Raw genomic sequence first — 112,275 nt, forward strand, 5'->3', positions numbered from 1 at the left:
TATCTCCCGGGAAATTTCCTTCACATTCCTATTACCACAAAAATAAGAACAACACCACATAAGCCCACCTGACTCCTTCCTTAAGAGGCAGGGCTTCAGCCACAAGAGTTAAGCTACAAAAGAATAATTATCTTACACCAAATAGCAACCTCCCATTATGATCACGATAAACCACTCCAGTCGAGCCTCTTCTAGAGATAGGATCAAATGCAACATCATATTAACTTTCATCCGAACTGTCGCTGGAACACATCACTTACTGCTAGTAGTTGTACATGAGTTACTAGATTACAATGCTTCCCCTCTCACCAAAAGTAGGTTATTAACTTTTATCATAGCATGCCTCATTGTTGCAATAGGATTAATGACCTCATTTTGGAACAACACCACATTTCTGATTTTCCAAATGGACCAGCAGAGGTAAGAGAAATCGACTAGCCTGTCACCTATATTTTGACCCCACAAACCTTATAAGATCATCTGCCACCAAGAAGAGAAAGATAAGTTAGTTGTGATAAAAGGGACATGCCCAAAGCAGCTAGCGGCCCACGTAGCTCTAGCGTGGTCACATTGGGTCAGCATATGCATTATATCCTCTGCCTCCTTTCCACACAACCTGTAGACAATCAAATCCGTACAGTATCTTTTAGCCAGATTTTCTTGAACAAACGAGGCACCTTTAGTGCTGATATTTAGAGATTTGTATCTCTCCACACTGCTAAGTTATTAATTTTGAGGAATATTTCTCCCACATTACTAAGTTAACAATCTTGAGGTACCTTCCAAGCCTATATAATAGAGGCCTCATTTTGTTATTCATTCATTCCAAAAATAAGAGAAAAATATTAGAGAGTTAAGCAATTATTTTTCTCCTATTATAAAGAGAGAATTTTAACGTTTTCTCCTTTATAAATAGAGAGATTGTAACTCCTATTAATTTCTTATAGTGAAATTCTTCTATCCTTGCCCGTGGTTTTTATCCTAATTTGTTTAGGGATTTTCCACGTAAATCTGTGTGTTCTATTGTGTATTTTATTTTTCTTTTATCTTTATTTTCTCAAATTATTAGTTGTGATTTTGCTCTATCAGGTTCATATTTTTCTACAATTGGTATCAGAGCTTGGTTGGCAAGAAATTTCTTAAAATTCTGTGGTTGCAGCTCAGTCTGATCTTTCACATCAGAAAAGGGTTTTGAGGTTTTCTTTGGTGCAAAAAAGCTTGTGTGGAGTAGTAAGAACACTTACAATTTAAGGAAGGTTTTGTCTAAGGAGATTGGTATTTAAGAGATCCGCTTGTGACCCTCCAGTCTTTCCTAGGAAAGTGAGTTGTGTTCATTACTGCGATTCATTTTACAAGCTAAAAGGCACCGTTTGTGATAGAAGCAATGGTTGCAAAATTTGAGATTGAAAAGTTCAACAGGAGTAATTTCTCACTGTGGAAATTAAAGATAAAGGCTGTATTGAGAAAAGACAATTGTCTTGCGGCTATCAGTGAATGACCGACAACACTCACAGATGATAATAAGTGGAACGAGATGGATGGGAATGCTATTGCAAACCTTCATCTGGCACTTGCAGATGGGATCTTGTCCAGTATAGAACAAAAGAAAACGGCAAAGGAGATTTGGGACCACCTCACTAGACTGTACGAACCCAAGTCATTACACAACAAAATTTTCCTTAAGAGGAAACTTTACACCTTAAGAATGTCAAAATCTACTTCAGTGACAGAGCACCTTAATGTCTTGAATACTCTATTTTCTCAACTCACATCTTTGGGCTATAAAATAGAGTCACAAGAACGTGCAGAACTTCTACTCCAAAGTCTACTTGATTCGTATGATCAACTCATCACCGGTTTGATAAATAATGTTGTTACCAAAATTCTAGTCTTTGATGATATAGCAGCCGCTATTCTTGAAGAAGAAAATTGGCGAAGGAACAAGAAAAACAAGCAGGTAGGTTCACAACAGGTGGAAGCCTTGATGGTGATGAGAGGGAGATCAATAGAACATAATCCAAATAGGAGTCATAATCATGGTAGATCAAAATTAAAAAGTAAGAAGAATTATAAATGCTACCATTGTGGTAAGAAAGGTCACCTGAAGAAGGATTGTTGGAGTCTGAAAAATTCCAATCCTCAAGGGAATATGGCATGCACTTTGGATGATGGAAATGTATTGTGTTATGAAGCAGCAATATCAACTGAGAGCAGGAAGAGATTTACTGATGTATGGCTTCTTGACTCAGGAGCAACTTATCACATGACCTCTCGAAGAGAATGGTTCCATCATTATGAACCTATCTTAGGAGGATCTGTGTATAGTTGTGAAGATAATGCCTTAAAGATCATAGGCATTGAAACCATCAGGTTGAAGATGCACGACGGTACAGTCCGCACTATTCAAGGAGTGCGACATGTGGAAGGTCTGAAGAAGAATTTGTTATCTCTAGGACAACTAGATGATCTTAATTGCATCATCAAAGTTCAGAAAGGAATCATGAAGATTAGCCGAGGAGCGCTTGTAATTATGAAAGGAGAAAAAATTGTTGCTAATTTGTATATGTTCTTGGGAGAGACTATGCATGAAGCAGAATCATCTGTTGCTTTAAGTAGTTCAAGCGAGAGATCTGCAATGGTATGGCATCAGAAGCTTGGACATATGTCTGAACAAGGCATGAAGGTTCTTACTGAAAAAAATCTACTTCCTGGTCTCACAAAGGTGTCATTACCCTTTTGTGAGCATTGTATAACAAGCAAGCAGCATCGACTACAGTTCAATACATCCAATAGAAGCAAGGATGTTCTAGAATTAGTTCACTCTGATGTATGACAAGCACCAGTTTCATCACTAGGAGGAGCTAAGTACTTTGTGTCCTTCATCGATGATTACTCCAGGAGATGTTGGGTGTATCCTATCAAGAGCAAGGGAGATGTATTTGCAGTTTTCAAAACTTACAAAGCGCGGGTTGAACTTGATTCAGGCAATAAGATCAAGTGTTTGAGGACAGATAATGGAGGAGAATACACAGGTAATGAATTTGATAGCTTTTGTAAGCAAGAAGGCATCAAGAGGCAGTTCACTATGGCATACACTCCTCAACAAAATGAAGTGGCAGAGCGGATGAACAGAACTCTATTAGAAAGAACTAGAGCAATGTTGGGAGCTGCAGGCCTGAATAAGGCATTCTGGGTTGATGCAATTAACATCGCCTGTTATGTGATTAACCGGTCTCCATCTACAGCAATTGATCAAAAGACACCGATGGAGATGTGGACTGGGAAGTCAGTTGATTATTCTAACCTCCATATATTTGGAAGTCCTGTGTATGTGATGTATAATACCTAAGAAACTACAAAGCTGGATCCAAAATCCAAGAAGTGTTTGTTCTTGGGATATACTGATGGTGTGAAGGGGTATCGCCTGTGGGATCCCACTGCCCACAAGGTTATAATCAACAGGGATATAATCTTCTTAAAAGATAAATTGAAGGGAGAAGATGATAGCACTTCAAAAGAAAATTCAGAGACTACAACTATACAGGTGGAAAGAAATTCTACAAAAGAAGATTCTTTTGAAACAGCACCAGAGCACGAAGAGGAAGAACTAGTCGAGTTTGAAGAGCCAACCGAGTCTGAAGAGTCAGAACTTGGAAAGGAAAAACGTATAAAATTTACACCAAATTGGTAGAAAGATTATGATATAGGCAGCAATGTCGCATACTGTCTTCTAACTGAGGAAGGGGAGCCATCAACTCTCAAAGAAGCAATGAGCAGTTTAGATGCATCTCAGTGGATGGCAGCAATGCAAGAAGAGATGGAAGCTCTGCATAAGACCAAGACTTGGGAGCTTGTGCCACTACCACAAGGAAGAAAGGCCATTAGCAACAAATGGGTCTTTAAGATCAAAAGAAATAGTGATGATCAAGTGGAGCGGTTTCGTGCAATAATAGTAGTGAAAGGATATGCTCAGAAGGAGGGGATTGACTTCAACAAAATATTTTCCCCTGTGGTTCGATTAACAACTATTCGAGTAGTCTTGGCGATGTGTGCTACATTTGACTTACGTAGCATTTAACTTACATCTAGAGCAACTATATGTGAAAACAGCTTTTCTTCATGGAGATCTTGAGGAAGAAATTTATATGCTCCAGCCAGAAGGTTTTGAAGAAAAAGGAAAGTGGAACTTGGTTTGTAGGTTGACAAATCTCTACGTTTAAAGTGAGGAGGGGTGTTGGGTATAAGAGATTTGATTCCTCTTCATCATGAGCCTTGGATACTGAGACTTAATCAGAGCTCTTGTGCATATTTCAAGAGGTTTGGTAAAAGTGATTTTATTATCTTATTACAAGTCAGTAATGTGTGAGATGACATGTTAGTAGCAGGCCCCAACAAAGATCATATTAAAGAACTAAAGGCACAGTATGTGAATTTGAAATGAATGACTCGGGACAAACAAGATTCTAGGGATGCAATTTCAGAGAGATAGAAATAATAGGAAGATTTGGCTTTCTCGGAAAAATTATTTGAAGAAGGTCTTGACATGCTTTAATATGCAAGATTGTAAGTCAATTTCTACTCCACTTCCTGTTAGTTTCAAATTATCCTCGATGAGTCCAGCAAGCAGAAGAAGAAGAAGGAAGGATGGAAATGTCCTCGGGAGTTTAATGTTCGCTGGATTTGCACACCACTTTGTACACCGACTTTACACATTGTACGCAGCTGCGAGAAGTAAGATATACATGGCGAATCTCTCGCGGAGGAAAGAGCATTGAATCTTGCAAGAGGAACTAAGATATGTTAGGGAACCTCGGATGTTGCATTGTGTTATGGAGGATCGGACTTTATTATCGGAGATATGTTGACTCGTAAAGCAAATCTACTACAGGGTATGTGTTCACACTTATTCGTGAGTGTATCAAACTAATGTATCATATAGCATCGTATATAGTCAAAGCTAGTAAGGAAGTAGTATGGTTGAAAATGATGATGGAGGAGGGGGACACGAGAGCATATTCCTATAATCGCAAGAAGGAATCCGACTTTTCATTCAAAGTCAAAGCACAAGCGTATCACCGTTCATAAAAAAGTGGAAGAGGGCAATCTTTGTGGATATGCAGAAAAATTCATACTAAAGACACCCATCTAATGATTTTTGACGATGCGCTGCGCTACGGGCGCAACGCGTAAATTTATTTCAGTGTGTTAATACTCTGGCTCTAAAGGCCCTGCTCGAAAGCATAACAAAGCAAGATGGAAGGCAAGGAAGGAGAGAGGTCCCGAAGATCCGATGATCCTCGATCAAATCTCTTCAAGGGGAGGATGTTGATATTTGTGGTTTGTATCTCTCCCACATTGCTAAGTTATTAATTTTGGGGAGTATTTCTCCCATATTGCTAAGTTAACAATCTTGAGGTACCTTCCAAGCCTATATAATAGAGGCCTCACTTTGTATTCATCTTCTAAAATAAGAGAAAATATTAGAGTTAAGCATTATTTTTATCCTATTATAAAGAGAGAATTTTAATATTTTCTCTTTTATAAATAGAGAGATTGTAACTCCTATTAATTTCTTACGTTGAAATTCTTCTATCCTCGCCCGTGTGTGGTTTACCCTAATTTGTTTGTGTTTTCCACGTAAATCGTCGAATTCTATCAGTGTTCTTCGTATTTTATTTTTCCTTTATCTTTATTTTCTCAAATTATTAGCTGTAATTTTGCTCATATTTTTCTACATTTAGCACATCTCGATATAAAACTCCTTACTTTTGGAATAACTGGAAGATTCTAGATACACATCTAGAATCTTTTGTTCTACCTACCACTTTCGGCATCCAACCTAACCTTTTCTTCCTTCATTTACATTCAATACCCACTCTTCACCGAGTACTGGCCATCCTTGGCAAATAACCATATTAGTTTATCATCCTTTAGTAACAAACCCAATGGGATCTCCAGTATTCTACTAACCTCCTTCTTGTGAATAATTAGATAAGTGTCCCCATATCCCACTACTTTCTTTCAACATCAATCAGATCAACAACTTTCTGAACCTCCACAAATCCTTACCTAAGAGCTTGGTTACCAACTACAATAATTTGTGGGATCCACTTGTCTCCCCAAACATTTACCGATTTCCCATTATTAATTTGCCAAACATTTTCAGCATTTTCCAACCTTTGATTAGGTTGGACCAAATTCATGATGCATGTAACCACTTTCTAGCCCTTAGGAAATCAGAATTAGGGAAATATATCCCTTTGAGGACTTGAACCCACAACGCATTAGGATTTGCTATAACTCTCCAACCTTATTTAGCTAGAAGGGCCTTGTTAAATAATTCTAGTCTTTTGAACCATATACCCCCTTTGCTTTTACTTCTTATTAAGTCTTTCTAGTTCACCTAATGGACTTTCCTATTTAAAACATCCTCACTCCACCAAAAGCACGTGCCATTAAGCTCTTAATCTTATGAATAACTGATAGTGGCACCTTGAAAATAGACATCAAGTATGAAGGGATTGCCTAAATGATTGATTTTAATAGAACCTCCCTACCTGTTTAGGATAATAGTTTCTCCTTCCAATATTGCATGTTGTAGAGGATTTTGTCTAATGCACTTTCGACCTGCCCTAATTCAAGGGAGTACCCAAATATGCGAAGAAAGAATTGGTCTCCTTAATCTCCAAAATGTTGCATATTCTATTCTTAATATCTTGCCCCAAATTTTAGCTAAAGAAGATTTCTGATTTTTATTTATTTATTTTCTGCTTAGAAGCCTTCACATACGTACCTAGTAAAGCTTTAAGGCTATAGATCTGTTTTCTATTAGCAGCACCATAAATCACGGTGTCATCTGCAAAGAATACACTAGATAGCACATGGAAGCTTCTCTTGATCTTGTAGCCCTCTATGGTCCCCTCGTCCACTTGCTTCTGTATCATTCTCATCCACACATCAAATGCGATAATAAAAAAGGTATGGGGAAAACGGGTCCTCCTGCCTTAATATCCTTAAATGGCTTGAAATACCTTGTAGGATGACCATTCACTACCACCGCCATCTTTGTAGAGGAAACACATTCCATCACCAAATTGGTTCATACTCTGTTAAACCCCATTCTTAGAAATACCACCTCTTAAAAGCCCCAGTCCATTCTATCATATGCTTTTAGCATATCTGGCTTCAGTATGAAAAAATCCTTCCCCCCAATCCTCTTAGCCTGAAGACCATGGGTGATCTCATGTTTAATAATCACATTATCAAAAATGCTTCTACCCCTCATGAAAGCTACCTGGGATGCAGAGACAATTGAAGGGAGTATGTCCTGAATGTTCACCAACACCTTTGAGAGGATCTTGTACACGAAATTGTAATAATAAATTGTCCCATATTCTGATAAGGATTCTGAATTGTGAGTTTTAATGACCAAAGAAATATAGGCATTATTAATCTAGGATTCTGAATTCTAAATTATATTTAACCAGTAAGCTACTACTGCGACTTAAAGCATCTACAACTCTATTAGTGACCCATGCCTTATGTTTTACCACATAAGTAAACCTCTCCAAATAAGCAACCCACCATGCATGCCTAAAAAGACACCTTATTCTGCCCATGCTTTATAGCCTACACTACTACATAAAACTCAACATCATAGGTATTATATTTGAGCTTAGCGCCTGATAGTTTCTCATTGAAAAATGCCACAGGTCTATTGCATTGACTTAACACTGCCTTAATTCCCACCTTCGAAGCATCTGTATGCAACTCAAATGGCTTTGAAAAATCCGGCAACACTAAAATTGGTGCAGTGGTTAAAAGTTCTTTAATTAATTAAAAAGTTGATTCTGTCTCATCTGTTCACTCAAGCCTATTACTCTTCATGTAGTCAGTGATAGGTGCCATAATACTGTTGAAATGAGGGATGAACCGCTTGTAAAAATAAGTAATACCATGAAAACTTCTCACTTGGTAATGGTGTTTGGTCTAGGCCACTACTTCACTACTTCAACCTTAGCTTCATCAACCTACAATCCTTCTCCAAAAACCACATACCCTAAAAACAACATCTTAGGAGTCATGAACACATACTTTTTCATTGCTGCATAAAATTTCTCCCTATGAAGCACACTCAAAACCTCCCTCACATACTGAAGATGCTCTTTAGGGTTAGCGCTATAGACTAAAATATCATCAAAGTAAACTACAATAAAGCTACAAATGAAAGGCCTTAATAATTGATTCATCACACGCATAAATGTACTAAGGGCATTAGACAACCCAAAAGGCATCACCAACCACTCACACAACCCTCACGTGTTTTAAAAGCTGTTTTCCACTCGTCCCTAGGCCTAACTGAATTTGATAATACCCACTCTTTAAATCTAGTTTAGTAAACATAGTTGCACCACTAATATGATCAAGTAGATCATCCAGGCAAGGAATAGGAAACCTGTACGTGATAGTAATTTTATTGACAGCTCTACTATCTATACACATAAGCCAAGAACCATCTTTCTTTAGTGTCAAGAGAGCTGGTGCATCACACAGGTCATACTTTCTTTGAAATGCCCCTTAGTTAGCAACTCCTCAGCTTGCCGATATAATTCCTCATGCTCCCTAGGACTCATCCTATAATATGGCTTGTTTGGTAAAGCTGCACCTGATTCCAAATCTATATGATGTTGTATGTCATACAGAGGTGGTAAACATGGTAACTTATAAGGAAATACATTATTAAATTATGCAATCAAGGGAGCTATTGCATCTAGAACTGTTGTAAGCTTTGCAACCTCTTTTCCAATCAACACATAAATTGTCCCATACTCCTACAACTCCTTATTAAACTAAGCTAAAGATAACATATTAGTGCTAGTCCTTACAGGCATAGACTTTTATGTTGGTTTGCTAGGTGCTAACGTAATTTTGACACCATCAAACACAAAAATATAAGTATTGGCTCGCCCATCGTGAACTACTCTTATGTCATACTGCCAAAGTCTGCCCAACAACAAATGACATGCCTTCATAGCCACCACATCATACCAAACAACATCTCTATATTTCACACCAATAGAAAATAAAACAAGAGCACGTTTTGAAGCTGTTACCTCACCCCCCTTCTTAAGCCAAGCTAGCTTGTAAGGTTTATGATGCTTCTCTGTCTTAATATTTAATTTTTGCACCGCCCCTTCTGAAGCTATATTCTCACAACTACCTACATCAATCATAAAATGATAGACCTTACCCAGGATGGTACATGTAGATTGGAAAATATCACTCCTCAGCTAGTCATCTTCATCAATAGCTTTTGGTGTCAAGTAAGATCTTCTAACAGTTAATATAGTCCCAATATCTTCCTCTACAACCTCTTCGTTGACTGCTTTTTCACCATCAAAAATTGGTTGGCTAGTAATTATACATCCTTCTCATCACTGTCATCTGTATTAGCAAACAAAACTCTCTAACTAGCCTTTTTACATTCAAACTACCTAGGCCCAATCTCACAGCACCCAAAGCACTTTATGGTGCTACTGCTACTGTTAGCCCCTTTATTCAACTGATTTCTAGTCGCCTTATACCATTCCCTCTTACACGGCCCATACTGCTACCACCGATATTGGTATTACTGCTTGCACTAAAGGAATTACCTGAACCACCACCACTAGTACGCAGTGTCTATTTTTCAACCGGTAAAGCTCTCTGATGTGTAGTTGAAATAGATATAGGATCAAACATATTGATAGTATCCTTAATTTGGACCCTCAACCCCCTAATATATCATGCCACCAATTGGTCCTCTGTCTTTTGAATCTCGTTTTTGGCAATTTATTGGTAAAATTCAGTGGTACTGCCCTGGTTTAGATTCTACAATTGTTGTCAATCTTTGAAATCTATAGGGAAAAGCCGCAGCTCGCATGTGTTTCATCTTCTCCTAAGCAAAAATTTTTAGATTTTACCTAATCTATTACGGGTTAATTTTAATTGCTACCACTATGTAGTTGCCCTTCCTCGTAACCTGGTCGCCACCAAAGGAACATGTTTTTCTTTTAACACCTCCTTAAACTCCAAAATCTCCTTAACCTAGCTAACCAGTCAAGAAAAATTCTCAGCTTGAAGGCTACTATGAAACTTTGGTATTTCAGTTCTCATACCAGTTTTCCAATGTCTCCTATCATCTGCTATTGAAGCTCTATGCTATTTGCAATAAACTTAAGGAATTTCCTCATAGGCATCTTCATCTTTATTGCCCATATTGAACTCATCATAACTATCATAATAATGATTCCTTCTCCCATTAGGATTAGGAATATCACGATTCTGATTTACAAGTAAATCAGTCATCCTCTATGTCATCTCTTCCATGTGTGGTTCCATTCTTTACTCAATTTGTTGCTCTAATTGCATCATGCTATCACGTTCATAAACTTCTTCTACTAGTATGGTGTTTTGTCTTCTAGGCGGCATGGCTTTCAGGAAAGAACGCAACTCTGATACCAACCGACATAGCAAAAGCTTTAATGAAAAAGATATCACGAAAAATAGAAGTTCAACATTCTATTAGTCTGTTGATTCACATACAAATACTAAAGAAATAGTATCAAAATTCGTTGATTTAAAAAAATACTGAAAACTGGAGAATAAACAGAAATCTATCTCTTAAAATTTTTTATTAATAATAGGCTATTTGTTGTAGCTACAATCTAAGGTAGTGAACCTATCGATACAGTCTAGTATTCATAGCGAGTATCAATGTCATATTCCTCGGGAAAGTGAAAGCCCAGAGTTACTTCTTTGTTCTTTGTTATATTAACCTAAAATGAATAATGAATCTTTTCTAAACTAACTAATAACTACAAGCTAAGTTCTAAGGGAGATGCAGGAATGAATGGATAAATTAAATAACCAAGACAAGAAAACAAACCCAAAGGGAACATAAACTAGTTGGCAATCAAACAAAAGATAAAGGATTGATGAGTCTAATTATGCTACCCGTGGACGAATTCTTAACTGAATTCAGTTTCTCTCTCTCGATAACCGAATTCCTAAACCTAATAACCTAAAGTTGGAATCTCTTCCTAACGATTGATTCTTAAATTAGCATTAAGCTTTAATCCGCCTCTATTAAGCGTTGTTAATTCTTAATCCGGCTAGTTAATTATCCTTATCTCTAAGTGATTATTAACCAGTTCTTGCTATTCAAAATTCCAATTGCCAAATGGACTTCTCAATCACATAAAGCAATCTAAACACCACAATTCACAACGTCTCATGAATAATGCATTATCTTATTAATACTGAAAGTAAGAAGAATACAAAACTAACTCAAACAATCCAACAATATAATAGTAAGCCAACATAGTAAAGAAATCCCAATGGATTTAGTCAATCTAGCTAAACATGTTCATGTTTAAAATAACTAGGAAATCAATTACAATGGAAGAATAATGAAAATGAAACATGTACACCATTTTCTCTTGAATTGGATGAACAGCTCTAAATCTGGATCTACACTATGATTAATCTCCCTAATTGCCTCTTGAATTACTCCACTATTGTTTTGTACTCGAAACCTTGCGATTCCGGGGTTCTTCCTCTTTACAACTCTCTCCCGCACTCAGCACTATGCAAAAACCGAGCCAGCCGCCAGGTCTCTCTCTCATTGCTTCTTGCTTCCTCACCTTAAAAGAATAGTTTTCCTTATATATATTTTTCAGCACGGTTGGAGTCCAGGCCGTGCTGAACATTCGGATCTCACCAATCAGGGTTTTTTCATGGTCGTGCCCCTGCAGGTGCTGAACTACCACGAGCCGTGTTGGAGGCTGTGGTGGCTATGGAAACCGTGCCCAAAGTGCCATGTTTTGAAGACCAAAGCTCATGGTTGGTCACGGCTAGAGACCAGGCCGTGGTGTTCAGCACGGCCTTGACCTAGGCCATGCTCAATGTATGCACTACGAGCTCTTATCCGATCTTGATGAAATCCCATCCGTTTTTGCATGTATTGATCTATAATTGCTCAAAAACTGATGATGGTCCTATAAATTCTCCTTAAATGCAAAAGAACATAAAACACGGGTGATCTTGGAATAAAAGCACAATAATTGCTAAGAAAATACGCAATAATATGCAAGCAAATATGTGTAAAACTATGCATATCAAATCACCCACACTTAAGCTATTGCTTGTCCTCAAGCAATTAACAACTCTCCTCACAAAACTGCAGTCAGCAATTCCTTACAGTTTATGCCCCTAGTCCACAACAGATAGTATTCAACACATCTTAAAGGATACTTAATCATAAATCAAATTGCAAATCATTAATAGAGAATGGAAATAATATTAATGCATGAATAACTTAAATGACAACTCAACACAAACATCACGAACCAATGCCTCACAGGGATCACTCAAGTCGCTCAAAATGTAGATTTACTGAATAACAAATCCCTCAAAGCAAATGCACAAGACCCGCTCACCATAAGCTTGCTCATAAATCATATCTTCGCTACTGTGAATAAGTAAATACCAAAATCAAAAGGTCTTTACCAAGGTTGTAATGGGGCTAAGTGATGGGTATCGAATCCAACAAAAATAAGTTCCTACTCTTCAAATAAAAACAACTTGTAAATAGTGACAAGTAGGGTCGAATCTGCAGAGATTGGTAAGATTTATTTCTTTAACAAAATTCAAATAAAATTGGGGGGGGGGGGGGTTTAAATTTGGAATCAAAACAAATTAAATTAGAAATCAATTAGAAGCAATAATAAAATTTGAGAAGATAAATCGATATGAGAAAACTCCAACCCAATGTATAATCTCAGTTTTAATTCATTGAATTGATCATTGATGCAAATATAATTTCCAAATCCATTAATAAATTGGTTGTAGTTGTTGAGAAGCTCTAACAACCTAATTTCTCCTTAATTTTTCGTTAATCAATGGAAGCCATTTGATTAATTCTCTTATTGAATAAACAACCCTAGAAAAGCTTCCAAGATTTAATTTACCAATGGCAATGCAATTTAGAGAAACCCAACTCTAGCCAACAAATACATAAGATGAATTCATTTAGACTAGATCATGTATCCACATAACATGGGTATGTTTTTCTACCACTAATCATTAGAATAATTAAACAATTACGGATTTAATATTCTAATTTGGCATAGACTATCTTGATAATTGAGTAATAGGCCTTTTTACACAATTAACAAAAATAGAATTCCTAATAGACATAGAAGATACATGAATATTAATAGATTTGAGAAAATAATGAAGAACAATCAAATCTCACAACCCATATGAATTCAAACCTTAATTAACCTTGAATTGGAAAGAAAAGAGTTCAGCCACACATAATTGTTGTAAAGAAAATAAAGCAAAGAAGGAAAACAATGGATGATAGGAAGAAAACTAGTTTGCAGCCCCCTTTTCTCCAAAACCTAAAAAAAAACTCTCCTTGTCTCTTTTCATCTTTTTCTTTTTATAGTTGCAACTTGAAGTCCTAATAATCATCCAAAAGTTTCATGTATATAAATTCACAAAATCCTTCAACTTAGGTTACAAAAGAGGTAAAATGAAAGAAAAGGCTATAATGGGTTAAATGGGAATTAATAAACAAAGAAAGGGTTTAAGGCTCAATATCAGTTCGCTAAGGGTAAAGTCAGGGTGGTTTTTTTAGACGTTCAAATTGGTTATCCCTAATTGCCCTTATCATATTAATGCATTCAATCCATTAATGTGACCTTAATATGTATAACAAAGCAAGTTCTAGAAAAATCAATCTATACATGACAATCACACAATCAAGAAAAATATGGAGCATATTGTGATGAATGCTCTTAGGCTCAAAAGCTCACAAAAAGTGATTGTGTGTTAAGTTCTATGCACTTTTTCATTCAAATTAATTATAAAAATAATACTCACAATGCAATACATAAAAACTCAATCATTTATGCAAATCTCTTATTATCTTTTAACTCAATCAAGCAATTCTCAACAATTTAAATCATGGATTCATAAGTCACAATCATAGAATAATACCTAAAAAAAAATTAACATGCATGTACAATGCCCAAAAACAGCCTATAAACACCTTACACTTATCCCATACATTATCCCCAATGTATTTATATAATGCCTAACATATCAAATTGGAAATAAAAGATAGGAATGGTGAAACTTCCCTGAGTATGTTAGGTATAGCGAAAATGTTTAGCAGTGAGGTGGATATGGTGGAGTAAAACCCATGTGCTTGAAGAAAGCCATCAAGTTTAATTCCATTTCTATTTGCCGTTGTTCAAGGCGTTGGAGTTGTTCAGTATATATCGCCTTTGGGAGGATGATCTAGGAGAAGATGGTTCATTATTGGAAATTAAATTCTCCTCCTCATTCTCGTCCTGACGGAGTTTTCGCTTTAAAATGTTCTTCGCGATAGGACCTGTAGATTGAAAACAAGGCACACCTTCCTTCTTCCACACTAAACCCATACTCATTAAGCATTTTATATCCAAAGGGTGCATATTACAAGCAACATGCAAGGCATTATTATCAATATCGAGCAAATTTGTGTGTATAGCCAATTGAGTAATCAAAGAACCTAGAATCATAGGATGCTTCTTCATAATAACATTGTCAAATTGAGAAGCCAACCAATATCCAAGGTTCACTTTAATTCCATTTTGCATGCACCACAAGAAAAAGAACTCAGTTTTTGAAAGTATGCCAAAATTATATTTTCTTCCTGAAAAAGTGAAAGCTAGAAACTTATGAATATATTTCAAGGCTTGGTCATGTAGATAACTAGCTTGCAACTTACTAAGGTTATATCTAACGCCTATAGACATTTGCTTATACAAAGGAACTAGTTCAAATGCAGGTAAAAAATCACAAACAGACTTCATATATTCATCAGTTTTAGCATAATCATCCGTGATAAAACCAAAGGCAAGATTAAATTGTGTGATAGAGAGTTTGAACTCCCTACCCAACAACCTAAAATACACTACACCTGGAGTGTTCAAATTAATATCACCTTTTTTGTCAAACTCAAAAGTAGAGTAAAACTCACGCACAAGTTTAATATAACATGGATAATTAATTGAAAAGTATGTTTGCCATCCAATATTATCAATGTATTTATCCACATCTTCTTTAATATTCAATTTTTCTAAAGCCAAACAATCAATATATTTACAAGGAATAATAGATTGCTGAGAGAAAAATTTATACCTTTCTTTGTGGACTTGCTTACTGAATATCAAATTTCCTTTCAATTCAGTTTCGGATGGGGGCAAAATATGCATCCCTTTTCCAATTCGTGCTTGTGACCTTGAAGCATTTGGTTTGGCCTTACGCGGTTGTTATGGAGTTGCCTTTAGCTTTGGCTTGTGAACCGTCTTTTTCTTAACCATTAGACTGATTTTTTTTCTTGTTATAAAGAAGGAGGACAAACGAGAAGAACACGCCATTGTGCGCGCGATTTGGTCGCGCCGGCGACGAGATCGCGAGGCAAGTGCAGCTAGAGATCGCTAAGAATCGCATACGTACGCGAACTGGGCACGGCCTGCAAGCTGGTTGACGCTGGCGCGGCGCTTGCCGCTGGAGCGTGGGCACTAGCGTCGGTTGGGGAAGCGCATTTTTGTCTTTCGAAGCCGACGGGCAGCGTTTGAAGCTGATGTGACGTCTGCAGACGGGTAGCGCGCGAGGTTGGCAGATGTGCAGGCGCGGCGCGTAAGAGCTGAGCGATGTGGAGCTACAGAAAAGATTTGCAGAAAATATTAGGGTAAAAAAAATTTTATTGATGAAAGAAAAAAAATTGGTGATTAAATTTCTTTCTTTTTTTTTGAGAGTTTTTTATCAATTCTTTAGAATTTGGAACAGAAGATCTTCTCTATTAGAGCGTGGGCATACTCTGTTATCTTTACGTTAACTCGAAATGTAGCGTGCCTGCGTGCTAAACATAGTTCTTTTCTACCCCAAAACTCATAAAAAAAATTTAGCAAGGAAGCACGAAAATTAACTATAAAACCCCAAAAGAACAAGAAAATAAAACAAACTAAAAAGTAAATTTGGGTTGCCTCCCAAAAAGTGCCTTTATTTAATGTCTTCGGCTAGACATGGTTGCACGCTATGTATACCTTGGACACTCCAAGTTTATTTCTGCAATATTATCAAGTCGAAATCCCTCATAGAAAGGTTTTAGACGTTGACCATTAACTTTGAACATCTTTCCAGTGTCTTGGCTTTTAATTTCTATTGCACCATGAGAATTAGTGACAGTAAAAGGACCACTCCATCTAGAACGCAACTTACCTGGAAATAATTTGAGTCTAGAATTGTAGAGAAGAAATTTTTGTCCGATACAAAAGCTCTTTCTAGAAATCATATTATCATGAAATTTCTTTGTCTTTTCTTTGTAAATTTGTGCATTCTCATATGCATCTAGATGAATTTCTTCTAGCTCTTGTAGTTGCAATCTTCTTTGTGAACCAGCTTCATCCATCTCCATATTGCATTGCTTGACAGCCCAATATGCTTTATGTTCCAATTCAACCGGGAGGTGACATGGCTTCCCAAAGATTAGACAATAAGGGGACATACCTATAGGGGTTTTATAAGCCGTTCTATATGACCATAGCGCATCTTCAAGTCGTGCACTCCAATCTTTCCTATTAGGATTGACAACTTTTTCAAGGATCGATTTGATTTCTCTATTGGAGACTTTCGCTTGCCCACTTGTTTCATGGGTGATAGGTCAGAAGTACCATGTGCAGTGACATTGTACTTTTTCAATAAGGCTTCAACCACTCTATTGCAAAATGAGTGCCATACCACTAATCAAAGCTCTCGGTGTGCCAAATGTTGAGAAAATCTGAGACTTAAGAAAATCTACAATAACTTTAGAATCATTAGTCCGAGTAGCTTTTGCCACTACCCACTTCGAAACATAATCCATAGCAAGAAGTATGTAAATATTGCCATTAGAAGGAGGAAAAGGGCCCATGAAATCTATGCCCCAAACATCAAATATTTCACAAATAAGAATGGAGGTAAGGGGCATTTGGTCTCTATGTCCTAAGTTTCTCGTCTTTTGAAAATTTTCGCATGCTTTACAAAACATGTATGAATCACGAAATAAATTGGGCTAAAATAATCCACATTCTAACACCTTACAAGCCGTTCTTTTGGGGCCAAAGTGCCCTCTACATGCATATGAATAACAAAATGTTAGAATGGATGCAACTTAATGTTGTGATACACATCTTCTAATGATTTGATCAGAGCAAAATTTCCACAAGTAAGGATCATCCCATATATAATATTTTGCATCACTCTTAATTCGATCCTTTTGAGCCCTAGATAAATCATTTGGTAGCGTTCTAGTAACTAAGTAGTTAACTAAATCGGCAAACCAAGGAATAGAATTATGAATAGAAAAGAGGTGCTCATCTGGAAATTCATCCTTCAAAGGTGGTGGCTCTTCATTTGTGATTAAGCGACTAAGGTGATCCGCGACCAAATTCTCTGTTCCTTTCTTGTCTTTTATTGTCAAGTTGAACTCTTGTAGTAAGAGTATCCAACGAATAAGCCTTGGCTTTGCGTCCTTCTTGGAAAGTAAATACTTGAGAGCTGCATGATCAGAGTAAACAATCGCGTTAGTTCCAAGTAAATATGAGCGAAATTTCTATAAAGCAAAAATAATGGCTAAAAGTTCTTTTTCCGTTGTTGTGTAGTTGCATTGTGCATTTTTCTAGTGATCTTGAGGCGTAGTAAATGACATGTGGAGCTCTTCCTACTTTTTGCCCAAGGACGGCACCCACAGCATGGTTGCTAGCGTCGCACATGATCTCAAACGGAAGGGTCCAATCTAGTGGTTGGATAATTGGTGCTGAAGTTAGTGCGTCTTTCAATTTATCAAATGCCTCCTTGCATGACTCATCGAGTACAAACTCAACATCCTTCTGTAGTAAGCGACACAATGGTTGAGCTACTTTCGAAAAATCCTTGATAAAACATCGATAGAATCCTGCATGACCAAGAAAAGAACGAACTTCCCGTACACTAGCAGGGTAAGGCAGGGATTTGATCACATCTATCTTAGATTTATCAACTTCAATTCCTCTAGATGACACAACATGACCTAGAATAAGACCTTGGTCAACCATGAAGTGACACTTTTCATAATTTAAAATTAGGTTTGTTTCTATGCATCGCTTAAGAATTTTAGTAAGGTTAGCCAAACATTCATTAAAAGAATTACCATAGACCGTAAAATCATCCATAAAAACTTCTATGATATTCTCTACATAATCTGAAAATATACTAACCATACACCTTTGGAAGGTTGCGGGTGCATTACAAAGACCAAACAACATTCGTCGATATGCAAAGGTCCCAAATGGACAAGTGAAGGTTGTCTTTTCTTGGTCTTCGGGTGCCACCCGAACTTGGTGAAAACCTGATTGGCCATCAAGACAACAAAAGTGAGAACGACCGGCTAAACGCTCAAGCATTTGATCAATAAATGGGAGAGGAAAATGATCTTTCCGAGTTGAAGTATTCAATTTTCTATAATCTATACAAACTCTCCACCCATTTTGAATGCGGGTTGGAACTGACTCACCGTTTGAATTCTCTACAACTGTTATACTTGTTTTCTTTGGGACAACTTGAATTGGACTTACCCATTTGCTATCAGAAATTGGGTAGATCATACTTGCATCAAGAAGTTTCATAATTTCTTTCTTTACCACTTCCATCACATGAGGGCTTAGTCGGCGTTGGGCTTCTCTAGATGGCTTGCTCTCCTCTTCTAAAAGTATTCTATGCATGCACAAAGAGGGGCTCAATCCTTTAATATCAGCTATAGTCCACCCAATTGCTTCTTTGTATTCTCTAAGTACCCGAATCAACACCTCTTCTTCTAAAGTAGTGAGTTTATTAGATATGATAACCGGCAAGGATTCATTTTCTCCTAAAAACACATACTTTGGATGGCTAGGTAGAGCTTTCAATTCTAACTTTAGTGCCTGTATGATAGAAGGAATAAGCTTTTTATGAGAATAAGATAAATCAATATAAGCAACATTATTTCTCACAAGCTTGAGTGCATCCAATGCAAAAATGGTGTCTTGTAGAGGCGAATCTATCACATAAAGTGCTTCAAGGTGTAGAAGTTCTTTTGGATTGAGGTTGTTGGTGAGTGCAACTTGCAACTTGTCTTCATGTTCCAACTCAAAAGTTTCCTGCACTAGAGTGTCAATCGCATCTAAAACAAAAACTGAGGATACATCACTATGATATCTCATGGCATCATAGATATTAAATTTTATGATCTCATTATCAAATTCCATGCTAAGTGTGCCATCATGTACATCAATTTTTATTTTTCAAGTTTTAAGAAATGGTCTTCCTAACAAAATCGACGTTGAGTTAGGAGAATTATCTTCTTCCATGTCAAGTACATAAAAGTCTACAGGAAATACCAATTCATTCACTTGCACTAAAACATCCTCTAAGACACCCTCAGGATACACAACCGATCTATCTGCAAGTTGTATAACAACACCCGTTTCTTTTAATTTACCACATTTTAAAGATGCATAAATTGAAAGAGGCATGAAATTTATTGAGGCTCCTAAATCACACATCGCCCTCTTAATTTCAACACTGCCTATCTTACAAGGGATAGTAAACGTACCTGGATCCTTGCACTTGGGAGGTAACTTTCTTTGAAGAATAGTCGAAACATTCTCACCCACACTTATTATTTCCATACCTTCTAACTTTTTCTTATTGGTGCACAACTCTTTAAGAAATTTAGCATAACGAGGTACTTGCTTAATTGCATTGAGTAAAGGAATATTTACCTCAATTTTGTGAAATGTCTCAAATATCTCTTTTTCCTCTTCTTGTTTCTTAGATTTGGCAAATCTTTCAGGAAAAGGAGGTTTTGTCACCAATACCTTTTGTTTCTCGTTGTTGGGTACTTAAGATTAATCGGTTTCTTGCGATGAAGTCGCCACTTCTTTCTCAACCTCCTCTTCTAAGGCTTGTCCATGCCTTTTTGCATCATCAAATTCTTTCAATTCTTTTCTGCTTCTCAAGGTTATTGCACTAGCATTGTGCCTTGGATTGACAATTGTTTGTGATGGAAATTTACCTTGAGATTCTAATTTACTCAATGAAGATGCCAATTGCCCTACTTGAGCCTCTAAATTTTGAATGCTTGCTCTCGTTTCCTGTTGAAAAACACTTGTATTATTAGCAAGCTCTTTAACAATATCTTCAAGAGACATACCTTGCTTTACGGGAGGTGATTGTTGGAAATTTCCTGATCTTTGTTGGAAATTTTGATGAGGGTTTTGGAAATTTTGATTTCTTGATCCATAGCTAAGGTTAGGATGATCTCTATATCCTGGATTATACGTGTTTGAATAGGGATCATACTTCCTGTTTAGAAATCCTCCAACCATGTTGACTTGCTCATTAGAGTCCTCTTGAAGTATTGGACACGTGTCGGTTGGATGACTTGGATAGGTACAAATTCTGCAAACTCTAGCTTTTGGTGCCTTTCCTAAGGCCAATTATTGAACAAGAGAGGTTAGTTTAGACAATTGAGTTTCGATAGAATTGCTACTTACCTCATTCACTCTTCTTGGTGTTGAGTCTTGACCGAAGCCAAATTGTTGAGAGTTGGTAGCCATGATGGAGATCAAGTCCCTAGCGGCTTGAGGAGTTTTGTTCACTATAGCGCCTCCACTAGCGGCATCCATCATTTTTCTCTCCATGGGTAACAATCCCTCATAAAAATATTGGATGAGAAGTTGTTCGGTAATTCCATGTTGTGGGCAACTCGCGCACAATTTTTTAAACCGTTCCCAATATTCATGGAGAGTCTCCACATTATTTTGCTTGATTCCACATATTTCCCTCCTTATACTTGTGGCTCTTGAGGCGGGAAAGAACTTGTCAAGGAATACTCTTGCCATATCCGTCCATGTGGTCATAGAACCAGATGGCAAATAGAATAGCCAATCCTTAGCTCTATCGGTTAATGAAAATGGAAATGCACGCATTTTGATTTGTTCTTCGGATACCCCTTGTGGTCTCATGCTTGAACACACCATATGAAATTCTTTTAAGTGCTTATGAGGATCTTCATTCTCAAGACCGCGAAAAGTGGGTAATAAATGTATCAAACCTGATTTCAGCTCAAAGGCTACTTCCAAATCGGGATATTGAATGCAAAGCTGTTGTTGGTCTACATTTGGTGCCGCCAATTCCCTTAGAGTTCTTCCTTGATTTTCCATGGTTTCTTCTAATTCAGAATCATTTAAAGAATCAACCAAGTCAAAATCTGTTTCCAATTCTGGAGGTGCAGAAGGTGAAGAAGATTTGGAATTCTTACGACGTTCTTTAGTCTCCTTTCTTATTCTTTTTGCGGTTTTCTCAATCTCAGGATCAAATTCAAATTTTTCTGTATGAGAAGAACGAGGCATAAAAGAAATAAATCAAATTAAATGATGATTCTAAGGCGCAAAATTTGATGGGTATCGAATCCAACAAAAATAAGTTCCTACTCTTCAAATAAAAACAACTTGTAAATAGTGACAAGTAGGGTCGAATCTGCAGAGATTGGTAAGATTTATTTCTTTAACAAAATTCAAATAAAATTAGGGGGGGTTTTATATTTGGAATCAAAACAAATTAAACTAGAAATCAATTAGAAGCAATAATAAAATTTGAGAAGATAAATCGATATGAGAAAACTCCAACCCAAGGTATAATCTTAGTTTTAATTCATTGAATTGATTATTGATGCAAATATAATTTCCAAATCCATTAATAAATTGGTTATAGTTGTTGAGAAGCTCTAACAACCTAATTTCTCCTTAATTTTTCGTTAATCAATGGAAGCCATTTGATTAATTCTCTTATTGAATAAACAACCCTAGAAAAGCTTCCAAGATTTAATTTACCAATAGCAATGCAATTTAGAGAAACCCAACCCTAGCCAACAAATACATAAGATGAATTCATTTAGACTAGATCATGTATCCACATAACATGGGTATGTTTTTCTACCACTAATCATTAGAATAATTAAACAATTACGGATTTAATATTCTAATTTGGCATAGACTATCTTGATAATTGAGTAATAGGCCTTTTTACATAATCAACAAAAATAGAATTCGTAATAGACATAGAAGATACATGAATATTAATAGATTTGAGAAAATAATGAAGAATAATTAAATCTCACAACCCATATGAATTCAAACCTTAATTAACCTTGACTTGGAAAGAAAAGAGTTCAGCCACACATAATTGTTGTAGAGAAAATAAAGCAAAGAAGGAAAACAATGGATGATAAGAAGAAAACTAGTTTGCAGCCCCCTTTTTCTCCAAAACCTAAAAAAAACTCTCCTTGTCTCTTTTCCTTTTTCTTTTTATAGAAAAACTTGGTCCCTAAGAATTCCTAAAATAACCTTAAGTTGTGAGGGGTTTTTAGTAAATAAACATTTCCAAAAGTAAATTAAAAAGTCACATGGCAAATAGTATCACTTTAAGCTTCTTTTCACAAATTCTGATTTCTGAAATATGCCGTGGGCACACTCTAACTGAAGTGATCTTTTGCCATCTTTTCTCCATTTTATCCAAAATTCTCCAAAGCATCAATCTATATGAAAACTCATCAAATATTATCCTTTCAGCTTCATGTTGCATCAAAGCATTCCTTCTAACATGAAAATCAATAATCACATTTAGAATCCATAATTAAGCATAAATACTTCAATAATATCCAAGAAAATATGATAATTAGTATGCATAAAATGCACACTATCACTAAGGTAAAGGTACGGAGATTTGGGAAAGAAGTGTGAAAATGATGGAATTCATGCGATAAACAACAATATATGCTCAAAGAATTAAATGGCTAATATACAAAAAGAATTTTGTACTAAAATCCTACTTCGTAGAATAACGCTTGCAAATGCTCTAAATCAGATAAAGAGATAAATAATTAAAGAATTTTGTTTATTTTCTTCTTCTCTTTCTTTTCTTTTCATCATTTTTTAATAATAAACTAACAGCTTATAAGAACTGCTGCATACGTAAAGAATATAAATACAGTTTGGATCAGAGGAAGCATCTAAAATCTCAAAAAGACATAGTGAATTTACCAACATAGCAACTGGCATTTTAATCCAACATAAGGGTGAGCAAATCACAAAAAGAAATTCCAGCATAAGGGTAAAGAAAAGATAAATGTAAAGAATGGTATAATTGAAGTGTATAGGTGTAGATTATGAAGAAAAGGTTAAGGCTCAAAACTAGCTAACTAATGGAAACATAAGGGGGTAGGCTTTTAGTCAAATGTGGTGAATTCTAAATCGCCCAAATCATCTCATGGTATTCACAATATTCATGTAACTTCAACAGGCATTACAAAGCAAGTTCTAGAAGCAAAGTCAAGTACAATGCACACTCAAACAAGAAATATAAAGAGCATAAGTATAATGAATGCTTAACAGGCTCAAAATCTCACTTTGAGGTGTGGTATTAGGTGTAATTGGTTAGCAACATCATTAATTGAATCATTACTTAAGAAACACATGCATATGACATTATCAACGTTCTAAGTTAAAATTCGACAATTCAAAAAAATAATTAAATAACACCAATTTAACCCAGTTTAACCCGGCAGGGTTGATATGTAAAACACCATCAATTATTTTCCAAGCACAATGAACAACAAAGAAAAGTAACTACAATTCTATAAATCAAGTCATCAATCAGCTCAAAAATAGCATATTTAAGTGCATAAAGACACAGTGTCCTAACATCCTAACAATACACAACACCTAGTGATAGCAATTTCAGATATATCTAAAAACCATATGAGAGAGTAGGATTATAAGTTTTACCCACAACCATCCCACACTTGAAGAACACACTGTCCTCAATGTAAAATGTTATGGATACCCCGTATGGGATGCTCAACTAAGAGAACAAAGGCAATACAATCCAAGTGCATGGCATGTATGAAAAATAAAGTAAACAAATGCAGAAAAAATAAAAAGATCTAGGGGACTGCCCTGATCATCCATCGAGGCTGATGTTGTGGAAATTCAGTACCTCCTCTGTAGAATCTAAAAATAATAATTAAATAAAATATGAAAACTTAAAACCAATAAAATGTTTCAAAATGAAAAGGTAGAATATCAAAAATGAAAAATAGAATTTGGGGTGCCTCCCAAAAGCGCTTCTTTTTGATGTGATGAGTCTTTTTAGCTGGACTCATGGTGAAAAGCAAACGGGCCTGATCGATGACCATCCATCCTTCTTCCAAGCAAATGGCTTCAAGCATCCGCTTAGAGGGATAATCGTCAATTTTCTTTTCCCGACTGTTAACCAAGCTGCCAGTATGTTGGGCAAAACTCGCTCCTCGTATAACTACACGTAGTCATGATGCTCTATGGGCTGTTCCAATTTAAAAGCTGAAGTTTCACCAATTGGAAGGATCGACGGTTGGGCAATTTCTTCAGGAATGTCAATGGTTTTCTCCAGTCCTTGGCTTGGTTCACTTGCTAGAAAGAACTCGAGCTCCTCAAAGACTTCTTCATTGGATAACTCGTGCTCATCTTCCATCATCGAAAGGACTTGTGGAAAATCCACCAAAAATTCCTGTAACTGCAACTCAGCTTCATCAACTATACGTTCCTGTTGGTAGTTTTTCAGAGGAATCATGTTCGCCTCTTCCTTTTCTGGTTCCATCTCCATGTTCAAGAAATCATCTTGCACATACGTATCATCGTCCAACATAGTAGATAAACTATAAAATTTCTCAACTGAACGCAAAGTGACGGTGCTCAAATGTTCCATGGATTCAATAGTGTTTGATGGAGTTCCTAATTGTTCTGCAGCTAGTAACTTGAAGATCAAGCCTACATGATGCTCTATGTTCTCAATTGAGGCTTGTTGACTTTCAAGTACCCTATCTGTTTGTTGGAATCTATCATCAAGACTTGCAACGAACCTCATCATCAGCTCCTCTGAAACTAACTCTTCATCTTGAGTTGAAGGTGCAAGACTAGGTTACTGATGTCGTTGCTGAAATCCTGGTGGTTCGTGGCCATCTAAGCTCCATCCAAAGGGTGAATGAGTGCTCCATTCTTGATTACAGGTGCTTTTATACGAGTTATTTAGCCAGCTTCCCGTATAATTCACCTGTTTAAAGTTATAAGAACAATGAGCAACATCACTGTACAATGGATAATCATTACTTAAATGTAAACCATAACAGATTTCACAAAAATCTTGAGATGAAACGATGGGAGTGGAGAGTTGATCGGTAGCCCTGCAAAACGATTCCACTCGAGCTGCTAAGGCTGCACGGGTGTCCTAATTTTTAGCACTCTCTTGGTTCCTGATCCCATTCTCCAACGCGTCATATAAAGAGTTTGAATTTAGCATTGAACCTCCTTATCATTCACTACCTGAATCATAAACTTAAACTAAATAAATATGTACAAATAAAATAAAATAAATAAATAAATAAAAATAAAAACTATAAAATAATAATAATAAAATGGCTAAATTAACAAATAGCAAATTTCACTCTAGTTTTGAAACAATCCCCGGCAACGGCGCCAAAAACTTGATAGGCTATTTGTGGTAGCTACAATTTAAGGCAGTGAACCTATCGATGCAGTTTAGCACTCATGGCGAGTATCAAGGTCGTATTCCTCGGGAAAGTGAAAGCCCAGAGTTACTTCTTTGTTCTTTGTTATATTAACCTAAAATGAATGATGAATAATTTCTAAACTAACTAATAACTACAAGCTAAGTTCTAAGGGAGATGCAGGAATGAATGGATAAATTAAATAACCAAGACAAGAAAACAAACCCAAAGGGAACATAAACTAGTTGGCAATCAAACAAAAGATAAAGGATTGATGAGTCTAATTATGCTACCCGTGTGGGCATTTATTCTTAATCCGAATTCGGTTTCTCTCGATAACCGAATTCCTAAACCTAATAACCTAAAGTTGGAATCTCTTCCTAACGATTGATTCTTAAATTAGCATTAAGCTTTAATCCGCCTCTATTAAGCGTTGTTAATTCTTAATCCTACTATTTAATTATCCTTATCTCTAAGTGATTATTAACCAGTTCTTGCTATTCAAAATTCCAATTGCCAAATGGACTTCTCAATCACATAAAGCAATCTAAACACCACAATTCACAACGTCTCATGAATAATGCATTATCTTATTAATACTGAAAGTAAGAAAAATACAAAACTAACTCAAACAATCCAACAATATAATATTAAGCCAACATAGTAAAGAAATCCTAATGGATTTAATCAATCTAGCTAAACATGTTCATGTTTAAAACAACTAGGAAATCAATTACAATGGAAGAATAATGAAAATGAAACATGTACACCCTTTTCTCTTGAATTGGATGAACAGCTCCAAATTTGGATCTGCACTATGATTAATCTCCTTAATTGCCTCTTGAAGTACTCCACTACTGTTTTGTACTCGAAACCTTGCGATTCTGGGGTTCTTCCTCTCTACAACTCTCTCCCGCACTCAGCACTATGCAAAAACCGAGCCAGCCACCAGGACTCTCTCTCCTTGCTTCTTGCTTCCTCACCCTAAAAGAATAGTTTTCCTTATATATTTTTTCAGCACGGCCAGAGTCCAGGCCGTGCTGAATATTCGGATCTCACCAATCAGGGTTTCTTCATGGTCGTGTTCCCCTTTCATCGGCATAAACCACCACGGGGCCATCTGAGGTCTTTGGAGGTGTGGTGGCTATGGAAACCGTGCCCAAAGTGCCATGTTTTGAAGACCAAAAGCTCATGGTTGGTCACGGCTAGAGTCCAGGCCGTGGTGTTCAGCATGGCCTTGACCTAAGCCATGCTCAATGTATGCACTATGAGCTCTTGTCCGATCTTGATGAATTCCCGTCCGTTTTCGCATGTATTGATCTATAATTGCTCAAATACTGATGATGGTCCTATAAATTCTCCTTAAATGCAAAAGAACACAAAACACAGGTGATCTTGGAATAAAAGCACAATAATTGCTAAGAAAATACGCAATAATATACAAGTAAATATGTGTAAAACTATGGATATCAATTAATCTCAATAATAATTTTATACACTAGTTTTGCTTGTATATGTATTTATAAGATTTGTAAAGTAACTTTGAAATTTAAAATTAATAAATAAAAGTAAAACTTATAAACTAAATATCACTTAATACCATAAGTTAACTTAATAAAACATTTAAAATTCCTTACGATTTCTATATCACGTTTAATAACCTCCACTACTAATGACTATTAGATTGTAACCTTTATGTTTAATGCCTTTTATCCTATTGTTCAACGAATTCTAAGGTTTTTTACTTTGCATCACTTGTTGACTGCGAGGTGTCCTCATATGATTGGTGTTCTATCAAGGGGTCTTTCGAGGCGCCCTCGTACTTTACACGTGGATGGTCAACTTGACTATATGAAAAGTGCCCTCACGCTGTCAAGGTGTCCTGGCACGTTACGGGTCTTTCACAAACCTCAATTGAAAAGCTTAAGACACTTTTGTCCTAACTTAGAATTTTTAATGCACTATCCTATAGACACTCAAATACTTAGTTAGCAACATGCAATTTGGATATTAAGATCAAAATAGAGATCAATTGGCCTTTAGATCAACATAACTTTTTCTTTTTAGTTTTCTTAATCTTTGTCATTTCAGCTCTTTTTTTATGTGAACAAAAAATAGTCATTTTGGAGTTTTCTTAAAATTTATTGGATTTTGCTCTCTCTAAAAAGTTCAGCTTTATTTAAATTTTATGTAAAATAAATTATTTGATTTGAAATCTTTTAATTTTTGCGTTAATTATTTTGATTGTTGTTTTATTAATTTTCATATCTCTAATGATTTATCTTCAATTTCTTTTACTTGTTATTTACTTGTTGAGTAAGTTCCAAAATATTAGTAACTTTTTTGTTAAAAAATTATGTTTTTGTGTTGAAAAATATTAGAAATTGAGTTTCAATTTCACATTAATAATGTTCATCTTCTTTAAAAAAATAATAATAATTTTCATCTTGAAGTTGAAAAAAAAAATGAAATTCTATTAGTATAAATGGAGTAAAAGTACTTCCATAGGGTGTTATAAAAATATGCATATTATAAACAAAAGTAATATATATAATTAAGAAATATATTTCCTTATAAAAAGTAAAACAAAATCTCTAAAATACAATAAAAATATATGTATAGTATAAGAAATATAAGTAATATATGAATAATTAAGTGAATACTTTTCCTTATAAAAAAATTAAAATCTCTAAAACAAAATGAAAATATATTTATAATATTAAAAAAAGAAACTCGCACTCTACAATCAAATTCATCACTTTCTTTTTCAAATTCTTCATTAATTGGGAAATCTATAATATTGTATTTTTGTAAAAAGAAAAACATTTAGCTTGATAGAGAATTTTTGTAAGCCTATGTCTTTAGAGATATAAATTTTATTGATTTTGTAAAATTTTTAAATTTATAATTTTATTAATTTTTCAAATTAAACTATATTCATAAAGTCAAACAAAATGGAATATTTATATAGATAAAATTTGAAGAATGATAAAATTATAAACAAGTTAGCACTTACCATTATATTAGCTTAAGAAATGTTTGACAGCTACAAGCAGTTTAACTATATAGTGTAATCTGAATGAGATTTGTCTCAGATTTTAACTTGGAAAGGATAATATTTTTGAAAATTATCATATTATAGAAGAAGCCATTCATATTAATTAATTAATTGATATGAAATATATATACTTTAAAAAGTAAAAGAGAAACTAGAGTTGTATAAGAACATAGATCTCAAAGTAAAAATAAAGAAATTATTTCTAAATTAAAAAAACACTAATCATGTCCCATTTTATGATTTTATTTCTATTCGACGTAAAAGGACACTGCAAGAAATAACTCACGTCACAAATTTACATTAAAAAAAGTGTTTTTTAAAAACTTTTACATAAAAAGAGAATTTTTGTAAAATTATTGTCTTAGATAAAAATGTTATTGTTGTTAAAAAAAAGGTAATATTTTTATTGGGAAAACAACCTTTATATTTGTTGCATGTTTATAAAGATTTGGCTTCTGAGCCACGTTACATACGTATAAAGAGGCATCTGTTTGCATTATATTTTTAAGGTCCAATAATTAAGGTCAAAATACCAACTTTGACTCAAAATTATAAGTTTGGAATGAAGTAATTAATTATTAAATTAAATTAAAGTAATTAAAATTATTTAGTTCATGTGATTAATGTGAGGAACAAAAGTAATAAAGTGGAGAGATATTTGAAAGTTGAAGTTATTTTAAAGCTGTACTTCTCAACAATAATTATATAAGCTTTGGATAATATTGCCAGCAAACAACAAAAAGAAAAAAGAAGAGAAATATGAAAAATATAATTTAACACATTACAAAAATTAGCAACTAAATTCTATGCATTTTTAACAAATAAAACATTGTTTGTTTTCTTATATTTTTTCAAGTAATATCATTTTCATAAATTTAGTCAATTTACAGCCATTTCTTAATAAGACATTAAACAGATTGTGGCAAAAGTTTTAAAATCTGCAATCATTCGAGAAGCACATTAGTTTACAATAGTTCATGTAACACACGTGGCACGTTCAACCTCATTTATAGCTAACAAGGATTGAACTTTCAACAAATAATTAAAGCTAGCATTAAAATAGAGTTTACCCCTTGAACTTTAAAAATACAATCACTTCAGTAATAAAAAAAAAAAAACTAATAATACAATAAATATATAATAATATTATATTTATTATAAAATATCCAACATATAAATTGCATAACATCATATATATATATATGGAGTAAATTATCCAAAACATAAATTACACAATATCATATTGGTTGATATCGGTAGAAGATGCCAACCGTAGCCTCTGAAACAAGGTCACATCATACTTAAAAACACCATAACCACTTGCAAAATCAATAAAAACTGTTTGAACCTTAACAAAACCTGTAACCATTCTCAATTTTTGTCTCCCACCAACAACTGCAAGCTCATGTTCTGGCTCGAAAATAGGATCCCTTGAGCACACAATAAATGAACTTCCGTTGAACTTGCCTGTAATGAACCCAATATCCTGATAATTCACCAATATTAGATGCTTATCATCTTCTTGGCTAGCAGCTAAAGTCAGACCTTTAGCACGACCAATAAGTTTTGAGGTCGGCTTAGTGCCTACTCTTAGAGCATTATTGACAGCAAAAAGAGTACCGAATGGGAGGAATTGCCTTTCATCTCTGGTTACGTTGGGTTGAGCTATTTGGACCGCAGTAGGAATTTTGCCACCTAAATTAACATGGTAAAAGAAACTCAATTTGGTAATCTTCTCCTTCATAGGGATAGCAGGTACGGTTTCAGTGTGGTACTCCCCTTGTACATTTAATTTCACAACACAAAGGATCATAACCCATGTAAAGAATACTTTTCCTTTCATTTTTGTTTGGTTTCTTTCTTATTCTTTTCTTCTTTCTTTCTTTTTTTTTTTTTTTTCCTGATACCTTCTTATTCCACTAATTCCTTTGTATTTATAGCTGAAGAAGTGTAGATTCATTTACGTATTTGCATGAGTTTTCTGAAACTGAATCTATAAGTAACTGATTCTATAACCTATTTTAGTTCTCCCAACTTCTATTAGTAAGTGTTTTGACAAATTGACAAGAAATTACGTTATGAATACATTCTGTTTCCATTTTCTTATAAAAAAGATTACGAATCCGGAAATCTAACTTGGTGGGCATACAACTTAAAGTCCTTATATAACAAAAATAGACTTCTTATTATATCAAAGATAATCTAAAAATGCTATAGGTAAAAGATAACAAATTACGTATATAAAAGATTACTATAATCTAAAAAAGCTATAGGTGAAAATAATAAATTAAGTATACATAATAAAATCTAAGAAATGACATAATTTACAATATCAAAATTAAATTTAATATTTTGAAATTCTTTCTATTTTGTTTAAATATTTTTAATTAACGTATTAATTACATTTATAATTTATCATATATAATCAATATACTGTCGTTTAATAAATTAGTGTTTGAAAAACAATAAATATAGAATTACATATCATTCTTGTGTCTATGTCTTAAATGTTTTTGACATATATTAGAGTTTTTATTCATATATAAAAATAATTTAGTAGTCTACTCGTGCCTTTGACAAAGTATTACTATTACTTTGATAATAATATTTTTAATTTTGAAAACTTATCATCATACTTCCTTATTTAAAGAAAATATATAAAATTTAACTAATAATAAATTAAATACATGCAATAATTTAATAAATAATATAATTTATAACATTCAACTCAAATTATTCTTTTTACAACTCAAATATATTTGAAAAACTGTAATTTCTCTTATCAAAAAGAAAACTGTAATTAGTATTTCTCATTAAAAATCTTCTTTAAAAAGATTGCCAGAGCTATCTTATCCTATACTTCTGTCATGTATTCCTTTTATTTTTATCCTCGTGTAATATTAAGAATAAAAGGAATAAAAGATTTATCATATATATTGGAGGATTATCAATTCACAAGTATTAATTCTTTAATGCTCGCGCCTTTTTTCATGCTTTCGAAATGATTCCATGTGGAAAATTTTGAGGCGAATTTTGTCGATCGGTATTTATCTTTCTTAGGTCAGTTTTAAAGCACCTGACATGTCTAAACCAAGGAATAGATCTTAATTTAGCCACTGATATTGTGGTCTAAGTTTAATTTAGTTCTTTTTGAATTTTTTAATTATTTTAATCTACACTTTTGTATATGTAATTCATATTAGCTCTATTCTGAATTACATACTATCTAAAAAAAGAATAAATATAATAAAAATAAAAATATTAAAATTAAATCATTTATATTAAAAAAATTAAATAAAAAATAATTACAAATTAAATATTGTTATATGTTAGTATTTGTACAATGTTTTAAAATTTTCTGATAATGACAATGATAATGATTCTAGTGAAGGCGGTCATAATAATAAAAGTGAGGGTGATTGCAGTAAAAATTGATGGTAAGAGCGTTTATTATTTTAAGTATATTATTAAGATTGTAAAATAGTATGTGAAATTATTATATATTTTTTAAAATTATTTTTATTATCAACTCTCTCATTATTGTTTAAAATATAAAGCTAATTTTGACTAGATGTATATATATATAAAAACTTAAGCTAAAAAATATATAAATTTAAAAAATTACTAAATTGAGTCGAAGCTACAAAAATTGAACTTAATTCCTTAAACCAATGAGTTCTTGAACTTGGGTTTAGGCATTTAGCTGGTTATTCTATATCACTTAACTTAATATATAATAGGCTGCATTCTCGATGTCAGCCTCTTCAAGGCATTCAAACTCTTTGGATGTAAAAGGACAAGGAAAATTGAGAATCATGTTGTCAATTTTTACATCAGTCTGTTTATGGCTGATAACTCGGCGGTCTCTAATAAATCAGAGATCATTGATGTCATTTCTTCCCTTGTTACAAATGAGGAGAACGCTGATTTACATCGCTGCCCTACAATGGAGGAAACTACAAACACTGTGTTTGCTATGGACTCGCATAGTGCCCCTGGTCCAGATGGTTATACTGGTCATTTCTACCAAACTTATTGGGATATCATAGAGATGGACACTTGCAAGGCAGTGCAAAGTTTCTTTTTATCAAGTACTATCTCTCCGGGCTTTAACTCTAGTTTCATGATTTTGGTGCCTAAAATGCCTGAAGCCATCTCTATTGAGCAATATAGACCGATTCTTTTAAGCAATTTCGTATTTAAAGTTGTTACGAAGATTGTTGTTGAGCGGTTGGCGGTAGTTGCTACTAGAACTCTGTCCCAAAAACTAATTTGGTTTTTTTAAACATCGTTGTATTGCAGACTGTATTGCCTATTTCTTTGGAAGGAGTGAATTTCTTGGATAAAGCTTGTTTTGGTGGTAACATGGCCATCAAGAATGACGTCAAGAAAGCTTTTGATACCGTGAGTTGGAGCTTTATTCCGGATGTTCTTCAAGCTTTCAATTTTTCTAACACTTTTTGTGGCTCGATTGCTGCTATTTTTGCTTCTTCTAGGCTTTCTATAATGGTGAATGGTGAGCCTGATGAGGCTGTAACAGAATTTGCTGTAACTTTAGTGTTTTCTTTTTGATATTTTGCTTTTGCAGAAGTCTATGTCTCCTTGTAATACTAATATGTGAAGGAGTTTAAATTCAGCAGAAATTAGGAGACAAGTAAAAGGGATCAGGTTACTTTTGTTGACTAGTGAAATCTCTTGTAACTCTTTGCATATATATGAAAACATATGAATGAAAGAGCTGATAGCTCATATTTCCCATTTCCTTGTTCTGGTTTATGCCTCCAAATGGTATCAAAGCTGTAACTGATCTTTGTAGGGCACGTTCTTAAGAGAAAACAAGTCAGAAAACCTTACAAAAAAAACCTTTTATGAATGAAACGGCTTCTGGCAGTTTAGGAGTTCCTCCACCACCCATTTTTAATGGTAAAAACTATCAACTTTGGGTTATTAGAATGAAGATTTTGCTAAAGGGCATGGATCTTTGGGATGCTGTTGAGAAAGGAGTTGATCCTCCACCCTTGAGAACCAACCCGATAGTGGCTCAAATGAAGCATCATGCTGATGAATGCTTAAAAAGTTCAAAGCTCTCTTTTATACACTCAGTTGTGTCTGAGACGGTATTTAATCACGGTATAGCATGTGAGACAGGAAATGAAGCGTGGGACAAGCTTAAAGAAGAATATCAAGGGAGTGAGAAGACTATACAAATGCAAATATTGAACTTAAGGAGAGATTTTGAAGCCCTAAGAATGAAGGATTCAAAAAATGTAAAAGAATTTTCTAATAGAGTCATAAAGGTGGTGAATCATGTAAGGGTTCTGGGTGAGGAATTGAGTGACAAAAGGGTTGTTGAAATTCGTGATTCTTCCAGAAAGATTTGAGTCCAAAATGTATATTATCTCTTGAAAGACTCTAAGGACCTATCTAAGATATCATTAGCAGAATTGGTGAATGCTCTACATGCAACAGAATAGAGAAGGTCCATGAGAATGGAAGAGGGCACTGAAAGTGCACTAGTGATGAAAGAGAAAGGAAAGTCACCAGCAAGCTATGGAGGCAAGGATGCAGCTGACAGAAAAAGAAAAAGATAAAAAGGAAGTAAATTTCCGCAAGTAAGAAAATAGAAGAGGAAAATTTCCTCTTTGCCCAAATTGTAAAATGATAAATCATTTAGAAAAGCACTGCTGGTTTAAGCCAGGAGTTTAATATAGATCTTGTAAAAAAGTTTGGACATGTGGAGAGAGTATGTAAGTACAAGGGTGAGCAACAAGCACAACGAGCTCAAACTTCACAAGAGCAAGAGTAGTAGGAGGAAAAGCTCTTTGTTGCCACATGCTATCCAACAAGCTGATGGGTGCTACTCGTGTTAGCTACAATCTAAGGCAGTGTACCTATCGATGTAGTCTAGCACTAATGGCGAGTATCAAGGTCGTATTCCTCGGGAAAGTGAAAGCCAAGAGTTACTCCTTTGTTCTTTGTTATATTAACCTAAAATTAGCGATAAATAATTTCTAAACTAACTAATAGCTACAAGCTAAGTCCTAAGGGAGATGCAAGAGTGATTGATAAACGAAATAATCAAGACAAGAAGACAAACCCAAAGGGAATCTAAACTAGTTGGCAATCAAACAAAAGATAAAGGATCGGTGAGTCTAATTATGCTACCGTGGAATTAGCAATTGATTAACGAATTCTCGGTTTCTCTCGAGATAACCGAATTCCTAAACCTAATAACCTAAAGTTGGAATCTTTTCCTAACGATTGATTCTTAAATTAGCATTAAGCTTTAATCCGCCTCTATTAAGCTTTGTTAATTCTTAATCCAGCTAGTTAATTATTCTTATCTCTAAGCGATTATTAATCAGTTCTTGCTATTCAAAATTCCAATTGCTAAATGGACTTCTCAATCTCATAAAGCAATCTAAACATCACAATTCACAACGTCTCATGAATAATGCATCATCTTATTAATACTGAAAACAAGAAGAATACAAAACCAATTCAAACAATCCAACAATATAATATCAAGCCAACATAGTAAAGAAATCCCAATGGATTTAATCAATCTAGCTAATCATGTTCATTCTCAAAATACACAAGAATTCAATTACAACAATAAGCAAAGGTAGAAACCGATTACACTGCCTTGGATGAGAGTAAACTAAATCCTTTTGCTCCAATTGAATCGATTCTTGTTCCTCTTGCTCGATTTGAAAATCAATCAACGAACCTCGCCCAATCTTCGATCCTTCAAGGGAATCTGATTGAAACCTTGATCCAAGTCTCCTTTTCCCTTGGTTTCAGCTCAGAAAACCCTTAGAGAGAGAAATATTAAGGTTTGGAACGTTCTAACCCTAGCCTCCTCCTCTTTTTTTCTCTCTTCGTTCTTTTAATTAATACCCCATGTCGCCTCCAACATGGCCGTGTCCTGGCCGTGGCGTGTTAGGACACGGGCCAGTGTTCGGCCGGGTAACTCTCATAAAGCCGTGTCTATAAGATCTACTTCTTCTTTAATGTCCAACACGACCGTGCTGGTTCCCGTGTTGGTAACACGACTGTGTTTATGATCGTGTTGAGAACACTTTCTCATGCTCGATCTTAGCTCGTTTAGCAGGCTTTGATGTCCAATTATACTCCAATTCTTTCCTTTTTCATTCTTTAACCTCTTTTGGACCTAATGCACACAAACATACGCATAGGGTGAGTGTTGGTACCAATTCACATCCAAACATCTATAAAATCGATCTTAAAAACCCCATTTAGATGTGTGTATTTTACGCACATCACAAGCACTTGTCAAGATGCTTGGTTAGTGGACAGTGGTTGCACACATCATATGACAACAAATATAAATAACTTCAGGAAGCTCGATAGAACCTATACTTCAAGAGTGAAGGTTGGAAATGGAATTATGTTAATGTCAAAGGCTTAGGAGACATTGTTGTTCAAACTAATTCAGGTATTATCTTGATTCCTGATGTGCTCTATATACCTAAAATTAGTCAAAGCTTGCTGAATATTGGACAAATGCTTGAGAAAGGTTATATTTTACTGATACGAACCAAACTAGCACAACGAATCCTACTCCAACAAGAAGTCTTGAAGATACAAATCATGCTAGCTCAAGGAATCCTAATCCAACAAAGAGTCCTGACTCAACTAGGAACCTAATACAACAAGGAGTCCTGATGATATTAGGAGTTCAAACAATAAAAAGGAATCATAATTCAACTAGGAGTCCTGGTCGGATTCAAATTATAAGTCAATGAGCTTATCTAAGACAATTAGGCTAAGGACACATCAAGGCTTGAAGAATTGGATTTAAGTTTAAGAGACTCCTTAATCTAATTCAATTTTTTTGAGTTTGAATGAATCTAATTGGGCTTAAAAAGACCAAAGAAGCTGAATTGGAGCATATGAAAACTTTTGGCCTAACTTAGCTTATGTTATGAGGCTCATCTACATGACTTATATAAATTAGAATTTTATGACTTATTTTGGGCGGCCACACATGTATTTTAACTTAATTAGGACTTTGGTTAAGTTAGCTCTTTTAGTTAGGATATTTATCTTTATTCTATATGAGATGTAAATCCTTATTAGTTAAGATTTAGGGTTATCTAAGGCCTATACAAGGCTAGTACGAATTTTGATGTAAAATTAAGTTGAATTTGAATGATTAAGTGGTTATTAAACCTTCAAACTGTTTGTTTTATCTTTGTGTTCTTGTGTAAAATGTATTCTTAAGAAACATTCAAGTAGATTGATTATCTTCTTATGGAGTGTTTCAAAATTGGAATTTATAAACAAGTTTTCTAAATTCTAATTCTTGATAATCTTTCTAAGAAATCTATTTTCTAACCTTTCTTAGGGGTTGAACCGAATTATTTTTTAGGGTTTTCATGTTAATATGTTGGGGGTCTGCAATTCAAAAGGAATTTTTAAGCTTATTCATGGAGGTTCCATATTATTTGATATCAAAGCCTTAAGAAAATTGAATTAGCAGGAAACTGTCACGACCCTATCATGGCCTCGTAGAATCTGTGGAATGGGTAGGTAAGCGCACGAATCCCGTAGTAAGCCTGACACTCACTGACTTAAACAAATCTCATCTCAATTAATACTATTGATTCCACAATTTCGTAACCATTAAATTTACAATTAATTCAGTTTGCCAGAAAAATTAGGCGAGACCTGAAACTCATAAAATTTACAACTGATACATCTACTATTACTACTGCGGAGAATCTAAGATTTTACATATTAACGTACCAAATCAAATACACCACCCGATGATGAAGGAGTCGGGTTACTAGATAAGAGTCGCGGGAAGATTAACAGTCACGAATCTGAAAAAAAAAAGTAAATTGAGACTGTCAGTCTCGAGAGTGAGTTAAAATCAAATAATCTAAAGACTATTGCAGTCTTCACATAAAATATTAGTTATTCGAATCAATATATCAAAACCTGAACATAAACACAAATCATAATATCATCATACCATAATAGAAAAATAAATAAATAGATAAAAATATATTTTTACTTTTACAGGACGAGTGGCTCAGTAGAACCCTAACCCCAAATTCTAGTAGCCTTTCGGCTCTCTTAATCCAACAAGTCTGGCACCTAGAGAGCAAGCTCGATCAGGGTCCTTACCTCCAACCTGAACACTCGAATTCCAAATAAGCCGGCGCCCAGAGAGCGTTGCTCGATCAGGGACCTTAACTCCGGCAATCAACTAAACTCAGCCCAGAGAGCAATGCTCGATCAGGGCAAACAAATCCATAATAATCTTTCCACGATCATTCTGGAGCGCCGTCACGATGTAACCAGCACGGTGGCATGTTCTACGAAAGCCACATTTCCCAAAACGCAACCATCACATTTAATAAATATCATTGTCTAATGAAATCATTCAACACATATCGAAATAAAGATTAAAAATCTAGGGTAAGGCAACATGCAATCCGTGTCGAAAAATAATAATATCTATATTTTATAACGTTACTAATAATAATATTTATATTATTTTCAATAATTAATAATCAAGTAAAATTCTTTATATTGCGATACTAATAATCATATTAAGCATAAATTTCTAAAATAGCATATTAAATTCAGACTTAGCAATAGTGCAACGATTAAGTGACTTTAACTCACAGATTTGGCGACCTCCTAGCTCTGCTCCGGTGCCTCGGTTGGAGCGAGACGAACAGACAGATCATTTAATCACGGAAAATAATTTATCAAAACACTGAAATAATCGATCATTAATCCTAGGTCTAGACTCCTAAGATCAAGAGGTAGAATCATTCGGAGAATTCTGACCAAATCGGCGTAACCTCCACTACAACATGAACATTTACCCCCCGTAAAAACGAGTCAAGGACCTGCCAGAAAAACACTTCAAATATCCAACAATCCAAACAATGGGAGTCGGGTCCCCAGACTTTACTATTTTCCCAACTCCACCACACAGCACAAAACATAAGGGCAGGCAAACCGACATACAATTATTTTTAACTCACAAATATCATCTAATACATAACACAATTTAATAGACACACAATTAAACCAAGAATTCAAAAATTAACGGGCCAGAGAAAATTACTGAGACGCTTGATTGCTCGGTCGACTCTCTTCCAGCCGTCGAAGTCCGATCGATGATCCGAACACACCATCGGACTCAAAATGACGCGCTGATGACGATCCCTGCTTTCGATTTTTCGATCCGAGCCCCGATCATCCAGAGAGATTTACGGACGATCTTGGCCGTCGATTCGCAAACGAAGCCTGATCGCCACAAAACCAGTGCCATTGCGAAGCTTGAGCTGAGGAGAGTCGGCATACGTCCTCCGATCATCCATCCTCCGGGCGTCGGAGCTGCATGCGAAAAGCTCAAAAATCGTACGCCACCACTCTGGAACTCTCTCCTCCGAAAACCAAGGCCGGTGCCGTTGCGCAAAAGGCTCTCTTGAGGCCGATCGCCATCGAGATCGGCAAAAAGGCCATACTTGACAACCTCGAGCTCAGACACACATTGCCTCTCTTGGCCATGATTTCACTTTCTTGTATGTCTTTGTCTGGTCTTTAGCCATCACCAACAGGCTGGCCGCATGTAGCCCAACTCGATGGGCCCAATGTCCGATCAGTCTAAAGGACACCCTTGCACGTATGCAACGATCTCCTCTTTTCCCGCCCACTTTCTCTCTCCCCGACATCTCCTTCCTTCCTTTCTCTTCTTCCCCGATTCCTTTCCTTTCAATATCGACATTTGACCCCTGAACTTTTTCTTATTACAATTTGGTCCCTCAACTATTTTAATTACTTACAACTTCATCCTGAAGAAATTACAACTAACCCCTAAACTTTTCTTTAGCCTTTCAATTTAGCCTCTAACTAGTTAATTTGGGCCAAATTAGAATTATTGAAAATACACAATTACATATATACCCCTGCCAACACATTTATTTACAAAAATACCAAACATACAAATTTTCCTTAAATCCCCATAATAATAAAATTATACTTTTAATCCCCATTTCAAAATAAATTTTTAATTTAGTCCTAACACACCATTAATTTAATTAATCAATTTACTAAATATTTTTCAACTTAAAATTAAATACCACTAGCTAATTAAAATACCAATTTTCCCAAGAAATTTCTTTTATAAAAGCATCATTTACAAATTCTTCCATGATTTTTCAATATATAATTTTATTTATATATATGCTATATATATATTTGAAAAAAATTTGAATAACCAAAATATAATTATTCTCAATAATTACTTAATTAATTTCTTAAAGATCCAACAAATTGGGTATAGAAAAATAACTCATTTAATTGTCTAATATTAAAATTTTCATTAAATCATTTCAAATTAAACCAAATAAAAATAAAGTAAAATTAATTTAAATAAAAACTCATTTATTAATTATTATTAATATAATCATTATTAAAGGAAAAATTTCGGGTATTACAGAAACTCTTAACATTGTATTATTCCTTACTTTACTTTTATATTATATTCTTTCAGACATCTCAAAAGAATAAGAAAATGCAAAGGGGTATTAGCTCATAAACATAACTAAGGTTTCAAGATAGAAGAAAAAGATATGTGATGGATATCAATCAAAAATCCTAGCATGGATACTAAGCTTAATGCACAATTTATAGCCAAATCAACTAAATCATGATTTTAATAAAAAAAAATTAACCAAATTCATTATGAATTCGAGAGAGAGAAAATCAAACAAAGTAATTAATTGAATTCAATGAGCTTAACGGAGATCAATCATAACTCAATAAGCAAAAGACAATAAAACCTTCCCCTACACTTATTGGACATATTTGTCCTCAATGTATTTATAAAAATTGAAAGAAATAACGAGAAAATAATTACTTTCCTGGATGTAAGTAGATTTCATAATTCCAAGTCCAAAACTTTGAGGTACCTATTCAACTAACACACACAAACACAATGACAAGCGTAAAGGTAATAGGAGTTCATAATAACATACTAAATTAGGGAATAAAAATTACTTCGAAACAAAACTAAATAAAGGTTTCGTATAAGAAAATTAAATTGTGTAGAAATTAAAACCATTCTAATTCAAAACAAAACAAAAATAAAAAACATAGCAAAGCAACTAAATTATTCAAAATACTTAATGAATAAAAACAAATTTAGCATTTAGCCAGCCATTCCCTCGTCATCATGATCGTCATCGTCCTCCTCATCACTATTATCGGAATCAATTTCATGAACTGTTCCATCATTTGGCTACACTTGATGAGACTGATAAAAACTCGATGGAGGACGCGGCGGGGCATATCCTTACGACTGCCAATAATGCACTATCGAGTTTTGGAGCCAGTCCATGTTCATTTGTTGATGACGCATCATTTCTTGCTGATTCTGAAGCATCCCCAACATTTGAACTTGATTGTTGAGCAGCTTATTGTCCTGATATTGAAGCCCATGTAATTATATTTCCAATCTTAAATTCTTGTTCTCAAGTCCTTACCACTGGCGGCAATCAAGTTATAGGCCATCTAATCTTTATATGGCTCACCTCCATAAGGCGGAAGACGGAAAAAAGAAGACAATGGTCTATCTGGCAGTCTGCAGATAGGTGGCAAGCACCTACAGAAATGTCGGTATTAGGAATGCCAATGCCAGAGCCTTCCAGCCTAGTGGAAGTCAAACTAAAAATCATCTTTAGGTTGAGGTATGTTAGGCAGAATGCTTTTGTCCTTGTCCATGCGCTGCAAGGTTTCAAGACCCATCAATTTTGACAACCCATCCAATGTCATTGCCGAAAGTCCATAAAAAACCTGCAAATTCTTAACTAGCCTTGTTACATACATTCCACCATACAAACACCCTTTGTCCAATTGTTTGGCTTGCTCTAGCAAATAGACCAATATACTCAAAGCCACATTGCACCATATACCCTCTTCTAGACACATCAAATAAAATAGATCCTGTTACAATGCCCTTCGTCTCTCCTCTACTCGTGATTGTGGTAGTTAACAAGAATTGTATAAAATGCAGTGGAAAAGAATCGAAAGTGGAGAACTTAGATTTAGAGGTCATATACCTAGGTGCATTTGGCGCCAACTTTACCCAAACCCCTTATGGAGTGCGATTTTGATAACTGAAAAGCATATCGCTTATAATCGATGACTATTCTTCTCCGGTGATACCCATAGCAATGGCAAACTCATTCACTGACATATCGAAATACTTTCTACTCAATTGAAACTTCACTGTCTTACCCATATGATCAATCCTTGAGCCGACCTTGAAGCATAGAGTACACAAGAACTCGAGGGTGATCTCTTTAAAAGCTGGTTTTGAAATCTCAAAAAATAATTTCCATGCCAGTTAGTTTACCCATCCTCTAAGATGCTCCTCAAAGCCAATATACTGCATAAACTCATAATCTAAATGACAAGTTGGGCAAAGTTTCTTATTGGCCAAATTCTCAAACCGTGCTCGGGAGACATTGTCACTGAATTGCACGAATGGATGATTATGATCCAAAGAAACTAATGGAGCAGTCGAATGAGGAGCTTGTGATGAAGAACTTCTAGCCCTAGGATGTTTTATTGGGATTTGGGTAGGATTTTGCTTCTTGGATGCACTTTTCTTGGATTTAGAAAAGAAGGGGATGAAGAGTGTGTTAAAAAGAAAAATGGTGTTTGATAGCAAAGGAGTGAGAAGAGATAAGGGAAAGATGATGAAGTTTTAGAGAAAAGAGAAATAGGCGGCTAGACTTGATTGATGATTAAGTGAGAAAATGAAAATTGACTTTTATATTATGTGTTTTGTTATTCCACACGGGAAGAGACACAAGTGATATGCATTGTATTACACATATTTATATGCCCAATTACTTCCATTTTTGTCCATACTTATCCTGTTTTATGCCAGAATCACTTGTGTTTTGGTTCCTTTCATGTTTCAGATGACCATCGATGGACATTATTAGTAATCGAGGGAGATACATGCAAATACGGACCAAAATCCATTAAAATTGAGCAAAGGCTACCATTTCAAGGTTGAGCACAGCTTGGACTCTGGCTGTCCTGAACCATCAAAATTTAACCTTTAAAAGTGTCCTTTTGGCATGGTTTCTGAGGCCACCACGACCTCATACTACCTCGGGGCTCAGGCTCCTCCCATGAGGGCGATGGGAGGAGAAGAGCGGGAACAGGCAGTTCGGAAAACTTAGAGGTCCAGCCACGCTACTTGGAGCTTGACTGGAAAGCAGAGCAGCTTCAGCAGACAATTGAATAAAAATCGAATTATTTTGCTGGTTCAGGTTTACCGGATTTCACGTATGGCGATAGTGGCAGCCCTTCAGGACTTGATATTTGACTTTGGGAGACTATTTCACATATTGAAGGACGGATTCCAGTGGCTTAAGCATCATATTGAAGATCAAGAGTGGATTTAAAAGGCAATTTGAGGTTCATTATTCAGATTTGGAGATTTAGGGCTATTCATCTCACTTGAAGAAGAAGGGTGTACATGTTTTCATTTTGCTTTTCTGTAGTTGTTCCTCACTTTGTGTTATTTATTAGCATGAGTAGCTAGAACTGTTGAACCCATTGGGGTTCCATTATTTGTTGGATTGCACTTAATGTTTATGAGATTTTGATTATCAATGCTTGTATTCTTCTTGCTTTCATTATTAATAAGAAATTGCATTATTCATGAGACATTGTGAATTATGTTTTTCAGATTGCTTTATGTAATTGAGAAATTCATTTAGTAATTGGAAATTTGAATAGCAAGAACTAGTTAATAATCACTTAAAGATAACCTAAAATCAATCGTTAGGAAGAAATTCCATCATTTAGGTTCTTAGGTTTAGGAATTCAGTGTTCTCAAGAGAGAAATCGAATTCAATTTAGAATCCACTCACAGGTAATTACAATTGGTAATCAATATAATCTCTACCTTCACTAAAATCCAACTAGCTTAGGCCTTGGGTTTGCTTTCTTCCTTTGATTGTTTCACTAAAATCTTTATAGACTGTTTGACATTTAGTTAATCACTTAGCTTGCATCTAGTCATAGAATAGTAACTTCATCAATTTTGTTAAGCTTAGATAATATAAGACACTGTAGTAGTTCTAGGATCACCATTTATCTAGAATACGACCTTGATACTCACCATAAGTGCTAGTCTGCATCGATAGGTTCACTGTCTTAGATTGTAGCTACATAAATAGCTATCAAGTTCTTGGTGCCGTTTCTAGAGGGCTCCCCGTGTGGCGTCTTTAAAATTTCAGCGTTCGAATCATATGGGAGGGACATGGGTGTGTCACCTCCCCGTGTCATATGGAAAAGGCTTCAGGAGGTTCCTAAATCCTAAAGGTTCCTAAATCCAATATCATCAACATCCTCTCTACTTTTTTCTTTTAATTTTATGATATTAGAAACATGTTAGTGTTGATTTATGATTATTTTTAATGTGTTATATGTTTAGATCTAGGGTTTCAATAACTTGTATGTTTTTGTAATATGTCTGCCTGTTGGGTTTTAGATATGATAATACATTTTTCTTTAGGTTTTGGGTTTGATGATCATATGGTTAGTAGGATAACATGTTAGGATTGCCTTATTTTAATGATGACATGTAGTTGTGAATGATTAGATCTAGTTTCAGATTCATGTGATTAGTTTTAAAATATTGCCATGAAAAGGTTTCTATCTACTGCAAGTTTATTTTTGGTAAGTTTATATGTTCTTGTTTTAGAATCAATTGTTTTATTTTTTATTTCGTGCCTTTTACACATACTAATCGTATTGGATGTGTTTTGTGCATGTAAATCAAATTTCGGGCGAAGGAGGACTTTAAACCAATCGCCTTAGTGCACAACCGATCGGCTATGCATTGAGCCGACTAGCTCTATAATGTCACCCAATCGACATTTCCTGAAGTTGCCCTAATTTGCGGATTTTTGACCCCTTTCAGCGATTTTTGCATATTTTGACCTAAATAGCCCCTTTTATGAGTATATTAGTTAGAGGAAGGGTTGTTGTAATAGTTAGATTTATTCTTTTTTATTTTTATGATGTATGGAAAATAATTGATTACATAATTGTTAATTAAAATTGGATATTTAGACTTGAACCTTAAAGAATTGACTATGGCATGAAACTTGTAGTCCATTAGGTTAAAGAGATGGTAAATTGGGCTTAAGTTGAATCTATATAGACTTAATGGGCCTTTTCCATGTTCCAGATCAATTAATGGACTCACTTAGAATAGAAAAATCTAATTGGACCTTGGCATTTAAAAGAATAGCCCATCTAGGTTAAAAAAACTTGGCAATCAAATTATAATTTGTAACTGGGTCGGACTAGGTATTCTTTCTAAATGATTTTCACATAGAAGTTTATGTACTCATCATTTGAAGATTGAGCCTTTATATATCCATTTCTGCAGAAAAAGTGTGATCGCAATATTCAAGGTGCAACCGCAAAAATGGGCAATTTTAGCACGAAAATTTTTGGCTTAATTTTGCGACTGCAAAGCAAAAGGTGCAATCATGGAAGTTATATAAAATCAAACCATTAGAGACAACCAACAACTATATTTGCCATGTTTATGCTGTTGCAAGAATTTTACAAATCGCGACTGTGAAACAAGAAGCGATATCGTGATTCTTGGTCTATCAATGCAATTAATGCATTATATAAAGTCAAGCAAAAGCGGATGGCCTAAGGTTTCAATTTAATGACTCTTTAGCATTTAAAGGGTAAAATTACCCCCTCTAAAGTTCATTTATGGATGATCAACAACCCCCATAAGTGCCAAACTTTTGCTTACTAATTTCTTATCTTCTTGTAACCATTTTACCTTTGTTTTGGTAGTTGTAAGGGTTTGAGTATGAGCCATAAAACACTTGGAAAAAGGTTTGAGAGTGAGCCTAGGTAGAAAACTCTTGTGAGGTTTAGTGTGAGCCAAAACACTAAGTTTGGGAGTGAGCTTGAGTAAACTCCTAATGTATAAGATTGAGTCTGAGCTTGTAAAACACTTGGATTTAATCTTGCACCCGCAAAAGGATTATTAATAGTGAAAATGTCAAGTGAATCTTGAGGAGTGGATGTAGGCAAAGAGTTGGCCAAACTACTATAATTCTTTGTGTTGATTTTCTTTTCTTTCCGTCTAGTCTCTTAAGCAAATTTTTAATTATAAAACCCTCCTTCTTGGTGAGTCAAGGGCCAACAAGTGGTATCAGAGCTAAATACTCATCATCAAACTTAAGAGTATAAGTTAAAGATCTAGATGGCCAACAAAGGAGTACATTATCTTAGACCGTTCTTTGATGGTTTCAACTACATCCATTGGAAGTACAAAATGGAGACTTATCTTGATTGTGATGTATTAGATGTATGGAATTGGGTTAGAAAAGAATAGAAACCTCCAACCAAATAGGTAAATAGTGTTGAAGTGCCTATTGATAGAGATGAATGGATTGGGGCTCATAGAAGAGCCAATGGCAAGAACAAGAGAGCCATGATCATTCTCTAATATGAAAGAGTTCAACACCTCTCTACTGCTTACACGATGTGGAAGATATTAGAGAATTACCATGAAAGGGCCAAGCAAGTCAGGTCCAAGAAAGTTCAATTGCTCGTAATCGAATATGAGCTTTTCAAGATGAAGCCTAATAAGAGTTTCACTGATATTACAAACCAGCTTCTCACCATCATCAACAATTTGAGGAAATTAGGAAAACACTATGAGCTAGTTGACATCAACAACTAAATCTTTAAGCCACTCCCTCTTAAAGACTATGACCTAAGGGTTGCAAGTATTGAGAAAACTATTGAGGACTTGGGTAAACTCTCAATCAATAAACTTATTAGTAAGCTTTTTACCTATGAGATGGCCTTTAAAAAAGAGGAAGGGCAAGATAATGAAATGGTTTATAAAAAGAAACCCCTTGCTTTCAAAAGCTCAACCTAGCAATGTTAAGAGAATTCAAGTGGTTTAGACTCAAGCAATGATAAGGATGAAGAACTTATCATGCTCTCTAGGAGAGTCAAAGAGATCATCAAGAAAAATAGGAGAGAGAAAAGATACTCTAAAAGTCTTCTTCAAGCTCAGGTGAAGATATAACTTGTTATGGGTGTGGCAAGAAAGGGCATGTCACGGCCGATTGCTACAAAAGCAAAAAGAGAGAAGGAAAACATTCAAGGCAACTAGGAATAAAAGTTCTTTAAATGAAGATGAAAAAGTTGCCAAATTTTTCTTCATGGCTTTAGAAGACGAAAAGGTCTATTCTACATCTCATACTTGTGAAAATAATTATGGTCATGATATGCATGACATGACTGATGTTGAACTCTTAGAAGCCATAACCTTGAAATATGAAAAATATTATTCTAAAATGAAGTTTTATAATGAAAAAAAAATTTAAACTAGAAAGTAATTTTAAAAAATTCGAAAAATAATTTTAAAATATTATATTTTCAAATTTGATACTAAAATACTCTTTAAATGAAGATTCCTTAAAAAATTTCTCATTCAAGGATTTGCATAAAGAAAATAATAATTTTTAAAAGGATGTTGCGAAGTTAAGAAATTCCATTTTAAAGTTTTACAAGGGAAAGGGAGTTTTGGATATACTTATTATATCCCAAAGACCTTATCTTACTAAATATGGTGTTGGCTTCAATGGAGATTCATCATCATCATCTCCATCTAGCTCACAACTTGTTAAAGCCTCTACTAAACTTCAAAAATAGAGGTTGTTCATATGGAGGTTAATGCACACACAAGATCTCCTAACAAAAAAAAAAAAGAAAAGGAAGAGCACCACAAGTTCTAAAGGCTAAGCCTAAAAGAACTAATCATATATTTATGTACAAGAAGCATGCCCCTAAATACACACATGTACATAAAATATGTTTTTCTATGCTTTATAGAGATTGGAATGTGGTGAGACTAAAATTACAAGAAAGAAGACTATTGAACAAAGGAACTTCAAACCCAATGTTCAATATCATTATTGCATGAAATTTGGGCATGTTAATGTATTTTGTTTTATTAGGAAGGCTCACCATAAATTAGAAGATCCTTATAAGACTAACCCTCAAGAACCCAAGTTTGTTTGGGTACCAAAGAAGAATAATTTTTTATTTTATCATAAGGTGACTTTCAATCCATTTTAAGGAAAGAAAGGTAGTATTTGGATGGTGAGTGCTAAAGATAAGCAATTATGAATTCTACTTCTCTCACCAACTAAATAAAAGTGGATAAAAGAGAAGAAAATGGATATAAGTGCAACTAGTATTTAATTTTTCATCCTTATTATTGTTGCTTATATTCAACGAGCTGTATATGATCAATTCTTTCATATTATTGGTTTTCTCCTCTATCTCTTCCACAAAGTGGTATATTATTTTTTTATCATGACAAAATGGGAGAGAATATGAACTTATGCAAAAAGATTAACCAATTCTAACTTAAAGGGGAGAGATCAACTTTAAAATAATTTTTAGATTTTACTTTGTCATGAGTTTAGGGGGAGCATATGCACTTATATATTTTTATTCAATTTAATTATCAAAATAAAAAAGGAAGAGATTGTTAGCCTAAGTTATTTCATTAACTTTGCAATCCTTGATTTTGATCTTGACAATCAAATTGAGTAGTACTAACGTTCTTTCTAAGTGATTTTCATATATAAATTTATGTATTTATCATTTGAATATTGAGCCTTTAAAAATTCATTTCCGAATGAAGGTGCGACCGCGAAAAAGTGCGACCATGATTTTCAATATGCGACTGCGAAAATGAACAATTTCAGCACATAGAGTTTTGGCTTAATTTTGCGATTGCGTAGGAAAAGATGGAACTGCGAAAGTTTTATAAAATTAGACCTTTAGAGACTGCCAATGGCTATATTTGCCATGTATACTAGCCGTTGCAGGAATTTCCCAAATTGCGATAGTGAAATAAGAAGCGCGACTGCGATTCTTGATCTGTCGGTGCAATTAATACACTATCTAAAGTAAAAAAATAAGAGAGGATAGCCTAAGGTTTTAATATAGCGACTCTTTGGAATTTTAAGGGTATAAATATTCTCTCAGGTTATTTAGAGATGATCAATAACCTCCATAAGTATCAAGCCTTTGCTTACTAATTTTTTATCCTCTTATAACCATTTTACCATTGTCTTGGTTGTTGTAAGAGTTTGAGTGTGTACCATAAAACACTTGAAAAAAGGTTTGGGAGTGAGCCTAGGTAGAAAACTCTTATAAGATATGGTATGAGCCAAAAAGCTAAGTTTGGGAGTGAGCTTTGAAAAACTCCTATTGTATAAGTTTGAGTGTGAGCTTGTACAACACTTAAATTTGATCTTGCACCTGTAAAAGGATCATTGATAGTGAAAATCTCAAATCAAGTTTGAGGAGTGGATGTAAGGAAAGAGTTGGCAAAACCACTCTACTTCTTTATGTTGATTTCCTTTCCTCTCCATCTAATCTCTTAAGCAAATTTTAAATTTTCCATCAACCTTCCAAACACCAATTCAACCCCTCCCTTCTTAATAAGTCAAAGGCCAACAATATATATATAGCCTTGGCCCATAGGCCAAGCTTATATGTGAAGGCAATTGTTTGGCCTAAAAATAATTTTTGGATTCAATAGAAATAAAATGGAGGCTCAGGATTGCAAGCCCATAATGATTAATTAACTAGTTAGTAACCAAAGCAAATGGTTAAGAAATTTAGCATATGTAGGAAGAGGTGGAAAAAGTTATGCAGCACTTATCTCTACTTTGTATTTCGACTCCGCAAGTAAAGGAAATAATGAGGCTCTACAGGTACAAAGCACAGAAGATCCCCAAGAAAATACAGGGATCCTTATAAAAGTATAAGCAAACTGAGGAAGAGATGAGCCAACAATCAACATCAACAACAAAGATTGTAAAAAATCAACCACTCAAAACTCTGCAAATATTTTTAGTTTCCACCAAACTATTTATTTCTAATTATCTTGTTATATTCATTTCAAATAGAGTTTGTTTAATGCAAATTTATAGCAAATCAAATACAAGTTTTTTAGCTTATTTATTTGCAATACTTATTGTTATTTTATAATTAATTCTTGTGATATCATTTGAAGATCTAAACAAACTGTTAAGGGAGCTTATGAATTCATAAAAATCCGATTAAAAGGTCAATTTTAGGCGCATTAACTACAATGGTTCGTGTTCCTAAAGACATGGTATGCTCGGCATTCAATTTTCTTCAAAGAGAACTCTTAAATTTTTATTTATTTTATTGAACTCTTTTACTATTATTTTTGCTTGAATTAAAGACTATTTATATATATTTTATGAGACTTCTATTTATTTTATCAAACTTTTACATTGTTATTTTTTGCTTTCATTAAGAATCCAAAGGTCCTTAATGAAAATAAAAATCAAAATTAAAAGGCTTAACAAAATTAAAAGAAGTTTTAAAGACTTAAAAAATACATTTTACTTATATAAAAATGCTCTCAAATAACTATTACCAATATAAAAAAATTGAATTGATTGATTAAGGTTAGAGATAAATGAATGAATAAGTATAGATTTGAGCTTGGATCGAATCAATAGCAAAATAACTTGAACTAGCCACTTAATTAGTTAAATTTCCTATAGTAGTATCATGTATCGTTTATAGAATTGAATTCGCAATAAACGAAGTAGGAGAGCTTTCATCCCTCAAACTCTAAAATTGATAGAATTACTTAACATCAAGAGAAATAACAGTTAAAATACTATGTATATAATATTATTAAATCATCAACACATAAATTACATAATTTCATATTAGTGGATATAGGCAGAGGAAACGAAACCTTTCCTTCAGTAATGAAACAAGGTCACTTCATACTTTTGAACACGATAACCAATTGTAATATTGAAAAATATCGTTTGAACCTTAGCAAAACCTGTAGCCATCCTCAACTTTTCTCTCCCACCAATAACAGCATGCTCGTATTCTGGTTCTACAATGGGATTTCTTGAGCACAGGACAAATGAGCTTCCACTGAACTTGCCTGTAATGAACCCATGATCCCTGCAAGTACCAAATATTGTGAACTCATCTTTTTGGCTAACACCTAAAGTGAGACCTTTCGCACGGCCTATAATTTTTGAGGTTGGCTCAATGCCTACTCTCATAGCATTATTAACAGCTACAAGAGTACCAAATGGGAGTAAGGCGGTGTCATTCCGGATTACCTTGGGTTGTGCTATTGGAACCACATTAGGGTTCTTGCCACCAAAAACACTATGATAAAAGAAACATAATTTGGTCATCTTGTCCTCCATAGCCATAGCAGGTGTGGTTTCAGTGTAGTACTCCCCTTGTGCATTTATTCTCACAACACAAAGAATCATAACCCATGAAAAGAATACTTTTTCTTTCATTTTTTGGTTGGTTTCTTTCTTGTTCCTCTAATTCTTTTTTATTTTTCTGATGCCTTCTTATTCCGCTAATTTCTTTGTATTTAAAGCCGAAGAAGTGTAGATGTAGTTACGTTCTTGACTTAATTTAGTCCCAAATAATTTCGTAACTGAATTCTTCCAACTTCTGGAAGCAAGCATTCTGACAAACAGATAAAGGGGGTACGTAATTTATGCTTGTTTTAATCAATTAAAATTGCGTATCCGGATATCTAAGTTAGTAGGATAAAATTAGAGCTTTTATATAACAGAACTAGATTTCTAATTATCTAATACTAAATAAAGGAGATCTTTCTACCTCAATTAACATATACAACTAATATTAAAATTTTTAAAATAATATTTTATCATTCACAAAAATCTATATAAATACTATTTTGTAAAATAAATTTATTATTATCTCAAAAATAATTTTAATCTAATGATTGACATGCATGTAAAATTTTTTTATTATTTTTACTTTTAACTGTAAAATAAGAAAAGTGAAGTATTAGTGAAAACATATGAAAAGAATATAAACTTCAAACCCTTTAAATTAGTCAAATTAATTTTATATATTCAATTATAAAATAAATTTATAATTATAGTAATATATATATAAATTTAAATTAACGATTTATATATTATGGAGTAAACATAAGTTCACACATGAAATTTTTTGTTATTCAGCGCTGAATTTGATAATCTTGCTGTTATATTCCACTTGTCTTCTTTATAGTAATTTGTGAAATTAAGCCCACGTATTGGGGAGCTAATTTTGCAGCAGATCGGCCTGCAGATTATGCTTTTAGGCGTCCACCGTTCTGATAGTCCAGCTTTTGTATTTCTGGACTGCTACCATGACTAGACACTACAAGATGACATACTCTTTTAGACCAATCGTAGCTACGGCTGAAAGAATTCAGTCACAATTTAGGACAAAAGTGATATTATCGTAATTAATTAACTTAAAAGTGAGTTTTGTGGATATTATTTTTTCTATGAAAATGTCTGGCATCATTTTAATAACAACAGAATATTGTTTTTTCCACAACAATTGCAATATTCAATTTTATTGATAGTATTTATAACTTCTTATAGTAACTTATTAATTTATATCACTAAAGATGATCATTTAAGATCGATTATCCCAAAAGCTTCAACTATATTCTTATAATTAGTTGGCTTAGTTGATATAACCATGAAAAGGGTCGCCTCTACTACTAAGATATGGTAGAAAGTAATATTATTTTAGTAAGGAATTTTGATATTAATTCATATAATGGCAATTAAATATTTGTCCTTATAAGAACTACATTAATAACTACATTATTTGTGAGGACCGTAATTATATTGTTGCTAATATAAATAAATTGACGATAAACTTATTAATTTCTTTTGCTAAAGATAATCATTTGCAACCAAGTCTTCTGTATCATTTTCAATTTGAGTCTCTAATAATCTTATTATGAGAAAATCAATATTATTACGTACTTAACTTACAAATGTTGTTATTAACATGTTTAAAAAATCATTAGCCTTTCATCATTAATAAAAACTTTTAAATGAAAAAAATATTTTAATAATTATTTTAAATATATTTTCTTTCATAAAACAAAATTTTATTACATACCATCATTCTACTTTGTATTTTGAAAAGCTTATATATATAAAGTAATTTATTCTTTTAACGATAATGCATTAATGAGTACCAAATGGGATTGTATGGTTGTCATCTTTTATGAGGTTCTCATGAGCTATTTGAACCAAAAGCAGAGATTAAGCTTTGTAAATTGTTCCTCCATATGGACAGCAGGTGTATGTGTGTGGGGTAAAAGATATCTTTTCCTAATTTATTCTTTTAAATGTTATATGAAGAGTGATACTCCAACTTAAAATCTTCTTTTAAGTTGAAGTATTTTAAAGAATACTTCTTTCCATCTTTGTTTGATTTCTTTCTTTTCTTTTTTTTTTCCATTTTTTCGTTTGTGTTCATTTGTGTACATATAGCTGAAGAACTGTGCGTATGGTGTGATATTATTAGTTTTACGAAAGAATTTGAAGTATCATAAACCTCAACGAAACAGTGTTGGAAATATTTTTTTAATATTTAATATTTAAATCCTAAATCATAAAATATAGAATATCTATCCTACTAGATTATCGAGGAATATGGATTAAAATACGTAACTAGTTTTATAATGTATGATTGTTACCTGTAATTTCAGCAATGTACGATATCGCTTATTTTCTTTTTTAATCAAATTATTTAATTTTTGGAGATAAGAGCGCTTTCAGGAAGAATAATAATAGTAATAACTATTCATTGCTTAGTTATATTAATTTTACTAAAATTATAAAATATTTTTTAAATATTATCATTAATTTTTTAATTATTTTTTAATTTTTAAGAGAGAGTGACTCTCATTCTTTCATTTTTTTTTTCAAAATAGGGTTAATTTGAACTAAATATATAAAGGTGTGAGCTAAAAAAATCATAAATTTAGAAAAGGATTAAATTAGGCCTAGATGATAAGGTTAGTGGCCAAATTGAACTTCAGTTCGCAATCTTTTAGGCACACATCTTCATGTCATTTTATTTTTTAAACTACTTTCGAACAATTTGGTCCATTTCATATAATTAATATTAACTAATATCATATAATATCGATGTGTCTAAATAAGTACTCGCAAGTGTACGAACCGAATGGTAGTTCGGGTAAGCTCACCACGAGGTCGATCTCACGAGAAATTGTAGAGCATATATCATAAAGACCAACTATTACACAAATTACTGAAAGTAAATATAAACACTCTAAGTCGATGTTTTGAGAATGATCTTAGTTTAATAAAAGAAATTAAATAACCAAAAAATAAATATGCAACTAGAATGATTAATATGAACTATATGATAAAATAGTATTTAGTCTAGCTTTTACTTAGTAATCCCCTTAATTCCCTTAAGCCCTAATTTAACAAATGAGATGGTGATGTGCCTTTTCCCTAAGTTACTTAAGCTAATGATGCAACTTAGGTTTCTTAACCAACATAGATTAAAGTAAAGATGATGTCTCTAATACTTTTAACCTAAAGATTTTCATAACACATATTACTATTGAATTGATATGATGGTCAATCAATAATAATAGATGAAACTAATGAACATATGAAGGAAAAGAAATCATTCATTAAACTCAAAATATATAAGGTTCAAACATAAGTAAAAAACCAAACTAAACACTTATGAGACTTAGCCTAACATACTCAATCCAACAATCATTGTAATTAAATAGAAAGACTTAAGATTCATAAAACAGAAAATTAAAACTCCCTCAAAGTTCAAAGGGCTCTTCAAGGAATGAAGAAGATTGATCATCTTTCTCCACGTCTTCGAAAAGCTTCTCCGATTCTTCCAAGAGTGATCCATGCAAGCTAGTAAGATGTCAAAGATTAATTGAATTACTCTAGAATTTTCTGCCAAGAATAGAACCCTTGTCTTCCCCATATTCAGTAGTCGACGAAGTCCCTCTTCTAATTCACCTCTACTCCTTGTAGAGATTCTCTTTTTTCAGAGTTCTTTCCTCCCCAAACAACTCCTTTAGTTTATCCCTTTATTGTCCTAAACAAACTAAACTACTCAAATGATAACTATCTACTAATTACATAATAATTATTTAAACTTTCCTTTTTGGGCCTTAATGAATTAAGCTAGGCCCAAACTTTTAATAGCCCACATGTCTGATTCTAAGCTAGGCCCAAACTATTAATAGCCCACGTGTCTGATTCTCGAGCCTTTAATAGCCGCAGTCCATTTAACGCTTATTAGTGCGTTTTAAACTCAAATTCTCCTCTTTTGCATTATTTTCTGAATTTAGACAAGAAAAACTAAAGTGAGATAAAACACATCTTTATACCATATTATATATAGAAACAAATCATTAACGCTCTAAAATACCCTTAAATATCTATATATAATTTAGATCGATCAAATACCCCCACACTTGAACTTTTACTTGTCCTCAAGTAAATAATAACTTAAGAATCAATCGTTGCAAAAATTCAATAAAGCAATTCGTACTCAGCTCCAAAGTACTATTCAAAAGAATCTCACTAATGCATAAATTATGCAAATCAAAGAAAACTTGAATCGTAAGAATTTTTCTAAAAAGGTTGTTAACTCAATCATAGTTAGTCAAAAGATTCAAGTATTCATCATTTACACATGTTCACAACAAATAGCTTAACTCATTATCAATGAATATAATTATAATGCATAACCCAAATTATGATAACCTTATTCAAGAAGGAAAACCTTAATGTTCAAATAGCGATCAATAGGCATTTACATTTTTCACTTGCTTTGCAAGCTCTTTTTTCTTGAATTTTCTTTTCTTTTTACCCTTTAGATTTACTCGATACTTGGGGTTTCTTTCTTTCTTGATATGTTATGCCTTTTTACGCAAATACAAACATGGGTAATGAATGCACCTGGTTACTCAACAAATCAAAAATCAAGATGCTTTGCATACTCATAATTTCAATTGTCTTTTTACGCGAAAATCAACATTGGTAATAAAGACTCCCGGTTACTCAGCAACTAAAACTAGCGGAGTAGAATTATTAACTTAGAGCTTTTAACTTACCCATATTATTTCCCACAAACATAGGTAAACCATAATAATAACAAGGAAATAATAACTTAAATCATACACTTCTAATCATACCCATGTCAAATGTTGCCAAACTACTAATCATGTTCTTATGCAAACGATGAACACTTGATCATTTAAGTGCAATCAACTCATGAGTTCACATTCATATGTGCTTATAAATTAATTCAAGAACTCAAAGATATATCATAATAGCATTCTTTCATTGATTCTTTAGTGTAGAATAATAATAAAAAGCTGAGTATAAAATTTTTTACAAAAAATTAATCAAAAGCTACTAAATACTTGGCATATATAACAGAATTACTCTAAATCTCCCCCCCCCCCCCCACACACACTTATTTTAGATATTGCCCTCAATGTCTTAATCATAAAAAGAACACATAAAAGAGAAAAAGATAGAGTACTTCCTTTAGAAATTGGAGTGTCATTAATCACCACTGGCCATAAGTAATCATCATCCCGTATAAACCTTAAACAAGCTTTAGAGAATCATCATTGATAAGAACTAATTAGCTTAAAATAAAATATCATAAATAAAACAGAATTTAAAAGTTATTATTACAAAATAAATGCAACAGAAATCCTAAATAGTTATAAAGCATGGAAATCCTAAGATAGCTAAAAATATCAAAGCAAATGCCGTATGGTAACTAGATAGCTAAATCCTAAAACAAACCAAAAAGAACTTAGTACAAAACTAGAATCAATGATGAGGCGGGGATGATGGTGGTGAAAGAGCATCAAAGTCGACGGATTTGAAGTAGCAATCGAGTTTGTATGCTTGTCGACGTTGACTCTTCTCCACATTAGCCAATCGAGAATCAAAGGCATCAAGCCATTGGTTAAGGTTGGTGTTCATCACTTGAAGTTGAGTTAAAACTTGGTGCCAACCTTGATTACCCCATTCTTGCCCTTTACTTTCTTCACTATCCAATTCTTCCTCCATATCATATCTTGGTGGCTCATCTCTAGCCACACTACTACTACCTCCACTCGATCCGTGCTTAAAAGTAAGAGGACCACCACGACAATTTACCAAATTAGTTCTAATCAATGCATTAGTATCTAAATTGCCCACGGAGGGTAATGCCTCATATGGAGAAGACTCCGTATCAAAACTATAAAGATACGTAGCCAACCCTGTAACAATATGTCCTAACCCGATACAATTCTTAGGTCTAGCCGGTGTCCTTAGTAAACTTTGCATAATAAAGTATGCCGAAGAAATAGATTTATGGGTATCCAAACACCATAGAATGTTTAGTTCTTGCTTCGTCACCTTATTTGTCTCTTTCCTACCAAAGATGCCTCCATACATGAATTTTGAAATAAGCAAATAACAATGATCATTGAAGATATTATTTGGCATGTTATTAATATCATATTTGTCTTGACCCGTTAGTTTTTTCCAAAACTTACCCAAATCAAACTTATGATGTTGCTCACAAATACCTCATTTCTTTAAACTGAAAGCTTGAACAATTGCATCAATAGTAACAGTATAGTTATGCCCAAACAATCTTACCTTAAACTCCTTGTCCTTAGAAGGATCACAATGTAGAGTTGTGAAAAACTCTAAAGTTAATTCATTATATGATGGCAATGAGTTAAAGGCAAAATCCTTCCATCCTAATCTATCCAAGAGTGTCATCATTCTCTCAAAAATATTTAACTTAACTAGAGAGGGAGCATCCAAGAACTTACATGAAACTTGCTCTCTTGAAGCAAGGCTAAGTAATCGATTGCCCTCTTCATGGGAATAAAGATCAAAAGGAGCTCCATAAGTTGCTTTTAAGCTTTGTTCTTCTTCATGAGAGCTTGAGACTATCTTTTTCCCCTTTTCCTTTCTTGTTCTCTTCTTTGGGGCCATTATTTACCTATGGGACGGGTAGAATAAGGATTGGTGGGTAAAGATTTTGAAGTTTTGAAAGAAAAATTGAGGTTTTTTGTATAGAGAGAGAAAAATGAGGAGAGAGAAAATATGAGGTTGTGTTAATGGAGGAAGGGAGAGAAAAGAATAGAGTTCTATGTGAGTGTTAGGGTTTTGGAAAGGTGTGTTTTTGAATTTAAATAAAATTCTTTTTGTTGTTTTGGTGGGAGATGAATAACTTTTGGAGTCCTAATGTATTTCAAATTAAAGTTGCTCACTCCCCTTTTTTTTTAATCTTTTTTTTTTAGGGTTCCGCACCTCCCATGCATGGCGGGATGCTCCTCGAGGTCGCGTCGTGCGTGAGGCTAAGAACCTCAGAGGGCATCAGGCATCCGTGGCTCGCGGTGGTGTAATGGCTCAGTACCCGCAGACGCCTCGTGGCGACTCCGTGGCTCATGGCACTTGTCGTGGGATGTAGGTCGCTGTTCGCTATCCTTTCAGCGGGAGCATCTGCGGCTCACGGGTGCTTGCTGAGTCGTGCCTGCTTGACGCCGGAGAGACATCGCTGTGCCTTCTTCGGTGTGATCGCAGCAGCACCTCATGGAGCATCATGTCCACGGAATTTATTTTTTTTCAAGAAAATAGAATTGTATCAAATACTAATAGAAAAAACTAAGCTAGCAAGGATGACTTGACTAGATTACGATTAAATTCCTAACTAAAGACAAGCATTGCAAGGATACTCAAATCCTAACTAATTGAGCTTTATATAATGCATATAATCTTATAAATACTTGAAGCACAATATCGACTAGTAAATTAAGTGTTACCACATGATGCTCTTTTCTTGTAGTTGATGATCATGCACGTGCTCGGACAGTTGAATCTCTTGCAGGTTCCTAAAAATAAAGCGAGAAAATACTTTAATTTGAAAACTAAAATAGTAAAAATAGAAAATATGTAATATACAAGTGTTAAATTTATTGTCTATAGCTAGACATTGACAAAAGTTATTTTAAATTGGAGGTGCTTCCATGCACTCCACTTCATGTCCATAGGTCTTCCCTTCATAGTATGGCTTTAAGCAATGGCCATTAACTTTGAATTGTTCTTGGGTCTTAATGTTACGTAATTCCACCGCACCATGATTGAAAACCGTTATTACTTCAAAGGGTCCGTTCCATCTGGATCTAAGCTTTCCTGGAAAAAGTTTAAAGCGTGAGTTAAATAATAATACTTTCATTCCAGGGACAAAAGATTTACGAAGTAAACTCTTATCATGCTGCTTCTTGGTTCTTTCTTTGTATAGCTTGGTATTCTCATATGTCTCACTACGCATTTCTTCTAACTCATTTAGATGCAACAAACGCTCTTCACCTGCTTTAGTTAAGTCCATATTAAACTCCTTAGTAGCTCAATATGCTTTATGTTCTAATTTGACCTGTAAATGGCACGCTTTGCCGTATACTAATCTATAAGGACTCATTCCAATCGGTGTTTTATAAGCCGTTCGATATGCCTACAAGGCATTATTCAAGTGCATAGCCCAATCTTTTCTAGATGGGCGCACTGATTTCTTGAGTATTGACTTAATTTATCTATTGCTCACTTCCACTTGTCCCGATGTTTGTGGGTGATAAGGTGTTGCAACTCTATGGGTTACTCCATATTTCTTTAGTAAGGCGCTAAATGCCTTGTTGCAAAAATGTGTTCCCCTGTCACTAATGATTGCTCTAGGTGTTCCAAATCTACTAAAAATATTATCTTTTACGAATTTGCATACTATCTTAGCGTCATTAGTTCGTGTAGCTATTGGTTCTACCCATTTAGACACATAATCAACAACAACAAGTATATACTCCTAACCATGAGAAGGTGGAAATGGCCCTATAAAATTGATACCCCATACATCAAATAGTTCCACCACCAGATTAAAAGTCTGAGGCATTTCAGTTTGTTTGCTTATACTTCCACTTCTTTGGCATTTATCACATTTAGCACAAAATATATGAGCATCTTTAAATAACGAAGGCTAGAAGAAACCTGATTGCAGAACCTTGTAGGCTGTTTTCTTACCACCAAAGTGACCCCCACAATGCATTTTATGGCAAAAGGCCAAAATGCTTTGTTGCTCATCTTCAGGAACACATCTTCTAATCATTTGATCAGAATAATGTTTAAACAAATAAGGGTCATCCCAATAATAATGCCTACATCCTGATAGAAATCGCTTCTTTTCCTGCCAAGTTAAGTCAGTTCTCATAACACCACATGCCAAATAGTTAATAATGTCAGCATACCATGGCTCATGACTTACTACAAATAATTGTTCATCAGGAAAAGTCTCATTAATTACTTTTTTAGAACCAAGGTTATCAAAATTAGAAATCAACCTTGAAAGGTGATCTGCTACTACATTTTCACTCCCTTTTTTATCTTTTATCTCTATATCAAACTCTTGTAATAAGAGCACCCACCTAATAAGCCGTGGTTTAGCATTAGGCTTAGTTAGAAGATATCTCAAAGCTGCATGATCTGAAAGAACAATGACTTTAGATCCCACCAAGTAAGATCTAAATTTGTCTAGTGAATATACAAAAGCTAGAAATTCTTTTTCAGTTGTCGAATAGTTTACTTGAGAATCATCAAGAGTTTTGCTAGCATAATATATTACATGTAACACTTTATCAACTCTTTGGCCCAAGACCGCTCCTATAGCATAATCAGATGCATCACACATGATTTCAAAGGGAAGAGACCAATCAGGTGCCACAATAACCGGTGCACTAGTTAATCTTTCTTTCAAGATGTTAAAAGCAGATAAGAATGCATCATTAAAAATAAAGTTAACATCTTTAGCCAGCAATTCAGTTAAAGGACGAGCAATTTTAGAAAAGTCTTTAATAAAACGCTTATAAAATCCTGCATGGCCAAGAAAACTTCTAATGCCCTTTACTGAAGTAGGTGGGGGCAATTTGGCAATTAAATCAATTTTTGCATGGTTTACTTCAATACCTTTACTAGAAACAACATGTCCTAGCACAATTCCTTGTTTAACCATGAAATGACTCTTTTCTCAACTCAATGTTAAGTTACATTCAATGCATCTCTCAAGTACACGAGTCAGATTACCTAGACATGCATTAAATGATGAACCAAAAACTGAGAAATCATCCATAAATACCTCGATGCAGTCTTCTAACATGTCAGAGAAAATAGAAAGCATACATCTTTGGAATGTTGCTGGAGCGTTGCATAGCCCAAAAGGCATCCTTCTAAATGCAAAAGTTCCAAAGGGACATGTGAAAGTTGTCATTTCTTGATCTTCAGGTGCAATGGGTACCTGGTAATATCCTGAAAGTCCATCAAGAAGACAATAAAATTCATGTCCTGCTAAACGCTATAATATTTGATCAATAAAAGGAAGAGGAAAATGATCCTTCTTTGTTGCGGCATTTAACTTTCTATAATCAATACGCATTCTCCACCCCGTTGTCATTTTTGTGGGGACTAACTCCCCTTTTTAATTTTTAATAACTGTTATGCCTGACTTTTTAGGCACTACATGAACAGGGCTTACCCAATTACTATCAGCTATAGGGTATATAATACCCTCATTTAATAACTTTTGAACTTCCTTTTTTACTACTTCTTTCATATTGGGATTAAGTCGTCGTTGTGTATCTCTAATCGCTTTAAAATTGTCTTCTAAGATAATTTTATGCATACACATTGTTGGACTGATCCCCTCAATATTAGAAATTCCCCACCCAATAGCTTTTTTAAGCCTTTTCAATTCTCTAATGGTTGCCCCTTCCTTTAAAGGAGAAAGATCAGAGGCTATGATCACTGGATATGTATTCTTTTCTCCTAAGAAGACATATTTAAGTATGTTAGGCAACTCCTTAAGATCAACCTTAGGTGGTTCATCAATAATTTCTGATTTGCTTTCAATGGGTGAATCTAAAGGTTCAATAGTGCTTTCATCAGGTAACACTGGAATAGCTTCATCTAACTTATCATGTAAGTCTAAGACTTCTTCATCTAAACATTTTTCATGCTTTTCCAATGTTAATGCAACTTCTAACTTATCATCCTTATCTTGTAAATATGTTTCATAAACAAAATAATCCATGCAATCAACATATGAACATTCATCAATTGAAGTACTAGGAGATATAGTCAAAGAATCAAACTCTTTAAATTCTACAGTCTCTCCCAAGACTGGCATAGTCAGCTTCCCATTGTGCACGTCAATAACTGTCTTGGTAGTTGCCATGAAAGGTCTACCAAGAAGTATTGTTTACTCCTTATCCCTTGCTAATGTACCTTCCATGTCTAGAACCACAAAGTCAACAGGGATTATCAGTTTTCCTACCTAAATCAGCAAGTCCTCCACTATGCCTCTTGGATATTTAATTGACCTATCAGCTAGTTGTAGAGACATGGTGGTTGACTTCAATTCTTCTAAGCCAAGTTGTGCATATGTTGAATATGGCATCAAATTGATGCTTGCTCCCAAATCCAACATGGCTTTAGCAACCTTTTTGTCCCCCATTGTAATATCAACAGTAAAGCTCCCAGGGTCTTTCATCTTAGGAGGTAACTGTTGTTGGAGAACTGCACTTGCTGTTTCAGACACCATAACTTTTTCATTGTTCCCATATCTCCTCTTGTTGGAATTCAGTTCCTTAAAGAACTTAGCATAAGCTGGCATGTTCCTGATCACATCCAACAAGGGCAAATTAATGTTAACTTTAGAAAGCATATCAAAAATTTCAGAAAATTGCTTATCCTGTTTGCTTTCTTTCAATCTGTTAGGGAACGGAATAGGAGGCTTATAAGGCTCAGCTGCCTTATGAAATTCAGGGCCTGAAAATGCCTCATTGTCTTTCTCTTTCTGCCTAAGATTGGGCTCTATTCTTCCTTCTTTTTGTAAACCTCCTTCAGTTATCTCTACATCAACTAGTCCACCTTCTTTTGATGTACCTGCGTAAGAAGAATCTTTTTCAATTAGATTTTTAACATTATTATCAAATAACTCACCATCCTTAAGAACAGTGGTTGCTTTAGCTTGCTCAGGTTGACTTGGCAATTTTCTTTTCTTATTTTCTTGTACCGCTTCAGCAATTTGCCCAATTTGAATTTTCAATCGCTTTACTGAAGCTTCTATGGAATCAGTTTTCTTCTCATTCCTCTCCATTCTGTCATGGGTAGCCGTCATAAAGGATTGGAGTGTTTCCTCCAAACTTGGTTTTCTTTAAGGGGCTTGTCCTTGATTAGGGAATGGAAGGTTTTGGTTTCTAGGGTATTGAGGCTCTTGATTCTGATACTGGGGCTAGTTTTGGTTCCTCAGTATTTGTGGTAGGTTATGATCGTTATTTCTCGAGGAGAAATTTGGATGATTCCTCCATCCTGGATTATAAGTGTTGGAGTATGGATTATTCCTAGGTTGTCTAGATTGATAAGATTCCATCAAGTTAACCTGTTCATAATCATCTCCTGCATAAGTATCATAAGACGAACAAACATTAGCACCATGACCATAAACACCACATATACCGCATACCTCATTGCTTTGTACATTCTTAGTTGAAGCAAGAATCTTAACTGGTTTAGTTAATTCGGCTATTTGTATAGCCATCTCATTATTATATACAACTTCATTCACTCCTACTCTTTTTGTTCTCACACTCTTTTATTGTGAATTGGCTCCTAACATCTCAAAGATGTCATAAACCTCATCAACAGTTCTTTCTAGCATAGCGCCCCCAGCTGCATTATCAACCATACATTGGTATTGTCGTGTTAAACCATCATAAAATGATTGGTTAGTAACAGGAAGTGGGTATCCATGGTGTGGGCGTCGTAGTAAAAGTGATTTGAAGCGGTCCCATGCTTCGTGAAAGGATTCAATATCCTCTTGATAAAAATTGGAAATCTCAGCCCTTAATTCTTTGTTCTTTTGATGTGAGTAAAATTTACTCATAAATTTTTGATAAACTTCATCCCAAGTTCTCAAAGAATTAGGAGGCAAGGTCATTAACCAAGCCTTTGCTTTATCTTTTAATGAGTAAGGGAAACATCTCATCTTTAATTGATCTTCATTAAGTCCAGATAATGGGAATGTGTGAACTATAGCATAGAACTCTCTAATGAATGTCAATGCGTCCTCACTAGGCATACCATAAAATGACGGAAGCATGTTAAAATGGATGTTCTTAAGCTCATAGTTCAGATGCATGCTTAAACTGTAGAGTACCTGTCGATTATAGTCCTCATTTGGCTGGCATGGCCCACGCTCATGACTTCTTTGATCACACGACAGCCTCTCTTCCAACATTATTCGACTTTTTGTTCAACCGACCCAAGGCTGGCATTAAATGCTAGCGTGGCAGCCAGCCCAGTAAGCCTCACGACACTCAGCATGAAAAAACAAATCTCATCTCAAATTAATAAATTAATATTATTATGATTATATTACCATATCTCGTGTGGAAAAACAACTAGGGCGAGACCCGAAACTCTCGAGAAATTTACAAGCATACATCTACTATTACACTGCGCGGAGAATCTAAGATTTACCAATTTACATACTAAACACATCCGTGATGAAGAATTCAACAATAAGAAGTCAGAGGACTTGGAACTGGAGAAGGTGAAGTTAAAATCAAATAATAAGCGACTACATCTTCTCAAAACATAGATTATTATTCAAATCAGTATATCAAACCATGCACATAAATACCAATCATACTATAATCATACCCTATTACTTTCTTCACGTAAAATATTAATCATTCGAATCAATAAATCAACCATGCATCGAAATACAATCCATATTATAATCATACCATTACCAATTAAATAAATAAATAAATAAATATATTTTACTTTACGGACGAGTGGCTCATATGAAGTAACACCAACCCCTAAAATTCTAGCGACATCCTCTCTTAATACCCAAGACTGGCACCAGATTGAGCGGCAAAGGCCGACCCGAGGACCCTTACTCACCGCCAGCCGTCAAGAAATAATCAAGAAATCTAGTAGCCATCCCTCTATCCTAAAAAATCATGCAAGGGAATGCTGACCCTTACCTCCGCCCGTCGCTTGCTATCCAAATAAGCCTACCCGGAGAGGCAATGCTCGACTGGGGGACCTTATCTCTCGCCCAGGAATTTACACACAACACCGGCAGACGACTGACGAACCCATAAAAAATCTTATTACATGTCCATGATCATTACTATTCTGCGGATCTGGGTCGCCATGGTCTCATGATTCTCAAAGCATCACATGTTCTGCACCACATTTACCAAATTGCAATCACCACATTTAATAAATATCATTGTCTAATGAAATCATTCAACACATATCGAAATAAAGGGATAAAATTTAGGATAATAATAGGGTGAGAATAATAATAATATCGTATATATTATAATACTACTTAACTAATATTTATATTATATATATTTTCAATTATTTTCAATAATTAATAATCACTAATACTTCAACCATATTATGCATAAACTTCCAAAATATCCATGAGACTTATGAGAAGTAGTGCATGATTTAAATGACTTTAACTCATAGAATAGAATTGAATTGCGACTCATGAGGTGCCTAAGGCCGAGCGGCGAATAAACCTAATCAATCACGGACTCTCGAAATCATTTGAAACTCGATCATTGAATCCATCATCAGACCTAGTCATAGGGGGCATCCGACTCGACTGAGAATTCTCTAAATCCGAGATCCAGGCAAAACGAACATACCCCGTAAAAAATTCGACGGCCGGAAAAACGAAATCTGCCAATTTAAACAACCGAGTCGTTCAGTCGTCCCCAAACTCGTTCAAACCGCCCCTGAAAACTGCGGGCGATAATGGCAGGGAGATGATTAGAGTCAAATACCAATTAATCCAATAGACAAATTAAACCATTAAACCAAGAATTCTAAAATTAACTGCCAAAGATAATTGGGGCTTCTGCTATTACATAAGTCAGTGGCGATCGGTCCACGGCGAGACTCTGCAAGCGTGATGGATCCACTCTTCGACCTTTTCGATCGACGATCATCTCGGAGAGATTTCGGATCTCGGCGATTTCACGATGGGTCAGTACGCCTAAGATGCTCTCGGGATACTCGAAAAGGGATACATCTGATCATGACGCTCGTGAGGAGACGCCACTACGCCACTGCCAAACACGAGCTATATAACTGCTTGCTTGGCTTGAAGCTTGCCGCCCTTGATTCGGCAGTCGTAGTGGCTAGAAGAGAAGCTGGCGACACATTCTTGTGTGGCCATGTGATAGTCTTCTTGTCTCTTACGCGTCGGCAGGTAAATCGCGCGCCAAGTCTGATCCCACCAAGCGCTGCACGTTACCCTTTCTTCTTCTCAGCGCGCCACTCTGAAGCTCTCTTCTTCTCCTCTCTTCTTCCCTCGATTTTCTTTCCTTTCAATATCGACATTAGGCCCCAAACTTTCCTTATTACAATTTAGTCCCTCAACTTTCTTAATTACTTACAATTTCATCCTGCAGAATTCCAATTTAACCCCAAACTTCTTTTTAGCCTTTCAATTAAGCCCTTAACTAATTAATTTGGGCCAAATCCGAATTATTGAAAATACACAATTACAAAAATACCCTGGCACCAGAGCATATATTTATTTACAAAAATACCAAGCTCACAATTTCCATTAAAACCCCATAAAAATAACATTATACTTTCAATCCTTATTCCAAAATAAATTTCAAATATATAATTTTACTTATATAAATATGCATTTGGAAAAATTTGAATAACCAAAATATAATCATTTCTCAAATAGTTTACTTAATTACTCCTTAAAAATCAAACTAATTGGGTATAGAAAATAACTCATTTATTTATCTAACATGAACATTCAAAATTTGTATTTAAATCATTCCAATTAAACCGAATAAAAATAAAGCTAAAATTAACTTAAATAAAAACTCATTATTAAATATATAAAAAAAATTCGGGGTATTACACTTTTTTTCAAATTCAATTCCTCTTGGAGGTACAAACTCACTCTTTATCTCTTGGTCTCCTTCTGCTTTTTTAACAGTTGATCTCAACTTATAAGGATTTTGAGTTGATGAATCACCTGATCTCATTTTCCTGCTAGGCATACAAAATCAAAGGAAAAACTTCAGAAAAAACTTAAAACATAATTAATAAAAAATAAAACAGAAATAAATAACATGCAACACACACAAAAAATTACAAGAAACGATATTTGACAATTAATCAATATAATATTGATACAGTTCGCCGGCAACGGCGCCAAAAACTTTATGTGTCTAAATAAGTACTCGCAAGTGTACGAACCGAATGGTAGTTCGGGTAAGCTCACCACGAGGTCGATCTCACAAGGAATTGTAGAGCATATATCATAAAGACCAACTATCACACAAATTACTGAAAGTAAATATAAACGCTCTAAGCCGATATTTTGAGAATGATCTTAGTTTAATAAAAGAAATTAAATAACCAAAAAATAAATATGCAACTAGAATGATTAATATGAACTATATGATAAAATAGTATTTAGTCTAGCTTTTACTTAGTAATCCCCTTAATTCTCTTAAGCCCTAATTTAACAAATGAGATGGTGATGTGCCTTTTCCCTAAGTTACTCAAGCTAATGATGCAACTTAGGTTTCTTAACCAACATAGATTAAAGTAAAGATGATGTCTCTAATAATTTTAACCTAAAGATTTTCATAACACATATTACTATTGAATTGATATGATGATCAATCAATAATAATATATGAAACTAATGAACATATGAAGGAAAAGAAATCATTCATTAAACTCAAAATATATAAGGTTCAAACATAAGTAAAAAATCAAACTAAACACTTATGAGACTTAGCCTAACATACTCAATCCAACAATTATTGTAATTAAATAGAAAGACTTAAGATTCATAAAATATAAAATTAAAACTCCCTTAAAGTTCAAAGGGCTCTTCAAGGAATGAAGAAGATTGATCCTTTTTCTCCACGTCTTCGAAAAGCTTCTCCGATTCTTCCAAGAGTGATCCACGCAAGCTAGTAAGATGTCAAAGATTAATTGAATTACTCCAGACTTTTACCAGCGAGAGAATAGATAGACCCTTGTCTTCCCTGTGATGAGTCGAAGTGAAGTCCCTCTTCTAATTCACCTCTACTCCTTGTAGAGATTTTCTTTTTTCAGAGTTCTTTCCTCCCGAAACAACTCCTTTAGTTTATCCCTTTATTGTCCTAAACAAACTAAACTACTCAAATGATAATTATCTACTAATTACATAATAATTATTTAAACTTTCATTTTTGGGCCTTAATGAATTAAGCTAGGCCCAAACTTTTAATAGCCCACATGTCCGATTCTAAGCTAGAGCTCAAACTATTAATAGCCTACGGTCTCGTTCCGATTTCTCGACTTAATAGTAGAGAATCCCATTAACGCCCCATTAGTTTTTAAACTCAAATTCTCACTTTTGCATTATTTCCTGAATTTAGACAAGAAAAACTAAAGTGAGGTAAAACACATCTTTATACCATATTATATATAGAAACAAATCATTAACGCTCTAAAATACCCTTAAATATCTATATACAATTTAGATCGATCAAATATTATCTATAGTAATAAATAAAATAAGATATAAATAAAATAAAACTATGATCCTACGAAGTATGCAGATAAAATAATAATTGTGACATAAATTAGTATTTTGCTAAAACAAAGAAATTTAGTAGAAATTCAAAAGTAAAAAGAAAAAAAGAAATAGATGCTATACACTCATTAGGACTAATAGAGAGCAAAATCCAATAAATTTTAAGAAAAACTCAAGATAATAATATTTTTTCTTTTATATAAAAAAGTTAAATAACAGAGATCAGAGAAAAAAAGAAAAAAAATATTGATATCCTCAAGAAAAAAAATTAAAGACAATTCTTCATAGATATGGAAATTAACCAAACATTTAACTAAACATCAATCATACAAGTCATAAATTAATTACATATCAACTAAACATCAACCAAAATTCAATAAAATTTTTCAATTATAAAAAAATATCAAATAAATAAAAAATCAATAAAAATCAATAAATAAAATTAAAATATAAACAAATATGGATTAGATAATGAATTCCTTCTTATCTCGGTTATAGGTTCATTACAAAAAAAATCTTTTTAACGACGGAAAGAAATTAAAGTAGAGACCAAAAATATTAATTTAAATTTTTATTTTCTTTTTTAAAATCAACCACACATCAATTATACAATCATGAAATCAATCATATATCAACTAAACATCAATAAAAAATCAATAAATTTATTTATTAAATTGTGTAACTTTAGCTATAGCATTATTTTTAATTGTGTAACATTATAGATATAATTAAATTAAAGAATTAATATATAGTAATGAAAATAATGAAATTATATTTTATATTAAAAATTATAGTTAATATGTAATTATTTTAGAATATAACTTTTACATGGAAGTCACTTGTTAGATTGAAAGTTAAATATTTAGTTTGTACTTTTATAAAATATAATTTTATACAATGACTTATTAATTTCAAATTTATAAACTTCGAGTACATTAATTATATATTATTTATAAATTTCCATTTTTGTAAATTTAATAAATTAGTGTATCTAATATTTAATAATTTTTAATCATTAAGTATATCAGTAGTAAGATGGATACTATAATAATGCGTGTCTTGTAGTTATTAAATTATGATCCAAGGCAAAACATTTCCTAGCACCTGGTCAAGAAAGAGCAGGTTGACTTGTGTTTAGACTTCTATTTTTTTTAAAAGAAGAAAAAACAGTGTAAATAAAATGTTTTCCATAAATTCACTTCAGAATTCAATCAAGAAGGCAAGCATGGAAGACCCCAATTTCTTACTTTTTTCTTTCTCTTCTCATCCTGCTATTTGCTTTCAAATTTTACCAATTAAGAACGTGTCCAAAAAACCTCTCTCCAAGCCCACCTGCACTTCCAATCATCAGTTACTTCCATCTCCCAAAACCACCATGCACTGCGCTTTCCTCACTCTAGCTCAAAAATACTACCCAATCTTTCCCTTCGATTTGACTACCGTCTGATTTTCTCACTCTCTTACTCCACATTTCCTGCTGGCTGGAGCTTATCTCAAGTTATATTCAGTTTTATACCAAAGATAAAATCACCTAAAAAACATCTTTATATGTTAAAAAAGAAACATTTTTCTATCTTTTTATCTTTTTTAAGAAAAAGATTATGTTACATATAGTTTTAACTCTGTATAGTCGTCATTCTCTCTGTTTTTGCACCCAATAATATAATGAGTTGCTATGAATGAAACTTTTTCAAGAGCAAATTGTGCAGCTAAAATATAACTTCCTCGAACAAAAAAAATGAAATGGAAGCAAGGTCACAGCTTTTGAAGAACATTATTGAAATACATTTAAAAAATTCCACATTTCTATAGCTAGTGTAATACTCTAAAATAAAATAATAATAATAATAATAATAATAATAATAAATAAAGGAAAGAAAACATTTCTTTCTTCCTCTTTCTCTTTTTCTTCTTCCTCTCTCCTCCTTATACCTCTCCCTCACCTCCTCCATCCCTTGCAGTCCTCTCTCCATCCGTACAGAACTGCTTCCTTCGTAGTAGCTGGCAACTTCTTCCTTCCTCGTAGCTTCCTTTCTTTCTCTCCGCTTGTTGCGGAAATTTGGAGAAACGGGGCGTCAGAGCCTCAATGTGAATCCGAGAAATAAGCTCCCGCCTGTGAAAACCCCGATTGAGAGAGCTTCGCCGCATTATCCCTTGCTAGATAGCATTAGTTATGTGATCATGCCGGAGCCGAGACTTTTGGCTTGATCCGATGGCTTCTGGCGAGTTTTCAGCAAAAGTAGTTGCATTTTTTGACTCCCCACGACACAAGCTTCACGTAGGCGTTTCCGAATTCGAAATTTGACACCGTTAGTGGTACCACCTTTCGAACCCTGATGTTTTCCGTACTCGTAGAATTTTAGATTTTCGGCTCGGTATAATTTTTTCCGGACTTTAAAAATTATTTTATAATTTTAGAATATATTATTTTTATTAATTATCAATTATAAATAATTTAATTTAACTAGATTTAATTAATTATGACTTAGATGTAAATATTACAAATTAATTCGTATGATTAATTATTATCCTATTTTATGGTAGATGTAGTTGTGTTTGATTAGTTTAAATACCATAAAATTTGTGTGTGGATTGCTTGTGAAATAAATATTAATGACGGACTGCCTGTAATTAATTATGATTTGTGGTATGTTGCGGAGTCGGAGAAAAAAATACAGTTTTGGTAGCCCGACTTCCATTAAATAATTATGAAATATTTAAAGTGTTTCTAGCAGGTTCTGGATCCGTTATACGGGGGATAAACGTCCATATTTTAAGAGAGGTGCTACTAAATTTTCGTTAGAATTTACGAGTCGGAATTTCTTAGGCAGTCTAATCTAGAACTCAGTCTAGGAAAAATTAAGAACATCTTATTAACTGAGTTATTTTTGTGAATAGATAATCCGTCCATCCAACCAGCTCCACCCGAGGCGTAGGAGCAGACTACAGAGCACGGCAGAACTGTGAGTTAAAGTCATATAGTCAACTGCACTTATGTCATGTTTAAATTAAATGCAATGTTAATGGGTTTATAAGTATTATGATTATTATTATTATTAATTTTATTTGATTAATAATTATCAAAATGCTAGAAATATAATTATTATAAATTTTATTTGATTAATAATTATCAGAATGCTAGAAATATAATTATTATAAATTTTATTTTCGTTATTCTCGATATTCTTATTTTTATTTATTATTATTATTATTATTATTATTATTATTATTATTATTATTATTATTAGCTATTATCTTTATCTTTTATTATTATTATTATTATTATTATTATTATTATTACATATAATTTTCATGTGTGCTATAATTGTAACTTGAGGTAATGAGATTTTAATTGAACATGCCACACGATGGTTTACATCGGAACTATGTATCTCGATATTAATATTAATCGGAATGGTATGTAAAAAGAATTATTTTCGACGTCGACACGGTTCTGTAACTCATGGCTTTGAAAATTTGACTGCCAGGAGAAGGTCCTTAGTCGAGCATTGCTCTCTGGTCATTGACTTATTTGGGAATCAAATGACTAGACTGGATTTAAGGATCCTGTTTGAGCTTCACTCTCTAGGAGCTAATCCTATTAGAATAAGAGAACCGAAAGGCTGCTAGCATTGGGGTTAAAGTTCTGCTGAGGTACTTGTCCCATAAATGTTTAAATTGTACTTTTCTGAATCATGGCATTAACACATGTGTTAATATAATATGATATGTTATTTTAATTAAATAAAGATTCTATTGAGAAGGTTGTATTCATTATAGGATTATATGATTTTAACTCACTCTCGAGGCTGATAGTCTCAATTTTAAATTTTTCAAGTGACAGCTAGATTTTCTGTCGTCTTCCTCTTGACAACTCGACTTCCTTCTCCTTTGAGCCTATTGTAATTAATTTCTATTTTTTTCATTTTGAACTATTTAAAATTTTAGACTACCCGCAATAGTGTACATGGTATATTATGTTTAAATTTGGTTTGTAACAAGTTATGGAATGTCTACTAGTATCCAACTGGAGATTTGTGAATGAAATATTGGGTTGTTTTAATAGTATATATATATATATATATATATATATTTTTTTTTTTGAATTGTCGATTAATTAGGCTTACTACGGTTTTGGTAGCCTTAACCTACCCATTCCCTAGTTGCCGGTCACGGGTCCAAAAATCGGATCGTGACAGCTAGCTAGCTTATGTAGCCCCACTTCATTTTTATCTTAAAAGAATGTGCATTGTCTTTCAAAGAAATCACTTTTCTTTCACTCTATGCGGTTTCCATTTCACTAAAAGTAGCATTAACAATAGAAAAAACTAATTTAAGAATGGAATGTGTTGTTTCAAAACTGAAAGAAGAAGAAGAAGAAGTATATATCTGTAGAGAAAGAAAACAACAGCTAAAACTTGCTGTAAAGAGAAGATATACACTTATAGAAGCTCATTGTAGATTCTCAATCTCTGTATGCAGTTTTTGCAGCTATTAAGCTCTTTATAGCTCGTCATTCTTCACTAACTTCACCTTTTCTCATTACTTTCCTTTTTGATCTTTTTTTTTCAACTGTTATTCAACGTGAAACTCCTCCCATAAGGCCTCCATGATGTCACAAGTTGTCCTCTACCACCAAAACGACTCGATATCAGCAAAGCAAAGAGAAGAAGTGGCCTCATCTCACTGTCGTTCATGGATAGCCTACTTGCCATCAATTTTCAACTGATTTGAGGCCAAAATTAGCTTCTCCACCCTCCTAAAACTAGATCCAGAAAGTTGCAGCCTTGACGATGTCCTTTAGGTGCTGAAGAAGATTAAGAAGTCTGAAAAAATTGGCTCCTAAAAAAGCATAAGAATATAAAGAGAAAAAGTAAAAATTTAAGGAATTAAATCAAGAGGTATTTTTGTAATTATTTTTTAAAAAAGCGTGTAGGATGTAATTTCCTCTATATATATACTCAAATTTAGCATTGGCCCAAGCTTATTAAATTTGGTCAGGTCTATAGATAAAGTCTATTTGAGGTGATCCAAATCTTAAAGTCCATTAATTCTGATCCATATCTGAAATGCTGACCTACGTAAAAATTCTCAGCTCATTGATCAGGAGTTGATTTGATAATTCTTAAGGATTATTCACATGTGATAAATGAAAAAGCATAAAGATGGAAAGCAGTTACAAAATCTTCTAAAAGCTTGAAGCACATTCTTGAGAAGTGGAAACAAAGGAATACAAGTGTCAGCCAATAAGGAAAAAGTGTGTAATTGAAGTATATCCATGAAAAAGAAAAAGCATGTTTATAATGTGTGAGGAATGAAGAAAATGAAGCAAGGAAGTTAAAATCATCAACATGTGCAAAATGTGAAAAGCAAAAGTATGTGCTCTCAAAATAGGGAGTTAATTGAGGACCAAGTTAATGATGAAGAATATGTCAGAATATCTCTCTAGCCATTGAAGTCTATAAATAAGCAAGGACCCCCTAGTGAGCAAACCCCAACCAACTAATAAATCAATCAAAAACTAGACCTAGAATCTAAAAACTTTACCTTTATTCTTCGACTAGAAAGCCATCAATAGATTAGACAATAATTCTTAGATTAAAAAAACAATTCTTAGTATAGTCAAGCAATCCTCAACTTTATAGTACGTTCAAAGCTCTAAAGTGTTCCTCAACATTCAATTTCATTTATGAGTTAATTATTTTATGCAATCAATTCCTGATGCTTTCCAGTTATTGTTTCAGCATTAAATTATTGCAATTATGTTCTTTGACTTACACATTTATATTATCGCTCTTAGCTTATAGTAATTTAGCTCATAGTTTTATTCCTTAAACTCAATTTCACATTTTTAGCTTATAATTGCATGCTCATAGCTCAATTTTATATCCTTAGCTCATTATTAGATTAATTTTTAGCTCATTAATAAGCTTTGCATGTTGATTTAGAGAAACTGCATCAACTTAGCTAAGAACCTAAAGCAATCTAGGTCTCTTTACATTTACTGCATTCATAGAAATTACTTGAGATAATAAGTATCGAGCATGCTCAGAAATCGATCGCACGTGAAAGAACCAAACACTGACCAAATAATATATGTACAAGGAGATTTTACTCGTTGGTGTCAATTAGGTGGTTTGTGGACTTTTGTTGCTCTCCATTGTGCTTTCGGGCTAATAGGTTTTATGTTACGTCAATTTGAACTTGCTCAATCTGTGCAATTGCGACCTTATAATGCAATCACATTCTCTAGTCCAATTGTTGTTTTTGTTTATGTATTCCTGATTTATCCATTAGGTTAGTTTGGTTGTTTTTTTTGCGCCTAGTTTTAGTGTAGTAGCTATAATTCAATTCATCCTCAATTTCCAAGGGTTTCATAACTGGACGCTGAACCCATTTCATATGATGGGAGTTGCCGGCGTATTGGGCGCTACTCTGCCGTGCGCTATTCATGGTGCTACTATAGAAAATACTTTATTTGAAGATGGTGATGGTGCAAATACATTCCGTGCTTTTAACCCAACTCAAGCTAAAGAAACTTATTCAATGGTCACCGCTAATCGCTTTTGGTCTCAAATCCATGGGGTTGCTTTTTCCAATAAATGTTGGTTACATTTCTTTATGTTATTTGTACCTGTAACTGGTTTATCGATGAGCGCTCTTAGAGTAGTCGGTCTGGCTCCAAATCTACGTGCCTATGACTTTGTTTCTCAGGAAATTCGTATAGCGGAAGATCTTGAATTTGAGACTTTCTACACTAAAAATATTCTCTTAAACGAAGGTATTCGGGCTTGGATGGGGACTCAAGATCAGCCTCATGAAAACCTTGTATTCCTGAGAAGGTTCTACCACGTGGAAATGCTCTTTAATGGAACTTTATCTTTAGCCGATCATGACCAAGAAACCACTAGTTTCGCTTGGTGGGCTAGGAATGCCCGACTTATCAATTTATTCGGTAAACTACTAGAAGCCCGTATAGCCCATGTTGGATTAATCATATTTTGGGCCGGAGTAATGGACCTATTCGAAGTGGCTCATTTCGTGCCAGGATTGATCTGTATCATCTTGACTTGGTTCTGATTTCTCTATTTTTTTAAGAATACCGAGTCGAGGTCTTCTCCTACCCGTATCGAATAAAACATGCTAAGCCAAATCTTCTTTATATAAAACCTGTTTTATTTAGATAGGGAAAATCATACGCTTTTATGGAACCATGTGCTATGGTTCGAATCCGTAGTCAATCCTATTTCTGATAGGAGCAGTTGATAATTGAATCCATTTTTTCCCGTTATTTTCATATCCGTAATGTGTGAAAATAAGGCCCGACTCAAAGTTGTTCAAGAATAGTGGCATTGAGTTTCTAGGCCTTTTGCCTTAGAATTAGTCAGTTCTCTTTCTCGACAGAGGCAAGGGGAAGGATATAACTCAGTGATAGAGTGACATTGATATAGTAGAAGTCATCAGTTCGAGCCTGATTATCCCTAAACCTAATATGAGTTTTTATATTTTCACTTGTTCCCTGTCGTCTATATATATATATATGAATTTAAAAAAAGTTTATCCTCCATGATTTTAAAAAAAAATTATCCTCTATACTTCATCAATAAAACATCACACAAATCTAATAAACCAATAAAAGAATTAATTACAGAGGTTTGGCTTCTTGGAGGTTGGAGATAATTAATATATTAATGTACTCTTAGAAATGTCTTAAAGAATAAAAGAAATGTTAAAGGGATGTATTCATCTGAGTAAAATTTCACAACTCTAGTTAACTGGTTGCATGTTCTGTATGACTTTGATACCTTGAGTTAATTAGAACTAGTCTTTTAGAGGTTACATTAGGGCTTTAGCTAAATACTATCATAACAGCAGAAGGAAAAATTTATCCTTAGATCAAATGTATTTTTAGTTCAGCACTAAAAACTGAACTTTGCCTTGTGATTTTTTATTTGAGAAATGATGTAGGAACTTTACCAAAAAGAATAAAGCAAAATACTGAAGGTACAAACTATTGTAGCCCACTCACTTCCTCCGAAAGTAGGATACAGAATTCAGCTTATCACCATGAATAGTATGAAAGATATCACCATGATCTTAAGACTGAGCTGTGGTATAAAACACAAAGAACAAGAATGGAGCGAGAACTTGTCCTTTAATCAAAATTACAACAACTTCTACAAAGACTATTGCTGAAAATAATACAATAATATGAAGGTAGGCAATGAGTTTCTTGATAAGCAGGGATAAATTATATAAATGGTTCATCAATTTTTTCTATGTATTATAATAATATTTGAATTTTGAATTTATAAAACTAAACTTTTTAAATTTTAATTAAGATATATTAAACTCTTTTCGGTCAAGTTCTATTTAATGCACAAATGGATAGATGAACCATTGATGCGATGCTTATGCTACTACAACTAAGGCAGTGAATCTATCGATGCAGCCTAACACAACAACAAGTATTAAAAATATCGTATCCATCGGAAAAGTGAAATCCTAGATTTACTACTTCGTTCCTTGTTATCTAGCCTAAAATTAATAACGGAGGTTTCTAAATTTACTAATGACTAAAAACTAAATTCTAAGTATAATGCGAGAATGAATGAGCAAAAAGAATAATCAAGCAAGAAAGCAAATCCAAAGAGGACCTAAACTAGTTGGCAATCAAACAAACCATAACAGATTGTTGAGTCCAATTATGCTACCCATGGACAAATTCTAAACTGAATTTTGTTTCCTTTTCGAGACAACCGAATTCCTAAACCTAAGAACCTAAAGTTGGAATCTCTTCCTAATGATTGATTATTAAGTTAGCCTTAAGTTTTAATCCACCTCTATTAAATTTTGTTAATTCTTAACCTGGCAAATTAATTAACCTTACCTCTAAGTGAAAATTAACCTATTCTTGCAATTAAATTTTCAAACTCAATTAGAGTTTCTGAATTGCTAAAAGAATTCTAGGAATAGTAATCAATACAATCAATGTAAAGAAAACTGGATTTATATAATTAATTGCAAAAAAATACAAGAAAAGAAACTCAAACAATCTTAACAATTTAGTATAGAGCCAACATAGTAAGGAACCTCAATGGGTTCAATCAATCTAGCTACACATGTTCATGTCTAAAATAAATTGGAATTGAATTACAATGAAAGAATAAAGAAACTGAAACATATACACCCTTTTCCTAGAATTGGATGAACAGCTCAAAGCCTTGATCTACACCGCACTTGATCTCCAAAATTAATTGATTTGCTCTAAAACTCCTCTTTTTTCTTCAAATCCAATCCCTAGAATCACGAATCTGACATTAAAAGGTGGAATCAGTCTTTTAGAAGCCGCCTTGAAATACTTGAAACACGCCTAGCAAAATTACAAAGGAAGATGAAGAGTCAAAATCGCCGATCTAGAACCCCCTCTTCTCTTTTTAGCTCGTTCCTTTTATACATTGCGCAAATATGGGCATGTTCTCAGCCCGTGTCCCTCAACACGGGCTGTGTTGGTCTCCAAATGACAGAATGAACTGAATCGAGCAAGGGCGTGTTCTGGCCCATGTCACCAACACGGCCGTGCTTTTGATCCTAGCATGGGCGTGTTCTAGCCCGTGTTAACCAACACGGGACATGCTCTAGGGCATATTACCCTCGAGAACCGTGTTGGTTCAAGGTGCTTAAGGTACATGGCCCTGAAATTTCTACACGGGCTCCAACACGGCTCGTGTTGACTTTTTAAAAGTCAACCTAAGGTCAAACGCTTCTAATTACGTCTGTTTTCGCCCGAAATTGATCTAAAATTGCTCAGACACTGATGATGGACCTATAAAATCTCCTGGAATATGAAAGGATACAAATATGGGTGATCTTGGAATAAAAACACAATAGATGCTAAGATAATACACAATAATATGCAAGCAAACATGTGTAAAACTATGCATATCAAATCACCCCTATACTTAAGTTTTTGCTTGTCCTCAAGCAATTAACAACTCAACTCACAAAACTACAGTCAGCAAGTCCTCAAAGTCATGCCCCTAGGCACAACAAATAGCATTCGACACATCTCAAAAGAAACTCAATCGTAAGTCAAGTTGCAAATTATTAGTAGAGAATGGAGATAATATCAATGTATGAATAATTTAAACAATAACTCAATAACAGACATAAAAAATCAATGCCTCACAAGGATCACTGAAGTCACTCAAAGTGTGTACAAGGTGAGAAACAAATCCCTCAAAGCAAATACACAAAACCCGCTTACCATAAGCTTGCTCATAAATTCTATCTCTGCTACTATGAATAAGTGAATACCAAAATTAAATAGCCTTTACCAAGGTTGTAATGAGACTAAGGTAAAGGTATGGAGATTTGGGAAAGAAGTATGAAAATGCTGGAAAGTCTTGCAATAAACAACAATGTATGCTCAAAGAATTAAATGCCAAAAAATACAAAACATATTCACTAAATCCTCAATTTGTAGAATAATACTTGAAAATATTATCAATCCAATAAAGAGAATAAGGAATAAGGAATTTTTTGTTTGTTTTTTTTTAATGAAGACTGAACTAGCAACTTATAAGAGAACTGCTGCATACAACTGAATAAAGTAAAGAGCAAAAATATAGTTTGGATTGAAGGGAGCATCTAAAATATCAAAAAGATTTAATGAATTCACCAACATAGCAAATGGTATTTTAATCCCAAATAAGAGAGAACAAATCACAAAAATTCCAGCATAAAGGTAAAAGAAAGATAAAATGAAAAGGCTAAGATGTAAAGTGTGAAATGGTGTAAAATGAAGAAAAGGGTAAAGGCTCAAACATGGCTAACTAATGGAAACACAAAGGGTAAGCTTTTGGCCAAGTGTGGTGAATCCTAAATTGTCCAAATTGTCTCATGGTATTCATAAATTCGTGTAACCTCAACAAGCATTACAAAGTAAGTTCTAGAAGCAAAGCCAAGCACAATGCACACTCAAACAAGAAATATACAGAGCATATGTATAATGAATGCTCAACTGGCTCAAAATCTCACATTTGAAGTGTGGCATTAGTTGCAATTGGTTCTCAATATCATTAATTAAATCATCACTTAAGAAACAGATGCATATGACATAATCAACCTTCTAAGTTAAAATTCGACAACTCGAGAAACAATTAACTAACACCAGTTGAACCTGGAAAAGTTGATGTATTAAACACCATTAATTATTTTTCAAGGACAATGAATAACAAAGAAAAGTAACTGAAATTCTATAAATCAAATTGTCAATTAGCTCAAAATAGCATACTTAAGTGCATAAAGACATAATATCCTCACATCCTAACAATATACATAATCAGCGATAACAATTTCATATATAGCTAAAAGAAAATCACAACAAAGAAAAGGAATATACGGTTTACCCACCCCATACTTGAAGAACACACTGTCCTCAGTGTAAAACAAAATAGGTACCCTGCAAGGGAAGTACAAATAAGGAAAGCAAAATCAATAATATCCAAGTATATAACACGTATGAAAAATAAAGTAAAGAAAAGTAGAAAATGAAAGAAAATCTAGGGAAGACTGCCCTGATCATCCGCCGTGGTGGAGTGAAAATCGGTGCGTCCTCAGTTGGGGCTGTGCTAATAGGCGGTGGGGGGTCCTGAGTGGAAGGTGAGGCTGGTGGGGGCATTAGCGCATCCTCGGTAAGAGCTGTGCTTGTAGACGGTGAAGGGTCCTGAGTGGCAGCTAGAACTGGTGGAGGCTGGATAGCATATGGAAACAATCGCTGAGGTCTAGCTTAATATCACCCAGGTCATCAAAGAATCAATGGCTATCCGCTAGAGTTGAGCTGCCATCTGATTTGACTGTGTAACATGTCTCTCCAGGCCCTCCAAGAGCTGTTGTAGTACGTTGTTAAAACCCTGGAGCTCTGCTCTGGTCTCCTCCCGGAACTGCCTGAACTCAGTGAAATGTTGCTGTTGAATGTCTGAAAACCTGTCTAAGCGATCTGCAAGAGCACCTATTTGAGCACTGGAAGTGCTACTAGTGTATGAAGATGAAGCACCAGGAGATGGGGAAAAAGCACGTGCCGGGTTAGGTATGTCTCGAGGTCGTAGCTCTGGTACATCCACAACTGGGTCCTATAGTGCTCTAGCTCTAGCCTCTCTAACCTCTCGCAGGATCCGGTTGACTAATATATACTCAATGTCTTGGGGCCCCTGAGAAGCTGTCACCATCTGTATGTTAATCATCTGGCGGACTCCCACTGGTAACATATCCCCTATCTGAGTCAGCTCACTCAAAGAACCATCCAGAAAATCCAACCTCCTAGCCAACCATGTGATGTAGGGGCCAAAACAGAGATGTATCTTCTTGGACTCCCTTACGAAGGTCCTGATATAACTAGCTAAGAGGTATCCCATATCTAGCTTCCTGCACTGGTGTAGTGCCCAAAGGATGAAGACATCAGTCTGCGTCACTACCCCAAAGCTCTCCCTTCTGCTTGTAATGGTGTAGACCAGAAGTGTATGCAGATATCAGAGCTGGTTTGGAATGCTAGACGCCTTCGAGCGGCTCGAATAGTAATGCTCTGGCCTGGTCACAATCTCATCCCACATCCTCTCATAAGGAATGGGGTGAGTATATAAGCACCCCTGGTAGGCCTCTCCAGTGATCTCCTGCTGAGTCCATAGCCCCAGGTGCATCCCAAACTGAGGCACTATCATCGAGAACTGTCTGCCCCCCAGCCTGAAAAAATGGCATTTGGCTGATGCCAATCAGTGATATGCTATTATAGAAAGAAAGTACTGCAGAACTCTATAGTGAGCTCCCGGTAGGTGGGCTTAATAATGTCGAAGAAATGAACATATGTTAGGGTCTCGAAGAGCTCTCTAACCTCCGTGGCTAGTCCGACCCTCTCTAGTGCAGTAAGTTGATACACCGTCCAGTTTTAACTTGCTTCCATTGAAGAGATTGGAAGCGCCGCTAATGGTCTGCGGACTTAAAAGTTAATAGTCGGTGTCACATGGGGGCTAGTGGCGCTAAGGGTCTCTGAGGTCTGGCTGGCTGCTATGATTGTGTTGTTGCAGGTGGTGCTGGACCCTGCTGCTGTGAAGAAGAGGCATCTGCATCTGTGCAACGTCTCTTGTAGTGGGCCTGTCTTGGAGGCTGTTGTCTGGTGGGCTCTAACATTGTACCTGAAAAGGTATTAGTCGGTAACATAAGCATAGAAAATAACGCATAAATAATAGCTAAATAATTCAAACTGCACAAAAAATATAGCCGAGATTTTGACAGCATAACGACTGAAAATTTCTAAACATAAGATTTGAAGCATTAGAAAATCCTCAAACCTCAAATTTCTAGAAAAAAGTAATGGTCAATAGTATTCAAGCACAAACTAATAAGCAATAGTTAATAACTTTCACAATTCAACAATGTAAGGCAGATTAAAAGAAAAGGCAGAATTACACAATGAGAATTAAATAACTAAGCTAAACCTCAAAAACAACAAAAATTAAAAATAAATAAAATAAAATAAAAATAATATTAAATAAATAAGCAGAAAAATTAAAAAAAAAATAAGCAAAACAATATCAAATAAATAAGCAAATAATAATAATAATAATAATAATAAACTAAAATTAAAGTTACAAATGAAAAGAAATTAGAAAATAAAGAAGAAAACTTACTTGGTTGATGGCAAAACGCGAAAAAATACACAAAGAGTGAAATATCGTAGAGAATACCCAAAAATATAAAAGAGTTATAAAGATTTTCTCTAAAAACGGTCGTGATACACCCGTGTTTTGCTCATGTATATATAGCCATTTTCCATCGACACCCCGTGTGTCCGACACAGGTCGTGTCCAAGCCGTGCTCCCAATCAAACCATGTCCTCGAACGCCTTATAATCAACACGATTTTGACACAGGCCATGTTGTAAACCGTATGACTCTCGGAAACCATGTAGCTCTAATTTATTTATATCCAACATGCCTTGAGTAATCAAGCACGGGCCGTGTTGTAAGCCGTGAGACTCTTAGGAACTGTGTAGCTCCAATTTTTTATACTTCACATGCCCTCGAAAATTAGGCACGGGCCATGTAGAGCAACACGGGTCGTGTCTGAAACCGTGCTAGTCCCGTGTTGAAGCCCAGAAATGTGCTTTTACTCCATTTTGTGCACTAATACTATATAACTCAATAATCTACACAACCAATTATTTTCAGCCAAAACAACATAAAAATGAAAAGACTTAATTTTAAAACCAAGCGAAATGTAAAAACAAGCTAAGTAGAAAATTACAAAAGAAGAACAGAAAAGAGTCAAATACTCAAAGACACAAAAATGTAAGGGATAAGCTCGGGAATGCCTCTCGAGAGCGCTTCTGTTTACCGAGTCGTGTAGCTAGACTCATGCAGAAGGTCAATCTCGTTGGAACAAAACCATATTGATCCGCTCCTCAACCTCAAGCGAGTCTCCATGATAATGCTTCAAGCGATGGCCATTCACCTTGAAATCTCCTTTATCGGGATGATGCAATTCAACTGTGCCATATGGGAACACCTGCTGGATCATGAACGATCCTAACCAACGACTCTTGAGCTTCCTTGGGAATAAACTGAGATGTGAATTGTAGAGCAAAACTCGGTCCCCAGCTTGAAACTCCTTGGAGCCCCTCAGTCACTTGTCGTGCCACTTCTTAGTCTGCTCCTTGTAGATGAATGAGTTGCCATAAGCTTGCTAGCGCCACTCATCCAACTCATTGAGCTGCAACTGTCTCTATTTACCTGCAGAGTCAACATCAAAATTACAAGTTCTTAAGGACCAAAGGGCTCTATGCTCTAACTCAATAGGTAAATGGTAAGCTTTCCAATACACAAGCCTATAAGGTTTAAAACCTGTAGAAGTACGATAGGCTGTCCTGAATGCCCAAAGTGCATCATCTAACTTATTCGCCCAATCCTTCTTACTCACCCCCATGGTTTTTTCTAAGATGCGTTTCAAACGCCTATTGGTAACCTCTACTTCCCACTAGTCTGCGGGTGATAGGGTGTAGAAAACTTATGGGTCACTCCATATTGCTGAAGTACTCTCTCTACTTGAGCATTATAAAAATGAGTCCCTCTATCACTAATCAATACCCTAGGTGTGCCAAATTTGGCAACCAATCGCTTAAAGAACTTAGTAATGACTCTAGTATCATCAGTCTAGAAAGCTTGTGCTTCCGGCCACTTAGAGAAATACTCAACAGTAATAAGGATATACTTATTCCCAAAAGAAGAAGGAAAGGTCCCCATGAAGTCAATGCCCCAAACATCAAAAATCTCAATCGCTTGAATGCTCCTTTGGGGCATCTCATCACGAGCAGAGATGTTACCTGACCTCTGTCATGTATAAGAAACCTGCATTAATGCTCTAGCATCCTGAAAGATGGTAAGCCAATAGAATTCAGCATCGAGAACCTTCCTAGCAGTGTGGTTAGCTGCTTGATGACCTCCCGTTGGTCCCTCATGGAAATGCCTCAAAAACTGGAGGATCTCCTCCCCATACACATATCGCCGAATCACCTAGTTTGCACAAACTCGAAACAAAAAAGGATCTTCCTAAATGTAATTCTCCAAATCAGCAAAGAATTTCTTCTTTTGTTGAAATGACATATCCTTTATTAAGACCTTTGCAACTAAGTAATTCACAAAATCGAAAAACCAAGGGACATTTGAAGATACCTAAATAGAGCACAAGTACTCATCCGGAAAACTGTCATCAATAGCCCCCCCCATCAATTGCATCTAGGCTCGGGTTCTCCAATCTCGAAAGGTGATCTGTGGCCAAGTTCTCCGCACCCTTCTTATCCTTAATCTCAATGTTAAATTGCTGCAAAAGCAAAATCCAACGAATGAGTCTCGGCTTAGCATCATGCTTTCCAAACAAGTACCTCAACGTCGAATGATCTGTGTAGACCACGGTCTTGGATAGCACCAGGTATGAGCAGAACTTGTCGAAAGCGTATACCATAGTAAGCAACTCCTTCTCAGTAGTGGTGCAGTGCTCTTAGGAATTTTTCAATGTTTTGCTAGCATAATAAATTGATTAGAACTTTTTATCAATCCTTTGTCCTAAAACAGCTCCAACTACAAAATCACTAGCATCACACATTAGCTCAAAAGGCAACCCCTAATTAGGCGAAACCATAATAGGGGCTGTAGTTAGCTTTTCTTTAAATAACTCAAAAGCCTACAAAGAGTCATCAGAAAATATAAATGGAATATCTTTTACAAGCAATTGAGTCAAAGATCTAGCAATTTTAGAAAAGTCCTTAATGAACCTTCTATAAAAACCTACATGACCAAGGAAACTCCTAATAGCCTTAACCAAGCTAGAGGGTGGCAACTTAGCAATGGTCTCTACTTTAGCTCTATCTACCTCCATCCCTGCATATGAAATCTTATGCCCTAGCACAATACCCTCTCTCACCATAAAATGACACTTTTCCCAATTCAGCACAAGGTTAGCTTCTACACAGTGGCGTAAGTATATGCTCTAAGTTAAGCAAACAATGGGGTAAAGAGTTACCAAATACCAAGAAATCATCCATGAATACCTCCACGGACTCTTCAATCATGTCATGGAAGATCGCCATCATACACCTCTTGAAAGTAGCAGGTGCATTGCACAAACCAAATGGCATCCTCCTATAAGCGAACATACCATAGGGGCAAGTGAAAGTGGTTTTCTCTTGGTCCTCAGGTGTAATGGGAATATGAAATAACCTGAAAGACCATCAAGAAAGCAATAAAATATATGCCCTGATAAATGCTCTAACATCTGGTCAATAAAAGGAAGGGGTAAATAGTCCTTTCGAGTTGCATCATTGAGCCTCCAGTAATCAATGCAAACTCGGAAACCAGTTACCATCCTAGTTGGTATCAGCTCATCCTTCTCATTCTTGACCACAGTCATGCCTCCCTTCTTGGGCATAACCTACACAGGACTAACCCAAGAGCTTTCAGAAATAGGGTAAATCAAACTCATATCTAGAAGTTTAATTACCTCCTTCTTAACTACTTCTTTCATATTTGGGTTCAACCATCGCTATGGCTGTACCATTGGCCTGTAATTATCCTCCATCAAAATCTTATGTGAGCAATAACTAGGGTTGATTGTAGGAATTTCTGCAATCTTGTATGCAAAGGCCTCGAGATACATCCTGAGAGATGCCAAAGTCATCTCCTCTATCCTCAAGAGTCAAATCAGCTGCAATGATCACCGACAGCTTCTCCATCTCATCTAGATAGGCATAGGTCAAGTGCTTAGGAAACTCCTTCAACTCCAAGGCTGGTGGCTCCTCAAGTGAAGGTCTCAATTTCTGTATCCTTGACTTGTCAATGTTAATAAAATTGTTAGCAGACTTGCTAGGCTCACTAGCCAGCAAACAAGCAAGTTGTTCGAACACATCCTCGTTGGACAACTCTTCCTTATCTTCAGCCCGTAATGCTACCTGCAAAGGATCATCAAGTAACATCTTTTGCAATTAAGACTCCATAATATCATCCAAAACATCCATAGAATATACAGATTATCATGGTCAAGTGAATGTCTCATAGAAGTGCTAAGGTCAAAGGTAATAGTCTCATCACCTACTCTAAGTTGTAACTTCCCATCACACACATCTACTACAACCCTAGATGTTGCAAGGAAAGGTTTACCTAGAATTAAAAGCACGCTATTCTCACCCTTCATATCCATAACAACAAAATCAACAGGAAATATAAACTTGTCTACCTTAGCAAGTACATCTTCAACTATTCCTCTAGGATATTTCACAGTCCTATCTGCTAACAGTATACTCATCCTAGTAGGTTTAGGCTCACTCAAACCTAATTTCTCAAACAAACTATTAGGCATTAGATTGATGCTAGCTCCTAAATCAGCTAAAACATCACTAATATGCAAATCAACAATGATACAAGGAATAGTGAAACTCCCTAGATCACGCCTCTTTACTGGCAGCTTGTTTTGAAGAATGGCTGAGCACTCCTTATTCAGTGTTACAAGTCCTAAGTCCTCCAGCTTCCTCTTATTGCTTAGAATCTCTTTTAGGAACCTCGCATACTTGGGCATCTGCAATATTGCCTCAACAAAATGTAGGTTAATCCTTAGTTGCTTAAATAAATCCAAAAACTTACCAAACTGCTGATCAACCTTCTCCTACTTCAACCTGGCAGGATATGGAATTGGAGGCTGGTATTCCCTCACAGGACTCTTATTCTTGTCCTCAGTTGGCACAGGCTCTGTCACCTCAGGCTCTGGCTCCTTTCTGGCTGGCTCATCCTGCACAATAACATCATCATCAGCTATAGGTAAAGAACTAGCTAACTGCTTACTTGATCTCAAGGTGATGGCCTTGACATGCTCCCTCAGATTTTACTCTGTGGTACTGGAAAGTGTCCCTAGCTGTCTCTCAGCCAGCATCTTAGAAATATGGCCTATCTAATTCTCCAAATTCTGTATGGAGGCCTGCTGATTTCTAAGAGCTGTGTCCGTCTGCTGAAACTTGTTCTCTAAAGTGGACACGAACTTCATCATCAACTCCTCTAAATTAGACTTCTTCTCCTAGTTCTGGCGTGTTACTATTGATGGCCCCACCTGCAGCTGCATTTACCATTTGCCTCGTGGCTGATTTCAAGCCACTGTGTGGGCAACATCTCAACAAGTCCTTATACCTTTCCCACGAATTATACATGCTCTCATCATCAAACTACACAAAAGAAGAAATATCGTTGCACGTTTTTACAGTCTTAGCAAGAGGAAAGTACTTATAAAGAAAATTCTCAGCCAAAGAATTCCAGGTAGTGATAGTGTTGGCTGGTAAGGACTGTAGCCATCTCTTCACTCTATCACTCAAGGAAAATGGAAACAGCTTAAGCTGAATGGCATCATTGGTAGTTTTATTATCTTGAAGGTATCACACATCTCTAAGAAGTTCACAATATGGGCGTTAGGATCTTCATTGGGAAAGCCCCCAAACTATACACTATGTTGCACCATCTGAATGACATTTGGCTTAATTTCAAAATTGTACGCTGCAACAGGTCGCCTCAATATCTTGGTATGCGTTCCCTCCAAGAAAGGTCTAGCAAACTTGTACATCGTCTTGTTTGCTTCAGCGACGTTATTGTTACCGTCTCCCATATTTACTGGTGTATGGACAGGAATTTCAATCTGCTCCTCCTCCTCCATGTCTAATCGCTTTCTCAGCTACTTGAAGGATCGCTCTGGTTTGGGCAGAGGGTCTACTGGTGCAGGATTAGAACTCCTGGTCATAAACTACTTGAAATGAACAAAGCAGCAACAACCCAACAAATAAATGAATGAATAACTAAATAGAAAGTATTGACAAAAATAGAAAAGAAAAATGACTAAAGTAACAAATAGCAAATTTCACTATAGTTTTTAAACAAAGTCCACGACAATGGCGCCAAAAACTTAATGCGATGCTTATGCAACTACAATTAAGGCAGTGAACCTATCGATGCAGGCTAGTACAACGACAAGTACTAAAAATATCGTATCCCTCAAGAAAGTGAAAACCTAGAGTTACTACTTCGTTCCTTGTTATCTGGCCTAAAATTAATAACAGAGGTTTCTAAATTTACTAATGACTAAAAACTAAATTCTAAGTATAATGCGAGAATGAATGAGCAAATAGAATAATCAAGACAAGAAAACAAACCCAAAGAGGACCTAGACTGGTTGGCAATCAAACAAACCATAACAGATTGTTGAGTCCGATTATGCTACCCGTGGACAAATTCTAAACTGAATTCGGTTTCCCTCTCGAGACAACCGAATTTCTAAACCTAAGAACTTAAAGTTGGAATTTCTTCTTAATGATTAATTATTAAGTTAGCCTTAAGCTTTAATCCACCTCTATTAAGCTTTGTTAATTCTTAATCTGGCAAATTAATTAACCTTACCTCTAAGTGAAAATTAACCTGTTCTTACAATTAAATTTTCAAACTCAATTAGAATTTTTCAATTGCTAAAAGAATTCTATGAATAGTAATCAATACAATCAATAAAAGGAAAACTGGATTTATATTATTAATTGCAAAAAGAATACAAGAAAGGAAACTCAAACAATCTTAACAACTCAATACAAAGCCAACATAGTAAGGAACCTCAATGGGTTCCATCAATCTAGCTACACATGTTCATGTCTAAAATAAATAGGAATTCAATTACAATGAAAGAATAAAGAAATTGAAACATATACACCCTTTTCCTAGAATTGGATGAACAACTCAAAGCATTGATCTACACCGCAGTTGATTTCTAGAGTTGCCTCTTGATTTGCTCAAAAACTCCTCTTTTTTCTTCAAATCCAATCCCCAGAATCACAAATCTGACGTTAAAAGGTGGAATCAATCTCCTAGATGCTGCCTTGAAATGCCTGAAACACGTTTAGTAAAATTACAAAGGAAGATGAAGAGTCAAAATCGCTGATCTGGAACCCCCTCTTCTCTTTTTGGCTCTTTCCTTTTATACATTGCGCAAATACGAGCATGTTCTCAACCCATGTCCCTCAACACGGGCCGTGTTGGTCTCTAAATAACAGAATTAACTGAATCGAGCAAGGGCGTGTTTTGGCCCGTGTCACCAGCACGACTGTGCTCTTGATCCTAGCATGGGCGTGTTTTGGCCCGTGTTAAACAACACAGGTCATGCTCTAAGGCGTGTGAATGGGTTGTCGAAGCCCTTCAAAATAAATTACTGATTTTCTTAAACTAATTTGTAGAAAAAGTGAAACCAGGTCGAATCCCAAGAGAACCAATGTAAATAGCTTCTCAAAGTAAAATAAAAAGGGGTTTTGAATGTTTGAATCAAAATTATAAATAAACAGAAAGTGATGAAGGTTGAATATTAAAGTAAATAAAATCAATCTTAACAAATTTCTAATTCAAGAGTGTTAATTCCATCCAATTGTAATCATGATCATAGGGTAAAATATCAATTATTCTATTCAAGTACTTAGTCTACTTATTCGAAAAAGCCACAACAAGTGTAATTCTCCTAATATAATTGACTCGAACCCAACACCCAAATCAAAACTTACCATTAGTCAACTGGGCACGATAGCGTTCCATATCAACTTAATGATAACATTAAGAATAATGATGATGACTAAACCAACATTAATTTAATTGAGATAACTGCAATTGAAATAACCTTGTTCCTTTATTTCCCTAGAGCCTATCATGCAAGCTATGTAATTCGAATAAGCCGTAATCATACACACATGAGCCAGCTCCTTACTACTTGTGTCGATCGTTCATGATAATTACGGATCACAAACTCAAAGTTTAGCAATAGAAAATCAATATCAAAGTTGAGTCGTCAGTTCAATCAATATCAATAATTCATAAATAATAAGAACAAGAAATAAAGAATACTTGAATTAAAGAAGAATTCTGTTAAGCTCAAAGCCTCACAAAATCACAATTGGAATTTATTCACTCTTGAATTAGAAACTAAAAATTTAGCCACTCATGGTGGAGTAAGAATTCACAAGAATTGTAGAGAGTAGAAAAAGAGTATGAGTATCAATGATTTAGCTCAAAGTATCTAGTCGTCCTTATATAGGAAGTAAAACCCTAAACCCTAATAGTAGAATCCTTATCAAAAAGAAATATGCTTCCTATTTAATCTTATCCCTATAAGGAAGGATAAGATTAAGAGTGGTCTAAATAAATTAAAACCCTAAATACATGGAAGAAAGTTCTATTAATCTAACACTTCCAAAAATAAAGGAAATTAACTAGGGATAGGTCCACCACAAATTAATCTCTGAAAATTTTGAAGCTCTCTTTCACATCTTTTAGCAGCTCATGGGACGTAAGGCGTGGTCACGCCTTGTTGACAGTAGTCTTCTGCACAGATTTCTCCACTTCCTCCAAAAGACTTTGTTTTTGACAAAATGATGACTTAAAACATGTCTTTAGGCTGGATTTTGCTTCATCCTTGATATTTCATCACCAGCACGACCATGCTCTTGATCCTAGCATGGGCGTGTTCTGGCCCGTGTTAACCAACACAGGTCGTGCTCTGAGGCGTGTTACCCTCGGGAACCGTGTTTCTTCAAGGTACTTAAGCTACATGGCCCTTGGAATTTCTACACAGGCCGTATTGACTTTCCAAAAGTTAACCCAAGGTTAAATACTTCTGATTACGTCCGTTTTCGCTCGAAATTGATTTACCATTGCTCAAAAATTGATGATGGACCTATAAAATCTTTTGGAATACAAAAGAACACAAAACACGGGTGATCTTGAAATAAAACAATAGATACTAAGAAAATGCACAATAATATGCAAGCAAACATATGTACAACTATGCATATCAATCATTCTAATACGTTGCATTATAATTACACAAATTCAATAATATAATAATATGTGTTTTGATTTTTCAAAAATAAAAATACTAAAATTAACAGCAAAATCAAACCTTTTAAAAAAATAATACTCTCACAGTTGAGAAACCACCATTTTAATTTCCACCCAGTTCCACTAGAGAACTCTTGGCCACATACATTTCTTCCTTGGGATTTTTTTCAATATTTTCATTTGGTGTTTTCGATTTTAGTTTCAAAATCGGTTCTTTTTTTTTCTTTTATTGTTGGTATGTTTTTTAAAATTATTTTTTTTGGTTCACTTTTACCTATTTTAATGCTATTTACTCAAAGATAGACCCATCATTTCTGATTCTTGTAGAAGTGGAGAGATGAAAGTGAAAGCGCTTGAGAGGCTATATAACACGAAGGAAGTGCAAGAGAGAGAAGCCAAGGTAGGGCCATCGAGGGTTGAGGATGTGAGTCTGGGGAATGTCATGATAGATGGTGGAGATGGTTCCATCTTCAAATTGATGAATATTCGAGGATGATGGTGGTGTAGCAAGAGCCATTAATCGATGATGATTATAATTAGACTTAATTACTTATTTAAATCTGAATTTTAGAAATTTCCTTTTTATGTAATTCTTCTAAAATTTTCAATTTTAGCTATAGACTAAGATTTATTTTTCAAATTTTAAATTTGACCAGTACAAGTGTTGGTTTGTGCATACATGGCGGCCAAACTTAATTTAAAGAAACAAGAAAATTAAAAAAAATAATGGTGAGTCAGCGTAAAACCGACAAAAATGAAGAAGCATCTTTTGCCAAAAAATTAAATGGTGCATTTGTTGCAAGCTTCTTTCTCACAACCTTTCTTCTTCCTCACCACCATTATCTCTGCCTCATCACCACTGTTATCACCGCCACAAACCATGTTAAATACAGAAAAAAAAAAAAAAAAAAATCTCCATAAACCAAATATGAAAATTTGACATAAAATGCATCGCTGAAATAGACCTTTTCATCAAATCTCAACTGAAATCAAAGGTTTTTTCCACTAATAAAACACTTTTTTAACACTTAATCGAAAAGAAAAAGAAGAAAAGAAGAACTCAAATTTGTTCTCTATTTCGTGATATAACCTAACCCAAAAAAAGAAAAAGAAGAATCAATTTTCCCTTTTCTTCGTCTCTTTCTCTGTTTCTTGAAATAACTAGATTGAATAGCCCAAACAACATATCCAATAATTATACCACAATTAATTACAAAATTAAACTATTATACATAAAAATAACAACTGATATTAACATTTGAAATTTGAATCCTGACATACACCTCTTCTCAATTAAGCACAAATCAAACAAATAATTAATTAATAATAAAATTAAACCAAAAGAACAAGACCAAGTCCATTGACAACGTTGATAAGAGCAGTGGTATTCGAGAGCCAAAACATCATTGTTGCTAGAGAAGAAGTAGTGGAAGAACCAAATGTAGCCCACTTCCATTGAAAAATTTAACTAAGGCAGGTTTGATTCGGAATTGGGCAAGTTGGACCAGCAAAATAGAGCTGCAAACGAAGTAACAAGAATCCATGTCAAAAGAAAAACAAACAAAAATATAATTGAGCTGTGGTCCATATACATGAAGGAAAGCAAGTTAACATTGTATGCTTCTTTAATAGTGATCTATAAATAGTCATGCATTCCATGCAAATATTTCTCACAGCTACAAAAAAAAAAACCTATAAGACATCAAAAAGAAAAAAAACTAACTCTAAGCACCAAAAACAAGCATCATGAAAGTTATTAATTTCCTCGTATTTCTTCTTGTCTTAGCTTTGGCTTCCTTTTTCGCCACTGCTTTTGATCCTAGCCCTCTCCAAGACTTCTGTGTAGCTACAGATGGCTCTGATTCTTCTGGTAATTAATATACTAGCTTCTTACTTCGAGATCTTATAATTATAGAGTTTTCTTCATTATTATTTTCTTTTCTCTTATTTATGCATTATATAATATTAATTATGTCCTCTTGATGCAGTCTTCGTGAATGGACAGTTTTGCAAGAATCCAGATAATGTAACAGCAGATGATTTCTTTTATTCTGGGCTTAATGTTCGTGCAAATACATCCAATCAACTTGGAGTAAATGTCACAATTTTAACTGCTGATGTGATACCAGGACTTAACACCAACGGTATAACCTTAGCTCGTATCGATTTTGCAGCGAATGGAGGCTTAAACCCACCACATACACACCCCCGAGCTGCTGAAATCCTAATGGTTTTAGAAGGAACTGTTTATGCTGGTTTTGTAACATCAAATCCGGATCATCGTCTGTTCAGAAAAATTCTAAAACCAGGGGATGTATTTGTATTTCCATTTGGAATGATTCATTTTCAATTGAATCTTGGTAAGACTCCTGCACTTGCTTTTGCTGCATTGACTAGCCAAAATCCAGGAGTGATGACTTTAGCTACTGGGATTTTCGGAGCTGATCCTTCCATTAATCTTGAAGTTGTGGCCAAAGCATTTCATCTGGACAAAAGTTTAGTCCGCAAGCTTCAGAGACTGGAGCGGGCCAATCCCTCATAAAATAGTTTTATTTTAAAAATGTGTTGCGCAAATTTTCTTATTTAAGTCATCTAAAATGATGTTTATTCGAATAAGGATGATGTTTTTGTCCCATTTCTCGGTGTTGGTTAAGTTAATTAAAATCGAAAAGGATATACCTTTCTCACCATCTTGATTTTGAATATAATAAATGACATTTATACGGTCGCAATTTATTTAGCATCCTCTCTATCTCATACATATGCATATGACTATAAGGAAAAAAATATATATATATATATATATATATATCTTGATTTTTACAATAAATTGGTAGATTAACGATAATCAATCGAAGGTCATTGCATATATATATATATATATATATATACTTTTAATTAATTTGTTGATTGTTTTTTCTAAGCTATTTTACATTGCCCATATTTACGTGAACAACCACAATTACTATTCAACAAAATAAAATAATTACAACTGTTATTGTTTCTAAGGTTTGGATTCTGAGATTTGTGTATCTTCTTTTTTTGATAATGAGACTTGTCTATTTCAGAGCAAGTCAAAACATATATATTCCTTCTTTAGAAAAATAAAAATAAATATCAAACATCAAAAAATTTATGTAAAAAAATTTATTCATAACAGTCATCAATCTTGTTAATTGATTTATTTAACAGTATTAAACTATATATTAATTTTATAAATATTTTTCAACAAAACTAATTATTTAAATATCAAATTTAATCTTTTCAATCATTCTCACACGGAAGAGAACTCAACACCATATTAGTACCACTATGAAAAAAAGAACTCAAAACTCCCATAATGAACACATGTTAGGCAAATTTCGTAAGTACATGGATCACAACAAGTAGTAAAGAGTGAATATGAGTATCGTTCCCATAAGGAGATTGATACCAAGTAGCAATCTTAACTGTATTTCCACAATCTAATAAAATCGAATAATTGTAATTGAATAAGAAATTAACAGGAAAAGAAAGCTTAAAGCTAATAATAATTTCTTTTTGAAAATTTAATAATTAAAACTAGAGTCCGAATTTAGTTCACTAAATATTACTTAGAATCTTTTTACAATTCAAATCATTAACTTTAGTCAAGGGTAAATCTCTAAAATTACTTAAAGTCTCTTTTGAGCTCATCTAAGAATATCAACGTCTATTACAACCTATTTTTATGGTCACGTCAATTAACTAGGGTTCATTAAGTTCCTTAGCAATTTATTACTCCCAAAAGGATTTGTCTACTTTCTTGATCGAGGTTCCTAAGTCTTATAAATCTGTGAGCTGATAAATCATGCAACTTTCGTTGTCTCTAATTTATCAAATATATGTATCTAATCAGGCATAAAGTTAAATACAAGAACAAGTAAAAGTAACTCATAAAATTGACTAAAAATTATATTGAAAGGAAATAAAGGTCCAAATAAGTAATAAACTAGCTAGACAAATCCAAACCCTAAGAAGAGTTTAGTCGCACATGATTGCGGTAATACATATAAACATCATAAAGAAATTAAAGAAGAAAAATAAATAAATAATTCAAACTCTTGAATCTTTGCATAACTCTTCTTGATCTCTTTGAATGAGTCTTCAAAAGCTTTGTATTTATGATGATTATAATTCTAAAATAGCTACTTGTCCATCCTTTTATAGCTAAAACTCAAAAAAAATTCCTATTTTACTATAAATTTTCGAGTTTATTGTAAAAAAAAATTATCTTTTATTCGACACGGGTTAGCAAGCGGCCATATCACGTCCTTCGCCTTTTGGCACGGCTTGGCACATACCCGTATGTCATGTCATGCTGAACTTTCACAACTTTTTTGAAATAAGCAGAAACAAGCACGGTTTGGAGCACGCCCGCATGATTCCCATATGTCATATTCTTCAGAATCCATAGTGAACACGGTTTCTAGCATGGATGTGTGTCAAGTCATACTTTATGATCATTCTTCTAGTGTGTAACACAGGTACAAACATTGACCGTGTTGGAAGCCGTGATATAGCTTTTCATACTCTTTTAGGATCCCTTTCTCATCTTTCCTATAAAAAGGAAAAAATTATTAAAATCAAATATAAATTCTTAAATAAATTAATAAATAAATAAAATATTAGAATAATAGTATATTTTAAATAAACTCCTAATTAAACTTAAAAGTTAACACTAACTATTTATTTAAAATTCATGAAGATTCAATTCAAGAACGTGCATAATACACATATTTATTTATTAAAATTAACTAATCCACAATTAAGAAGTAAAACTACTGTATTCATTAAATTGGACGTGTATCCTAAAAGCTAAGCATACAACACATCTCTTAAAATATCTTAATCAACCTTATAATTAGATATGTGTCCGCCCTTTGTATGTATATAATAAATAAGAAATTATGAAAATATTAGATATTAACCAAAGTTTAAATGATGAAATTATGCCATGAAATCTCAATTCTAATGAAAAATATAATAATTATTATCATATTTTACATAATCATTTTAAGGTATCGAATAATTATAAATATCAATTATTTTCTATGAAAGAAAAAATAATTATAAAATGCACAGATATAATATAATTTAAAATATTGAGTATTAATTTAATAAATTAAACTTGCTGCAAAATAAATAGATAATATATTCTAAACTAATGAAACTACAATAAAATATAATTATTAATTGTTAATTTAATAAATTAAACTTGTGTGAGATAATCCCATTATATTGGAGAGTTTATGTTAATCGAAGTAGTTTTTTATTTACTTAGTGAGAATATAGTACAAAGAGTCATTGTACATCACTCATATTCTAAATGCCTGCTCAATTACACACCAATATCTTACACTAACATTATGCATATACAAGATACTCTCACTCTTAGTAATCAATCTTTAAAAAGAAAATAATATATATATTTATTAATTACCTTAACGTTATCCCAATATAAAATAATACTTTCTTGATATCAGAATTTCTGCTACAAAAAATATTGTCAGCATCTGTCTTGAGCAAGATCATTTATATATATAAATATAATTGAATGAAAAGAAATTTATTTTTTCAGTCAATTCAATGTTAAAGAATAATTAGCAAAGACAATGGAACATAAAATGTTAATATTCAAAACTGTCCCTCAGAATAATTTCCACAAAGACCGCAGCTTAAAATAATTAATTAATATGATTATGTTGTTAAAGATGTAGCCCACTTCCATTGAAAAATGTAAGTAGGGGAGGTTTGATTCAAAATAGAGCCTGCAAACAAATCAGCAAGAATCCATGTCAAAAAGAACAAACAAGAAAATAATTGAGCTGTGGCCCAAATGTAGGAAAGCAAAGTTAATATTGCATGCTTCTTCAATAGTGTAATTCTTTTGTCATCTATAAATTGCCATGCATTCCATGCAAATATTTCTCACAGCTACAGAGAAAAACCAACACCACATCCAAAAAACTAACTCTAAGCACCAAAAACAAGCATCATGAAAAGTTATTAATTTTCTCGTATCTCTTCTTGTCTTAGCTTTGGCTTCCTTTTTTGCCACTGCTTTTGATCCCAGCCCTCTCCAAGACTTCTGTGTGGCTACAGATGGCTCTGATTCTTCTGGTAATTAATATACTAGCTTCTTCCTTCGAGATCTTATAAATATAGAGTTTTCTTCATTATTATTTTCTTTTCTCTTATTTATGCATTATATAATATTAATTATGTCCTCCTGATGCAGTATTCGTGAATGGACAGTTTTGCAAGAATCCAGATAATGTAACAGCAGATGATTTCTTTTATTCTGGGCTTAATGTTCGTTCAAATACATCCAATCAACTTGGAGTAAATGTCACAATTGTAACTGCTGATGTGATGCCAGAACTTAACACCAACGGTATAACCTTAGCTCGTATCGATTATGCAGCGAATGGAGGCTTAAACCCACCACATACACACCCTCGAGCTGCTGAAATCCTAATGGTTTTAGATGGAACTGTTTATGCTGGTTTTGTAACATCAAATCCGGATCATCGTCTGTTCAACAAAATTCTAAAACCAGGGGATGTATTTGTATTTCCATTTGGAATGGTTCATTTTCAATTGAATCTTGGCAAGACTCTATTATTAGTTTTTAAAAGATTAATTTAATTATTTAGTTTATTTGGGAAAATATTTCCGTTAACAAATTAATGTTTTTTAAGATTTAAAATGATATCGGGCATTGAGAATTTATTTAATTAATCTTCTCATCATTATTTTATCTGCTTACTTGTTAATATTTTTACGTCTTAATATTTATTATTAATGTGTTTTTTTTAGTACTCGCAAGTGCACGAACCATGCCTATAGTAAGGGTACGTCCACCACGAGATTGATCTCTCAAGGAACTATGAGGTCATTTATTGTAAAATCAGTATGTTGAGAGGATAATATTCATAAAATAAAATAACTATACAATAGATAAATATGCAATGTAATGCAAATGCTTATAATCTAAAATTATATGCTAAAAATAGTATTAAGTTTAGCCATTTACTTAGTAATTTCCTTATTTTACTTTAAGCCTAGATCTAATGAATAAGACGATGATGTGCCTTTTTCATAAATCACTCAAGCTAATGATGCAACCTGGGTTTCTTATACTAACATATATTAAAGTAAATATGATGTTTCTAATACTCTTAACCTAAAGGTTTTCATAACAAATATTATTATTAAATTGATATGATGGTCAACCAATAATAATATATGAAACTAATACATATATGAAAGTAAAGAAATCATTCATTAAGTAAATAAATAACAAAATTCCTACAAAAGTAAAAATGCTAAACTAAACACTTATGAAACTAGCCTAACATATTTAATCCAATGATCATGGTATTAAATAGAAAGACATAAAATAAATAAGTAAAAACTCCCTCTAAATCTAGAATTTCTTCAAGTAGGAAGATGAGTGGTCTTCACTCTCCACTTCTTGAAAAGCTTCTTAGATTTTAAAAAGAGTTCTTAGATCTTAAAAAGAGTAATGAAAACTAAACTAAAGTGTTTATGGAAGAACTATAGAGAATTATAGAGAGAATAATGGTGGGCAGGTGTAGAGAGCAGATAGGAGAAAACTCTCCTCCCTAGAATTAGGTTCTATAAAGATATAAATAGAGAAGAGTCCTCCTCTATATAAATCTTCCTATAGATAATTATACTAATATAAGTCTATCTAATATATAAGACTTTTTAAGTATCTTTATCTCCACCAAATACTATTCCATAAATAACTCTTAATATAAATTCTAATAATTATGCAAAATGACTAAAATATCCCATGAGCCTTGTAATTAGCACTCCATGCGTCTTAATCTTGGGCCTTGACATGAACATGTCCAATTAAGCTTCTTTTCGAGTGTTTAGCTCCATATTTTTCTCTTTTTCCTAATATTACTTGAAAATAGATAATTAAGCTTAAGTGAGTAAAAGCACATATTTTCACCATTTTATATATAAACATATATCATTAAAGCTCTAAAATACCTTTAAATATCTATATATAATTTGGACCGATCAAATACCCCTCACACTTAAATCTTTACTTGTCCTCAAGTAAATAGCAACTGAAAATTAATTTTTGCAAAAATCATAAAAAAACATCCATACTCAGCTTAAAGATATTATTCAAAAGAATCTCAGTAATTCAAATATCATGTCAACCCAAGAACACTTGAATCATAATAATTTTCTTTAAGAATATAAACTTAATTATTTTTTATTAAAAGACTCAAGCATTTCAATCATTCATACCTGTTTCACAACAAATAGTCTAACTCATCTTCAAAGGATACAACTATGATGCATAATCCATATTATCATTAACCCTATTCAAAAAGGCAAAACCTTCATTTATAACAAGAGATCAATAAATATTTATACATTTTTATATCACTTGTTTTTGAAGCTCTTATACTTTTTTTTTCTTTTCTTTACACTCCTTGGATTTTTACCTAATACTTAGAGTATTTATTTCTTTCTTGAGATGTTATGCCTTTTTACGTAAATACAAATATGGGTGATGAATGCACCTGGTTACTCAATAAAAACATACATTAAGATGCTTTGCATACTCATAATCTCAATTGCCTTTTTACGCGAAAATCGACATTAGTCATGAAAATCTCCGGTTACTAAACAATTAAAATTAGTGGAGTAGAATATATTACTTAGAGCATTAAATCGCCATACCATATCTCACAACTTAGATAAACCATAATAAGAACAATAAAATTATAACCTAAATCATATACTTGTAATCATACCCATGTCAAATGTTGCTATACTACTCATCATGTCTATATGCAAAAGATGAACACTTTATCATTTAAGTGCAAATAACTCATGAGTTTACATTTATACATATTAAAAACTAACTCAAAAGTTCAAGAATCTTAACATAATAGCATTCTTTCATTGACTCTTATATAAAATAATAAGAAAAAGCTGAGTAGACACTTTTAAAATCTTATAAAAATTCACCAAAGTTACTAATTCTCATGGCATATGACGTATAAAGCTTAATCGAAAAAATATTCTATTTCGCTCCCACACTTAAATTTGACATTGTTCTCAATGTCATTGATATATAAAAATAAAGATTAAGAAGAGATGAAAAAGTTAAAATACTCTCCTAGAGTTTTGCAATGTATAGTAAGCCATGAACTTGAATCCAAATCTCCACCATCCAAACCTTAGAAGTATATTATCATTTTTAAATTTTTGCATTTTTTTTTCAAGACCCTTGTCAAGTCTGCTGCCGGGCCGTTCGTGGCGTGCAGGCCCTCCGCGATTTAAGGCTGGCTTGTTGTTGCCGCTGCTGTGCACCTTGCGGCCTCGTCTGCAGCATGTGGCCCACGGCTCGCGGCTGGCCCGTAACCTCGCAGTTAGGGCTGCTGCGGTTGTCTTCTTGACGACCTCGTCCGCCACGTGTGGCCCGTGACCTCGCGGCTCGCACTGGTGTTGGTGCTGTCATGGCTGCCTCCCTAGCGGAGAGCCCCACGACCCGCGGCTGGCTCTGCTACTTGGTTGTTGTGGGCCCATGTCATTCCTGCAGTACCTCTGCTACGGGCCCATGTGAAAATTCACTGCCGCAACATGCCTCGCTCAAAAATAAAATATTTTAAAGGAGATTTAATTGCTTTACATGGAGAAATAATGCATTTTGGCAATCAAAGAAGATAGGAATGTTCACTTTTCCATCATAGGTCTACAAGGTAAACATAAAATAAAAAAAATAAAAGAAAATAAAAATAAACATAACTTAAATGCATAAAAATAAAAATACAATTACTAAATTTATTGTTTATAGCTAGACATTCCTGATTATGCTGATGTTGGGAGTTCATCCGCGCACCTATCATAAGCCATTCCTTTCAAGTATGACTTCATACTTTTAATGCGAACATCTAAAGTATCTCGAAAGCTCTTGTCAATTAAGAATGGAATATCATCATATAATTATTCATAAACAATAGAATCTAAATAATTATATAAACACTTATCAATAGTAGATTTAGGAGATAAAGTTAGAGAATCAAATACTTTAAATGCTACAGTTTCTCCTAAAACTGTCATGGTAAGTTTTTCATCATGCACATCAATTACAGCTCTAGTAGTTGCCATCAAAGGTCTACTAATGAGTATAGTTTGCTTTTTATCCCTTGCTGGTGCGTTTTCCATGCCAAGCACTACAAAATCAACAAGAATTATTAACTTATCTACTTGTACTAGCAAGTCTTCCACTATACCTCTAGGATATTTTATTGATATATCAGTAAATTGTAGAGACATAGCGGTAGGCTTCAACTCTCCTAACCTAAGTCGTTCATATATCTAATAAGGCATCAAGTTGATGCTTACTTCCAAATCTAACATGGCTTTTGTATCCTTTTTGTCACCTATTGTAATATCAATGGTGAAGCTACCAGGATCCTTCATCTTAAGGGGCAACTGATGTTGAAGCATTACACTTGCTACTTGTACTTTCTTGTAGTTCGCATATCGCCTTTTCTTGATGTTCAACTCTTCAAAGAATTTTGCATAAACTGGCTTGTTCTTGATAACATCCAACAAAAGTAAATTAGTATTAACTTTAAAGAGCATCTCAGTACTTTTAAATTTTTTTTATCCTTTTTGCTCTCTTTGGATTGGTTTAGAAAAGGAATAGGTAGTCTATAAAGCTGAGTTGCCTTATGAAATTCAGGTCCAAAAAATGCTTTTTTTTTCCTTTCTTCTTAAGCCTAAGATTAGGCTATACTTTTTCTTCCTTTTGTATGCTCTCCTTATTGATTTGCACTAATCCATTATTTTTAGGTGTACCTACATAAGAAGAAGAATTCTTTTTAGTTTCATAGCAATATTATCGACAACCTCACCTCGTCTAATAGTAGTAGTGGAATTGGCTTGCTCAGGTTGACTTGATAGTTTCTCTTTATTGAGCCCTTCAACAATTTGTCCCATTTGCTCTTCTAAATATTTCATTGAAGTCTTAATAGAATATGTCTTTTCTCATTCCTCTCTATCCTATCATGAAAGCCATCATAAATGAATGAAGTGTCTCTTCCAAACTTGGCTTCCTTTGTTTATTAGATCAAAGAGTTTATTCTTGATCTTGAAAGAAAGGATTGGAGTCCTTTCGGAATCGAGAATATTAGTCTTGGTAATGAGGTTGATTTCGGTTTCTCAATAACTATAGTGGGTTTTGGTCATTGTATTTCCAAGAAAAATTTGGATGGTTTCTCCAATCTGTGTTATATGTGTTGGAATAAGGGCAATTCATAGGATGCATGGGTTGATAAGAATATAGATTCAAATTTGTTTGGTCATACATATTTCCTTTGTAATTATCAAAAGATGAACAAACATTAGTACCATGACTATAAATACTACAAATACCACATGTCTCATTATTTGGTGATTTTTTTATTGGAGCAAGCATCTTAACTTGCTTAGTCAATTCAGCCAATTGTATGGCTATCTCACTACTAGCTACTACTTCATTTACTTCTACTCTTTTTGTCCTCATACTCTTTTGTTGAAAATTGGCTCATAATATCTCAAAGATGTCATAAACCTCGTCAGCTGTCCTTTGTAACATAGCATCCCCAGCTGCATTATCAACCATACATTGATATTGTTATGTCAACCCATCATAAAATAATTGGTTGATTATTGGGAGTGGGAATCCATGATATGGGCATTGCGATAAACGTGATTTGAAGCGATCCAATACTTCATGAAAAGATTCAGCATTCTTTTAATAAAAATTAGAAATTTCAGCTTTCAATTCCTTGGTCTTTAGTTGTGAGTAAAATCTACTCATAAGCTTTTGATAAACTTCATTCCAAGTTCTCAAAGAATTAAGGGGCAAGGTCATTAACCAAGCCTTTGCTCTTCCTTTCAATGAATAAGGGAAACACCTCATTCTTAGTTGATCCTTATTAAGTCCAAATAATGGAAAAGTATGCATTATAATATAAAATTCTTTAATGAATGTTAATGTATCCTTACTAGGCATACTATAAAATGAAGGAAGCGTATTAAAATGAATGTTCTTTAGTTCATAATTCCTAAATGTATTATCTAGAATTATGTGTGTAGTAATGTTACCAATTATGGGCCGTGCATAATCTTTCATAGCCATTCGCCTTTCAGCTTCTATTTCTCTTGGTGGGTTTGTCGTGATATCAACTTCTTTTGATTCTTCTTCTAGTTGTTTCTTGCTAGGCATGTAAAACAAAAGAAAATTTTAGATTTAACAAAAAACTTAAAAATAATATTTTAAAATAAAAACACATAAATAAAATACAAAACACAAAATAAAAAAGAAATAAATAAAATAAAAACACATAAACAAAATAAATCATAAAACACAAAACAAACTAAGAAACACAAGACAATTTTGATAATCAATCAATATAATAAAATTTGGACACAATTCCTGGGCAACGACGCCAAAACTTGATGTGTCTTTTTTAGTACTCACAAGTGCACGAACTGTACCTATAATAGGAGTAAGTTCACCACGAGATCGATCTCTCAAGGAACTATGAGACCACTTATTATAAAGACTAATTATTAACATAAAACAATAAAAGTAAATAAACACTCTAAATCAGTATGTTGAGAGGATAATATTCATAAAATAAAGTAACTAAACAATAAAAAAATATACAATGCAAATGCAAATGCTTATGATCTAAAACTATATACTAAAGATAGTATTTAGTCTAGCCATTTACTCAGTAATCTCATTTGTTTTACTTTAAGCCTAGATCTAATGAATGAGATGGTGATGTGCCTTTTCCCTAAATCACTCAAGCTAATGATGCAACCTAGGTTTCTTATACCAATATAGATTAAAGTAAATATGATGTTTCTAATACTTTTAACCTAAAAGTTTTCATAACAAATATTATTATTAAATTGATATATGATAGTCAACCAATAATAATAGATGAAACTAATACATATATGAAGGTAAAGAACGCATTCATTAAATAAATAAATAACAAAATTCATACAAAAGTAAAATGGCTAAACCAAACACTTGTGAAAACTAGCCTAATATATTTAACCCAATGATCATGGTATTAAATAGAAAGATATAAAACAGATAAATAAAAGCTCCCTCTAGATCTAGAATTTCTTCAAGTAGGAAGATGATTGGTCCTCACTCTCTATTTCTTGAAAAGCTCCTTAGATCTTGAAAAGAGTAGCAAAAACTAAACTAAAGTGTTTATGGAAGAACTGTAGAGAATTATAGAGAGGATAATGGTAGGCAGGTGTAGGAAGCAGATAGGAGAAAATTCTCCTCCATAGAATTATGTTTTGCAGAGATATATAGAAAAAAGTCATCCTCTATATAAATCTTCTTATAGATAAGTATACTAATATAAGTCTATCTAATAGATAAAACTTTAAGTACCTTTATTTCCACCAAATACTATCCTATAAATAACTTTTAATATAAATCCTAATAATTATACAAAATGACTAAAATGTCCTTTGGATCTTGTAATTAGCAGTCCATGTGTCTTAATCTTGAGCCTTGACACGAACAATGTCCAATTAAGCTTCTTTTTGAGTGTTTAGCTCTATATTTTTCTCTTTTTGCTAATATTACTCAAAAATAGACAATTAAGTTTAAGTGAGGTAAAAATACATATTTTAACCATTTTATATATAGAAATATATCATTAAAATATCCTTAAATATCTATATATAATTTGGATCGATCAATTATATATATGAAGGCAAGCTAATTTCTTTTTTTAATAATTAACATTTTATAGGGCAATAATTTAAAGATCATAAATTCAAAAATGAGATTACAAAATATATTTCTTAAATTTAATTAAATAAAACATATGAAGAATATTATTATCAAAAGTTATTACTTATATATATGATAATTAGATATTATAAAATAAATATTTATTTTAATAAAAAGTTATTTTTTGCATCATTTTAAATTTATATCATATTGTATCGGCTCTCAAGTCGTGTCGATGCTAGATTCAAATTATTTTCAGTTTTTGACTATTTTAAGTCCGGATTGATTTAGTTTCATGTTATTTAGGTTTCAAATCACTTCATTCTCGAGTTGTATTGGGTTTGAATTATTTTAAATTCGGACAATTTTAGTGTTGGATCATTTCAAATTTTGCAAGCCAAATCGAGTTCCTGAATCCGGTGAAACTCTTCCATCTCTATAGCTTGTAATGAGTGGACTTAGTACCAGGATAGGTTTTGTTGTTGGCGATTGTGAAGGAAGATTTGTTGGTTAAAATTAAAAGGTTTGATTTTCTCCTCCCCACTGATCCACTTGAAGTAGAGGCTGTATTTTTTGCACTTCAAATGTCTCACGAGTTATAAACCGAAATCATATTTATTTGACATCCGACTCAATTTTCATGCTCAACTTCCTCTGCTCTTAACTTCAAGATACCAGCTACATTGGCTCTTGATTCAATTTTTATTTTGCAAGTTACAGTTTTAGTCATATTGATAAACTTTTTAATAATGTACCCCATGAAGAAAGTGAACATTCATGGACAAGAAACTTCCTTCTAGAACTGATATTTACACATTCACAACAAACTGATCAGAATAAGAACAGAAATAGGACATAATCCTTTTTATCCTTATGAAGGCAGGCACGGTCCAATATGAAGGCAGTTATAAACACTAATTTCCACAAGGACTGCCCAAGGTTAAATAATTAACTAATATGAAGGCTTCTTGATAAGATTGAGCTATGGGGCGTGGCATGGTCACCCTCCACCCCCCCACTCTCTCAATCATTGATCAACATATATAGAGCTTGAGTTAAATTGGAGCTTTGAATGAGGTAGACTAATTAAATTTGAGTTTGAGCTTGAAATTATATTATAATAATTTATATTTGAATAAATTGAAAAGGATAATATATATATATATATATATATATATATATATTTGAAAATACTTTATTAAACTTGTGAGCTCAATGTAGATAGTCAAGTACTGCCAGAATAGATTCAACTAAGCTTATTGTTCAGATTATTGCGGTTTAACTTTCTAGTGGAGTCAAACTTGAACAGTTTGTGAGTAGAATTCGAGTAATTGCTCAGCTGATCATGCCTAATACTGTGATATTATTACGTGTAATTGCTCTCTAAACTATCAGAATTTTTTGCAATAATTGTACCTAATAAATTTTCCAAATGACCAAAATATTTAAAGAGGGATTTACCGAAAAGAATTGTCCTCCGGACGTCATCAATAGATATTCACACAAATCTAACATAATAATGTACCAAACTCTTAATAATGCCTTAGAAAAACGCTCAAGGGACTTATTTATAATAGAGTAAAATAATTTCCACAAAGACTGCAGCTTAAAATAATTAACTAATATGACTATGTTCTTAAAACTGTAGCCCACTTCCATTGAAAAATGTAAGTAGGGGACGTTTGATTCAAAATAGAGCCTGCAAACAAATCAGCAAGAATCCATGTCAAAAAGAACAAACAAGAAAATAATTGAGCTGTGGCCCAAATGTAGGAAAGCAAAGTTAATATCGCATGCTTCTTCAATAGTGTAATTCTTTTGTCATCTATAAATTGCCATGCATTCCATGCAAATATTTCTCACAGCTACAGAGAAAAACCAACAACACATCCAAAAAACTAACTCTAAGCACCAAAAACAAGCATCATGAAAGTTATTAATTTTCTCGTATCTCTTCTCGTCTTAGCTTTGGCTTCCTTTTTTGCCACTGCTTTTGATCCTAGCCCTCTCCAAGACTTCTGTGTAGCTACAGATGGCTCTGATTCTTCCGGTAATTAATATACTAGCTTCTTACTTCGAGATCTTATAAATATAGAGTTTTCTTCATTATTATTTTCTTCTCTTATTTATGCATTATATAATATTAACTATGTCCTCCTGATGCAGTATTCGTGAATGGACAGTTTTGCAAGAATCCAGATAATGTAACAGCAGATGATTTCTTTTATTCTGGGCTTAATGTTCGTGCAAATACATCGAATCAACTTGGAGTAAATGTCACAATTTTAACTGCTGATGTGATACCAGGACTTAACACCAACGGTATAACCTTAGCTCGTATCGATTATGCAGCGAATGGAGGCTTAAACCCACCACATACACACCCCCGAGCTGCTGAAATCCTAATGGTTTTAGAAGGAACTGTTTATGCTGGTTTTGTAACATCAAATCCGGATCATCGTCTGTTCAGCAAAATTCTAAAGCCAGGGGATGTATTTGTATTTCCATTTGGAATGATTCATTTTCAATTGAATCTTGGTAAGACTCCCGCACTTGCTTTTGCTGCATTGACTAGCCAAAATCCAGGAGTGATGACTTTAGCTAATGGGATTTTCGGAGCTGATCCTTCCATTAATCTTGAAGTTGTGGCCAAAGCATTTCATCTAGACAAAAGTATAGCCCGCAAGCTTCAGGGCCAGGAGTGGGCCAATCCCTCGTAAAATAGTTTTATTTTGAAAATGTGTTGGGCAAAATTTCTTATTTAAAATGACGCATGTTTGAATAAGGAGAATGTTTGTGTCTCATTCTTCGTGTTGGTTAAGTTAATTAAGATCGAGGAGGATATGCCTCTCTCACCATCTTTATTTTGAATATAATAAATATCATTTATATTGTCGCAATTTGTTTAGCGTCCTCTCTCTTTTTATATATATATATATATATATATATATATATATATATATATATATCTTAATCTTTACAATAAACTGGTAGATAGACAATAATCAATCGAAGGTTATTGCACATATATATGCTTTTAATTAATTTGTTCATTATTTTTTTTAAATCATTTTACACTGTCCATATTTATATGAACAACCACAATTACTATTCAACAAAACAAAACAATTACAACTGCCATTGTTTCTAAGGTTTGGATTCTGAAATTTGTGTATCTTTTTTTTTGATAATGAGATTTGTCTATTTTAGAGTAAGTCAAAACATATATATTCCTTTCTTAGAAAACTAAAAATAAATATCAAACATCAAAAAATATATGTAAAAAGATTTATTTATAACAGTCATCAATGTGTTAATTGATTCATTTAACAGTATTAAGTTATATATTAATTTTATAAATATCTTTCAACAAAACCAATTGTTTAAATATCAAATTTAATCTTTTCAATCACTCTCACACGGAAGAGAATTGAACACAATATTATTATCACTATGGAAAAAAAGAACTCAACACTCCCATAATGAATACTTATTAGGCAAATTCTGTAAGTGCACAGATAACAACAAGTAATAAAGAGTGAATATGAGTATCGTTCCCGCAAGGAGATTGATACCAAGTACCACCACTAATTGTATTATATCTCTAAAATAGCTACTTTTCCACCCTTTTATAGCCAAGACTCAAAGAAAACCCTAATTTATTCTAAATTTTCGAGTGTATTGTAAAAGAAAGCTCTCTTTTATTCGACACGGCTTGGCACACGGTCATTGTCACGTCATTCGCTTTTCAGCACGGCTTGGCACACACCCGTATATCATGTCATGCTGAACTTTCACAACTTTTTTGAAATGAGCAAAAGCAAGCACGGTTTGGAGCACGCCCGTGTGATTTCCACGTGTCATATTCTTTAGAATCTAGTAGTGAACACGGCTTCTAGTACGGCTGTGTATCAAGTCATACTTTTTTATCCTTCTTCCAGTGCGTAACACAGACACAAGCATGGCCGTGTTAGAAGCTGCGATATAGCTTTTCATGCTCTTTTAGGATCTCTTTCTCATTTTTCTTATAAAAAGGAAAAATTATTAAAATCAAATATAAATTCTTAAATAAATTAAAAAATAAATAAAATACTAGAATAATGATATATTTTAAATAAACTCCTAATTAAACTTAAATTTTTTCTAATTAACACTAGCTATTTATTTAAAATTTATTAAGATTCAACTCAAAAACATGTATAAAATTACACATGTTTATTTATTAAAATTAACTAATCCACAATTAAGAAGTAAAACTACTGCCAATTTATTAAACATCTATTCATTAAATTGGACGTGTATGCTAAAAGCTAAGCATATAACTCATTTTTTAAAATATCTTAATTAACCCTATGGGCGGAATATCTTTGTATGTATATAATAAATAAGAAAATATGAATATATTAGATATTAACCAAAGTTTAAATGATGAAATTATGCCATGAAATTTCTATTCTAATGAAAAATATTATAATCATTATCATATTTTACATAATCATTTTAAGGTATCGAATAATTATAAATATTAATTATTTTCTATGGAAGAAAATGCACAAAGATACTATAATTTAAAATATTGAGTATTAATTTAATAAATTAAACTTGCTACAAAATAAATAGATATAATATATTCTAAACTAATGAAACTACAATAAAATATAATTATTAAGTGTTAATTTAATAAATAAAACTTGTGCGAGATAATCCCATTATATTGCATAATTTATGTTAACTGAAATAGTTTTTTATTTAGTTAGTGAAAATATAGTGCAAAGAGCAGTTGTACATCACTCATATTCTAGGAATGGTTGCTAAATTACACACCAATATCTTACACTAATATTATGCATATACAACATACTCTCCCTCTTAATAGTCACTCATAATTGCACTAGTTTTTATCCAAAAACCAATATTTATAAATAAAAATAACAGGATAAGAAAAATTATATAATATTTTCCCCATATTCTCAGCTCTTTTTGCCTGTTGTGTTTCCGTTAAACTTATGAATGAAGGAAATGAATTATAGTGATATTAGGGAGGGAAAATTAAAACAACCAATTTTTTTTAAAAAAATAGTAGATGTTTAATTCAAGTCATATATTTATCTATTACCTTAACGTTATCCCAATATAAAATAATACTTTCTTGATATGAGAAGTCCTGCTAAAAGAACTATTATCAGTATTTGTCTCGAGCAAGATCATTTATATATATGAATATAATTGGAATGAAAAAAAAATTATTTTTTCCAGCCAATTCAATCTTGAAGAATAATTAGCATAGAATGAAAAGACAATAGATCATAGAATGTTAATATTCAAGACTGTCACTCATAATAATCCACTCCAATTAATAATGTGTTTTCTACAAGACACTCTCTGATATACAACATCGAAACTCATCTATAATAGTGAACTTTACAGTTCTCGAAAGAACACATACAGAGAGGAAGAGAGAATACATTTTTACTAGTAAATTTTTATGAATATTTACATTAATTCATGATAGGATATATATAAATAAAAAATCTGCATCAAGTAAATAAAATAATGAATTATGTTTGGCTTGAACCAATAACAACAAATAATTTACAAATCTTTTGACCAGGGGATTACCTTGATAACATAATCTTCAATAATAATACGCACTATCTATAACATTAGCATCAAGCATCTTAGATCGAGACAAATAGTGTGGTTGAGTGTAAATTGGAGATGAATGATTATAGAAGCTACAAAAGAGAGTTCAAATTTTTCACTTATATATTGAAAAATCACATATATTAGAAGGATCTACCTCTATAGCTTTGAGTTTGGTTTCTTTTTTTTTTTTTGGCTTCTCAACAAATCCAGTGCTGCATCCTTCTTTATCATTATTTATCAAACCAAAGGCAATTGCACGTTTTTCATCCATTGATCAAGCAACTATAATGATATTTGTATTTACTTTTTTATGTGCTTGAATAAACCTTCCATAATCCACAAGGTACAAATGACACCCAAGAAGAATGAAGAATTCTAAAATATTGTAGTATTAAATATATCTTAATTCGTAGGCTATAAACTTTTTTAATTTATTAATTGCATCTTTTATAGAAATGCTTATTGCTTATTCTCTCATATAAAAAGCTTATACTCAATTCAATTTTTAAATAAATAGTTTAAAAATCTAAGAATAATCTCATTTCATCATTATTGAAGCATTTAAAAGATAAATTGAATTGAAAAAGACTATTAAACTTACTATCATTAAAGGATTGATGCTACACATAAGAAAATTTGTAACTTATAGGTCTATTTTAAGAATTGTGAGTACTTATATTAGAAAAAAAAAAAAGAATTATGAGTAATAATGGTGGATATTAATTTGGTTTTAATAGCTTAAATCTCTTATGGTAGGTTAGAGGTTATAACTTAATTATATTTTAACACTTTAATAAATTTATTAATATATATGATGCTCTTCTTATTCTCCATAAGAATAAAACATCTCACAACTTAAATAAATAGTGCTTATATTCATATAAATTTCCAAATAAAAATTAATTCATTGATTGTGCCTTTTATAGAAATGCTCATTGCTTATTCACTTTATAAAAAGCTTATACTCACTCCAATTAAAAAAATAGTTTAAGAATATATGAATAACTCATTTCATCATTATTTAAGCATTTAAAAAATAAATTAACTTGAAATAGACTATTAAACTTACTATGTCCAACTTTCTCTCTCCACAAATTGCGTGAGGTTCAATAATATTTTCCTTCAAGGAAGATTAGAATCTCCCATTTAATTGAGATTTGTTAGTAAATTCTGATTGTTATACTGATTTGCCATTCTGAGATGTAAAGATTGGATTCATTGATTTTATATTTCGCAGGATAACCTTATTTGCTTCATCGATTTTGAAGAAATTGCTGATGTCTGTGCCGGATTAACTTTGGAAGATAACAGGATCACTTTGGTGATCAGTTTTACTAGGGAATTAAAGGAATGTGGTCAAAAGATAATGGAGAATAGTCTAGTGTGCAATATTTTTACAAACAAGACTATCAATGTTAATTCCTTTAAAGCAAACATGCCCCAATTTATGCAGATCCAACACCATGTTATCGTGTACTTGACAGGAGTGAATCTATTTCTTTTTAGATTTAAATCATTATCTGACAAGAAGAGAGTCCTTTCGGGAGGACCGTGGAGATTGATGATCACTTAGTGGTTTTTAAAGAATTCTCTGGAGAATATAGTGCTGAACAAGTAAATTTTCAGAAGATGAGTTCTCGGTCCGATTGCATAATGTACCCCCCATCTGTATGAATGAGAGTACGACATTGGTTTGGGTAAAAACGGTGGCTCTGTGATTGAAGTTCATAAAGACGGTAAGGGTGAATGCATTGAAAAATTTGTGACGATTCGAGTTTGAATCAATATGCTACAATCATTGAAACGTTTCCTAAAAATTAGAGTTGTGGAAAGGGCCGACCCTACTATGATTTATTAGCATGGGAAAAATTGA

At 33.7% G+C, this 112,275-nt stretch overlaps 8 protein-coding genes, 3 non-coding genes and 1 pseudogene across 11 annotated transcripts; 7 read left to right on the forward strand and 5 right to left on the reverse strand.

The window, feature by feature from the left end:
* Window positions 1–14,288: 14,288 nt before the first annotated feature.
* On the reverse strand, window positions 14,289–21,317 carry LOC125371396 (annotated as a pseudogene).
* Window positions 20,842–20,948, forward strand: LOC112534582. The gene has a single exon (XR_003078870.2). It is a non-coding gene; the product is annotated as a small nucleolar RNA R71 (small nucleolar RNA).
* An 8,665-nt stretch (window positions 21,318–29,982) lies between the features above and the next one.
* Window positions 29,983–30,597, reverse strand: LOC8269272 (dirigent protein 15). The gene has a single exon (XM_002517255.3). It carries the CDS (start codon window positions 30,595–30,597, stop codon window positions 29,983–29,985), a length of 615 nt encoding a protein of 204 aa, XP_002517301.1.
* Window positions 30,598–50,526: 19,929 nt separating this feature from the next.
* Window positions 50,527–51,373, reverse strand: LOC8269271 (dirigent protein 4). Its single transcript, XM_002517254.3, has one exon. It carries the CDS (start codon window positions 51,212–51,214, stop codon window positions 50,648–50,650), a length of 567 nt encoding a protein of 188 aa, XP_002517300.1. The 5' UTR covers window positions 51,215–51,373; the 3' UTR covers window positions 50,527–50,647.
* A 7,414-nt stretch (window positions 51,374–58,787) lies between these two features.
* Window positions 58,788–59,168, reverse strand: LOC107261126. Its single transcript, XM_015718098.1, has one exon. It carries the CDS (start codon window positions 59,166–59,168, stop codon window positions 58,788–58,790), a length of 381 nt encoding a protein of 126 aa, XP_015573584.1.
* A 2,982-nt stretch (window positions 59,169–62,150) lies between these two features.
* Window positions 62,151–62,996, reverse strand: LOC107261125. Its single transcript, XM_048380380.1, has one exon. The coding sequence runs from the start codon at window positions 62,994–62,996 to the stop codon at window positions 62,151–62,153; it is 846 nt and encodes a 281-aa protein (XP_048236337.1).
* Window positions 62,997–63,620: 624 nt separating this feature from the next.
* LOC112534576 lies at window positions 63,621–63,728 on the forward strand. Its single transcript, XR_003078864.1, has one exon. It is a non-coding gene; the product is annotated as a small nucleolar RNA R71 (small nucleolar RNA).
* A 10,787-nt stretch (window positions 63,729–74,515) lies between these two features.
* On the forward strand, window positions 74,516–75,340 carry LOC125371397 (photosystem II D2 protein-like). The gene is given in 3 exon segments (XM_048380381.1): window positions 74,516–74,770; window positions 74,772–75,300; window positions 75,303–75,340. Coding segments are annotated over 3 exon segments (822 nt in total).
* Window positions 75,341–92,314: 16,974 nt separating this feature from the next.
* On the forward strand, window positions 92,315–93,656 carry LOC8269269 (germin-like protein subfamily 1 member 16). The gene is made up of 2 exons (XM_048380013.1): window positions 92,315–92,786; window positions 92,905–93,656. The coding sequence occupies exons 1-2, from the start codon at window positions 92,663–92,665 to the stop codon at window positions 93,456–93,458; spliced, it is 678 nt and encodes a 225-aa protein (XP_048235970.1). The 5' UTR covers window positions 92,315–92,662; the 3' UTR covers window positions 93,459–93,656.
* Window positions 93,657–96,652: 2,996 nt separating this feature from the next.
* On the forward strand, window positions 96,653–97,650 carry LOC107261123 (germin-like protein subfamily 1 member 16). The gene is made up of 2 exons (XM_048369922.1): window positions 96,653–97,057; window positions 97,193–97,650. The coding sequence occupies exons 1-2, from the start codon at window positions 97,040–97,042 to the stop codon at window positions 97,583–97,585; spliced, it is 411 nt and encodes a 136-aa protein (XP_048225879.1). The 5' UTR covers window positions 96,653–97,039; the 3' UTR covers window positions 97,586–97,650.
* Window positions 97,651–102,663: 5,013 nt separating this feature from the next.
* Window positions 102,664–102,770, forward strand: LOC112534584. The gene has a single exon (XR_003078872.1). It is a non-coding gene; the product is annotated as a small nucleolar RNA R71 (small nucleolar RNA).
* Window positions 102,771–106,600: 3,830 nt separating this feature from the next.
* LOC107262678 (germin-like protein subfamily 1 member 16) lies at window positions 106,601–107,656 on the forward strand. Its single transcript, XM_015728904.3, has 2 exons — window positions 106,601–106,806; window positions 106,923–107,656. Exons 1-2 carry the CDS (start codon window positions 106,683–106,685, stop codon window positions 107,474–107,476), a joined length of 678 nt encoding a protein of 225 aa, XP_015584390.2. The 5' UTR covers window positions 106,601–106,682; the 3' UTR covers window positions 107,477–107,656.
* Window positions 107,657–112,275: the final 4,619 nt, after the last annotated feature.

Source organism: Ricinus communis, chromosome 10, assembly GCF_019578655.1.
Source record: "Ricinus communis isolate WT05 ecotype wild-type chromosome 10, ASM1957865v1, whole genome shotgun sequence".
Classification (NCBI taxonomy): domain Eukaryota; kingdom Viridiplantae; phylum Streptophyta; class Magnoliopsida; order Malpighiales; family Euphorbiaceae; genus Ricinus; species Ricinus communis.

Coding starts and splice junctions, on each gene's coding strand:
- LOC8269269 (XM_048380013.1), top strand. CDS start 92,663: ATGAAAGTTATTAATTTCCTCGTATTTCTTCTTGTCTTAGCTTTGGCT. Junction 92,787..92,904: donor AGATGGCTCTGATTCTTCTG/GTAATTAATATA, acceptor CTCTTGATGCAG/TCTTCGTGAATGGACAGTTT.
- LOC8269272 (XM_002517255.3), bottom strand. CDS start 30,597: ATGAAAGGAAAAGTATTCTTTACATGGGTTATGATCCTTTGTGTTGTG.
- LOC107261125 (XM_048380380.1), bottom strand. CDS start 62,996: ATGACGGCTACCCATGACAGAATGGAGAGGAATGAGAAGAAAACTGAT.
- LOC107262678 (XM_015728904.3), top strand. CDS start 106,683: ATGAAAGTTATTAATTTTCTCGTATCTCTTCTCGTCTTAGCTTTGGCT. Junction 106,807..106,922: donor AGATGGCTCTGATTCTTCCG/GTAATTAATATA, acceptor CTCCTGATGCAG/TATTCGTGAATGGACAGTTT.
- LOC107261126 (XM_015718098.1), bottom strand. CDS start 59,168: ATGGACTTAACTAAAGCAGGTGAAGAGCGTTTGTTGCATCTAAATGAG.
- LOC8269271 (XM_002517254.3), bottom strand. CDS start 51,214: ATGAAAGAAAAAGTATTCTTTTCATGGGTTATGATTCTTTGTGTTGTG.